We start from the raw sequence: 144,179 nt of genomic DNA on the forward strand, positions 1-144,179 counted from the left end.
CAGGAAAAGAATGCGGGGTACCGGCTCGGCGAACGCAAGAAAGATTGAACGATTAGCGAATCCCTCAGGATCTTCGATCCTGAGGGATCGCTGCTTTACTTATCTATGATTATCTAGATATCTCCGTCATTTCTTTTATATAATGGCACAGCATCATTAAGCAAGAGGACGACTGATTTTGTAATTTTACAGTTCCAGAACAAACTTTAATCATTGAGTCTCACTGAGACCTGATTTTGTTATACTTTTGTGGATGCGATTAATATAAAAGACTTGGTGTTTATTCCGTCTCTGCGTCTGGAGTAATCTAAGGCGGTGTACCATTGGCAGCTAAGGGCCCGGCTCCGAAGGACACTTGCTTTTGTATCATTATACGGTGATTTGTGTGTGGTTTGTTTATCTTTATTACTTAGCAATCTGATAAATTCTTTATATGATACGCTATGCTCTGTTATGCTCAATGAATGAATGATTTTTCCATGTAAGGACTCTGCACTGTATAATTGGATTCACACAGGGTCGAATTGTATCTTTATTCAGCCATTTCTGTAACAGAGTGCTGGTATGAATGTTACTGTCATTGGATTTATGTGAAACAATATTTGTGGGATTTGAGAGTAGCGTCATTCTGTTTAGAAACATAGTTATATCATCCAATATTCTCAGATTGCTATATTAGTGTAGAACATGTACATACAGGTGATGGTTGTTGTTCTATAAATCATTAAGGATTGCTGTTCCATTTGATTATTGCTGTTCCATTTTACTGTTGTTCCATTTCCGTTTTGCTGTTCCATTTTACTTTCCGCTGATTTATTTACCTGCCTTTGTTGTTTTGGTGTGAGAGAAGGCCTAAGGCTGTAGTGAGCCTCAGCAAGACGCTGCTTAGCTCCCAGACCTATAAGTCCATGCTCTAATTTCCCTTCTTTAATCAGTTTCTAGAGGGATGGGTTATTGCTTCCGTACCCTTGACTGATCAACTGTTTTGCGTGATTCCATCTTTTGGGTTAGTTTAGTTACAGCTTAGCATCTGTTTTCCTTTGAATCTTCTGAACACTGTACTACTAAGCATTACTCGGACAAATAGCCTCGGATTGAGCTACTCCTTGCAATAACAAAACGTTCCCGGATTGACTTATTAATGTTGAATAATTAACGGTGTGAGAGACCCTAGTTATAGCTCTACAACTGCAAACCCCAAGGTACTGCCAAATGGACTCTAGATCTTTACCCCAGAGCAATGAGTCGAAGTCGATAGGGAAAGATCCGCTAGAAGGAAGGCATTAAGGCATCCTTTATCAATCTAGCACGAGTGTAACCCGTATGCCAATAATGTGAAAGGAATCGGATGAAAAAGATGTAGTAACCCAACTGAAGTACGTTTTTGGCGTACATAAGATGTAGCTAGCGCACGACAGAAACCCTCTAAACCAACCAATAATGAAAGCTGACACAGAGGTGAGGTATCCACCAATAGGGTCAAATGGAAACCAAGATACTGCACAAATCCCAATGTGTGATAATGTAAATTGATGTTGAACACAAGGGAAATCACTCAGTCAACGACCCATGATACTGATCGATGTTGAGCATAGGGTGACCTATCAATAATGAAAATAGGGCCAGGGTGCAGCTCTAGGCCTGTCCTCAAAGCAAGATGTCGTCGTCGATAACGACAAGACCCGCCAGCAAGAAGTCAATGGAGACCTTCTCAAACTGGCACGAGTAAAGAACCAATATACCTGATGTGATGATAGACATGATACTGACAACCAGGGATGGCCAACTGAAAAATGAGTCAAGAGACACTGCAGAGAGGCCGACTTAGGCTAACTTCCCTTGAACAAAAGCATGACTCAATGTGACTATGTGGCAGCATATGATGACTTTGTATAAGTTCGTTGTGCAGGAGGCACGAACGAACCCTCCATATGATTGGAAGAGATAACCAATTGGGGGAGAATTAACTTAATAACAAGGTTAAGGCGTACCTAAGTCAAACTAAATCCCACCCAAACGAGTAGACTTTGTTTTTGAGTGCTTTGTTCAAGGGCGACATGACTGACTCTAGCTGCCAACAATAAGTGGAAATATTGTCCCATTCCCACTCTTTTTTGGAATATATAATTTTTTTGTCTTTTTCATTTAAGCTGGAAAAAGAATAAAAGAATGCTATAGTACAGTGGAAAGAACGAGTGTCGGTGAAACAGATGATCTAGTTCCTAGGATTGGAACATTCCTATGTTCAATGCAGGGAGGTGAAAACTGATCAATGACACTCAAAGGTGTGTTCCTTCCACAGGTCAAAGTGTGTCAAGTTGCATAAGTTAAAGGTATGCAAGTTTGATTTTGCAGTTGGCATGGTCAAAATTTGGCTTAAACACGAGTCCAAGTGAAGCTGACTAAAGGCCAAAAGGTGCAAATGGTCAAAATGCAATGCATTAGTACAACTCAACACAAAGGAGCCTCTAGGATATAAGGCCAGAAGGAAAGCGAAGAAGCAAAGAGGAATGAGTCTTCATCGCATAAGTCATGGTGGGACTACAGAGGACTCTCGAGCCTACTCAAATCGGAGCAGCATGGGCAACAAATGTCAGTGAGGTGCTAACTACGATGCCCATGTAAAGGATGGCTTCTACCATCGTGTCATGATTTAAAGAATCAGCGAGTGAAGATGGTTTACGAACCATAACACGATGGGATAAACCCTATGGCAAATGTATCAACAAATGGAGGCTAGTATGCATAATGCAATGGAAAAATGGCTTCCCTAACCTATATGCCAGTGAGAAAAAGATACCTGCCATGATGGGTCAGTAGTCATGGAACCATCGAAAAACGTCCAAAATGTCCTGAAAGTGAAACCATTCTTGAAATTCCAAGCTCCCAAGTTAAAAGTTACATGAGACCAAACAAAATTAAGTTTTGAAATTTTTTTGCATTTTCAAAGCCTGTAAAAGAGTTTTTGGACTCACCATTTTCACCATTTGAGTTTGAGAACAGAGAGTTGGAGCAAAAGGAGCAAACATTTCATAAGCCAAATTCAACTGTTTAGATTCTTCCAAAATCCCTAGGTAACTCTTATACTTGTCTTGCAATCAGTTGTGACTAGTTTTAGACATTTTAACTTATGTTTTACCGTTGAATTTTTTTCAAAAATTTCACCGCGGTGTATACACAGGTTGGAAGCATGAAACCCGCGTACACGTGGGCCCTACGCATGACTGTGTGTAAATGGACCCGCGTATATGCCGCGAACATTTCAAACAAAAAAAACTAACGGTCTAAAATCATTTTCTATTAAGGATGTCATTCACTTGGCGAGAAAGAGAGCATACCGCAGTGGATGATGAGGTCATGAATGATCCCAATGCTTTGGATGCCTTACAGGGATGTGGTTTGCTAAAATTCTTCAAATTGCCAAATATGAAAGCAAGCACACATCTGCTTGAGATGCTCATTGATTACTGGAGTATCAAGGATGATGCATTTATGATTGACCAGATGCCACTTAGGATAGAAGTGGAAGATATTTATTTCATTACAGGCCTTTCTCGAAGGGGAGAGGTAGTACATTCCAGGGGCAAGACACGAGGCAGTCTCTCGATCAAGGACTACGTACATATATATTGCCCGAGACATCCAAAAAAGGTTGGAAGTCAGATTTCAATCACACATGTGGAGAGTTTATCACTGAGGATAATATTGTTCACCATAGCTAGAGTGAATGGATCAGCTTCTCTACACCAGGCATCACAGCTAGCCATGAGCTTGGCAGTCGACTATCTCACCACCGTATTCGACTGGTGTACTCCTCTTCTAGCTAGCTTGAAAAGCGAGCTCACTTCCATCAAGAGAGGGCAAACCAACAACTTCGGATAAGGGACTATTTTGTGTTCTTTCTTTTTTGAGAGTGTCTCTGTTAGAAAATTATATATTATGGAGCAATGGAACACATAAAATATTGCAGAAATATAAACACAGAGAACGCATAAAACAAGAGAGACACAGATATACGTGGTTCACACAGTTTGGGCTACGTTCACCCCGAACAGCCAGTCCTTCCTTTCTATTATCCAGCAAAATGAAGAAACACAACCTATAGCAAATCCGTTATAATATCCTCTGTTTTCTCTCACAGTCTCACCTCTCATTTTCTCGCTCACAGAATACACATCTATATCTCAACCTCCAATACAATGCCTTCATACAAAGAGAGGGGTTGCCTTCTAGGGCAAAAAAACCCCTAAACTAAACATAAGTTCTACCATCAGATCATCTGCCTAATGAACGACCCAGATTGACTAGAAATTACTATACTTTTACAAGGCAATTTTACATTTGTTTTTAGCTTCGGGGGTGCTGCCCCTGAGCCCCTGTCGGGGGACCGCTGGCCCCCGGAACCCCCAGCTGGGGGGGATTGGCCCCCCCGCACCCCCCCACGTGGAGGGTTGTACAAACTTCCTGGGGTATACATCCGGCTGAAACAAAAACCTCTGAACAATCATGCTCCACACACAACAATCTCCCACTTGGAGAATGATTGTAGAAACTCCACCGCTGCTTCATTTGCTGGACAATGACTCCTCTTTGGACCTGGCTGTTTCTCATCTTCATCGTCATCCTTGAAGACCAATTGAAACTGAGCATATTCTCAGTTTCTCCCTGGTTACAACTTTTGTTAGCATATCTACAGGATTCTGGCTAGTGTGTATCTTTTCCAACTTCAACTCTCCATCTTCCAACACTGATCATATGAAATGGTACTTGAGCTATATGTGTTTAGTCCTAGAATGAAATGCTAAGTTCTCTGCAAGATGAATGGCACTTTGGCTATCACTGTATAACGTGCCCATATCATGCTCCTTACCCAATTCACCCATAAACCTTTGTAACCAAATCATTTCTTTACTAGCCTCTGTAGCAGCAACATACTTTGCTTCTGTTGTTGAAAGTGCAACAACACTTTGGATTTTTGAAATCCAACTGACAGCTGTTCCACCAACAGTAAATACATATTCTGTAGTGCTCCTCCTGTTATCCCTGTCACCTGCCATATCTGCATCAACATATCCCTGTAGAGAAATGTTTGCACCACCAAAGCATAATGCTTGATTTTTGGTACCTTTCAAATATCTGAGAATCCATTTCACTGCCATCCAGTGTTCCTTTCCTGGATTGTTCATGTAACTCCTTACAACTCCCACTGCATGTGCAATATCAGGCCTTGTGCAGACCATTGCATACATTAAGCTTCCAACTGCTGATGCATATGGAACTTTAGACATATAATCCATGTCTTCTTGCGTCTTTGGGCACATTTCCTTACTAAGTTTGAAATTTCTAACAAAAGGTGTACTAACTGGTTTTGAATTGTGCATATTAAATCTTTTCAACACCTTTTGTATGTACTCATTCTGAGACAATGTTAATTTGTGATTTTTCCTGTCTCTAGTGATTCTCATACCAAGGATTTGTTTTGCAGCTCCCAAATCCTTCATTGCAAATGAATTTGCCAATTTTCTTTTGAGTACATTTATTTCCTGCATGTTAGATTCTGCAACAAGCATGTCATCCACATACAATAACAATATAATATAGCTACCATAATTTTGCTTTTTCAGATAAACACAATGATTAGAGTGACATCTAGTATAACCTTGTTCAGACATAAACTTGTCAAATTTTAGATACCACTACCTTGGAGCCTGTTTTAAGCCATACAAGCTCTTCTTCAACCTGCACACTATTTTCTCCTTCCCTTTCACCTCATATCCTTGTGGCTGCTGCATATATATCTCTTCCTCCAAATCCCCATGGAGAAAGGCTGTCTTTACATCTAACTACTCAAGATGAAAATCTTCAGCTGCTACAAGACTTAAAATAGTTCTAATTGAAGTCATTTTAACAACAGGAGAAAATATTTCATCAAAATCAATACCTTTCTTATGTGCAAACCCCTTCACCACAAGTCTAGCTTTGTACCTCTGTTTTCCTCCATCTTCTTCCTTCAGCCTATAAACCCATTTATTCTTCAATGTAGTTTTTCCTGCAGGCAACCTGACTAAATCCCAAGTCTGGTTATGCATTAAGGAGTCCATCTCTTCTTCCATGGATACCTCCCACTGCTTCCTGCTTTCAACCTGCATTGCTTCTTCATAACATTCGGGTTCACCAGAATCAGTCAGCAATAAATAATATAATGAAGGAGAGTATCGTTCAGGGGGTCTACTTATCCTGGTAGATCTTCTAACACCACTTTCAGGTGTTTGGGGTGCCTGTTGTTGTTGTGGTGGTTGTTGTTGTTGTTGTTGATTATTATTATTTTCAGGCACCTTTACCTTTTCAGTGATTTCATCAAGAACTATGTATTCCTTGTTTTCTTTTCCTGTTTCTTTTCCTGCAACTCATTCTTATACAAGACCTTTTCATTGAATATTACATCTCTGCTCCTAATGATTTTGTGATTTTCGTAATCATATAAGCGATAACCAAAATAATTAACACCATATCCAATAAAGGTACATTTATTTGACTTTGCCTCAAGCTTTGTTCTATTTTCTTTATCAATATGGACAAAGGCCTCACAACCAAAAGGCTTTAAAAAGGAGTAGCTTACCCTTTTACCTACCCATGCTTCCTCCGGAACACCACCATCGAAGGAACTTGAAGGCCCTCTGTTTATTAGATAAACAACAGTATCTACAGCATCTGCCTAAAACTGTAAAGGCAATCCTGCATGCAATCTCATGCACCTTGCACGCTCCATGATTGTTCTGTTCATCCTTTCTGATACACCATTTTCTTGTGGTGTTCTTGGAACTGTCTTCTCTCTGTGAATTCCATGTTCTGAACAGTACCTATCAAACTCTTTGCTGCAATATTCACCTCCATTGTCTGATCTAAGACACTTCAATTTCTTTCCTGTCTCAATCTCAACCAAAGCTTTCCATTTCTTGAAAGTATCAAATACATCAGATTTATTCTTAATACAATAAATCCAAGTTTTTCTAGTTGCATCATTAATAAAAGTAACATAATAATGAGAGCCACCGAGAGATGATACCTGAGCAGGTCCCTATACATCTGTATGCACAAGCTCCAATTTTTCGCTCTTCTTTTCTTTCCCAACTCTGAGAAATCTGCCTCTCTTCTGTTTTCCATAAATGCAATTCTTACAGAAATCCAAATCAACATTCTTCAAACCCGGCAACAAATTCCTTGAGTGAAGAATCTTCATCCCCTTTTCACTCATTTGTCCGAGCCTATGATGCCATAATGCTACATCTGCTCCTTTGGAAGTTAAAGCATTAACAGAGTTAGAAATACCATTGCATAAATACAATGTACCAACCTTTTCGCCTTTTGCTATTACCAGGGCTCCTTTGGTGACCTTCCAAGCTTTATCTGTGAAAGTTGTCACACAACCTTCACTGCCTAGCTGCCCTGTTGAAATCAGATTTTTCTTTAGATCTGGAACATGCCTTACCTCCTTTAGTAGCCATTGGTTTCTATTCTGTTGTTTTACAAGAACCTTACCCATTCCAATAATTTTACAGGGTTTATCATCACCCAAACGAACTTGTCCAAAATCTCCTTGAACATAGTCATGAAAGTATTTCTTATCAGGTGTGGCATGGAATGAGGCCCCTGAATCTACCACCCAGGAATCAGTAATATTTTCGAAAGAAAGAATCAAAGCATCTTGTAACACCTCACCTGTCACATTTGCTTCGTGATTGTTTTCTTGTTGTGCATCTCCTTCTTTTCCCTTCCGAGATCTACAGTCTTTCTTTAGGTGTCCTTTCTTTCCACATTTCCAGCACACTATCCCCGATCTGGACTTGGATCTGCCTTTCCTTGATTTACTACGATATCTTGAGCTCTTTCCTCTTTCCATTTTTCTTCCCCTAGACTCTGCACTCAAAGAATTACCCGATGTCTCACCGGAGCTTTTCCGTCGCATTTCCTCACTAAGGATAGCATCGACAACATCATCAAACTTTAAAGGACTAGATCCAGACACAGAGTTACTAATGGCCATTACTAAACCATTCCAACTTTCTCGTAATGAGCACAAGAATAACAGAGCTCTAACTTCATCATCAAAGTTTACCCCTACAGAACATAACTGACTTGTAACAGTATTAAAATCATTTAAATGGTCTGCAACAGATCCACCTTCCGACATCTTCATATTAAATAACCGTTTCATGAGAAATACCTTGTTTGAGGCCGAGGGTTTTTCATATAGTTTCGACAACGCCTCAATCAAACCCTTTGTCATTGTTTCCTTCGAAATGTTGAAGGCGAATGATGCAGTAAGGCACAACCGTATTGTTCCGAGTGCCTTTCTATCGAGAAGGTTCCATTCTTCATCTGTCATACCCCTCGGCATCTTTGTTTTTCCGCCCAATGGTAGGTACAAATCTTTTTGATACAGATAATCTTCCATCTGCATCTTCCAGAGTGAGAAGTTTTGGCTGTTAAATTTCTCGACCCTAAACTTACCATCTTCTGCCATTGCTCCCACTCGAACCAGGAACCCTTCTTTCCTGCGAGTTTATCAGCCAAATAGACCTTCGGCTCTGATATCAGTTGTTAGAAAATTATAAATTACGGAGCAATGGAACACATAAAATATTGCAGAAATATAAACACAGAGAACGCATGAAACAAGAGAGACACAGATATACATGGTTCACCCAGTTTGGGCTACATCCACCCCGAACAGCCAGTCCTTCCTTTCTATTATCCAACAAAATGAAGAGACACAACCTACAACAAATCCGCTGCAATATCCTCTGTTTTCTCTCACAGTCTCACCTCTCAGTTTCTCGCTCACAGAATACACATCTATATCTCAGCCTCCAATACACCTCATACAAAGAGAGGGGTTGCCTTCTAGGGCAAAAAAAACACTAAACTAAACATAAGTTCTACCGTCAGATCATCTGCCTAATGGACGGCCCAGATTGACTAGAAGTTACTATACTTTTACAAGGCAATTTTACATTTGTTTTTAGCTTCGGGGGCGCTGCCCCCGAGCCCCCGGACCCCCCAGCCGGGGGGGATCGGCCCCCCCGCACACCCCCACGTGGAGGGGTGTACAAACTTCCTGGGGTATACATCTGGCTGAAGCAAAGACCTCTGAACAATCATGCTCCACACATAACAGTCCCAGTACTTCGTCCTAGAGTGCTAGTTTCAATCAGCACCCCACGAGATCCACGCATGGGCAGGTGGGCTGACCTAATGAAACGTCTAGGAGGTGGGGACATTCCACAGACTACATTTGACGATGACCTATTTTCCTGGTGGGGTCAACAGATCATCGCCATAGATGACTACCCTTATGTTGGGTTGGATTTCCGAGGAGATCCCGATCTAGTATTACCACCGACCGTAGCATGGGGCGACATTGGTAAGTGATTTTTTATTTTTTGATTTTTTTTGGATTTTTCAAATATAATAATGAATTTTGAAAAATATTTTTGATAGGATTCAAATGACTAATATGATGATCATGTTCCAGATATTGGGCCGGTATGACCAGATGAGTTCCCATGGCATAGACATTGTAGCCGAGGGGCCGAAGAGGCAGCTACAGACACAGAGCAACTACTTCACACAGTCCAATGGCACTTGGTGAGACTCACTCACGGAGTGCCGATGGCGGTGGTAGAGGATCTTCCTGAGGATATGTAGCTTCGTGTGGTTGGCATGCCACGAGACTAGGTCTACACTTTTAGGCGTGTGGCCAATGCAGTAGTTTTCTACTTAGCCGCTCATCCTGAGCTTGGGCATTAGATGCACTAGGCATGATTATGGGCATTTGAGTCCCAATTTTGTATATTATTGTTGGACAGACTTATGTACACTCGAGATGTTTTATGATATATATATATATATATATATAGATATATATATATACAGTTCGACTTTTTGATGCTTGATTTTATTGTGATGAACGATTGATGTGCCAGTCTAACGCTTGATTAGTGACAGAATCAGCTAACCAATTATGAGATCTTAGAATGTGAAAATAATTAATATAAGTAAATTATCTTTGCAACAACCTCACCCTTAAATACTGGCGATATAAACATGGATCCCTTACCCGATAAATGTTATTCAATTGTGACACTATCAATTGTGAATCAAGATAAACTACCAACGAGTCGATTTCGTGAGAAATTGCCTCAGATAGTAAATTAATGATGGCAGTATACTCAGCCATATTATTTGAAGCGGGACCAATGCATACTCCCCTTGATACCATCAACTGACCAGTTGGATAGTAGAGTACCCAAGCTGTGGAAGCGAGGTTTCGAGTGTGCCGACTAGCACCATCGGCGAATCCAAAATAAACCAAGTCATCCATCAACACTTGCCACAGCAGACCAAAAAGTGTTGATATCAAAAACTCTTGATGAGATATGTACAAATATACACAATGTACAAAGAAGCCATTGCCTAGTTACTACTTAAGCAAAGTACTTCTTGAGGTAGAGCCCGTTTCAGGGCTCCACCAACTTGTTTCCTTCAAAATCGATTAACTCATACGACCCTTTTTCTAAAACTCATTTAATTATGAAGGGACCATACCACATAGGCTTGAACTTGCCTACCCCCAAGGTGTCCTTATCTTGGTCATAGACCAAGACAAGGTCACCTTCAGAAAAGACTCGAGGACGGATAGCTTTATCATACTGCGTTTTAACCCTTTTCTTATGAGCCTCATTCATTGTGGCAGCATCTCGACGCTGCTCATCGAGATGTTCCAAATGAAGGAGGCGCTCTTCGAGACTAGAAGTCTCTAGAAGGAGCTCAACAACTAACTTAAGAGATGGAATTTCAAATTCGATAGCAAAGATAGATTCCATCCCATAAACTAACTGAAAAGGTGTAAAACTAGTAGCAGTATTCACGGAGGTTTGGTATGCCCAAAGAGCCGGATACAACATAAGATGCCAATTGGACCGATTTTTGTCGATTTTCTGTTGCAGGATCGTCTTAAGAGTTTTGTTGACTGCCTTGACCTGTTCATTGGCCTGAGGATAATAAGGAGACGAATGTTCCTGCCGGAAACCCAATTTAAGAGCCAATTCAGACATCAGTTGATTTTGCAAATGACTGCCATGGTCAGTGACAATCTCTCCCGGGATACTGAATCTTGAGATAATCTGATTAAAAAGGAACAATGCTATCATTTCACTATCGTTTTTATAAGTGGTCATGGCCTCGGCCCACTTCTTAAAGTAGTCTACATCCACAATAATGTACTTGTGATTCACCGTTGAAGGCAGATTACAAGTTGTAAAATCAATACCCCACTTAGTAAAAGGATCGATAGTGACAACGGGAAAAATAGGAGCTGGATGTGTGCACATCTTCCGAGTAAAGATTTGACAGGGGTGACAACGTTTGACCGCTTCAACACAGTCTTTGAAGAGCGAAGGCCAAAATTAGCTAGCACGCAAGATACGCTGGCCTGTAACAAGCCCTGATAGATGACCACCACAAGCTCCACTGTGGCAGTCATTGAGCACTGACTCTGCTTCCTCTAAGGTTAAACAGTGCTGAAGGATTGAATCAACCCCTCGACTATATAATCTATCAACAATGATAACATACTTTTTAGGCAGGTGACATAACTTTCAGCGTTCATCCTTAGATAAAGTAGAGGGAAACTTCGATGTTTGGAGATAGACAATAATATCTCCATACCAATGGTCAAGTGAAGAGATAAGGAATAAATGTTCATCGGGAAAAGTTTCCTCATAAGTAGTATCCTCTCCACAAGGTAGCTCGGAAATTAGCTTGGCAAAAACCATGGATTTCTTAGACTTGGTGGAGTCGCCAATTCTGTTAAGGGATAAATTCCCCTAGGGTCTTGGGTTGATACCCTAGCAGATCAGAGGTTGTCTATACAGAGAAACACACATTCCATATAGCCATAATGCTAACATAAGCAAACTATACGATAAGGGGCGTACCTAGGGGTCCTTCGTTTGAGAAGATCCTGCCAGGGTCCAAACCCTCTTGGAGTTCCTTTTGCTTCTTCAACCTACAAAACAATCAATTCAAGAAAGTACAGTAGTATATGGACTAAACATCATAAACAAATCATCTTCATAGTATATTGAAAAGTAGTTAGTTATGCAATTAAACAACCATTCATATATGAATCATAACATGGATATCATAAACATGAAGAAGATTGATATCAGGAACAAAAACAAGTGTTTCTTTTATTATAGACAAATAAAGTACAGAAATGAATAATTTCACCTGATTCGTCCTTTCACAGGCTCCAAGCGGAACCGTCGTCTGGATTCATCCAGTCTCAAGCCTTTAACAAACTCCTTCCATGACTTACTCCATGATATCTCAAGTAGTAGATAGACATCATCACACAAGGAAACAAGGGTTTCCTATAAATGGGGGAAGTGCAGGAGGAACTAGGATCTTCAGACTTGGTCAGGTAAATCTCAGCATAGTAACCTTTTTCTCTCTTCTCTCCTCCTTTAGGCCTTCCCATTGAAGCCCTTTTATACTTCTCCCAAAGTATTTTTTTAGTTGGGAATTCGTTGGGAACAGTTGGGCCACGGGCACTAATAGGTAATCAACAGGTAAAACCCGCGATCTCCGCCCAAAATTAAGGAGATTTAATTTTTTTAAGTGTTTTAAGACATATACGTGGGTTGGATATACACAGACCCATGTACACACGCGTTTAGCTCAGGGCAATGTCGCGTATAGGGAATAAAACATTGTTTTTTAAATTTTGCACCAGGTCTGGAAGGAGGAGTTGCCATGGGCCATGAGTGCAGCATCATAAACCTTAAGAGTGAGATTTGGAGCTATAACAAAAGATTTTTCAGTTCACCTACAAGATCAAAGTTTGGATAAACAACTAGTTTAGGTATTGTTAACCTTTCGAGGAATGGGGGAGAAGTAGCTATTAGTTTTTCAGGGTCTTTATGCTCATCTATATCTTCTCCTTTTTTTATTTATGTGTCAGTCGCAGTCGATGGTGTATGTGCAGGTGGGCTTTCTAACTCAATTGATGGCTGGTCTTTGTTCTCCTCAGGGGTGATGATGTGTCCTGACCTCAATATAAGTTCATTACATTCTTTTTGTTCAATCTCATAGTCTAAGCTTTCGATAATTTCACCAGCTGAGCTGGTCTGTTATTGGGATTTGGATTCGGTTGAGCTAGCAATTGAGGATGCAGAAGGGGTTGAGGATTTTGCTGTAATGGATATGGGGCTGATAATGTAAGTTGAGGTTGAGGACCTATCCCCATAGGTGTATTGGATATCCCTAAAGGTCGCAGCCAATTCAGAGACCAGTTTAGATTTTGTGAAGTAGAGGCAGGCCACTCAGGAGTAAAAGGAGAACTCGGTCAACCATTACCCAGAAAGGATTGAGTTGGCCATGATGTCATAGGAAATGGTCGGGATTGCTAATTCGAGTAAGGTGATTAACCTTGACATGCTACACTGGAGTTCTGTTATTGATTAAATGATGAAGAAGGAAAGAACTGGGATGTCTCTTGTGACATACTTGTGGGTTTTGCCTGCCATTGTCGATGCTAGTTCATTAAGTACACTGGTTCTATCTCTTCCTCTGCTTCTTTGAAAACTGCTTTCAACCTTGGAAGTGATGGAAATTGTTCAGTGGTGTGATCCTTGGTGTAGATGGCACATGTTTGGACCATTTCCAATGGACACTCCCGTTGGCTGTGCTTCTTTTGGCAACGTGGACAAAAAATGGCCAAGTTCTGTTCTGCTAAGGCTTGTTTCTGTTTTGCCTGTAGGACATCTAGCTACATTGTAAGGGTGCCCAAGATTTCATCTTGAAGTCTTCTAGGAGGTTACCGGTTTCCATTCTTGTTACATCTCCACTGTGTGGTTTACTTCCTCTCATCATAGGATCTCGGCTTCTTGACCCAATGCGTGTGCTACCTTGCGAACACCTGATACACAAGCAAATGATTTCATCATAATATTCTTGAGAAATATCTCCCTTCCCCATTAAATTTAGTGTTTCTATCCATTCTTCTTTCATTCCCTTAATTAAGATAGCTCTCAGGACTTCTTTCAGTAAAGTGGTGTGAGGGGATCTTTGCAAATTATAGTGAAACTGTTCGACATATTCTTCTAGAGTTTCATTATCTTTTGCAGCCATCTTAAAGATTTCATCTTTTAAATCCCTAGTATTGCAAAAGTCCTTGTATCTTGAGAGGAAAGAAGTTTTCATGTCATCCCAGGAGTTAATAGTACATCTGCCTAAACCCATGAACCACCTCAAAGATACTCCTTTTAGAGTAGAAGGGAACAATTTTAATTTTTGAGGGTCAGTGGTATAGCCATACCCTCTACAGAGGACATCAAACTCGAATAAGAAGGCATCAAGATCCTCTCTAATCATCCCATGAAAAGTTGGGATGTTTTGCAAGGGAATAGCTTTCAATGGGGCATTTGCCACTCGGTCGACGATGGGGTATTCCAATGTCGAGGTTTGACCTTGAGGTACTTGGTTTTCCATTTGGTCGAAAATGTGTCAATATCCTTCGGGGATTTCAGGGGTTGTTATTCAGGTAAGCGGAGGATTACCAACCTGAGTTGGTTTTGTAGCACTGCTTAGATTTGGGATCACAGGAGATCCTTTTCAGATAAGTATGGTCCTACCTTAGCATTTCCACTGGCTTCTCCCACTCCTTCTCTTAGGTTGCATGATTTTCCCTCTTGGAGAGGATCAGAATTTAAATTTGTTGTAACTTGAAAACTCTATTCAGATCCTGCAATTTGGCTATGAATCTCAGCATTAGCTACAAATAATGATCTTGCTGCTTGAGGCATTACAGTAGGGCTTCTTTCAGATACCATCCAGAACCCTACTGATGCTTGAGACTCTACTTTTATTACGATTTCGTCTATAAAAATTGTTCTACCAAGGCTCACTGATCCCTTGGGCTTTGTGGATTTAGATGGGGGGTTCTGATCTTTTTCTACCTTTTATTCCTAGTCATTCATAAAAAAAAACTATTCCTATTTAACCTCTATGCAATTGATGAAAAGCGGGCTGAAGAGCTGAAGAGCAAGCACTTTACTTTCTGGTTATGCAAGTTCTTACCTCTCATTTTTAAAACCCAATTCTTTTACAACAAGATAAAAAGAAATCACTTTGAAACACTCTCCCTGACAATGGCACTACAATGTTGGTGAACTAAGATGTCTTAATACAAGCAATCTTAATACCTACATTAATCATCAACCCAGGGCAAGTCATTTTATATCAAGAGTTTCAACACTGTATATGCAGTGGGTTTAGAGGTCAATTCATAAAGAAGTTGGAATTATTGTAATTTCTAGTATCTATCTCTCTAAATTCAATCCAAACAATTCTGAAAGAAATTCGTAACACACTTTCAAGTCTACTTAATCTATTTTGCAAGAAACTGAATCAGAATGAAAATAGAAAGAACCACTCTCAGCAATCTAACTAGTATTGAAACTAATTCATTTAACATGAAGGAAAGCTATAACAATTGAACAAAAAATAACCATATAAACATCTCATGGAAAGCAATCAACTCTAGCTTTGAAATCTGTGATAGCATTAATTTAGAATGAACAACAATCTAATGCTGAAATTAACATAACCAATTCAATAAAGAGTATCACGCATATGTAACACATAGCTAAATCTAGAATCTTGAACAACAAACACAAACCAAAATCATCAATCCTCACAGTAATCAGAATGGTGCTAACTTTACAAACTAACAATAATAAATAGTTATAAGAATAAACAGAAATAATTATAACACAATTGAAGCAAAAGATCTCCTATCGACTAGGCCCAAAGTCTCCAGAAGTCCTCGCTGTTAGATATTCAGAATATGATTATGGATGAAACACAATCTTCTTTATTAAAATCAATAACAGAGTTACAACATCACCATGATGAAAGTATTATATGTCCAAAAATAATAGTTACAATCTGTGAATTCCTCACCAGTTGTTCAGTTCACCTCGCATATTTATATAACTTTTGGAAAAGTAAATGGATAGAAGCAAATCCTAAGGATTAGGGGATCCTGAGGATTTCACAACAGTCAATCTGATTTCGTCATAGAATAGCATTGGTCCTCCTGGTCTTCCACTATCTTCCATACTCAAGACGCTGTCTTTTTTCCTTTACTGGTTGCTTCTATTATATCGATTGAGCAATAATTGTCTAATCCGCGTCCCTACATATAAAGATAGTGAAAGTTAGTTTTCCGTGCCCATATTTATCTAATTTGTTATTAATGGATTTTACCTGGCTTCTACTATTGTTTCCTCTATTTTTATTCATAAAGCAAAGATAAACATTTGAAGACAAATGCTTAATTGATCTATTTACAAGGAGAAAACATACCTTTTCCTCGGCCCAACATGCGCCATAGGATAAATTGTTTCCACATATATTTCATATTTTATTTTATCCTAAGTCCAGAATGCAAAAGTGGGAAAGTGCAAGATGACAAAGTTTTTTTTTTTTTTTCTTATGATTAATGCACACCAGGTTGAAAGCCTCATGATCTGCTCCCACTCCTCATCTACGACCCTCATCTGCCTTTAGCCCCCCTTCTCCATTCTTCCTTTACTGGGGGGGGGGGTGGTTCGAAAAGTTGTTTCCCTTGCCGGGCCCCATCTCCTACATGTCCGCCTCTTGTAATTTCGCACCCCCTCACCAAAACGATATACTACCCACTACTGCCTCTGAAACCACCATTCCCTCACCCACCTTACCATGCCCCACCACGATTCCTTCTCCACTTTCCTCTTGCCACATCACATAACTATTAAGCCAATTAACTCTTTCCCCGAGTAAAGTGACCATTTTGCATTAAATTTGTAATTCCTTGTTAACCGTTTAGGCCTAACAATCCCACGCCATTTTCAACGGGACATTCGCTGCAACGTTTAAAGGCTTCTGAACCTGCCACTCTCATCCCTCTCCACTCCTTTTTTTCTGTTATTGATATTTTTCCATAGTGAACACTCTCAAAATTATTCTGTGACCAAGTCACGACAAAAACCTGACAGTTCCCTCTTTCTTTTACCTGACAGTCTGTTACTCAAACACTTTCCCATGTAAGATCTTCTATAAATTCCTCCTGTTCTCAGATTCTTATAGTCATGCCTCTAAAGACTAAAACCAAAGACAAGCCTATTAATCCTTTGATTCTCCCTTCTGTAGATTTAGATCATATACCTTTAGCCAATAGAGATTACGGGATCATGAAGCCCAATGTGTCTGTGATTTTCTTGCGTTATATTGTTGGTTAGAAGATAAAAATGCAGATAAGACCAATGAAATTGGGTTTTGGATGTCCAACCTTCCCTGTTACATTTTACCCTTGACACTCCAAGCCCCAAAATCTACCAGAAGGTGTCAAGCATGTTATGTCCCTGCCCAAAGAGCTATCAATGCCCCTACTGGTGACATTCTCTTCACGATCACTGCCGAGTCCATTAACCAAATGATACTGGATTTCGCCACTAGAGCTAGAATGTTTGGGATCTTCTTACCTAAGAATTCCTAATTGCCTAAAAGGAATCCTCCATATCCTTCCTCCATCTTCCCTGATCAGGCTAATAAAATTATATCCATGATTTCCTACATTTTAGGTTATTATTATGATCAATGGGTAGATGAACCCATTTTAGGATTCCTCTCCATATTTTCCACAGACTAGAAGCCTTCCTTGGTGTTTGATTTCAGTCAATTCTTGGTTGACAGTATTCATGAACAGTTCATAAAGTTTCCTATAGAATAGGTGTTTAATTACACCTCCATTTTGATTTACATGTTCCTTTACTATAAGGCAGACAAATTCAATTTTGCATTGTAGAAGCTTGATGGTGTAGGGAACCAGCAAGCAGTGATCTTTTGGGCCTCATTGGTCATGAGAGAACAAAAAGAATTCAATTATAAGCAGTTTATTGAATATTTTGTTCATCCAACCATGAACATTCTGAATAGTGCAATATAGCCCAGGATCAGCGAAGAAATCAAGGAAATTTTTCACTTGACAGATCAAGCCAAGACTAGTGATTGGTATTTATACAAAAATTACACTGAAATCAGAGTGTATGGATGTGAATTGACACTCTATAAACTACCCAAATACCTACCAATGATGATTTTTTCCCTGGAGTATATTATATATATGTTGAATTCATATGACATCCACTTTGTAGTGGCCAAGAAGAAGTCATAGTTCAGAATAAATACACAGGTGGGCTCATTTGTGTGTAACATAAGAACAACTGGTGAAGAAGCAGACAAGGTTCTTAAAGAAATGAAGTTTATTCTGAGCTTTATATGGTCTTATGACCCCTATGGCATCATTTCGAAGCTCATAGTGGAGAATAAAAGCACTCCATACATTCATACTTCAAGGCTAGAAATAGGGAAGTAAACAAATCAGCTAGAATGGACAGAAAACACTTTGCAAGAAGCTGAAGAACAACTCTTTTCCACTTCCAATTTGTAGACTCCTACTCCTCAAGAAAAACCAAGAAAAAGACAAAGGGAGGAAGGATCTTCATCAACAACTGGGAGCGAAGCTAAAGAATTCAAGATTAGCTACAAGAAGAGAACAAAGTTTACTCCTAGAGTAGAGTTAGATAAAAACACTGAGGAGAAGGCTGCCATCATAATCACATATTCACCACCTGCAAGCAGCAAATTCACAACATCTCCTAATGAACCATCATCTTCAGAGGGTCACAAGGAAGCTTAGTTAGAATCACAAATTTTCCAAATAGAAAAGGAGAAGATAGTTTTTGACAGGTACAGGGAGATTAAGATCAAAAATTATATTTTAAAAAGTAGTACCTATAACCAATTCTAGAAGAAGACCTCCAGCCCATAGAGTAGGTTGTTGTCAGTCTTTTACATAGAGCATGGAAAAATGCAGACGACCTTTCTTGAGGCCCAAATTCCACAACCAAAATCAACAACAGACTACAAGAGCACTACTTTTGAATTCAACACTAAAGACATACATCCCATTGATCAAATGGAGATGCATAAGAAAATTGGTGAAATGATATCCTTCACTTTGACTAATATTGTTATATCACTATCTAAATTGTAAGTTTCAATTGCAAATGTCCAATCACAGTTGAAGATGGAGAAAGTTTACTCCTTAGCCAAAGATAATAGGATTAAAGTTTTTGGAAGTCTTGGTGGTTAAGATAGGGTATGACCCTAAATATGTCAATGCTACTGAGGAGATTATTAAAAAGAATAACCTAGGCATTGTAGCATTAAGAAAGAAGCTCAAGCTGCCAACTATAGAGGATACATTGACCAAGGATATTGAAGAAAGTGAAGCACAAAAAGAAAACATGATGAAGCTGATCATAGAGCATAATATACAAATTAGGCAGATGGAGGAAATGATGGATAGAATAATAAAGGAAAAATAATAAAGTCAAAAGATGGCCATTGTCCCAATGGATGCCATACCTATTTCTCAGCTTCCAGCAACTGGGACAACCATTGCAACCACTTCTTCTACTCAAACTGTAAGTGTTGAACAAGTAACAAAGACACTGGAGAACATGTCACTCCAGTCAAAGGAGATTGAGACTTTGTAGGGCAAACTCAAAAATTTAGAAGTGCAAAAGGCCAAAGCTGAAGCTGCTCGGGTTACTGAAATGAAGAAATCCCATAGACTATTGGAGAAGTTTTAGAATGTAGAGAGACACTTCAATTGGCCAGACCTTGGCCCAAGCCAAGGAAACTATTTGGATGAATATACTAGACTCTTTGAATCAGATTTGGCCTTATATCCAAATCATATTTGAGAAAAAAGAGCTGATAGAAAAGGTTATAGAAACTATTGTGCAGGGAAGAGAGAAGATGGGAGAGATGCCCACAAAAGCCTCAAACATTATCAGGTTCCTGAACTCAAAGTCCAAGTATGAGCTTGAAGAAGTATGGATCAGTGACAGGGCTACTACCATTTTGGAAGTCAATAAAGTATTGACAAAGAGAAATCTCATTGATTAGTTGGAAGAAAGATGTGAAACCTTGGAGTTGCAAGTAAACAACTTCACTAACAGAACTGAAGCATTGATCCAAAAAGGACTTCCCAACATTTATGTAATAAATGACAAATTGATTACTCAGGAAGACTATATCCTGAAGATGAAAGAAATGGCTAGAAGAAACATCAAGTTCAGTGGGATTAAGGGTAGCATGATAGCAAAGGAATTTTTGGAAACAATGTCAAATGATTTCTATCTATAGAATGAGGTAACACACATTTTTACTGTGAAGCCAACTTTTTCCAAATACATAGAGGTAGATGAAATTTACCACAAGGTAAAAAAAAAAAATTGACAATACTAGATTAGAAGAGGTGGGAAGAATTGGTCGATTTACTGGATTGAAGGATAATTAAGAGACAGTAAAACAATTTCCAGTGCAGCGGCCAGCATGACGGTCAGTTCAGCAACGTAACACAGTTTCAGGTTGACTCAGCAACCGAAACCATCAAAACAGGGCCACCTTTCCTTTCAGCTACCTACATGGCCTATTCTTCTGCAGGAATAGATCATATTGTTTGTAATTAGGCTAATAATACATTGTCAGTTTGATAGTGATTTTGTAAAGGATTTTTGTAATTTTCATTATAAATACTTCACTATTTGAAGTATTAAGGGTTGATTTCCAAATGTAATTTCTTCTGCATATTGTATTTTTCAAAGTAATGGAGCATCAATAATACATGGACCTTTCACAGGATTCATGTGGTGTACTAAATAGTGATGTTTTACTTCTAGTTATTTGTTAAACATTGTTTTTCTTTCTCTGTTATTCTGAAAATCTGAATTACTAAACATAAATTGTGATAAATAGGATTTGTTACTTAGAGAAACTATTTTGGCTGTTGGTAATTTTAATGTTTTCCACTGAAGTCAAATCAAGGAATTATTAATTTCTCCTTGATTTCTATTGAACCTTACACTTCTACTATTTCACAATTCATTTAGTTTCTGAAAACATCCAAATCGTGTAACCTAGCTTTCCCTGTGAGAACTCCTCTAAAAATTGATGCAAAATCTAATTTAATTTGTAGATTCCATAGCCTAATGGAATTATAAAACTCAAATAAAACAAACCTTTCAAATTAAAACAAACAAGTACATTCATAACTGGTGAGCACTAGTATTGCAGCAATAATGCTGCAACTCTTGGGCTGCCTACTTTACTCTTATCAACCCAGTAGTTCGTAACAAACTTGGAAACGTCGGTGTTGTATGCACAAGTACTAGTTCTCACTACAGGTTGTCACTTGGTCAGCCGACACAAGATCACTAGGAGCTCAAGCCAACCTATATGGATTCCAGAAGAAGCTCTATATGTGATGAAAGAAAAGAAATATTACTCTACAGATGTTATTCTAACTGCAGAAAGGAGAAAGACTGAAATGTAAAGCAAACCTAGTAAACCCTAACTAACCAACTAATTCTAATTTTGAAAAAATCGCAATGAAAACCATAAAAGGAATGCAATTACCTACTCAAGGAAGTAAACAACATCTAACTATGCTATTTCTAGAAGTAAATAAGAAAAAAACATATTTTTGGATTTTTATGTATTTTTATGTGAATTTGACATGCATGTAATTTATTGTGTGTGAATGTGGCAGCGAATAGGTGGCATTGAAGGGTGGTTTTGGGACTTGAGAGGATGTAGGATAGTTTGGATGGGTCCTAGAAGGTCTCAAGTGGCCTTCTGGAGGCTTTTCCACACTCGGCCTTCAAAAGAAAGCCTACAGGAAAATCTACAGGAGGACACAGGAAATCTACAAGAGGAAAGCAGGGAAACTACAGGAGGAGGCCGAGAGTAGTTTTCATTATTTTGAGGGTGTGAGAGTGGGTGAAAAAGATGGATTGAGGTTGGAAAGAGGTGTTAGAGTGCCTAAGGCCTACCATGAATCACCAAGAGAGAGAAAGATGTTTGGGTTTGCTCAAGGAGAGAGGAAGAAGTTCTATGGAAAAATGCAGGAAACTAGGGCAGAATTGAGGTGAGATTTGGGAGACCTATAGGGCATGGATCAGATGGAGGGTCTGATTGCTAATAAGCTAGCCTACTACTAGAAGAGATATACTACATAGAAACTGACATTCAACCAAGGAAATCAAGCAATAAGTAAAATGAATGCATTTAGGAAAAACAAAGTTTTTCATAAAAATGGTCTAAACTATGATATATGAAAGAAAATGCTGAGAAATGTTGTAGGAAAGGAAAGCATGAAGGAAGACTATTGAAAATCAGGACTTGAGCATGATAAAGAAGATCTAAAGCAAAGCAAAGCTGGACTATTAACCTACTAAAAAGCTGCAAACACTAGAAGTCCTATGAATGAGGAAAATCTATATTTTTGGGGCAGCAAGAGAGTCTTTGCCTCAAATCATGGTCCCAGAGCGAGGAAGAGAGGTCAAGGCACTATTGCTATCCTTTTTAATCTTCTCTTTATCACTGCTTAACCTACTACAGAAAGCACAAATGGAGGCAAACTACTAAATCATAAAAAATAACCTATTCTTAACCATAAGAGAAATACATCTAACAACAAACTAATATACAAACTGAAACAATGCATACAAATACAAGTAAAGAGGAGCCTGGCTTCTTGGATTGGGCCCTAACCAAAGAGCTTTAGCCCTCTAAGGTAACTCAGTGCTAGATCAAAAAGGATTCCATCTTTAGTTTCAAAACAATAGCAAGATTACATGAAATTGTCACAAAAATAATAAGCTCAAAATTTGAGCAGAGTTTACATAACAAAAAATTCGGCCCTAGTGAGGCCCTAGGCCTCTCTACTTATACAAATGAAGCTACCAACAACTTCCTTAAAATAAGGGAAGCTTGGCTCCCAAAACTCGAGATAATCATCAGTCATCCTCCACTTCCTCGACTGCCTTCTAGTGCATGATTTGGCTGCTTGTGCTCTGAGCTGAATGAAGGGAAATTCGAAGTGAGGAGTAATACATGAGGGGGATTCCCTCCTATAAGTCCTCTCCTGTGTCCACTTCGAGTTATTACTGCCATTTGTCCATTGAATTCTTGACGACCTCGAAATCCATCAATATTTTGCATTAAATACATGTTAGACCACATGGCACAATAACTAACTCAACTCACTCTATAAGCATAAATATAATCAGAAAATCATACAATAAGCTAAGATAATGGTTGATTTGACTAGGTTAGGAGGTAAAATGAGCCTATATAATTACCCATTTATGAGGTTCATCATCACACCCCTACTGAAGGTGTTGCTCATCCTCTGAGCAACCTAGTCAATCTCCTCATTGTTTATGGCCCTGGTGGCCTCCCTAGCATCCCAGGCTTCCGATGTGGTCTGCTCTTATTTTCCATAGAATCATGCCTTCTTGTCTATGTCCTTCCACTGCTCCTCCTCCTCTTCTTCTCTTCTGCCTTCCAGCACGCCTAACAACAGTGGGGGACTAAGTTTGAGGCCAATCCAGTTGACCTTCAGCCTCTGCATGGAGCACTTGTACATTGGCACTCTTTTCAATGCCTCCTTCGGCCTCATGGGGGAATGATATTCCCTGATCTACAAATTGTGTGGTAAGGTGTTCCATCTCCTCATGCATGCATGCACACATTCATCTCCAAGTAGCCTTTGCATATCCTCAAAGTGTGCAATGGCTTGTGCCTAATTGGTGAGACATCTAGATGCAATCTAAGGGTCATTGGCAAGCAGGTTGTGTGTGTTCCATAGGATCTGATGGCTGAAATCTTATCATTAATGGCTCATTCTGCTCCTTTGTAATCATTATTTTTATTTCTGCTACCCTCAATTCTTCATGGTTCATCCATGAGGCCATGGCCATTAATTTCAAGTCCGCTAGCTTGGCATTGGGATCCCACACATTCATGTATATGAGGGTCACGTTGTGTAAGTAGAATTCTGCCATCTTTTTTTATCCTCTGAGGTGCTTTGATCACACAAATCCATGAACTGCCTGTAGTCTTGGAAAGGGATTGTGCCTCTCTATGCTAAAGTCTTTATTTGGAATTGTAACCATTGGTCCTTTAGATAGAGGCAATAGGATTTGGCTGGTGTTCTGCATTGCAATGCCTCCAAAGATAAGCTAGCCATGCATGCCACCTAGGTCTCTTTCACTTGCAACTACCTCCTTAGCAATTCATTTTAAGTTTCAAGGTGGCTTCTTGTAATTGCTTCGTTGTCTCTGAGAGCACTCAACTCCCTACCCATTTACCTGAGTTTGTTTTCCATATGGCCAACATCCTCAAATCCTTTGGATTTGGCTATCTGCGTCCACCTATGTTTTCTCACTCTTTCTTTCTCTAATTCAAAAAATAGTGGAATTACAAATTTCTGCGGGATTATCCTTCCTCCCTCAACTAGATTGTAATAGGAGTCAAGACTAGGCTGTGGGTCTAGTTCTTGTATTTCTTTTGCTTCTTCCTTCACCTCTGGTTCTCCTTCTATCCTTTCCTCAAGCTTTTGGGTCTCCTGTAGTTTAGACAGAGTCTCCTGTAGGACTGTCTCAGCCTCCTGTAAGTCTGGCTTTGGGCCCTACAGTATTGCCTTTCCCTTCCATGTGGGAGACCTAGGAGTCCCCCTTTCATATGTGATGGGTTTCTTGGAAGGAGATTCTTTCCCTTTGGCAGATGGTGAATCTTCAATGGAAAATGGAAACTTTTGAAGAGGGTTGTGGTTTGCTTGTTTTAATCCTTGTGCTCTTCCTTGCCCTGAAATACATGGAGGTCTATCTTTTCCTCTTCTACTATGGCTTGACTGGTGTACTGAGGGCAGTGATGGTAGCTGCTACCTCTCTTTCCAAAGTCTCAGGGGACTCTTCCTGCTCTGTTTCTTCAGCTCTCTCCTCCTCTATTTCAGTTCCTTCCTCCTTCCTTTCTTGTTTTTCTATGTCACCCCTGGCTCCACCTTCTCCCCCTTTCTATTCTTCCTCCTCACTGCCAGTAGGGTTGACATCATAGGTTAAGGCCTTTATGTCATCCTCAGTTGTCATGTTTTGGAAAACTTCCCATGCAATAGAGAGTGTAAAGGTATGGAGGGCTTCCTCTACTAGGATTTTGATTAAGCCATGGTGAGCTAGCTGCTTTGAACCTGCTTTTACCTTGGTGCTGGAGTTAATGAGGGACTGCAAGAGGAAGTAGGGGATACTGAGCTTCTGAGGTGCTGGAGTGTCCATGCCATACCTTAATTCTTGTAGGATTCTAAAGTGATAACCATAAAAAATGTTGTACCTCCCCTAATAGGAAATGTATTTGATTATTTGATAGCTAAACTCATCCCAAGGATATGGTATGCTAGCCCTTCTAATGCCATTTTTATCTTCAACAAGGGTTTCATTATTTTGGAAAAAGTTCTTCTTGGTAGCCTGGCCAATTGGTTTCTCATCTTTACTCCAAGGCAGTCCAAGAGGAAGGGTAGTGACCCTACTGATAAATTTAGGGGTTATCTCCATGGAAGGACCTCCAATGGTGACAGTGGCATGAGTTCTTGTGTGGGGGACCAGAGAGAGAGCAAACTCTTAGGCAATTTCCTCATCAAAGCCTTGAAATTTCTCAAAGAAATCCATCCAGTTTGCCCTTGTGAAGATGCCCACCACTTGAGGATGTGGATGGAGCCTAGTGGAGTTAGTGGGCTCCTTTCTCATAAACCCTCCTATCATATTGTCTATACTCTTTTGGAAAACCAAATATGGAGGCGGAGACAAAGAATTTTGAGAAAAACAGAGGAACAGAGGAGACTGTGTGTTTTTTCTTTAAATAAACAGAATTTTTTTTATGTATTTTCTCCTGTCCTAAAGACTTATTTCCTCCTCAAATTGAGACCACTTCTTTCATATATTTATATTCAACAGGGGGCATGCATGAACCCTACCTCTTCAGACCGAAAATCGTGCTAAAAATCGTGTTTTCCCCCTTTAAACCGACTCACTGCCACTCCTGTAGAAGCTTGTTGTCCCTCCTGAAGAAAACCTGTACGTGCTCCTGTAGAAAACACCGAGAGCAAGAAAATGGTAGAGATCGATGGAGGACGGTGGTTACGAGGCTATGGGGGCACAAGGAGACTGTTGTAGCTAAGTTACGAGGAGAGAATGAAGGAAAAGGTGGTGAGAATGCTTAGGGAGGAGTACTTATTACCCTTTATGGATATTTTCAATGATGAGTGCTGAGTTGGCAAGGTATACATTGGCCATATACGGACCGTTGGTCCCCACCTACTTGGTCATCATGGCCCCTCCTCGTAATCATCCCCCATTATTGCATCGGAGTTCACACTTCCTCCACTACCTGTTGTTGAGTGATAAAAGGGTGTCTTTTAACCCCTATTTACCCTACATTAATTATCAATCCAGCTACGATTTTTTATCTCAAGAGTGTACTCAATCTAAGGCGGTCACTTGTTCAAAAGTAATGCTTACAGTATAGTGCTTTGCAAAATTAAATGAATGCTGGAAATAAAATCTAATTGTAATGGCAAGAAACTTAAATGCTTTGTAACTAAATCATTCACTCAAGAAACTACAACAACCATCAGTCAAGGATGCAGTAATGATAACTCTTTCCCTTGTAAACTGATGTAAATGTAAATCAATCACAAACAAGACCTCCAATCTGAAAACTTAGACAACAGTAGTCAATGTTCATTACAGATGTGGATCTTTCTATTCACACTAAAGCAAATACTAGAAATAACATTTCGATTAACAGAAAAGGAACAACAACTAAATCTATTGAAAAGATCAAACAACAAAGCTTAATATACATAAATGAATTAAGCAACAACCTTAACCGAAATGAATTGAACAACAACCTTAACTAATAAAGGAATTGAACAACAATCTAAGAAAGGAACAACAAACTGAATTAAGCGTAACCACACAGCAAATGTAGAGTAATTGAATCAGTAATATTATTCTAGCATACAGGACATTAACCACAGATATAAAGGAATGACAATTGTAATTATAATTAAACAATAGCTAAATGAATAGAAATCACAATCGTAAGTGAACCGTAGCTAAATGAATAACAATCGCAACCATAAATGAACAAAAATATCAATCTGTAAATGAACAGCAGAATTCGAATTAGGCAGTGCAATATTATTTTAGAATGAACAACATAACATTTCGGTCATAAATAACAATCTTGCTATCCAATTACAATTTCGATATAACAAAGAAATTCAGTGAAATGTTTAGAAACAAAGGATTACTGAGTAAAGCAAGTTAAGGAAATGTAAAGGAAATCAAACCACACACGACCGTAATCGTAAAATAATGATACAAGAAGCAAGTGATCCACTAGGGCTGGGACCTTAGCCAACAGGGAAGCACTGCTACGATTACTCTAGGATTAGATAATGGAACAACAACTGAGTTATATATTAATCATAAATGGTAGAGTTACAACTATAGCTCTTCAAAGAGAGTCGATGATCAAAGTTAAGATTACAATAATAAGTTCTATAAATTGACAATAATATCTGCCCCTTGGGCTAGCAGCGTTATCCCTTTTATAATGGCTAGGCGGAAGTATAAAAAATACAGATAAGTCTTGAAGCAGTGATCCCTCAGGATCAAAGGATCCTGAGGGATTCGCCATATCTTTGATCTCCAACTTATCGTTTTGTCTTCTTGCGCTGATGCCGCGTTTTCTCTTCCTTTTCCTAGACCATGCGCTCCGATCTTGATCTCCTCATCTGGATACGGCTTCTTGTCAAAGGGACAACAGTTGCTTCTACTTTGTCTTTTCCTCCCAAATAATGATTTTCTATTTCCTTCACTTTCTGCATAGAAAAAGACAATAATTAGTTATTTTGTATCAATCACAAATCTCCTTAATTCTATCATAATTCTTTGACATATTACCATCTTAGAATGTAAAGGAGTTATGATTTAAAGGAAAAGATAAAGAAATAAATGGTAAATACATACCTTTTCCAATGCTCAACACACCCCCCTGCTTACCCTTTTTCATGCCCTCATGAAAACATTGTAATTTGCATGCAAGGCAGTTAGGGAATATGCTGGAGAAGGATTTTCATGCAGTGGTCTAAAACCATGATGTGTAGCTAAAACTTCAAAAATATGCCCTGTCTAGCCTTTAGGCAATTCATATAGGGCCTTATACCCTGGTGCAGGATACCAGATAATTGGACTTCGAAACCTACAACCTAACCAATACGGGCCTTCTCTCAGGATGAGGTTACTATAGGTAACCAAGCGATGAGTAGCTAACTTAAAATTTTCATAATTGAATGGCTCTTTGTCCTGAACATTCTGACTAGAAGTCTTCCATCAGAGTTTAACTACTGCTATGGCAAGGTCTTTGATGGATAGGAAGTATTCTACCCCTTGCTGGACAACTGCTGCATGAATGGGTCCCAATGTCTAGATCACACCCTTCTTTCTCATTAAGCTTATATGGTTATTCCATAGTTGTAATGGGTTTCTTGGTTCATCCCTTACCCATAGATCTAACCCATTCTCCTGTCTTTGAATGGTATTATGGGCTTTAAGCCACTTTATCTGGTTAACAACAAAAGAGATGAATGCCTGAAGATGAATATCACCCACAAAAGGACTAGGGTTCTCTTTCGTTTCACTGTCCAAGACAAGATTATGCAAATAAAACTCACATCGCATTCGCTGGAATTTCATCCCATAATGTTTACAATAGTTTATAAAATCATCAATAGTTTTTAACTCTATAGGTACCCCTGCCTTGATAGCCTTAATTTTTAATTGTAAGTACCTTTCCATAAAAAACAAAGCATAATTTTTGGCAGGCGCCCTACAAGCTAGAACATCACTATATAGAGAACATAGGGTATCCATTTGACTCATAAATATGTCTAGTCTATTGGTTACCTTTTTAACTTTTTCCTCTGCTCTCTGACATCTATCGGAGGCCTCGCTTTCTGATGCATTGATGTTCTTTACTTGCTGTTGTAATTTCTGATATTTCTCTTGAGGAACAATTTCCTCTGTGAGATTTTCTATCGTTTGCTGGGACTGTGCCAGATCCTTTTGAAGTCTCACTATCATCATATCATTGTCCATCAAAACATTTTTGGGCTGGAGATTTACCTGGATCTCCTTATTGCAACATCTGGTTCCTATAGTCTATGTTTCCTTCTCTTGAACTATCTGATCGATCATGATGCTAGAGGACAATGCCTCTATCTAGACGTCCTTATTACAGACTAGTGTGTTTTCTATTTGGGCCTCTGTGTTTGTAATAGCTGCATGCTATTCCTTGTGGTCCTGAATGATAATGGGTTTAGTTTGAATTCTTTTGGTCTTCATTTTATAGGGTTTCGTCTGGGTGGTTGCATCCTTTGATCCAGGGGTTCTTTTTGAGATTATCCCCATTTTTAGGACCCTTATTTGTTGTCTAATATGTTTCACTACATTTAGTAGTCTTTGTTGTTTCTTTTGCAGTCTTTGATTTCATTCGTTTTCTTCGAAGGAACAGTTGTTTCTTTTCTTGGGCTTGGGCTTTGTTCTTCAGGGATTGTACCCTCACCCTGGCTTATCTCCATGTTTTCTGCTTGGAACACTTCTTCAGTGTTTTCATCCTCCTGATAAGGCTTTTCGGGGGAGGAAACCCTGGTTTGATCTGCTATTTCTCCAGTAGCTTCTGCTTCTACTTCTTCTTCGTCATTCATTTCTTCGGATGCACTCTCACTGTGAGTAGAGTGTTCCTATGATTGCCCTTCTTTTTCTTCCTCTTCATTCAACTCCTCAGATGCACTCTTACTATGAGCAGAGTGTTCCTGTGATGGTCCTGCCTCAATATCGAGGTTGAGTGGGTTGTGGGGCTAGATGTATTCACCCATATTGGACAACATTTGGGCCAATTCGTCTTCTTGCAGAGGGTTTTATAATGTACTTTCGCTGGGTGGTTCTTCTTCCTCCCCTTCTTCCTCGCTGGAGTGCTCAGTTTCCTCTTCTGGTTCCTCTTCTTCATTTTCTTCTAATTCTTCTTCTTCATTTCCCCTCCTTCAAGTTGTGGGGGTTGCTCGTCCTCTGAGTCATATATCTCTAATGGCTAGCTACTGTTTTCTTGGGGATTTCCCAACATTCCTCTACTTCTCCCCAGTCTGGCAGACTGTATGCATTTCTGCGGTCTAAGTGATGTGCTAGCAATTCTTTTTCATTTTGGGGTTGGTAAGGCCAATCCCCCATCTATTGAGAATACCAATTCTTCCCAACTACTCTACTATTGAGTGAGACTATAACTAATTATTAGATTAATTAAGTCGTGATGACTTACTATTATTTCTACATGACGCGATTTTCTCATACTTCGAGCAGCATCATGTAATAAAGAATTTAAGTGTGCGGGAAAATTCAGAACACTTTTTTGTTTTAATATAGCTAATAGTTTAAGATGGCATGGTCTTACCATGTCTTTTCTGCCATCGCATGTGATGTAGCTTTGCACAATCCTGGCTAATTCTACCCAGGGTTGTAGGTAGGATTCTTTTTCCTTTGATAGTAAGGCTCTGTCCTTCGTCCCGGACGATGGTTACAACGTCTTGAAGTCTCACTTTTTTCTGGGTCCATATTGGTCCAATCGCTGGCAGTCCTAATACTTCAGCAATTATCGCATCTGTTACTGTTATTTGCCTCCCCCTCACCATGGAACGATCTTCCTGCAAGTTCTGCAGAAATTCAATGGCCACCATTTCATTAGACTACTGTAGTCGGTTAAGGTAGGCAATCCATCCTGCTCTCACTAAAATTTCACGTGCAGCGTCGGAGATCATTAACACCTGCGGTTCGCTTCATATTGATCTTGCTCCCATTTTGTTCAAGCTTAGCACACTGTTAATTTTTACAGATAAAAAACACTACGATGGAACAACAAGTTGTTCAAGCTTTAGCACACTGTTAATTTTTATAGAGCAAAAACACAGAGTTGACGATGGAACAGCAAGTTGTTCAAGCTTTAGCACGCTGTTAATTTTTACAGAGAAAAAACACAGAAATGGTGATGGAACAACAAACTGTGCATATTGGGAAATATCAATACCATTAAACTTTCTATTCTCGAGTTTTGATGGAGTCATAGTACCTCCAAATAAGGAGTTGACACATATGCCAGTGTATTATGGAGGTCACCCACTCCCCCCTGAAATGTGATAGGCCATCCTCGGCCGGCAAATAAAGGAGCAACATGCTGGACTGCAGTCGTACAGTAAAATAAAGGAACGACGTATATATCCATGACATGATTACAAAAATCAGTGGATTACTGAAATCAAGGCTTATGATGGAAATCATAAATAGATACGGGAATGCTGTGAAATGATGTGAAAAATAGAGGATAGGACAAGTGACGTAAGTAAAAGTTCTTATGTGGTCATTATCCACTTTAACCATTATGATTTATTTATAAATAATTTTTCATGTATAAAAGGTTCGAAAGGGTTATATAACATAATCTCATTTGAAATCAATATAAAGATATAAGAAAAAGGGTTTATAATGACTATTAGTGTATGAAAAATATGACTTCAATACCATCAGCAGAGCTCTATTGCCCACAGGTGTCCATAACCTTGACAGAGTTGCTTGTTTCACCCTTGGAACCATAATCCTTTGTGTATGCCTAGGAAAGTGCTGTACGATGTCAGAATGGAGGCCATTGTGCTAGCTTGGTAACCAGATGAATCACAATGCCATTCACCGGGAAGGAGTGAAAGGTGGGCAGGCCAGCTCGTGATGAGACCTCCTGTTCCAAGGACTTTTTATTTTTATTTTTCTGATATGCCTCTTGGATCATATCCCTGGTGTGGTGGCCATAGTGGGAATGCCACTTCACTTGCTTCCTTATGATCATGGTAGGCTGGCTCTTGATGATACCCCCTATCCTTCATCTAACAAATCATGTTAGTAATCATATATATTTTTCTCTTTTTTTCTTTTCTTTTATATAGCACTTTCCTATTTATATACAGAGGATGGCTCAACACTCCTTAAGAGTAGGGATGGTGGAAGAAGTCTGAACATCTCAATAGAGGAAAATATGCCCTTATTCTTATTCAATAATAATGATCAAAGAGAATTATGAAGATTTAAGAAAGAACCAACATGATAAAAATAATCAATCAAATTGGTTTTAGTGAAAATAAAGACAACAAAGTAATATAAATAGTTGTGTCCTTTCCTTTTTTTCTTATCGATTCAAAGAAATTTCTCTAAAGATAACAATTTTTCTTTGGTTTGCTGATTTCAGTATCCTCTAGTTTTTGTGTTCTTGCATAAATGTATAGTTGTGCCTTAAATGAACCATCATTCACAAAAATCCTCTAAATGATGAAACACACACTCACACAAAAACAACAAATGCACTCAAAAAGCGTTGATTCTTAAATGGAACAGTTGTTGTTCCTTAAGAGGGACAGCAAAAGAACATCTGTAGGCAAAAACCATGGTTCCTTTAAGAGGAACAACAAGCAAAAGAAAAAAAATACACTCAAAACTAACTACTGTTCCTTAAGAGGAACAATAGTTGTTCCTTAAACAAAACAAGAAATAAAGCAAGCGCGAAATAAAATACCTCTCCTTTGGTGGAACAACGTAAGATCATCCGAAATCAAAACTCTTGTTCCTTCAGAAGGAATGGCAAAACGGAAAAAAATGCGAAGGAGGGTTGTTCCTTTAAAAGGAACGGCAAAATAATCTGGCGGAAGTGCTATTCCTTCAGAAAGGAACGACAAAAATGCGGAAATGTTGTTCCTTCAAAAATGAACAACAAAAAACAAAATCATTGTTCCTTCAGAAAGGAACAGCAAAAATGAAAGTGTTGTTCCTTCAGAAATAAATACCAAAAAATGAAAGTGTTGTTCCTTCGGAAAGGAATAGAAAAAATGTGGAAACGTTGTTCCTTCGGAAAGGAACAACAAAATGCGAAAGTGTTGTTCCTTCAGAAAGAAATAGCAGAAAAATGAAAGTGTTGTTCCTTCACAAAGGAATAGAAAAAATGCGGGAATGTTGTTCCTTCGAAAAGGAACAACAAAATGTGAAAGTGTTGTTCCTTCGAAAAGGAACAACAAAAAAACGAAAGTGCTATTTCTTCGGAAAGGAACAAAAAAAATGCGGAGATGTTGTTCCTTAGGAAAGGAACAACAAAATGAGAAGATGTTGTTCCTTCGGAAAGGAACAACAAAAAGGCGGAAGTGTTGTTCCTTCGGAAAGGAACAACAAAATGCAAAAGTGTTGTTCCTTTAGAAAGGAACAACAAAAAGGCAGAAAACGTGAAAATGCTATTCCTTCGGAAAGGAATAGCAAAAAGGTGGAAATGTTGTTCCTTTGGAAAGGAATAGTAAAATGCAAAAAAAATGCAGAAATGCAAAAATCTGTACAGAAAGTAGTTTATACAAGCAGAAAAGAAAAACTTATGTACAAAATTTAAGAACAATGAAATTACTTAGTGAACCAATGCCAAGGAAGGATTATTTTCCTCAACAAGAATCTGCATATTAGAATCTTCCCAGAGCTGCTAGTAAAAGGATTCCCGAGTAAGCGGTTTATGGTACAGTCACACTCGGTAGCCATTTGCTTTAAAGATATGTCCAGATCCGTCAATAGTAGTCAAAGTAATGGTGCCATTGTCATGCACTTTCTAGAGTTCATACGGTCCAAGCCATCGAATCTGAAGTTTTCCTGGAAAATGCTGAAACCTGGAATCATATAGGAGTGCCCAATCTCCTTCATGGAAGATTTTCTTTTTGATCAGGGAGTCGTGCCATTTTGCTCTTTGCTGTTGAATTAATACAGTGTTTTGAAGAGCTGAGAGCCTAATTTCATCTAGCTCGTTAATTTGTTGTAATCTATTAGTCTGGGCCTCATTTAAATTCAGATTGATTTCCTGTGCTGTTCTTAATGTTTGTAGTTTGAACTCTATTTGAAAGATGGGTTCCTTTCCAAATACTAGTTGATATGGTGAATAACCAGTGGTGTTTCTCTACGTTGTTCGGTATGCCCACAAGGCCTCTTGCAATCTTGAAGCCCAATCATGCTTGTGTGATGCAATGGTTTTTTTCAATATTTCCTCGATCACTTTATTCGTGCTCTCTACTTGGCCATTTGCCTATGGGTGATACGGAGTGGTAATTTTGTGCTAAATGTGAATTTTTTAATGTTGCAGCGATTTTATTCCCTACAAACTGCGGTCCTCGATTTGTGATTATGTCCCTTGGGAGGCCATATCGCACAAATATTTGGAACAGGAAATGAATTACAGAGTCCTCTGTAGCTCTTGGAAGTGCCTCTGCTTCAACCCATTTGGTAACATACTCTGTTGCTACTAGAATATATGTTTTCTGATTTGACGATGGGTTGATCAGACCAACAAATTCGAGTGCCCAACGCTCAAATGGTTCAATTACTAACTGTGGGTTTAAAGGCATTTTGTCGGACTGTCCAGGGCATCCTACTCTTTGGCAACTGTCACAGGCTTGAACAAATTTCTTAGCGTCTTTAAAGATTGTGGGCCAATAATAACCTATTTGCAAAGCATTGTGACCAGTCTTTCGATCTATGAAATTTCTGCCACACAGTCCGTCATGACAAGCTTTCAGAATGTCAAATATTTCATCTTCACAGATGCATCTTCTGATGTGCATATCTACCCCTGTATGAAATAGGTAGCCCCCAATCCAAGAAAATCGGGTACTACGTTACACAATCTGTTTTCATTCATTGAGGGTTAGATGCTTTGGTAATTTTCCTACTTCTAAATAATTTCAAAATCAACATACCAGGGTGTCTTGACAGTGACAGCAAACAAATGTTCATCTGGGAATTGATCTTTGACTGTTGCTGCGTCCGCTGGCTTCGGCATTTGTGAGAGAAAATCAGTTACAAGATTTTCTTTCCCATGTCAATCTTTTATTGTGATGTCAAATTCCTGTAATAAGATCAACCATCTTGTTACTCTAACGTTTGTAATAGGTTTATTTGCTAAATATTTTATAACAGAGTGATCTGTATATAAAACAATAGGATATCCATTGATATAATGCCTAAATTTATTTACAGCATGTGTTACAACAAAAAACTCTTTTTCGGTAACGATATAGTTTAGCTCAACAATAGACAAATTCTTGCTAATATAATAAATTGCATATGGTCTTTTATCTTCTTCTTGCCCAAGGATTGCTCCAATAGTTGTGTCTGAAGCATCTGATGAAATTTGAAATGGCAGGGCCCAATTTGGGCCTCTGAGCACTGGGGCTATTGATACAAGCTTTTTCAGATCCTCAAAAGCATGGTCGCATTTATCTGTGAAAACAGAATCAACATTCCCTGTCAGTGCGTATAGAGGTGCAACTATTTGAGAAAAATGTTCTATGAATCCCCTATAATAATAAGAAAATCCCAGAAAACTGCATACCTCTGTCTGTGTGGTAGGAGTAGGTATTAACAAAATTATTTGAATTTTGGCTGGATCTACCTATATTCCAGCTTCTGAGATATAATGACCTAGGATGAGCCCTTCGGTCATCATCATATAGCTTTTTTCATGGCTCAAGCAGAGCCTGGTGGCAATACATCATTGCAACACCTTTTCCAATTTGTCTAGTGCTAGCTCAAAATCACCTCCTTATGGTGTGAAATCATCCATATATACTTCGATCCCTTCATTTATTAAATCTAAAAAGATGCTGAGGATGGCCCTCTAAAATGTGGTAGGGGCATTGCATAGGCCAAAGGGTAGGACTCTATAAGAAAATGTTCCCCAAGGACAGGTAAAAGTAGTTTTGTCCTAGTCTTTAGGGGCAATCTGAATCCGATTGTATCCAGTGAAGCCATCCAAGAAAGAAAAGAATTTCTTTCCTGATAATGTGTCTAATACCTGGTCAATGAATGGAAGGGGAAAGTGTTAGAAAATTATATATTACGGAGCAATGGAACACATAAAATATTGCAGAAATATAAACACAGAAAATGCACAAAACACGAGAGACACAGATATACGTGGTTCACCCAGTTTGGGCTACGTCCACCCTGAACAGCCAGTCCTTCCTTTCTATTATCCAACAAAATGAAGAGACACAACCTACAGCAAATCCGTTGTAATATCCTATTTTTTCTCTCACAGTCTCACCTCTCTGTTTCTCGCTCACAGAATACACATCTATATCTCAGCCTCCAATACAATGCCCTCATACAAAGAGAGGAGTTGCCTTCTAGGGAAAAAAACCATAAACTAAACATAAGTTCTACTGTCAGATCATCCGCCTAATGAACGGCCTAGATTGACTAGAAATTACTATACTTTTACAAGGCAATTTTACATTTGTTTTTAGCTTCGGGGGCGCTGGCCCCGAGCCCCCGCCGGGGGACCGCTGGCCCTTGGACCCCCCAGCTGGGGGGGGATTGGCCCCCCCGCACCCCCCCGCATGGAGCGGTGTACAAACTTCCTGGGGTATACATCTGGCTGAAACAAAGACCTCTGAACAATCATGCTCCACACACAACAATCTCCCACTTGGAGAATGATTGTAGAAACTCCACCGCTGCTTCATTTGCTGGAAAATGACTCCTCTTTGGACCTGGCTGTTCCTCATCTTCATCGTCATCCTTGAAGACCAATTGAAACTGACCATATTCCCAGTTTCTCCCTGGTTACAACTTTTTTTAGCATATCTGCAGGATTCTGGCTAGTGTGTATCTTTTCTAGCTTCAACTCTCCATCTTCCAACACTGATCGTATGAAATGGTACTTGAGCTGTATGTGTTTAGTCCTAGAATGAAATGGTGAGTTCTTTGCAAGATGAATGGCACTTTGGATATCACTGTATAACGTGCCCTTATCATGCTTCTTACCCAATTCATCCATAAACCTTTGTAACCAAATCATTTCTTTACTAGCCTCTGTAGCAGCAACATACTCTGCTTCCGTTGTTGAAAGTGCAACAACACTTTGGATTTTTGAAACCCAACTGACAGCTGTTCCTCCAACAGTAAATACATATCCTGTAGTGCTCCTCCTGTTATCCCTGTCACCTGCCATATCTGCATCAACGTATCCCTGTAGAGAAATGTTTGCACCACCAAAGCATAATGCTTGATTTGTGGTACCTTTCAAATATCTGAGAATCCATTTCACTACCATCCAATGTTCCTTTCCTGGATTGTTCATGTACCTGCTTACAACTCCCACTACATGTGCAATATCAGGCCTTGTGCAGACCATTGCATACATTAAGCTTCCAACTGCTGATGCATATGGAACTTTAGACATATAATCCATGTCTTCTTGGGTCTTTGGGCACATTTCCTTGCTAAGTTTGAAATGGCTAGCAAAAGGTGTACTAACTGGTTTTGCATTGTGCATGTTAAATCTTTTCAACACCTTTTGTATGTACTCATTCTGAGACAATGTTAATTTACGATTTTTCTTGTCTCTAGTTATTCTCATACCAAGGATTTGTTTTGCAGCTCCCAAATCCTTCATTGCAAATGAATTTGCCAATTTTTTTTTGAGCACATTTATTTCCTGCATGTTAGATCCTGCAACAAGCATGTCATCTACATACAATAACAATATAATATAGCTGCCATCATTTTTCTTTTTTAAATAAACACAATGATCAGAGTGACATCTAGTATAACCTTGTTCAGACATAAACTTGTCAAATTTTAGATACCACTGCCTTGGAGCCTGTTTTAAGCCATACAAGCTCTTCTTCAACTTGCACACTAGTTTCTCCTTCCCTTTCACCTCATATCCTTGTGGCTGCTGCATATATATCTCTTCCTCCAAATCCCCATGGAGAAAGGCTGTCTTTACATCTAACTGCTCAAGATGCAAATCTTCAGCTGCTACAAGACTTAAAATAGTTCTGATTGAAGTCATTTTAACAACAGGAGAAAATATTTCATCAAAATCAATACCTTTCTTCTGTGCAAACCCCTTCACCACAAGTCTAGCTTTATACCTCTGTTTTCCTCCATCTTCTTCCTTCAGCCTGTAAACCCATTTATTCTTCAATGTAGTTTTTCCTACAGGCAACCTGACTAAATCCCAAGTCTGGTTATGCATTAAGGAGTCCATCTCTTCTTCCATGGCTAACTCCCACTTCTTCCTACTTTCAACCTGCATTGCTTCTTCATAACATTCAGGTTCACCGGAATCAGTCAACAATAAATAATATAATGAAGGAGATTATCGTTCAGGGGGTCTACTTATCCTGGTAGATCTTCTAACACCACTTTCAGGTGTTTGGGGTGCCTGTTGTTGTTGTGGTGGTTGCTGTTGTTGTGGTTGTTGATTATTATTATTTTCAGGCACCTTTCCTTTTTCAGTGATTTCATCAAGAACTGCGTATTCCTTGTTTTCCTTTTCCTGTTACTTTTCCTGCAACTAATTCTTATACAAGACCTTTTCATTGAATATTACATCTCTACTCCTAATGATTTTGTGATTTTCATAATCATATAAGCGATAACCAATATCATTAACACCATATCCAATAAAGGTACATTTCTTTGAGTTTTCCTCAAGCTTTGTTCTATTTTCTTTATCAATATGGACAAAGGCCTCACAACCAAAAGGCTTTAAAAAGGAGTAGTTTACCTTTTTACCTGTCCATGCTTCCTCCGGAACACTACCATCCAAGGAACTTGAAGGCCCTTTGTTTATTAGATAAACAGCAATATCTACAGCATCTGCACAAAATTGTAAAGGCAATCCAGCATGCAATCTCATGCACCTTGCACGCTCCATGATTGTTCTGTTCATCCTTTCTGATACACCATTTTCTTGTGGTGTTCTTGGAACTGTCTTCTCTCTGCGAATTCCATGTTCTGAACAGTACCTATCAAACTCTTTGCTGCAATATTCACCTCCATTGTCTGATCTAAGACACTTCAATTTCTTTCCTGTCTCAATCTCAACCAAAGATTTCCATTTCTTGAAAGTATCAAATACATCAGATTTATTCTTAATACAATAAATCCAAGTTTTTCTAGTTGCATCATCAATAAAAGTAACATAATAATGAGAGCCACCGAGAGATGATACCTGAGCAGGTCCCCATACATCTGTATGCACAAGCTCTAATTTTTCATTCTTCTTTTCTTTCCCAACTCTGAGAAATCTGAATCTCTTCTGTTTTCCATAAATGCAATTCTCACAGAAGTCCAAATCAACATTCTTCAAACCTGCAACAAATTCCTTGAGTGAAGAATCTTCATTCCCTTTTCACTCATGTGTCCGAGCCTATGATGCCATAATGTTGCATCTGCTCCTTTGGAAGTTAAAGCATTAACAGAGTTAGAAATACCATTGCATAAATACAATGTACCAACATTTTCGCCTTTTGCTATTACCAGGGCTCCTTTGGCGACCTTCCAAGCTTTATCTGTGAAAGTTGTCACACAGCCTTCACCGCCTAACTGCCCTGTTGAAATCAGATTTTTCTTTAGGTCTAGAACATGCCTTACCTCCTTTAATAGCCATTGGTTTCCATTCTGTTGTTTTACAAGAACCTTACCCATTCCAACGATTTTACAGGGTTTATCTTCACCCAGACGAACTTGTCCAAAATCTCCTTGAATATAGTCATGAAAGTATTTCTTATCAGGTGTGGCATGGAATGAAGCCCCTGAATCTACCACCCATGAATCAGTAATATTTTCGAAAGAAAGAATCAAAGCATCTTGTAACACCTCACCTGTCACATTTGCTTCATGATTGTTTTCTTGCTGTGCATCTCCTTCTTTTCCCTTCTGAGATCTACAGTCTTTCTTTAGGTGTCCTTTCTTTCCACATTTCCAGCACACTATCCCCGATCTGGACTTCGATCTGCCTTTCCTTGATTTACTGCAATATCCTGAGCTCTTTCCTCTTTCCATTTTTCTTCCTCTAGAATCTGCACTCAAAGCATTTCCCGATGTCTCACTGGAGCTTTTCCGTCGCATTTCCTCGCTAAGGATAGCACCGACAACATCATCAAACTTTAAAGTACTAGATCCAGAAACGGAGTTACTAATGGCCATTACCAAACCATTCCAACTTTCTGGTAATGAGCACAAGAATGACAGAGCTCTAACTTCATCATCAAAGTTTACCCCTACAGAACTTAACTGACTTGTAACTGTATTAAAATCATTTAAATGGTTTGCAACAGATCCACGTTCCGACATATTCATATTAAATAATCGTTTCATAAGAAATACCTTGTTTGAGGCCGAGGGTTTTTCATATAGTTTCGACAACGTCTGCATCAAACCCTTTGTCGTGGTTTCCTTCGAAATGTTGAAGGTGACTGACACAGCAAGGCACAACGGTATTGTTCCGAGTGCCTTTCTATCGAGAAGGTTCCATTCTTCGTCTTTCATACCCGTCGGCATCTTTGTTTTTCCGCCCAATGGTAGGTATAGATCTTTATGATACAGATAATCTTCCATCTGCATCTTCCACAGTGAGAAGTTTTGGCCGTTAAATTTCTCGACCCTAAACTTACCATCTTCCGCCATTGCTCCCACTCGAACCAGGAACCCTTCTTTCCTGTGAGTTTATCAGCCAAATAGACCTTCGGCTCTGATACCAGTTGTTAGAAAATTATATATTACGGAGCAATGGAACACATAAAATATTGCAGAAATATAAACACAGAAAACGCACAAAACACGAGAGACACAGATATACGTGGTTCACCCAGTTTGGGCTACGTCCACCCCGAACAGCCAGTCCTTCCTTTCTATTATCCAGCAAAATGAAGAGACACAACCTACAGCAAATCCGCTGTAATATCCTATGTTTTCTCTCACAGTCTCACCTCTCTGTTTCTCGCTCACAGAATACACATCTATATCTCAGCCTCCAATACAATGCCCTCATACAAAGAGAGGGGTTTCCTTCTAGGGCAAAAAAACATAAAATAAACATAAGTTCTACCGTCAGATCATCCGCCTAATGAACAGCCCAGATTGACTAGAAATTACTATACTTTTACAAGGAAATTTTACATTTGCTTTTAGCTTCGGGGGCGCTGCCCCCGAGCCCCCGCCAGGGGACCGCTAGCCCCTGGACCCCCCAGCCAAGGGGGATCGGCCCCCCCGCACACACCCGCGTGGAGGGGTGTACAAACTTCCTGGGGTATACATACGGCTGAAACAAAGACCTCTGAACAATCATGCTCCACACACAATAGAAAGTGGTCTTTCTGGGTTGCTTTGTTTAATTCTCTGTAATCTACACAAATCCTCCACTTTCCATTCTTCTTTGGCACCACTACTAGTGGAGAGACCCACTTGCTATTGGAGATTGGATAAATAAAGTTTACATCCAAAAGTTTTTGTAATTCAACTTTCACGATATCTTTTAGGTGAGGGTTGATTCTCCATTAGGGTTGGAAAACGGGCCTAACATCTTTTTCTGTATAAATGGGGTGCATACACAACTGGGGATCAATGCCTTTCATGTCCAGATAATCCCATGCAAAAGATTCCTTATATTTTCTCAGTAGTTGGACTAGCTTTTCTTCTTGTTCAGGAGTTAGGTTATTGTTAATGTTCAAGGTTTTTCCTGGCTCAATATCTATAGTTTTGTTGCTTGAAATAGAGGTAGTGGGTATTGTTTGATCATGAGTGTCTTTGAGGGGATCTTCTTCTAGTTCATTTTCAAATGCTGTCTCTATCATGTGACATTGTACATGGGATCTGGATTCGGATTGGTTAATGAAGTTATTAATAACATCATCCTCTGTTTGATCTTTAAAATCGAGGACATCTTCTATGGTTAATGGGGACCTAATGTTTTCTGTGAGGTATGATACCGGTTGTTTGTTAGTTTTTATTATTGTTACACTTGGCTCTGTTGGAGGGTATAGAGCTAGATTCTTGATATTACTCCCTCTGGTTATAGTCATACTACCTTGTCGGCAGCCAATGTAAGCATCAATAGTCACAAGCCAAGGTCTACCTAAGATTAACGGATGTCCATCGAGTCGGTTTTTTGGGTTGATTATCAGAAAGTTGATAGGATATTCCCAGGAATCTACAGATACCATTACATCGTGCAGTGTCCCTTCTGGCCTAACTACTGATCAGTCAGCCAGTTTCAATAATTTAGAGGTTGGTTCCACTGATGTAATGCCAAGTTTTTGACAAGTGGGGGTTGTTAAAATATTAATTGCAGCCCCTAAATCAACTAGGGAATTTGAAAAAGTTTGTCCATTGATTTGCACCATCACTGTAGGATTCCCTGGGTCTTCATATTTGACAAGTGCTTCTCTTCCTGATAACAGATTAGATAGGGTACCAACTACTTGGACAGTTGGGTTAGTTGTTATTCTTCTCTTTGGCTTCCTTATACATAAATCTTTGATGGTTTTTGCATATATTGGAATATCTTGGATAGCTTGGAGGAGTGGGATTTTTATACACAAATTTCTAAGTTCTCCCAGAATATCAAAGTCAGTATGTTCTATAGGGCGTGGTATGATTAATCGTTCTGGGAATGGGGGAGAAGATGTGGTTTCTTGATCGTGAGTTTGTTTTCTGACCACATCCTCTTCTTGTAGTGGTTGTTCTGCAGGTAACTGATTTTCAACTTGAACATTTTTATCTCCCTCAGTTTCTATTATGCGCCCAAACCTTAATTGAAGGTCGTCCCACTCCTGTAGATCGGTTTCTAGTTATGGTGTTTTGATTATTATAATAGATTGAACCAGTCTATTATTTGGGTTCGGTTTGGGTTGGGCTGGGAGTTGTGGTCTTAAGTTGGACTGGGGATTTTGTTGTAGTGTATATGGCGCTGGCAGTGTGGGTTGAGGGAGTGGGATGGTTCTAGCTAGATGATTCATCGGTCTTTTCCAGTTTGACTATCAGGCTTGACTCTACAAAGTGGGAGGGGACCATTGTGTTGGATATGCATTGTTTTGCCAATATGGTGAAGAGTAGGGAATGCTTGGCCAATTAGATTTGCTTGTTTGATTTGGCCATGGTGATGAAGGAAATGGTTGTTGTGATCAGTTTGAAAAAGGTGGTTGATTTTGCCACATTGTATTATATTGTTGAGCATGATATTGCGGAGGTTGGAAAGAAGAAGATGGATCAAAGGACATACCTGGTTGTCGAGGCTGCCATTGACGACGCTAATTGAGTAGGTACACTAGTTATGATTCTTCTTCCACTTCTTTGTACACTGCTTTCAAACCTGGAAGTGAGGGGTAGCTCTCTATAGAGTGATCTTTTGTACAAATAGAGAAGACTTGAACTGCATCCAGTGGGAACTCTTTGTGAATGTGTTTCTTTTTGCATCTAGGGCAGAATATTGCCAGATTTTGCTCTGCTTCTACTTGTTTGTTTCACTTGCATAATATCAAGCTGCGTTGTTAGAGTCCCCAATATATCAGTTTCAAAATTCTCCAGTAAATTCCTGATTTCTACACGGGTTACTCCTCTATTGGAGATCTTGCTTTCCCTTGTGAGCATGTCACGTTCCACTGGTTTTAGCCTTGTACTACCTCGTGAACTCTTGATGCACAAATCAATAATGTTAGCAAAATTTTCTTGATAAATGTCACCTTTTCCCATAATATTTAGTGTTTCAACCCATTGTTCCTTCATCCCTTTAATTAATGTTGTTTTTAATACATTATCAGGTAAGGGTAATGATGCATAAGGAGATCTTTGAAGATTATACTGAAAATGTTCAACATATTGTTCTAGTGTCTGATTAGGTATGGCTACCATCTGAAATATTTCATCCTTTAACTCTCTAGACCTACAATAATCCTGATATTTCTTCAGGAAAGAACCTTTTGTCTGATTCCAGTTGTTTATAACACCTCCACCTAACCCCATAAACCATTGTAAAGTTGCTCCTTTTAATGTGGAGGGAAATAATTTTAGCTTTTGGGGATCGATGGTATAGTCATACCCCTTACATAGTACATCAAATTGAAACAAAAATGCATCTGTATCTTCCGATGTTAGGCCATGGAATGTAGGAATATGCTGGAGAGTAGTGGCCTTCATAGGTGCATTAACTGCAGTATCTACAATGGGATATTGCAGTGTGGAGGTTTGAGATGTTTGCTGGTTCTGGGCCATTTGGTCAAATATATGCCAATATCCTTCTGGGATTTCTAGGAGGGTATTCCTACGCTGGCTAGAAGGAGCAGGAACGGCCTTAACAAAACTTCCTTTGTCTGGGATGATGATATTTCCTTGCTAAACTAATTTATGGGGGTATCTTAGATCTTCAGGTTCTTCATCTTTATTCTAGATGATTTTGACAGAACTTCCCTTATCTAGGCTACTCAGTGGCTGAACTATTCCAAGAGGAGATATTGGTTCTTCGGTTTCCCCTGTTTCTCCTCCTCCTTCGCAGAGATTACTAAGGTTCCCTTCTTGTAACGATTTTGGGCTAGAATTCTCAATTTCTTGAAAATATTGCTCCTTTGTTTGGCTATGCACCTTAGCAAAGGCTACAGTTTGTGATTATTGGTGAGCTCCAGTATTGCAGCAATAATGCTGCAACTCCTGGGGCTCCCTTCTTTACTTTTATCAACCCGGTAGTTCGCAACAAACTTGGAAGCGACGGTGCTGTATGCACAAGTACTAGCTCTTGTCGCAGCTGTCACTTGGTCAGCTGGCACAAGTCTGCTACGGGCTTAAGCCAACTTCTATGGGCTCTTAGAAGAAGCTTTTTAACTGATAGATGGAAGCTAACTCAAAAGAAACTGATCTACTTGCAGAAAGAAACTAAAAACCCAAAAAGTAGCAAAAACCCTAGCAAACCCTAATGTTACCAGCTAGTCCTACTGATGCAAAGGAGAAGATGCAAACTATTGAAAGAGATGCCATTACTCCTACAGAGGTAAAATGAACATGCCTATGCTGTCTCTATCTGAAGACACATCTTTTTGTATTTTTGAATAAGTTATTTGAGTTATCATGCAGATGCTTTTAACTGGCTTTTTACTGTGCAAGGGTGAATCAAGGAGGAGAAAGGCTTGGAAAAGGTTGGGAAGGTTCAGCAGGGGTCTAAGGGGTCCCTAACACCCTTCCGGAGAGTTTCACCATGTTTGGCTACCAAGAAACCTCATTTCGGAGCTTCTACAGGAAGTCTACAGGGGTTCTACAGGATGTTTCAGGAATTTCTACAGGATGTTCAGAATTTCTACAGGATGTTCTAAGGTTGGATTTTGGATGATGGGTGAGTGAAAGAGGATGCATGAATGGATAGGGAGGTAGGGTAGGGGTCTGAAATGATTCAGTGACCGAGGGATGAAGTGATGAGAGGGTGTGGGGAGCTAACTTGTCTTAAAGAAGGCTGAGGCAATGGAAGAGCAAGAAGGTAGGGTTATGTGGGCAGGCAAGTAGTTATGAGACAAGGGACCTAACTTGGAGAGGGAGTAGTTGGCCTGGACGAAGCTTAGATGGATGAGAGAGTGATGGAGATGCACAGCACAGTGTATACTTAACCAAATCAACCACATCCTGCACACAATCAAAATATTAACCAGTCTATCCTAACTGTCAACGAAACCACTGAACAACAGTGTTATTTCTAAAGAGAACCATGTACAGTACTTAAGCAAAGAAACAATTCAAAAGATCTGAACGCATGAATAACTCCTACAAATGAAAACATTGCACCAAAGATTGCATGGGTAAGCGAACTAGTGTTTTTGTTGGGCAGCACTCTCTGCAATTCCCGCCCCTAGAAAGAGGTGAAAACGAGAGTGCAGGCAACCCTTTTCTGAAGCTTTTATCAATTATTATCTCGTTAATCTATTCTAGACATCCGAAGCAACTCTATTCTTCAACAATAACCTATTTAACCACACAACGAGATCTAGCTCCACAAACTATGTTTCAATTGCATACAAGGAAAATCACAATGCTGAAAGGAAAGATATCAATACAAAGAAGGAGGCCCTAGGCTCTCAGGTTGGGCCCAACCCCGAGAGCTATGGCTCCTAAAAAAAACTCAGAGCTGATGTCAAATCTGACTGCTTCTCATTAAAATAATAATCATAAGTCAAGAGTCATGCCAATAATGGCTACAAAAGAACAAAACAGAGCTAGCAGCTTGTAGTGCAGGATGTGCAAAAGTTTTTCAAAAAGTCCCTCTCGAATGCTGAAGCCCTCACATTTATACACCACGAGGCCCTAGCTGCCCTCCTAAATCCATGGGACTTGGCTGACCAAACTGGGAGTGAACAGCTGCTTCCACAAAATCTGTTTGGTTGCCTTCTAGATCCGGCTTTGGTGGCCTTTGGAGCTCGGAGTTGGGGGTGAAGATCCCGAGGGAGGCTATTTAATGCCATAGACAACCCCCCTACGAATCCTCAACCCAAGCTTGGCTGTCTCCTAGCCCTTGTCTGCTTGGTTTTGCTCCACATGTGTTAAAAAATCCTGAAATGAGCACGTGTTAGCCACCTAGGAATAGTGACTACCCTTATTCGTACAAATGACATAAACATACTAAAAAATGATGCAGAAGTTATGAAAAATGAAGGATTGAGCAAAGGTAGTGAGGCCAAATGAGCCCAAAATGTTACCAAATTTGGGGCTCATCATCACCCCCCTGCTAAAATGATTGCTCATCCCTGAACAACTAATCCAGCTCCTCATCCTTCATTGCTTTCACTACCACTCTCACATCCCAGGCTTTTGAAGTAGTATCCTCCTCACTGCCATGGAACCCAGCCTTCCTTTCCACCTATTCCCATTGCTTATGCTCTTCTTTCTCTGTGCTGCCTTCCATCAATCCCAAAAGCAAAGGTGGGCTTAGCTTGAGGCCAATCCAGCTGGCTTGGAGGTTCTGTATGGACTTCTTGTAGAGGGGCACCCATACTAGAGCTTCCCTCATTCGAGTTGGAGTGTGATATTCCCTGAGTTTGAGGCTGTGGGACAAGGTGTTCCACCGGCGGGTGCAAGCATGAACACAATTGTCCCCTAATAATCGCTCCATATCCTCGAAATGTGCCATGGCCTAAGCCTGCTGATCCATGTATTTCAATAAAGCCTGAGAGTCGGTTTCTAAGTGTTGGTGGGCTGATATCAATGCAGCGGGGTCCCCTGGCTCTGCTCTAATCAGCAGTGGTTCATGTAACTCTCGGTTCATGACCTCTTTGACCTCTGCTGCTCTCTTTTCTTCATGGTTCAACCATGAGGCAAATGCCATCAACTACATATCTCCCACGACTGTGTTGGGATCCCATGAAGTCACATTAGGAAGGGCCAAATTATGGAGATAGAACTCCGATAGCTTGGCCTTGTCCTCTGTTGAACTGCTGGGGGTCTTGGATTTGGGAGATACCCCTCTGTGCCAATGCATTAATTTGGAATTGCAGCCACTGGTCCCGTAGGTATAGGCCATAAGATTTGGCCGGTTGTCTACATTGTAGAGCATCCATGGCCCAACTGGCCATGCAGGCCAGTTGTGCCTCTTTTTGTTGCAACTACTATTTGAGAGCTTGTATCTCGATTTGTGCTTGAAATTACCTTTCCTGTAGATGCTGGTTTAGTTCCCCAAGACCAACTTGCAGTCCTTCTTTGCCTTGAGGTTCTGTTGTAGTGTCCTCTGATGCTGTGCCCCTTTCTTTCCTTTGTTCTTATAGCTGCAGTTTGAGTTTCTCATTCTCTTCCTGTAGGAATACCCGCTGGAAGTTTCCCACGTGTTTTGCCATAGCTAATTCTTTTCTTGCCTCCTTGAGTTGTTCCTCCAAGGGGCCAATATCTGCTACTCCTTTAGCTTTAGCTATCCTCATCCATGTGTGGGTTCTCACTCTTTCTTCCTCCAATGCAAAGAAAAGCGGCACCGTGAATTTCTGTGGTATAATTTTTCCAGCCTCCAAAAAGTTATAATAAGAGCTCAAGCTTGGCTGGGGACTAGGTTCCAGAATATTCTCTACCTCTTCTTCCCTCCGTGGCTCTCCTCCTTCTTCGCTTGGTGGTGATGTGGCTGCCTCTCCCTCCATTCTTTCGGTCTCCTTGAGCCTGGCCAATGTTTCCTGTAGAACGGCCTCAGCATCTTGTAGAGGGGTTTTTGAAGCCAACCTTTCCATTCTCTCCTTCCAGGCAGTTGTCTTCGGGCTCCCCCGCTCATAAGTGATTGATATTTTTGAGGGGAACCTCTCCCTTGGCGAGGTAGGGGTGTCTTCTATGGTAATTGGGTCGCTGGATGGAGGTTGGGGCCTGCCTGTTTTGATTCTTACACTTCTCCTTGCTTTGAAATACAGAGGGGTCTCCCTCTTTCGTTTTTCCTTTGGCTTGGGAGGGGTACTTAGGGTGGCCAGCACAACTACTGCCTCCCTAGCAAGGATTTCGGCCGTCTTCCCCTCCTGTTTTCCTTTCTCAGGGCTTCCTGTAGAAAGCCCTGTAGCGGCTGATTTTTGGCTTCCTGTAGAAGCCGTTTTTACTTTTCCTGTAGACACAGATGGCACCGTTTTAGCCTGCTTGGCTGAGGGTGCTTTGTCTTTTGACTTTGCTGAGGCTACCTTAGGGGTGCCTTCACTGACGTGGACTTTTTCAGTCCTTTCCACCCTGCTCTGTAATCTTTTCTCCCTGGGTGTTAATGTGGGTTTGTCATCCTCTGTTTTGGCAGCGTGGTGTTTCTCTTGTTTCCCCTTGTGCTCTTTCTTTGGTGCTTTGGCCATGGTTTCTTGGCCTTTCCCTTTCTTCTCTGTTTGAATTAGTTCCTTCTCCTCGCTACTAGAGGAGGTGAGCTCCTCAGCCAAAATTCAGATGTCATCATCCTTAGTCAAATTTCGAAAGGCTTCCCAAGAGAGAGGGACGGTGTACGTGTGGAGTGCATCCTCCATGAGGAGCTTAATGAGCCCATGATGGGCTACCTGGTCTAGCATTCCCTATCTTAATTTGGTGGCAAATTCAGTCATGGACTGCAGGAGGAAGTAAGGAATGCTCAACTTGTTCTTTGAGGGTAGGTCCATTTGGTGCCTAAGTTCTGTGAGCAGCCAGAAATGGTATCCATACACGATGTTGAATCACCCCTCGCACGTGATATACTTCATAATTTGGAGGCTGACCTCACTCCAGAGCGGCTATAGGCTGGCTCTTCGAACTCCGTTCTTGTCCTCTGAGAATTGCTCCTCCGGCAGAAAGAACTCCTTCTTAGCCTTCTGGCCCAGTTTTCTTTCCTCCTTATCCCAAGGTACCCCCATCGGGAGATCAGTGACCCTGCTAATGAACTGTGGGGTGAGTCTGAGGGTCAAACCTCTGAAATTGACAACGGCCAGCGTTTTTGACTTTGGCTGCAAAGCTCGCAGGAATTCTTCTGCAACCTCGTCATCATAACCTTGAAGTTTGTCACAGAATGACATCCACCAGGCACGAGAGAACAGTTCTACCACCTCAGGGGTTTCCCGTAGCTTCTTTGAGTCTGTAGGCTCTTTCCTAATGAACCCACCCGGCATGGTAAAAGCTTGTTGTGTTGGTCTGAGCGGGCTGGCGCGTAAAAAAAAAAAAGATGGTCCTTTTGGATTTCCTTAGACAAAGCGCAGAGCTACGCCTCTATCATGCACACAATTGATAAATTCACGACTGTCTACAGGTGATTCTTGATAGTGGCTCAATCATGAACCAAACCCTGTAGAAAAACCCCGCATACACACTACGACGACAATTCTCATGCAGAAGTAAGACGACGCTTGCAAATTCATGCACACACTGTAATTCTACCCTTTTAGGACATCGACTTCACCACCCTTCGAACCAATTGCATGGGAGGACTATGTTCAGGCTTACCTCTTTACGACTTGCCACCTTTGATGTGAATAGTTTAATTTCCTCCGTAGCGGTGAGCTTCCTGTAGCGCAGCTTCTTGTAGAAGTTGTGCACGGGTTCTGGAGAGCGCGTCAGTGGTTCTGGGCCTTTTGTGCAACCACCGGACGTTTGAACAGGCTGAGGACTCGGAGTAACAGTCTTCAGGAATTTCGGATGTGTACTCGACTGCAAAGCGATTGAGGATAAATGAGTGGAGTGCCATACGCGATCTAGCCGGTGGATTTGAATCCCTGTGGAATTCGTGGCGCGGGGGTCAGCTGTCCCTGCCGGCCTGTTGGACGACGTCACCTGCTATCATTCCACTGTAAGGCTGCCTGACAGCCGAATCATTCCCTGCATATCTACCGCTGCCATTTTCTGTTAGATCGCCGCTTCTCTCTGACTGGACGCTTCCCACGTGTCCATTTCCTGTCTTGTTTGACACAACCAACGCTTTTCAGATCGGACGAGACCATCAGACTGGTCGTGGTGGCCAGTTGAATGGCTACTCGACTTACTCAACCCATTCATTTTCATACTCGCACACATTTTAGAGCATTGTTCATGTAATTTGATGAAACAGGGTGAGGCACTTACCTGTGCGGCCGCGACATCATTTTCATGCTTCAGGACGAGGATGACGGACCCGCTTGCTGCTGCTTCATTCACAGGCACGGGAGCTCCTTCTTGCCGACTGCTGCTGGTTACGAGACCGGTTGCCTGGCTGCGGATGGTGCATGCGCTAGCTTTATGAGTTGCAGGTGCCTTCATGGTGTATGCTCTAGCCGGATCAACTGCTACAGGATTCCTGTAGGATATCCTGTAGCCGTTTCTCCTCCTAGGGTGCATGCCGAAACGGTGGAATCACGGTCACGGTTGCAGGGTCCTCGGATTGCCTTGATAAGTAGTGCATTGGGCCTCTGCATACTTTATTCCATTTGAGAATTGTTTCTTCTGAGAATCCAACGTTCTGGTTTGACTGTGCAGGTATTTCCATTGTATGGCAGCAGGGGTGGTAGAAGGAGGCGACAGCAGTGGGTGATGGAGAAAAACATTGGTTGCATGCCTCCTGATTGGACTTCAGGCTTCACATTCTTCTACACAGTCGGTCCTGGGTCATCCAAAGATTCTACAGGAAGTTTCCTGTAGAAATACAAAACTTCCTATAGAAAGTCCTGTAGCTTCCTGTAGAAGGCTAAACTGTGACCAAATCGTGCGCAGACCTTGGAAGAGATGGGTGTTTCTGGAGGGAGTGCTGGTGAAGTCACCTGGTAGCGTGGTAGGGACCCTTGTCCTTGAGTTGAGAGACCTCCTTCTCTACATGAAATACCTGCAACCTGCATGAATTGTCAAATCTTGAGCCTGTTTTCCTGTTTCTGCTTCCTTCTTTTATGTTTTCTTTTTCTTTGTTTGTTTTTTTTCTTTCTTCTTTTTTTTTTTTTTTTGGAAGACAGCAGGGGCGCCTCAGTGAGGTTTTCACCACTACCATATGCCTTGAGCGCCTCAGAGAGGATTTCACCCAGGTGTCTTTTTTATTCAAAAATTTTTAGAAAGACAGCAGGGGCGCCTCAATGTGGTTTCACCCCTACCATCTGCCTTGGGAGCCTCAGAAAGGTTTTCAACTAAGGATCCTTTTTTTTTTATGCTCAGGGTATGCCCAAAATAGAGGCAGAACCCTTCTCTATGACCAGCACTGATTTTTCCACAGTTTTGATGAATTCTTGCTTCAAAAGAGGTTTCCTGTAGATCTTTAGTCGATGCCCATTGACGAGCATGGGGATGGCCTCCTCATCAATGGTCTGAATAAGAACAGACACTTCTCTACTGCATATGGTCCCAGCCATCTTGTCCTTAGCTTTCCCTTAAAATCCTTATGTCTGGAATCGTACAACAGCGCCCAATCTCCCGGCTGGAATTGCTTGTCATTGAGGTGCCGGTCATGCCATACCTTCCTCTGAAGTTGAACCACTTCTGAGTGGAGAAGGGCCTGCATTCGGTGCTTGTCTAACCCATTCAGCTGCAATAACCTTTCTTGCTGGGCATGGCTGAGATCTAGGTCCCGCTAAGCTGCCATCCTTAATGTGTTGTATTCGAACTCAATTGACAGCAAAGCTCTCTTCCCATAGACCATCTCATAAGGTGTGAAGCCGGTTGTGGTCTTCCAAGTGGTGTTGTAAGCCCAAGTGGCCTCAACCAAGCGATCTGCCCAATCTTTCCTACTGCTACTCACCACCTTAGTCAAGATCCCTTCTAATGCTCTATTGGTGACTTCCACCTGCCCATTTACTTGAGGATGATAGGGGGTGGAAGTCCTATGCTTGATCTTGTGATGAGCGAGTAGGTCTTCAATTAAGTTGGAGGTGAACTGGCTTCCTTGATCGGTGACTAGCTCTCTTGGGTAGCCAAATTTGTAGAAGATGTTTTCTCTTAAAAACTCAGCCGCCTTTTCTTCTGTCGCTGCTTTGATTGCCTTGGTTTCTACCCACTTTGTCAGATAGTCTGTGCACACAATGATGTAAGACCTTTGCCTTGAAGGAGGATTGATAGGACCCACAAAATCCATACCCCACTTCTCAAATGGCTCAAGAGTCACTTGAGGTTGGAGAGGCATTTTGTCCCTTGGAGTCGGTTTCCCCATCCTTTGGCATCAGTCACATTGGCTGATATATCTTCTGACATCTTGATGAAGCGTGGGCCAATAGTAGCATGCCTGTAGAATTTTGAAGGCAGCTCTTTTGGCTGCAAAATTTCCTCCACAAGGCCCGTCATGACAGGTTAGGAGGATGTCAAAGACTTCCTCCTCCCTTACACAACGCCTTAAGATCTGATCGGGGCCAAGCTTGAACAGGTTGCCCCTGATCCAAGTGAATGAGGCACTCTTCTTTACGATTCTGCTCTTCTCTTTTGAGGATAGGTGCGGAGGGAACTATGCTGAGACAAGGTAGTTTGCTATATCAGCAAACCATGGAGAGAGTACTGAGATAGAAAACAGATGTTCATCTGGCATCTGGTCATCCACTGTTCTATCCTCACCTGCAGGTAAATCCAATCTAGACAAGAAGTCAGCAACAACATTTTCTTTACCTGGTTTGTCAACGATAGTCAAATCAAACTGCTGCAACAAAAGTAACCATCTAATAATATGAGCATTCACATCCGGTTTATTCATTAAATATCTAATTGCATCATGATCAGTATGTACAAATGTTTGATAGCCAGTGATGTAGTGTTGGAACTTGTTCAGGGCATGGACCACGGCCAAGAAGTCTTTCTCAGTTACAGTATAATTCAGTTCTTCCTTGGATAAGTTTTTGATGACAAAGTATATGGCGTATGGAAGTTTTTGTTCAACTTGTCCTAAGGCTGCCCCTATGGCTTTGTTCGAGGCATCAGTGTGGATGTGGAAAGGTAGGGCCCAATTTGGACCTCTCAAGATTGGGGCAGACATGAACTTATCCTTTAATTCATTCAGAGCCCTCTGACAATCGTCAGTCCATTTAAACTCAACATCTTTTGCTAAGAGGCCAAACAATGGCGAGGCTAGCTTGCTGAAGTCTTTAATGAATCTTCTATAATATCTTGCCAAGCCTAAGAAACTTCGAACATCTCTTACCTTCTGAGGGGGTGGAACCTTTCTGATGAGAGCAATTTTGTTAGGATCCACCTGTAACCCTTGGTGAGAAATGGTATGTCCTAGCACGGTCCCTTCAGTCATCAAGAACTCACATTTTTCAGGACTAAGGGACAGGTTCATCTCAATGCACTTGGTTAGGACTTTTCCCAGATTGGACAATGCTTCCTGGAAGTTGGACCCATAAGGAGTGAAGTCATCCATATAGATCTCCACCGAATCATGGACCAGCTCAGAAAAGATGCTCAAGACGGCTCTCTGGAAGGTGGCAGGAGTGTTGCATAGCCCAAAGGGAAGAACTCGGTAAGCAAAGGTACCCCAAGGACAAGTGAAGGTGGTCTTATCTTGGTCTTTCGGGCTGATTTGGATCTGATTATACCCACTAAACCCATCTAGGAAAGATAAAAACTTCTTCCCTGCCAGTCCATCCAACACTTGATCTATCAAGGGTAGAGGAAAGTGGTCTTTCTTGGTGGCTTTGTTTAGTTCTCGGTAGTCCACACAGATTCTTCACTTCCCATTTTTCTTGGGAGCCAACACTAGAGGGGACACCCACTCGCTATCCGAGATGGGGTATATGAATCCTACATCCAACAGTTTTTGCAATTCTTCTTTGACAATGTCCTTAAGGGCTGGATTCATTCTCCTTTGAGGTTTCCTGACCGGTTTACAATCTTCTTTGATGTAGATGTGATGGGTACAGACTGAAGGATGGACTCCTTTCATTTCCTTATAGCTCCAAGCAAAAGCATCTAGATGACTGGCCAACTGACTGCACAGCTCCTTTTCCTGGGAAGGAGATAGGGAGGAGCTGATCTTTAACGTTCTCTCTGGGCCAAACTCCACATTTTTAACTCTGGGAATGATTGGATTGGTCACACAAAGGTCCACTAAGGTGCTGACTTGGGTATCCTCCACCAATTTCTCTAAGGACAATGCACTGGGAGGTGGATTCTGAATCAAGGTCTCAATCAAATCATCCTCGGTTTGAGGATCTCCCCTGGTGGCTCCCAGGGTGCACAAGGATGCAGAGTACACCTCATCCTCTTCTCCTTCTTCCAACCAAAGTGGTAAGTCATGCTCTAATAGAGGTTGGGCAGGAGGGTATAGGACTAGATGCTTGGACATAGGACCATTTTTGATGGTCATGTTTCCTGCTCGGTAGCTTATGTAAGCATCCACAGTGGCTAACCAAGGCCTTCCCAAAATAAGGGGGTATCGAGTAAGCTTTGCCTTTGGTTGAAGAACCAAGAAGTTCGCAGGGCACTCCCAAGAGTCAACAGAGACCAAGACATCCTCCACAATCCCTTTGGGAGTCACGGTGGAGCGATCTGCTACCTGCAGGACTGTCGAGGTCTTTCTTAAGGAACCCTGACGGTTGAGTTTGAGCATGGTGTCCCTGGTCATCACATTAATGGCAGCCCCTAAATCAATCAAAGTGTGGGGTATGATGGTGCCATTGATGTGGACATCAACTACAGGACTCCCAGGATCCAGATACTTTGGACAGATAACTTGCCCCAACATAAGATCGGACAGTTGTCCTATGACATTGATGGTTGAGGCATCTCTTTTTCGCCTGCCTGGGTGCCTGAAACACTTTTCCTTAACCAATTTGTTGTATATCGGTACATCTTTGATGGCTTGGAGAAGTGGTATTTTCACACACAACTGCTTGAGTTCTCCCAGAAGCTCATTCTCTTCTGGGTTGGGTTGTGTGGTTGCTGTTAGTCTCTCAGGAAAGGGTGGAATGGCTTTTGGTTCACTTTCCTGTTTGTCTTCCTCGTCCTCTGGGGGAGGAGGTTGGCGATCTGGAAGAGTCTTTCCTGATCGCAGGTTGATCTCCTGGATCTCCACAGCATAGGTAGGGCATGTTGTTTCCCCAGTATATACCTGCTGGGCCTGTCGGTTGTTGGGGTTCGGGTTCGGTTGAGCAGGCATCTGGGGTTGTCTTGGAGGAGCAGGAGGTAATGGTTGTGGCTGAGCTGGTGGTGGAGGTAAAATGGCAGGAGGAGTGTTGTACTGGGGCCTCCACCCCGATTGAGATGCATTCCACTGAGTCTGTGGCTGGACATGTGGGTGAAATGAATGAGTAGTGGGCTGAGTATGGTATTGAGGTCGGTAAGACCATGGAGGAGTCACAGACCAGGAAGGATGAGCAGGGGGACCCCAGGAAGGCATAGGAGAAGATTGGTTGGGGCTATAATAAGCTTGGGATGTCCCTTGCATCCCTTGCTGGTAAGGTCTAGGTCCATGTGGCCTCCTTTGGTTGAGGAAGTAGAGAGGTTCAGTGGGTGCCTCCGTTCCTTGGTACATGGATTTAAGCTCAGGTAAGGTTAGGCATTGGTTTGTGGGGTGGTCCTCCTCACAAACGAAACATACCTCTACTGAATGTAATGGACACTCGTTCTTAGGGTTCTTTCTTGTACACATGGGGCAGAAGATGGCCAAAGCCCTCTCATCTTCCTCTTTCTTTTGCTGGATTCGGAATGTATCAAGTTGCATGGCAATGGTCTGCCTCACCTCACTTTTGAGGTCCTCCAGCTGATTTGCAAACTCATGCTTGGAGAAAGTAGTACTAGCTGAAAGGGGGTTTCCTCTACCTCTTTTCCGGGCTGCCCTAGAGTGGTTTCTAAACACAGTCTTTATGTCCTCATAAGGTAGTTGGTAAATATCTCCTCTAGCTAGCATGTGAAGGGTATCTAGAAGGTCTTCAGGGACTCCTCGGAGCAGGACCAACTTGAGAGATTCAGGGTCAAGTGTGCACCTGGCCCGTTTATAGCTAAGTTGGAACCTTTCCTCATAATCCTCTAAAGACTCATCGTTTCCCATGGTCATCCGAAAGATTTCTCCCTTGGCTTCCTTGGACCTACAGTAGTCCCGGTACTTGGTATTGAAAGCTTGCTGCATCTGAGCCCAAGTGGTGATACTGTTCCCAGGTAAGCCCATGAACCAGCGTAATGCCGCGTCCTTGAGAGTAGAGGGAAAGAGTTTCAGTTTTTTCTCATCTTCGGTATAGTCATAGGTTCGACAAAGGACAACAAACTCGAACAGGAAGGTATCAGGGTCTTCAGTAGTCAGTCCATGGAAGTGAGGTAAAGTGGAGGGGCTTATGTTTTTCATTTTCATGTCTCCATTGGTCTCTCGGATGGGAAAGGCACCTTCTATTCTCTCATCTTCTCTTCTATTGTCAGCCATGGCTTCAGATGGAGTGTTCTCTAACTCTTCTTCTATTATAGGATCTTCGTATATCTCAGGAGGCTCACCTATAGGTTCTTCTGGATCACTGTCACCAAAGAAGAGAGAAGGGTGACTCAGTGAAGTGGTGGGGTGTTGGGTAAGAATTTGCTTGCTTTATCTCGGTTTCTATGAGGCATGAAATGGAAAGACTTTTGATTACTTTTGTTTTTTCTCTGGTACCTGCAAAAATAGATTGAACTGCAACTAACTATCTTGCTGAAATGGAAATGCGGAATTGAAATGAAAGCATGAAAGGACTAATCTATTTTGCTCAAATGAAGTTGCAGGAATGAAATGCTAGGCTACGCTTGCGGAATTGAAATGCTAATCTACGCTTGTAGAAATGAAATTGCGGAATTGAAATGCTAATCTACGAAAGTAGGAAATGAAATTGCGGAATTGAAATGCTAATCTATGAAAGCAGGAAATATCTACGCTACTTTTGCGGAAATGAAATTGCAGAATGGAAATGAAATAAACTACTTAGCAGAAGGTTGTAGTAGAAAATAGAAGAATAGCAGCAATCACCAATGCTCTGACGCTTCCCCAGCAACGACGCCAAAAATATGGTGGGCTCCAGTATTGCAGCAATAATGCTACAACTCCTGGGGCTCCCTTCTTTACTTTTATCAACCCGGTAGTTCGTAACAAACTTGGAAGCGACGGTGCTGTATGCACAAGTACTAGCTCTTGCCGCAGATGTCACTTGGTCAGCTGGCACAAGTCCGCTAGGGGCTTAAGCCAACTTCTATGGGCTCTTAGAAGAAGCTTTTTAACTGATATATGGAAGCTAACTCAAAAGAAACTGATCTACTTGCAGAAAGAAACTAAAAACCCAAAAAGTAGCAAAAACCCTAGCAAACCCTAATGTTACCAGCTAGTCCTACTGATGCAAAGGAGAAGATGCAAACTATTGAAAGAGATGCCATTACTCCTACAGAGGTAAAATGCACATGCCTATGCTGTCTCTATCTGAAGACAAATCTTTTTGTATTTTTGAATAAGTTATTTGAGTTATCATGCAGATGCTTTTAACTGGCTTTTTACTGTGAAAGGGTGAATCAAGGAGGAGAAAGGCTTGGAAAAGGTTGGGAAGGTTCAGCAGGGGTCTAAGGGGTCCCTAACACCCTTCCGGAGAGTCTCACCAAGTTTGGCTACCAAGAAACCTCATTTGGGAGCTTCTACAAGAAGTCTGCAGGGGTTCTACAGGATGTTTCAGGAATTTCTACAGGATGTTCAGAATTTCTACAGGATGTTCTAAGGTTGGATTTTGGATGATGGGTGAGTGAAAGAGGATGCATGAATGGATAGGGAGGTAGGGTAGGGGTCTGAAATGATTCAGTGACCGAGGGATGAAGTGATGAGAGGGTGTGGGGAGCTAACTTGTCTTAAAGAAGGCTGAGGCAATGGAAGAGCAAGAAGGTAGGGTTATGTGGGCAGGCAAGTAGTTATGAGACAAGGGACCTAACTTGGAGAGGGAGTAGTTGGCCTGGACGAAGCTTAGATGGATGAGAGAGTGATGGAGATGCACAACACAGTGTATACTTAACCAAATCAACCACGTCCTGCACACAATCAAAATATTAACCAGTCTATCCTAACTGTCAATGAAACCACTGAACAACAGCATTATTTCTAAAGAGAACCATGTACAGTACTTAAGCAAAGAAATAGTCCAAAAGATCTGAATGCATGAATAACTCCTACAAATGAAAACATTGCACCAAAGATTGCATGGGTAAGCGAACTAGTGTTTTTGTTGGGCAGCACTATCTGCAATTCCCACCCCTAGAAAGAGGTGAAAACGAGAGTGCAGGAAACCCTTTTCTGAATCTTTTATCAATTCTTATCTCGTTAATCTATTCTAGACATACGAAGCAACTCTATTCTTCAACAATAACCTATTTAACCACACAACGAGATCTAGCTCCAAAAACTGTGTTTCAAATGCATACAAGGAAAATCACAATGCTGAAAGGAAAGATATCAATACAAAGAAGGAGGCCCTAGGCTCTCAGGTTGGGCCCAACCCCGAGAGCTATGGCTCCTAAAAAAAACTCAGAGCTGATGTCAAATCTAACTGCTTCTCATTAAAATAATAATCATAAGTCAAGAGTCATGCCAATAATGGCTACAAAAGAACAAAACAGAGCTAGCAGCTTGTAGTGCAGGATGTGCAAAAGTTTTTCAAAAAGTCCCTCTCGAAGGCTGAAGCCCTCACATTTATACACCACGAGGCCCTAGCTGGCCTCCTAAATCCATGGGACTTGGCTGACCAAACTGGGAGTGAACAGCTGCTTCCACAAAATCTGTTTGGCTGCCTTCTAGATCCGACTTTGGTGGCCTTTGGAGCTCGGAGTTGGGGGTGAAGATCCTGAGGGAGGCTATTTAATGCCATAGACAAACCCCCTACGAATCCTCAACCCAAGCTTGGCTGTCTCCTAGCCCTTGTCTGCTTGGTTTTGCTCCACATGTGCCAAAAAATCCTGAAATGAGCACGTGTTAGCCACCTAGGAATAGTGACTACCCTTATTCGTACAAATGACATAAACATACTAAAAAATGATGCAGAAGTTATGAAAAATGAAGGATTGAGCAAAGGTAGTGAGGCCAAATGAGCCCAAAATGTTACCAAATTTGGGGCTCATCAATTATGTGGCCCGAAGGGAACTAGTAGGTTGTCTAGAAGTAGCTTTTCTAGGGCCTACTAACGGCTGAGATTCTTCTTTCTTAAGGATTTCATTTATAAAGGTTGACCGACCAAGGGTCATTGGTCCCTTAGCTTTATCAAGTTTGGGTAGTGGTTTAGGATTCTTTTCAGGATTTTTTTGCTTGGTCATGCACACAAAGCAAATACATATTTCTACCCAGAATAACCAAAAAATCTGCAGGAAAGCGGGTGGGGTAGTAGGGTTGTTACATGCTCCGTACGCAGGTTCTTACCTTCCATTTTTGAAATCCAACTCTTTCCTAGCAGGTACTTACAATACTCTCTTTTCAAAAGAAACAAATGGCTACACTCTCCCCAGCAACGGCACCAAAATGTTGAGCGATAAAAAGGTGTCTTTTAACCCCTATTTACCCTACATTAATTATCAATCCAGGTACGATTTTTTATCTCAAGAGTGTACTCAGTCTGAGGCGGTCACTTGTTCAAGAGTAATTCTTGCAGTATAGTGCTTTGCAAAAGTAAATGAATGCTGGAAATAAAATCTAATTGTAATGGAAAGAAACTTAAATGCTTTGTAACTAAATCATTCACTCAAGAAACTACAACAACCATCAGTCAAGGATGCAGTAATGATAAATCTTTCCCCTATAAATTGATGTAAATGTAAATCAATCACAAACAAGACCTCCAATCTAAGAACTTAGACAACAATAGTCAATGTTCATTACAATTGTGGATCTTTCTATTCACACTAAAGCAAATACTGGAAATAACAATTCGATTAACAGAAAAGGAACAACAACTAAATCTATTGAAAAGATCAAACAACAAAGCTTAATCTACAGAAATGAATTAAGCAACAATCTTAACTGAAATGAATTGAACAACAACCTTAACTAATAAAGGAATTGAACAACAATCTAAGAAAGGAACAACAAACCGAATTAAGCGTAACCACACAACAAATGTAGAGTAATTGAATCAGTAATCTTATTCTAGCATACAGGACATTAACCATAGTTATAAAGGAACGACAATTGCAATTATAATTGAACGGCAGTTAAATGAACAACAATCACAATTGTAAGTGAACCGTAGCTAAATGAACAACAATCGCAACTGTAAATGAACAACAATATCAATCTGTAAATGAATAGCAGAATCCGAATTAGGCAGTGCAATATTATTTTAGAATGAACAACATAACATTTCAGTTGTAAATAACAATCTTGCTATCCAATTATGATTTTGATATAACAAAGCAATTCAGTGAAATGTTTAGAAACAAAGGATTACTGAGTAAAGCAAGTTAAGGAAATGCAAAGGAAATCAAACCACACACGACCGTAATCATAAAATAATGATACAAGAAGCAAGTGATCCACTAGGGCCGGGCCCTTAGCCACCAGGGAAGCACTGCTACGGTTACTCCAGGATCAGATAATGGAACAACAACTGAGTTATATATTAATCATAAATGGCAGAGTTACAACTATCGCTCTTCAAAGAGAGTCGATGATCAAAGTTAAGATTACAACAATAAGTTCTACAAATTGACAATAATATCCACCCCTTGGGCTAGCAGCGTTGTCCCTTTTTATAATGGCCAGGCAGAAGTATAAAAAATATAGATAAGTCTTGAAGCAGTGATCCCTCAGGATCAAAGGATCCTGAGGGATTCGCCATATCTTTGATCTCCAACTTATTGTTTTGTCTTCTTGCACTGATGCCATGTTTTCTCTTCCTTTTCCTGGACCATGCGCTCTGATCTTGATCTCCTCGTCTGGATACAGCTTCTTGTCAAAGGGACAACAGTTGCTTCTGCTTTGTCTTTTCCTCCCGAATAATGATTTTCTATTTCCTTCACTTTCTGCATAGAAAAAGACAATAATTAGTTATTTTGTATCAATCACAAATCTCCTTAATTCTATCATAATTCTTTGACATATTACCATCTTAGAATGTAAAGGAGTTATGATTTAAAGGAAAAGATAAAGAAATAAATGGTAAATACATACCTTTTTCAATGCTCAACACCTGTCCTCGGCATCTTGTGTTGGAGTTGACTGTGCGCACGTGTGGTTGACATCTCGGATGAGTGGAGTCAACTAAATGAAGGTGGCCAAGTTAACCGGCCACCTTTCCCTCGTTCAACCTCAACCATCTCATTTCTTTTGCATGAATTTTAATTACACAAATGCAAATAGAAGAGTGACTTAGTTACTTACCTATGATCTTAGTGTATTTGTTGTGAGGTGTTGTGGCTTTCTCTGCTTCATGCCTTTATTTCCCTTTTGCATGTTGTCTCTACTTGTTGATGTGTGGTTGTGTGCTTGTGCAGGTTCTTCTCTGGATAGATCTGAGCTTCAGGTGCCTTTTCAACCCTCATATTTGCACTCTCTTGCTATTGGTGCTGGACTTCTATGGGATCAGCTGCTACAGTAATTCCTACTGGAGCTCCTGTAGCTGCTTTCTTCCCTTGAAACCTCAGCTTCTTCCTATGCTTGGAGCTCGAGGATGAGCCAGAGGTATAGATAAAGATGAAGAGGTAGTAGGTAGGCTTCAGGTGAGGTTGATGGTGCTTTTTCCTCTCATTTTTTGCTTTTTTTTTTTCAAACCAAAAAACTGTTTTTCTGTGTTTTTCTTGGACAGGAAGCAAAATGATGCTTGGGGTGTGATGCAGGTTTGGAAATGATGGCAAGGAGGTTTGAAGATTGTAGGAGGGATTATAAGCTCTTCACGAAGCTTCTTTCTCCCTCAAACTGGCTTCTGTAGCCACTTCTAGCTCTCTGTAATTCAGAAAACACAGAGCCTTCTGTAGAAAACACATTTTTTGAAAAAGAGGTACAATGGGGTGAAAGAAATGCCAAAATGATGGAGGAAGGTGTGGAGAAGATGAGATGGGTGCTGATATGAATGTCAAGGTCCCCTTGGCACCTTCTTCTGCTCCCTGTAGTCCTCCTACAAACCTGCAATGCAGCAAAAAAAATCATTTTCTTTCTCCTTTTTCTCTTTTTTATTTGAAAACAACTAGGGTACCTCAGAGGGGTTTTCACCCTAATTGCCTACCCTGACTGCCTCCAAGGGAGGTTTTCACCCAGGGATATTATTCTTTTTTTCCTCTTTTTTTTCTTTTTGGCATCACTGGGCCGCCTCAGAAGACGTTTTCAACCTTATTGATGGGATTCAAGCGCCTCATGGAGGTTTTCACTTGAGTCCTTATTTTTTCTCTCTTTTCTCCAGTGAGTGGGTGAAGTGGAAGCTAAGACATGCTCCACTACCATCACTGTTTTATTCAAATATTCGATGAACTCTCGCTTGGAGAGGGGTTTCTTGTAGACCTTCAATCGATGTCCATTGACAAGCATGGGGATGACTTCATCATCAATGGTTCTAATGAAAACTGAACTATTGTCATTACATTTCTCGACAGTGTAGGGTCCCAGCCATATTTTCCTCAACTTTCCTTTTAAATCCTTGTATCTTGAATCATAGAGTAGTGCCCAATCTCCCTCTTGGAATTACTTCTCCTTGATATTTTTCTCTTGCCATATCTTTCTCTGAAGCTAAATTGCCTCTGTATGGAGAAGGGCTTGCAATCTGTATTCATCCAATCCATTGAGCTGAAGTAATCTCTCCTTCTGTGCATGGCTGAGGTCTAGGTCCAGTTGAGCTGCCATCCTTAGTGTATTGAACTCAAATTCTATTGATAGCAAAGCCTTCTTCCCATAAACCAGTTCATAGGGTGTGAACCTGGTGGTGGTCTTCCATGTGGTGTTGTAGGCCCAAGTGGCCTCAACTAATCTGTTCACCCAGTCTTTTCTGCTGCTGCTCACTATCTTGGTTAGGATCGCTTGCAATGCTCTGTTAGTGACCTCCACTTGCCCATTGGCTTGTGGATGGTAAGGGGTGGAAGTCCTGTGCTTGATCTTATGATGTGTGAAGAGGTCTTTAATCAGGTTGGAAGTGAACTGACTACCTTGATCTATGACCAACTCTCTCAGATCCTTGAACTTGTAGAATATGTTTTCTCTCAAAAACTCAGATAATTTTTCCTTTGTCACTACTTTGATTTCTTTTGTCTCTGGCCACTTTGTCAGGTAGTCGATGCACACAATGATGTATTGTTTCCACTTTGAAGGGGGGCTGATAGGTCCCACAAAGTCCATGCCCCACTTCTCAAATGGTTCAAAGGTCACTTGAGGTTGCATGGGCATCTCATCCTTTGGAGTAGGTTTCCCCATCCTCTGACACCGATCACACTGGCTGGTATATCTCCTCACATCCTGATGAAGAGTGGGCTAGTAGTAGCCTTCTTGCAATATCTTGAAGGCAATTCTTTTTGCTGCAAAATGACCTCCACAAGGCCCATCATGATAAGTCAGGAGGATGTCAAAGACTTCCTCCTCCCTGACACATCTTCTCAAGATCTGGTTTGGGCCAACTTTGAAGAGATTTCCTCCAATCCAGGTGAAAGGGGCACTTTTCCTTACTATCTTGCTCTTCTCTTTTGAGGATAGGTGTGGTGGGAACTGTGCTAAAACTAAGTAGTTTGCTATATCAGCAAACCATGGAGAGAGTACTGATATAGAAAACAGATGTTCATCTGGAATTTGGTCATCCACCATTCCGTTTTGGGAAAATTTAGTGTTTCTTCAAACGAATAACCCCTAGACCTAGTAGCTAGTCTAGAACAACAGCTAAAGTAATTCCATTACTTTTCCTATAGCTAACAGATAAAAGAAAAAGGAACAAAAGAACCAACCTGTATATCTCACTCCATCCCTCTTCCCTTTGACCACTTTCGCCGCTCCCTTCCGTACTTAATTCGTTTGGAAGGTACCTAGACACAAGCTGAAACAGAAAACCATCAAAGCATACATATTGATATGTTAACTAAACATATTATAGAATCGAAAGTACAATATACATCATATAAAGACATGAATGGGAAAAAGCATAGAACTCTTTATCGATAAAGGAAAGATTACAACCCTTGAAGCCATGTTCGATTCAACGTCTTATTTCCAGTTTCAAACCCTTCTCTCCTCATGAAGCAAAAATTTGACATGATAACATTACTCTCTTTCAAGTCTCACTCAAACAACATTTCCTTAACTCAAGAAGTTCCAACCTCTCCAAGCCTTTGAATGCTTGGTCCATTTATAGCTGAATGGAAGAGGTTAAGCCATTAATGGCCCTCATGAATGCTTTGCCGAAATTGGGAAGTGGTTCCATGGAGGAATGGATAATGGATTAAGGTTCATTCATCCTCTTCCTCATCCAAATGCGAGCTCCATCCATCTGGAAACTTCCAGAAGCATCCATTGTATGAGGAATCCAATGGATTCATTTCAAAAATTCGATGAATCTCGCTCAGTGTAGGTGAAACAAAGGCTAAGTGCAATGCATTGCACCCAGTTAGTGTAGTTGGCTGCAATGCATTGCAGCCTAACAAAAGGCTCCCTGCGCTGATCTCCTTAGGGGCCTAACAAAAGGCTCCCTACGCTGATCTCCTTAGGGGCATTTTTTGGATGAATGGTGTCATGGAAACTCTTGGGAGGCAAGAATGATGTAGGTTAAATTCATTAGGGAATGAAAACAACTAAATTAGGGGTTGATGGACCCTAATAATACGAATCTGGAAGTCGGGGTTGATGTGCCCAAATTTTCCTGTAACAGTTACCCCCTAAAGCATGAGGTCAAAAATAAACATTTTGAGTGAGATGCTTTACCAATTGGAGAGAAGGTTTCGAAACAGAAGGAGACCTACATCAATTACAATACATATATCATGATACTTTTATTTTTTCTCACAATTTAGCTGAGGGAAGGCATACCCATGCTCAACTTTATAAACTTTCATTACATGTACAAATATTGCCGTCTATAGATATAGGCCCATGAATTGATGATCATGAATGTAAGTCCATTTTTACATTTGATATAGTACTCCTAAAAATATATCGCAGCCGGGATGGATGAAACTAGATCCGGGGTCTTCAATTTTGTCCAATCTTTCAGTCAAGTACAAGTCTAACCATGTGAATAGATGATTTGAAGTCGAACATGGAGAAACATCGTCTGATTACCAGCCAATGATGTAAGCTGTTAATAGACGCGAGAGGAATCACCGATAATGATAATGATCCTCAAGGTATTGTAGTACATTTCACATGGTGTGAATAAATGATTTGAAGTCGAACACCAAACGAAGTCTTTCGGTTGAATTCCAGTGATGTCAACTTATTGGCAAAAGTGAGAAACCTGCCATTATTGTATGAAAGCCTCAGGATACTAAAGGGGTGTTTCTAAGTCAACTTCTTGGATGATGTGCTGATGTCAACAAGAAGCGACTCGTCGTAGGAGGGCCTTGATGTATCCCACATCAAAGACATGAAACGAGGTAAATGATTTTTGAGATGAAACATTAACTGATGACACAAGGTTCAAGAATGGCAACCATGAAAATGAAGGTTTATTGTATTATAAAGGATGAAGTTTTGGACTGAATGACTTCTCTTGAACATATCGGTGACACTAAACTGAATTGGTAGCATTAACCCAAAACAAAGTGATGGATGGTATGATAGACCAACGGTGTGATATCCATTAAGCTGAATGACCCAACCCACATAGTCACGGTGATGAGGTGAAAGTGTCATGTTCAAAAGCGACCTGCTACCATAAAGTGTTCTCTACATTTTCCCCAGTCATTTCTAACCAGTACCTCTTTATATTTAATCAAGCTTGAGGAGGATAACATATGCTTTTTGTGTAATATCACCCTTCGTGTGAATCCATCACTATCTGATTTTTAATGAGTCTAGTGAAGGTGAAACTTGGTCTTGTCTAGATGGACACGTTTGTCACTATTTGATGTTTTTAACGAGTTTAACGACAAATATAACTCGGTCCTTTTCACATTTAGAGATTCTGAAAAGGGACTAAAAGGAAACTCCAAAAGTTCTTTTTCGTACATTTGTCTCTCAAGCCTGAAAAAGAATAAAACAATACAAGAGAGAACCTATTGATCATGTTTGACCAACGAGTATCTTTTTCGTAGTTAATCTATCTCAACCCAAAGAAGGGGTAAAACTAAACTGAGTAGATATCGATTCTAATCCATTAATGAGCTAGAAACAACAAGTGCTCTGCAATCTTTTCATGTGTGGAGAGTCTGAAAAGAGCTTAAAGAGGACTCCAATTTGAGGAACGAGTGGTGTCTATGATATCAACTGGTTCCGATGATGTTGGAACTTCTCAAAACGTGTTGATTTATGTGAAGAGGCTGGCTAATAAGACCACTCATTACAACTGTCCCTCAAAAAAGGGTAAAACAACCAAGTGAAATTGTATAATTGGCCAAAGAGATGGTGGCAATGGGATGAAAACAACCAAGGCTCATCTGACAAAAGAGGATGATAGAATGGAAATCACGAGGGTTAAACTGGAAATGGGTTCATTTTTACACAAGCTTGAACCATAGGGAATTATGTTTGGATTCAGTTTCATGTTTCTACAAGATTGAAATGAAAAACTATGCTTGGATTCAGTCTCATTTTTATACAAGCTTGAATTGAATAACTATGCTTGAATTGGTTTACATGCCCCCAGCATGATGAAAGGGAGAGTCTTCTGTAACAAGATGGAAGTCGTTGTGGTGAAGCAGGATAGTTATCCAACACCTATTTGGCTTCGTCTAGATAGACAAAGCTGAATGGGGTGATTCCCTTCACATAACCTACAGGGAAACTTAACTTTACCATTAGGTGCATGCCCCCAAGCTTCATTACATTCACCTAAGTAGACTACTCATGGCTATCAGGTGGATGGGATGAAGGTTATTTTACGAGATCAAGTGAAAGACTCGACTGGGATTTTACGAGATCTAATCAAAGACTCGACTTGGAACTTTGTTCCAAGGGACCTTGTTTCATTTTTTAATAAGCTTGACACAAGACAAAGAACTCTGCTCAGATTCCTTGTTTCATCTTTTAACGAGCTTGACACAAGATAAGAAACTATGCTCATGGGCCTGTTTCATTTTTTAACGAGGCTGACATAGTAAAAGAACTATCCTCATATTCCTTGGTTTCATTTTTTAATGAGGTTGACACAAGACAAGGAATTGTCCTCATACCCTTGGTTTCATTTTTTAATGAGGTTGACACAAGACAACAAACTATCCTCAGACTCCTTGTTTCATTTTTTAACGAGGTTGACACAAGACCAAGAACTATCCTCATGCCCTTGTTTCATTTTTTAATGAGGTTGACACAAGACAATGAACTATCCTCAGACTCATTGTTTTATTTTTTAACGAGGTTGACAAAAGACAAGGAACTCTCTTCGTATACCCTGTTTCATTTTTTAACGAGGTTGACACAAGACAATGAACTATCCTTGAATTCAATCACAACTCATAAGAGGTAATGAAGGAGACATCTGGTTCCAATGCCCCTAGTACATGATGTACAACATCACTGAATTGATCGTCAGTTGATGTAGGTATGGAACAGGTTGCCACATAATTAACCCGTGGTTGGGATGCTACCATTGGTATAAATGGACCATTTAGGAAGATGGTTGACTAGGAGCTATATTTGGATCGGGAAATGAAAGCTGGTGAATGGTGACAATTATGTTTTCATGCAAGAAACAAATCACTCGAAAGAGTGTTGAAACAATAGCTCCCATGTCATAAACATAGTCACGCCCAATAAGTAAATTGTAATATAAATGGCCTGGGACTACCATCACGTTCAGATAAACTATTTTTCCCCCTAATGTGATAGGTAACTGAGGGAGGATCCCTAATGGTCAACTCATTCCTCTGTCAAAAGCCAACAGATTCTGGGTAACTGGCACAAGTGACGATGAACCGAGCACTTGCCAAGCAGTTGAGGAAAGGATACTCACTGATGCACCTTCATCTATAATAGTCACTAATAAAATCATATTACAAACTTGTACTATGATCTAGAAAGGCACATAAGAAGGAAGACGAAATCCTGCCAGTCGATTCCAATCAAAGGAAGTGACCAGACTACTTGGATGGGGTATCATAGAAACAGGAGAATTAACCCCTTGAGTTATGAGAACTGGATGATTTTCCTCTTGTCTTGATGGAACAGGAGGACTGCCTCCAAGCTCTTTTGAATCTGAAGAAACAAAAAGAGCTTGTGTGGTATCATGTTCACGCTCTTCGGGAAAGGTACGATTTACTGAAGGTGAAATTGGGTTAACTGTTACCTCGACCTGTTGATTTGGGTCGGGTATAGACTCAAAGGATTCACTTTCAGAGAGAGTGAGTTTGACCAACGATTGATTTTGGTTAGTAAATTTATCAACTAGTGAAGGATTTAGGGAGAGTTTCCTGTAACCAGATGGAAATCGCTGTGGTGAAGTAGGACGGTTATCCAACACTTTCTTGGCTTCATCCAGATAGGGACAAAGGTGAATGGGGTGATTCCATTCACATAACCTACATGGAAACTTAACTTTGTTCTTCTTTCCATGATCTTTACTACCACTAGTTGATGGTGTGTTACCAACATGATCTCCAGAAGTTGATGACACAGGATGATTTGAACGAGAAGATCATTCTTCTAAGATCTGAGGAATATCAAGACAATTTCAAAGAAGATGGTCTCCCAAGCAAAGTTTTCATGGATATCGAACTTTGTGAGGCTTGACGGGCGATCTCTCATTAGATGTTGCATTCAAAACAATGGTTGCTTGGTTTCCGCAATGCTGAATTTGCTTCTTCTTCTTCTTCTTCCCTTTCTTCTTCTTCTTAGCCACCTAGTTACTAGTACGAATACTTTCACTAGGCAAAGAGGAAGAAGGGGAGGAAGAAACAACCGAGTAAGAAGGCAAAGGGTCAACTTTAGGATCAAATGGAGGTTGATTTTTTCTAGTTGGAGGTGTACTCAATTGCCGAGAAATCACGACATTTTGAACCAAGGAGGTTGAACACAACCATACTGGAAAGCCAATGGTAAATCCCGAAAGCGACAATGTAGCCATATATGGAGCACCAATATTTCCAAATGGAGGAAAAGGACTAGGATTCCCATCAAAAGGAATTCCTTGATTAGTGGACTCTGGATTTGTCACCATATGTTTAAACCTAAGATCAACTAAGGAGCGAGCGTGGAGAATGTATCCGCAGTCAATTAATTTTTTATGACACTGGAACACAACTTTGCTTTTTCATTTTTAAAGAGTCGAGAAAAAACAAAAGATGACTCTAGTCACTTTCGATGTTTATTGAGCCTAAAAGGACAAGTGCTCAGATGCACCTATTCTTTCAAGGAGTCAAAAAGGAATGAAAGTGACTGCTCTGGAGATTCTAGAAAAGAGGGTTTACCAAACTAATCACAAAACTGCAATATACACCTTGGTTGTAAATGAAACAGAAATTACCAAGGATTTACCGTACAACAGTCAGTCTTCCTGAATGCTGTGTTTGGTGCATTGTGACCGGTAAGGCGGCAGACTCAACTTCCAAGGGATAAAGGATTTCAACCTATTGGGGTCTCCCACCATATGCTCGACGGTATAGGGAGCACAAGTTTGTACTAGCACTTATCGAATTAGAGAGGAGGAATCACCCAACCTCAATGAAAACGACAGCCACTAGGTTTAAAGACGCCGAAACACGTCTCTAGCCTAGATCTCTAGATGTTTGCATTAAGTTCCAATGAATTATTAGGTTAGTTGATGTAAATTTTAGGTTGATCTTGCTTAAAATTTTCCAAAACTCCTAAGAATGAAACTAGAATGATAAGCACTCTTTCCATTTATTTCAACAATGAAATTCCTAGCTATGAGGGATAGAGCATACAAGTACTTTTTGAACAAGCAAAAAAGAGCACAAACTAGGTGCAATTCCCTAAACCATTCCTTTCAAGCATTCACAAACTTCAAAATGCATATTGCATGTATTTCTTTTCAGTTTCTCTTAATGTGAATGATGCAATAAGAAAAACTAATGCATAAATGATTCAGATCTTTTTTCATAAAAAATGATGATTTGTGACAATTTCTTTTAAAAGGAAAAGGAAGATTGTATGACACTTTTGATTTCAAAGAAATGAAGATTTTCGACACTTTAAATGAAAGTACAAATCAAATGCACAAGTGAATAAATCGATTATCTATGAAGGAAGACTATATGACACTTCATTATTCGAAGAAAATGATGATTTTACGACACTTTTCTATTGACAAAAATAATTGATCAAAAACTTACTTTGACTATTAGATTGATAATGACAAAGAAAACATTAAAGAAACATTAATCAATCCAATCAAAGTAGGGCTGGATTAAGGAGATGAAAATACTATTTTCAGAGATAAGACATCATTTACATTCAACAAGAAATGCAAATTGATGAAAATTGACAAAAAAATTTCAGTTCCTAGATGGGAAAACTGACCCTAAAGGGATCATCACGGGCAGCAGTTAGAGACAGTGCACTGCATCGCACTGTGTCAGTCACAGAAGTGCGGTGATTACTGAATGCAATTTTATACTTAAATTTAATTCAATTTTCAATGAATTTAGACTTGAATTCAATAAATGACAGGAGGTATAGTATGTCAAAGTGTTTTAAGAGTTTGATAAGATACTATAAGGGATAGGATCATTCCCCAACTAAGTCGCCATTCTGTTTTGGGTAAATTTAGTGTTTATTCAAATGACTAACCCCTAGACCTAGTAGCTAGTCTAGAAAAATAGCTAAAGTAATTCCATTTATTTTCCTATAGCTAACAGATAAAAGAAAGAGGAATAAAAGAACCAACCTATATCTCTCGCTCAATCCCTCTTCCCTTTGACCGCTTTCGCCGCTCCCTTCCGTACTTAAATCGCTCGGAAGGTACCTACACACAAGCCGAGACATAAAACCATCAAAGCATACATATTGATCTGTTAACTAAACATATTATAGAATCAAAAGTACAATATACATCATATAAAGACATGAACGGGAAAAAGCATAGAACTCTTTATCGATAAAGGAAAGATTACAACCCTTGAAGCCATGTTCGATTCAGCGTCTTTCTTACAGTTTCAAACCCTTCTCTCCTCATGAAGCAACAATTTGACATGATTACATTACTCTGTTTCAAGTCTCACTCAAACATCATTTCCTTAACTCAAGAAGTTCCAACCTCTCCAAGCCTTTGAATGCTTGGTCCATTTATAGCTGAATGGAAGAGGTTAAGCCATTAATGGCCCTCATAAATGCTTTGCCAAAATTGGGAAGTGATTCCATGGAGGAAGGGATAATGGATTAAGGTTCATTCATCCTCTTCCTCATCCAAATGCGAGCTCCATCCATCTAGAGACTTCCAGAAGCATCCATTGGATGAGGAATCCAATGGATTCATTTCAAAAATTTGATGAATCTCACTCAGTGCAGTTGAAACAAAGGCTAAGTGCGATGCATTGCACCCAGTCAGTGTAGTTGGCTGCAATGAATTGCAACCTAACAAAAGGCTCCATGCATTGATCTCCTTTAGGGCATTTTTTGGATGAATGGTGTCATGGAAACTATTGGGAGGCAAGCATGATGTAGGTTAACTTCATTAGGGAATGAAAACAACTGAATTAGGGGTTGATGGACCCTAGTAATACAGATCTCGAAGTCGAGGTTGATGTGCCAAAATTTTCCTGTAACACATTCCTTCTTCACTTGCAGGGAAATTTACTCTAGACAAAAAGTCAGCAACAACATTTTCTTTACCAGGGTTATCAATAATGGTGAGATCAAACTGTTGCACTAAAAGCAACCATCTAATAATGCAAGCATTTACATCTTGTTTGTTCATTAACTATCTAATTGCAGCATGATCAGTGTGCACAAAGGTTTGAAAGCCTGTGACATAATGTCTGACTTTGTTTAAGGAATGCATGACAGCTAGGAGTTCCTTCTCGGTCACTGTATAGTTTAACTCTGCCTTTGACAAGTTTTTGCTTATAAAGTATATGGCATAAGGTAACTTTTCATCAATTTTTCCTAATGCTGCTCCTATTGCTTTGTTCGAGGCATCTATGTGAATGTGGAAAGGTAGGGCCCAGTTTGGGCCTCTGAGAATTGGGGCAATCACTAACTTTCTCTTTAAGGTATCTAGGGCTTCTTGACAATTTTCTGGGCATATGAACTCAACATCTTTGCCTAAGAGGCCAAACAAAGGAGAGGCTAGCTTGCTGAAATCTTTAATGAATCTCCTGTAATATCCAGGTAAGCCTAGGAAACTTCTGACATCTCTCACCTTTTGAGGAGGTGGGACCCTTTAGATGATGGCAATTTTGTTGGGGTCCACTTGTAGTCCTTGTTGAGATATTGCATGAGCTAGCACGATCCCTTCAGTCATCAAAAATTCACATTTTTCCAGACTGAGGGGCAGGTTCATCTAAATACACTTATTTAGAAATTTTCCTAGGTTAGATAAAGCTTCCTGAAAGGTTTCAAAGAGGAAAGTATAGTAACCTCTTCCACAAAATCTTATGGCGATTTTCCCTTCGATATTCGCATTCCAGTTATGCTCCACCCATTTCTGAAAACGACTCTAGGAGAGGGCCACAGGCCAGTAAATTGTCCGACCGGACCTCTCTCAGCTAGAGAGATTGCCACTTCCTTGGAAGGCTAGGAGGAAGCGAGATTTTTGGAATGTCGGCCAGCTTCTTGACAAACTTTGAGGCTGAAGGTTTGATTCTAGAGGTTGCATTTTCAGAAATAAGAGAGGCATAAATGTCAGCCCGAGCATCATTGTCAAGCAACTGAGAAGGATCGAGCCCAGCCATGAGAAGAACTAGGGGAGGCCAGACTCGGCACTAGCCAAAGGAGGGGCGAGTTCCAAAAGCGGGGGAGTCGAAGAGAAAGGAGGGAAGCCCAGCAGTGGGGGCTGCCAGGCAGGAAGCCTGCGGGGGCCGTAGGAGGCGAGATAAACAGAGGCGCGAGGGGTCTTGAGCAGAGGGGGGCCGACTGCATGGGACAGGAATGCTAGAGAGGGGCCCAGCAGCAGGGGCTGCCAGGCGACAGGCCTGCGAGGGGCCACAAGATGTAGAGATGCAGTCGCGCGGGAGCTCCAATTCCACCCAAAATTGCAAGAAATTTATCATAAGTTATATCAAGTAACATTTATATGTTAATAGAAAGTTAATATATATATTTTAAATATCTAAATTACTTTAATTCTCTAATATATATATATATATATATATATATATGAATTAATTATATCTAAGAAAAATATTTGATGAAATTTAATATTGTTACCTTACAAATTTAAAAAATAAATTAATCATTAATTAAAAATATACTATTTCTTTACAGCAATTATTTCATGCTGTTATGAGTTCGTGAATTAAAACAACTAACCATCAAACTTATAATGAATTTATGATAATAAAAGTTCTTATAATGATAAGTGTAAATTACATATAATGACACCAAAAGACTCACAAATTATGCATAGTAAGAAGACGGTGAAACAGAGTATTTGTGTGGTATAGGTAAACACTGAACTTCGAATATACAGGCACATGGAAATACTTCTTTAGAATATAGCTTCATGAAAAATAAGAGGGGTTGTGGGGCAACTAGTCCCTGCCCTAAGCTGGAGGAATTTATAGCTAGTAAGAATTTATAAGTGGTATAGATGTTCATTTTGCTTGCTCTGTTGCTTGCTAAGTGAATGAATGAGTGTTTCCGACTTACATATGTGCTGCATAATCACCACATGATCAAGATAGGATCCCAGTTTCACATATATTCATGATCTGTAACATGCTCATAATATTATGCAATCTGCTCATCCTAAAAGTCACATAGCTAGTACGCAAGCAAGTGAGACCAAAGGCGCGAGATCCATTACGAGAGTCCTCAGCTACTCGGAGACTAGTAATTCATAGAAGTTGTACAGCTAGTAATGACTATTAAGCTGCAAAATAAGAGCATAAAACAATAAGCTAAAAGCTCACAAGTTGATGTATTCAAAAATGGAGTTAGTTAATAACGCATACGTTGGAGGTAAGTAAGTAACCATAAAGTGAGAGCAAAAGGGTTTTTGATACAGAGTCATAGTTTCTGAGGCAAGCTAAGCTCTTGTTGTAATTTTTGTCACCAGGGTTTGATCAGCAACTAGTAATTCCAGCCATGATGTCAGTTGAACATGAAACATCCCCTTCAAATTTGAGATTACATGGCCTTCCCACCTGAATTTCATGCAAAGGATCAGGGAATGGTGGCAGGAACTCAGAAATGAAGGCTCCATAGTTTGGCCTAAACATTGTGTTGTTAGGGGTGCAGGGTGTATTGATAATGTATGGACAGTCTTTGAAATGCACCTATATCTATATTGATTTGAGGGATTGTTGTTGAGTTGAATTTAGTATAGATGGTCTGGGTCGAGATAAGACACAAATATGTATCATTTAATTCACATAGAATAACAAAATTCTTTCCTTGATAAATATGACATCTTCTACGATGTGAAGAAATCAAACATGCCAAAAGAGAGTGTATGTCCATAGATGTACATGTTTAACTGAGTCATGTTGAAATGGGTGGTTTCTGGAATGATTTATATTGCAATTACTGAGTAGTTGGAAACATCTATAGACAAGTCCAAGAATTCACTTGGCCTGAGTCCTCCAACAGATGCTTGGAGAAAGCCAGTACGAACTATGAAATTTGGGTTGATCTGTACAGATAGAATCATATATAATGGCAATCGAAAGAAATCGATAGAGATATCTAATATGGCGATGGAGCAAACCATTGAAACATATATAATGGAAATCGAAAGAAATCAATAGAGATATATCAGATTGGAAATTGAAAACCATTGAATAATATATAATAGAATATTGATCGAATTGGCTTTGAGGGAAAGAAATATGGGTAAGTAAGTAACCAAAAAGTGAGAGAAAAAGGGTTTTTGATACAGAGTCACAGTTTCTCAAGTAGATTGAGCTCTTCATGTAATTTTTGTCACCAGGGTTTGATCAACAACTAGTATTTCCAGCCATGATGCCAGTTCAACTTCCAACATCCCCTTCAAATTTGAGATTACATGGCCTTCCCATCTGAATTTCATGCAAAGGATCAGGGAATGGTGGCAAGAACTTAGAAATGAAGGCTCCAAATTGTTAATTTTACATAATAAACTCCAGTTAACAAAGTTGGAGGAGTTGAACAAAGAACAATATCTTTAGACGAAACAAAAAAAACTAGAACAACAAATGCAAGTCCAACAAAGAACAATAGAATTTGAAGGCTTAATTCGAATTCACTCACCTAGTAACAAACCATATCCTATTGAGATTCAAAAGAGATAGAGAAATAAATGAAACCGACACAATCCTAATTATGCAATAAAGGGAACCTCTCATGTGACTATTATACTCCTCCCTTCTGCCATGGTGGGTAAGAACTGTTTAGTCCTAGCAAGGAGGCATTTTCGATAGAACTAGTGTTTTCAGGCTTGTTGACCAATATGCATGCCGTTATATAGATCTAAAAGAAGGAGTTGTCTTCGATATTGGATATGCTAGTGATTTGGATGAGATAATAGGTAGCAAATTAGTGATCCATCTGAGATTAAATGGACCCTCAGATGCTTGAAAATCGAGCTAGAATCTCTGTCATTCTCGTTCCTGGGGTGATATGACTTAAGCGAATGAAGTTGCATTTTCATTAGTCCCTAAGATTTAGTCTTACTGTTTAGTAATTCAGAAGGGGAAATTGGACCAATGTTTAACCTACTCTAACTGGGAAGCAAATGATTGAATGTTGTGTGCAGGCACAGACATCATAGCATTGAATGTCATGTTCATAGAGAATAGGAGAGGGTGGGTAGGAAGGGTTAAGAAGCAGAGACATCAATTAAAGACAGAGGTATTTGTAAATGAGCACATAGATCCCACCAATTGGGGGCAAGATAATTCCAATGACCCAGTGTGCAACCAAACAAGCCAAAGGAGATATGGTCTTGGATATTCCTAGACTGTGACCTTTAGGAGATGGGTACTGTGATGACTATTAGGGTCTACATTTTCCACTCATAAATTCCCTCATCCTCCACTATAATTTCTCTGATCTCGCCTTCATTATGTTCTTTCATCAAATCTCGCAAAGGTAGTGAATTCAAATGATGAAATTCATCTCCCAGTCTTATCCTATTGTGTTCTCCCATTCTGCCTAAACAACAAGAACAAATAATCGCATCGTCGCATAAATCTAGAAAAATAACTTAATTTCCAACCTACATTCTCTCAAAATATATCTAGAGACTGACAATGAAGTCATGCTTAAATATCCGCAAGATATCAATTCATCCAAACTTCTAGCAATAAAGAATCACTCGTCAATGGCAAATCTTAGGAAGAAAACAAAGCACAACACAAGAAAATAAAATCTTCACAAACTTCAGCAAAATAACTGAATTTTCGAGCTCAGTTCCCTCAATTTACTTCTAAAAATCGATCATTTGAATCATGCTTCATGCGTGAAAAGTGCATTTTTCATTCTTCAAATGCTCAATGAACGCTGAAATTCTTGTAATAGAGAATCTCTGATCCTGACGGTGAATTGGAGAAGGGAAGAAAATCTAAAAGAGCTCAACAAAATGAAAAGACTCGGTACCAATAATTGAGCACAGAGAAACATAACTTATAGACAAAAGCAAGTAAAATAACAATAACTTACACAACAACATTTGTCCTGTACGATCTTAATCGAACAGTGCATTACCTTTAAATATCAGTTTACAGAGGCCATGGGAAATAAGTCTTAAACCAGATGAGAAACGTTCGTGGTTTGATTTCGGAGTTGTTTCCTATTTTTTAGCGGTATTTACCATCATTGCTAAATATAGAAGGGTCCGTTTAATGTGGAACCCACCCCAGTGTTGAGGTCGTTTAGCAAATATTGATCTAAATTCAACAACGATTTGACTTCAGTCATTATTTTTAAATCTATGAAATCAAAAGATAAATCAAAATTCCTTAAAGTTTTGTAATTGAAGCATGTCAATACGAACAAATGTGAAGATGATAATATCACGCATCAAAAAGACTATGCCACATTTCCTATATTTGTCAAAAAGACTCTGCCACGTTCCCTATATTTTCATGCAGTTCGACATAAAAGAGCATGTTGTTCACTTTTATTTGAGACTGGTTCATAAATCTCTCTCCTGATGCGTAAGCGTTGTCGTTTGCTACAATTCGTCCCTTATTTTTTTTTTTTTTTTTTTTTTTTTTTTTCTGTAAACGGATTCCATCAATGCCCCTCACCTTCCCGAGGTCGGCTTATGGTGGCTACAGATGCTGAAGCTAGAGAGGTTCCACCACCACAGAGACAGGGACAAAAATTCCATAAACTCAGGCAACTGAAGAAACCGGGTGAAGTACATAAAAACTGGTAACTGAATCGGACTCCATCGGCACCCCTCACCTTCCCAAGGTTGGCTTATGGTGGCTACAGAGGCCAAAGCTAGAGAAGTTCCACTGTCCCAGATACAGGGACAGAAAGTCCGTGAACTTACGCAGCTGAAGAAACTGGGTAAAGTCCATAATCACAGCTAACTGAATCTACATATGGATCTTAGTAAAAAAGAGAAATTGTGAGTGGTGCTGCTTCAACGAGTTATGAATCGGTGAATCTTAAACTAACGCGATTGGTTATCGATCGTTATATTTAACTAGATCAATGACTGGAACGGGATAAAGTGATGCTGGTGGATCTGCTACTGGGTCATCCTATGCTTCCACATAAACAAGTGGATCTGCCTCTCGAACGGGTTGCGCCAAGAAATTTTGGCAAGCCGAGAAAGGTGAGTTGACATAACTTCTGCATATAGATTTACTATTAGAAAATGGTTTTAGAGTTGACAGAACTTCTGCATATAAATTTATTAGCATATTGTTTATCTAAAACAATTCCTATGCAATTAGTGCATTAGGTGAGTTGTTGAATCTGGAAGTCCTGGATCTGTAGCAAAATAGGCTCGCAAGAACCATTCCTTTTGAATAGAGATAGTTTAAGAATGTTGTCACACTAGTTGGCTCTGTTTTCCAACCACCTCACTGATAGAATACCTCCAGCACCCGCTTAAACCCCAATATTTATTGCATAAAAGCTAGGTCCAAAGAAAACAAGCATATCCTATTACCGTTTCCACCCACCCTTCATTCAGTCACTTGGCCTTCATTCGTTGTCTCTGCGAAAAGGTTCGCCGCTCTGAACTCTTTCTTTGCCATGGAATTTTTGCGCTATTATCATGGGTGGGAATACATAATAGCGCATATTAGTATTAGGCTCAATATGCATGCGCAATGAGGCAAGGGCATAGAGACTAGTTGCCTTCTTATAAGCTTATAGAGGTAGTACACATACCTGTTGTCGAGAATGGACTACAGCTATACAGTTGGGCTTATATGTGTTTCTAATCTTCTAATCTGACTTGCTTGACATGCTTAGACCTCTACAACAACCAATTGTTAGAGCAGTCAATCATCCATCGAATCCTTTCAAGAAAAATAAAATTGACCTACCTCTTCTGAATATGATATATGTTTATGTTGATTAAAGTTTGTTGTATATCTAGGGATTCAAGTTTGTTGTATATCTATATTGTGATTGTGATATCTATATTGTTAAAGTGATGTAGGTGGTGAAAGTGATGCAGGTGTGTTCACCCAGCGAACAAATCAATCACATAGAAAACAAAATGAACAAAAAATTATTATGGCTGTCATGCCCTGTCAGCCTATGGCTTGTTCAAATTAAGCAAGGTATATAGTAATAGTAAATAGTTCCATTCAAGTTAAGAAATAGTCTACAGTAACAAGAAAGTCTGAATGAGAAGCAGCTTAAGAAAGTTCTTAAAATTTCAGCCTAAGAAAGTTCTTAAAAGCTTAGCCTAAGAAAGTTCTTAAAAGTTCTGAATGAGAAGTTGCTTAAGAAAGTTTCGAATGGGAAGCTGCTTCAAGATTTCAAAAACTACAACAAAATGAACAAAAAATTGTTATGTTGTACTACAAAAAAATGAACAAAAAATTGTTATGTTGTCATGTCTGTAAAGAAATAGTTCCATTTACAATAACAACAAATAGCTCCACTCAAATTAAGCAAGGTCTACAGTAACAAGAAAGTTTTGAACAGGAATATCCTTAAGAAAGTTGCGAACCAGAAGCTACTTCAGGATTCTAGAAACCAATCAAGGATTTCAGAAACCAATCAACCTTTTTGAATTTTCAGAGTTTTATGAGAGAGGAACCACCCAAAGCATCACCATTCACACCGTTCACATGGACATAGCTAGCACATGCAAATAGCCATGTGGTGTGGCCTAGTATGGTATGGCAGCATGTACCACTAGCGACATGTGCTCACAAGTGGCAGAATGTAATAGGACTATAGTAGATGCAACCGTCGTGTGTTGTAGCCAACGAGGTGATATGTCCTGTTCCTTATATGTTTACATACAAGCATGTTCCTGAACATGAGCTGAGCTAACATTTAATGCCCTAGACTAATGCCAAGATTAGTTTAGGTACTATTTCAAGAGTCAAACAAACAAAAAATTTATAACCTATTCTTTTAGCTTCAGATTAGCTTCGGGCTGAGGGAAGAGGCCAAATAACATGATAAACCAATATACATCTAAAAAATTTATTTATAGTTGAGGCCAGGACTAACAAACAACTGAAATAACACTAAACTACTCGTTTCTAATTACTAAACTACTCGTTTCTTATCAAAAAATAAATGGAAACTTGAGCTCCATTCATCCTCATGGAAAAAACATAATTTTGATAGATGTTTACAGGAACTGTTTTTACATAGTGAAAGACAATTTCATGCGCCGACCAAATCTTTCTCTGTGATTTTCTCTAGACCTCCACTCACATACATCCATACAACTAAAAGCTCCATTACATATTACAAAATTATATTTTTGATGTATTAATTCATGACATGACAAAAGTTAAGACTAAACATGGGCTCAGATATTTTAAAATTGATTTTCTAAGTTTTCAAGTGTTGCGTAGTACATCTTGGCATTTACTATTTATCAATTGTGTTATGATATTTCTCTAATTTAGTTGACTGATGTATTGCAGGAATGGAGAACTTGTACGCCCGTTCAAAAAAACCCATTTACATTTATGTCCTTCAAATTGAAAACAAAATTTACTATATGATTGTTATGTACTCCAGATATGGCTACATTGTTAGGAATTTAGTTTGATATGTGTGACTAATTCTAACACTCCACCTCAATTTAGTTTGAGATGTGTGACTAATTCCAACACTCTGCCTTAATTAAGTTTGATATGTGTGACTAATTCCAACACTCCGCATTAATGGAAACTACTTATCTTGATATTTCTGAAACAATCTCTTAAATAGACAAAACTATCTCTTGTGAATGGTTTTGGGAAGATGTCTGCAAATTGCTTTTGCCATCTGCAATGTTGCAAAACAATTTCACCATTGTTAACCAACTCTCTAATCAAATGATACTTAATGTCAATTTTCTTGCTCCTTTTGTGAAATATAGAATTCTCGATAGCACAATTGCAAAATAGTTATTGGAGTAGATTTCTGTTGTTCCTTCCTTTTCATGCCATAAATTTGTTATGATTCTTCTCACCCAAATTTCTTGACATATTGTTGTTGTTGTTGTTGTTGCGACATATTCAACTTCAGTTGTTGACAATGATACTATTGGTTGTTTCTTGGAAGCCCATGAAATAGCTCTTGAACCCATATGAAAAACATAGCATGATGTGCTCTTTTTGTCATCGACTCTTCCTGCCCAGTCACTGTCAATGAATCTAACCAACCTGAAATCAATTGTTGTCATGTACAAAATACCATATCCTTTAGTGCCATTGACATACCTTAAAATGTTTTTAGCTACTTGTCAATGTGTCTCATTTGGTGTCTCCATGAACCATGAAACCAAACTCACCACATACATTAAATCTAGTCTAGTTGTTGTCAAATAAATCAAATTGCCAATCATGCTTTTGTATAGTGTCGAATTTACATTGCTGCTACAATCTTATTTGATTAATTTCAAACCCATGACTATTGGAGTTGGCACAGGCTTGTTGTCCAACATATTAAACCTTTTCAAGATGTTTGATGCATACTTTGTTTGATAAATATGAATGCCATTTTTTGTTTACTTCACTTCTATGCCTTGAAAATACTTTAACAATCCCAAATATATTATTTCAAACTCACTTGCCATGAATTATTCAAAATCAACAATGAGGAGATCATCACTCCCTGTGAAAATCAAATCATCTACATATAAAACAATAATTACGAGCTTATTTTCACTCTCTTGGATATAGAGAGTAGGCTCTCTGTCACACTTGCTAAAGCCTTTATCCAACAAGTAAGTGTTTATCATGTTGTACCATGTGTGCGGTGCTTGTTTTGGCCCATAAAGAGCTTTATTTAGTTTGTTCACTTTGCCTTCTTAGCTTTGAACCTCATAACTAGGTGATTGCGCCACATACACTTCCACTTTTGAAACACCATTCAAAAACATTGATTTCACATCCATTTGATATCTCTTCCTTCAATGATGCACTATTATTGATAGCATTTTTCGCACTTCATTCTTGCGACTAGCACAAATGTCTCTGCATAATATCTTCCATGTTGTTTCTTATATCCTTTGACAACCTGCATTGATTTATGTCTTCCAATCCTTCCTTCCATATTTCTTTTGGTATTATAGACCCACTTGACACCTATGTCTTCTTTTTCATCTAGAAGATCCACTAATTCTCATGTGTCATTCTTTTCTATTGCCTCTATTTCTTTATCCATTACTACTACCCATTTTTCTTCCTTGATTGCATCTTCAAATGAATTGAATCATCTACATGACAAAATAAATCAAATAAAGAATTCAGACCTGCGTTGCTATTAACTTCATTTTTCTCATAAATTTCGATTAAATTTCTAATTTTTTTTGCTCTCATGCTTCAAATTTTTTTTACTTGACATGTCACTTGATATTGAACTTGGAGAAGAATGATTTTTTCATCTCTATTGCACACTTGGATGAGTATTTACTCGACTGTGCGACATTTTCCAATTTCTTGCTGACAGTGTCTCTTGATGGTTACTTTGTTGAGCTTGAATAGGTGTAGCAGGAGTCAACATTGAGGAATTAGTTGTTGTTGTCAATTTCTCTTTGTCTTCTTGTGCTATGCTTGCCTTTACATTGATTTTCTTCTCCAACCTTCCATCCCATGCTTACTCTTCTATCAATTGCACATATATGTTGATTATGAACTTCTAGGTTAATGGATTGTATAGCTTATATGCCTTAGATTCATCACAATATTAGAGAAATATACATCCCCCACTTGATATCCAACTTATTTCCTAATTCATTGAGGACATGTGCAAAGGCCACATATCCAAACACTCTCATGTGAGTGATACTATACTTCCTTCCACTTGATGCTTCTTTAGGATGCATATTCTTGAAACTTTTGGTTGGACACCTATTTATAATATATGTTGTGCAAGCAACACATTTAGCCCAATAGTTGTTTGGAAAATGTTTTCCTTCAACATACTTCTTTCCATTACCATAATGGTCTTATTTTTCCTTTATGTGACACCATTTTGGTGAGGTGTGTATATTTTTGTAAATTATTTGTGAATTCCATGCTCCTAGCAAAAACATAGGAATTCATTTAAGATGCATTTTCCACCTTTGTCAGTTCTCAAAACTTAGATGTAGAGTCCACTTTTCTTCTCAACAAGGGCTTTGTATTGATGGAAGCACTCAAACACTTCACTTTTTATGTTTTAGAAAGTAGACCTATGTCTTCCTTATGTAGTCATATATGAATGTCAAGAAATAATAATTGCCACCAATTGATGGTGTCTCCATTGGTCCACATAAATCTTAATGGACAATTTCCAAGGGTTCCTTTTCCCTTATTGACTTTCCTGATGGCAATGATTCTCTATTTTGTTTTCCAAAAATGAACCCTTCACCCATGGATTTCTTTTGTATGGTTTCTTACCCTTGGCTACCAATGCCAAATCTGAACAGTTTGAGCCCAAATTGAAGTTCTTCATCCTCTCTTCCTCTTATAGAAGAATACCTATCAATTCATCAAAAGTAGGAGGCTTCTCTCTAGCTGAAAGACTTGAAACAAATATTTGATAATCTTGCACTAAGACATTTAATGTGATAGTGACCGAGTCAGTATTGGACACCTTTTCACCAATGTCTCCTAACTTATCACTTAGCTCTTTGACATAGGAAATGAAATTACTTATACTTTCATTGGCCTCCATTTCAATTGACAAAAGCTTGGTCTTCAAGAACAAAACCTCATTTGTATTAGATGTTTCATACAAGCTTTTGAGAACATCCCATGTTTCTTTGGATGTTTTACAATCCCTAATATGAGGAATGATGTTGTCCTTAATTGACATTCATAGCAACACCTTTGCTTTTTTTTTTCCCTTTTTTCCCAATCTAGAATAGCTACAGCAACAGTGGGTTTGGGCTCTGCCCCACTCACTATGGGCCAAAAATTATTTCCCTCCAAAATTGTTAATACCTTGAATTTCCAATTTGCATAATTTCCTCCATCAAGCCTTGTGGAATCATTTAAATAAGTTTCAGCCAAAAAATTTGACATAATGACAAAAAATTTGTCTCTAATCAACAAAATGTACTCCAATCCACTAGATCTACACCCAAATTCACCAGATCTACATCCAAATTTACCAGATCCAAAACCAAATACACGGGATCTAAAAAAAAGACTCTAATCTTGCTTCAAGTAAAAATGAAAGAGAAAAAATACTCCTTATTTCTCTTTTTTTACCAAACCCAATTTTCGCTCCAAATACAAACTTGATATGAATTATTTTCACCCAAAAAAATTTTACCATAAATTTTTTTTAATCCCTTATGTCTCCATATAAAAACTCACATTCACAAAAATACTTTCGTTATGAAAACTTTAAAACTTTCCTTATGAAATATTTATACCACTACGTGACTTCAATTTCCTTTTTAATCCCTTATGTCTCCATATAAAAACTCACGTTCACAAAAATACTTTCGTTATCAAAACTTTAAAACTTTCCTTATGAAATCTTTATACCCGATTTGAAATGATCATAAGTTAAAACTGAAGTGGAATTGATTAGCCATTATTGAATTGATTGTTAACTAAAAGTGAGAAAACTAAGAGAACTGCTTGAGAAGAAAGACTTTATGACAACTGATTAAACAAAAGAAAGATGCATAACAGAAGTGAAAATAGTAAAAACACAGTGATACCAGACAACAAAGTTGATTACAGAGTTCATCCCTAATGGACTATGTCTCCAGGTCCGCCTTTAAGATAGGCGACCACTTTATTAGGATTGAAACCAAGGAGTTCGATTACACAGAGAATAGACCAGACTAGATGTGCATGCAGGCACTTTTGATCACTGTCAAAAGGAAGCTCTTTGAACCATCTTTCCAATGCCTGCCACGGTTCCCAATTCTGACTCTGGATGCTCCTGTTACACAAAAAACAAAATTGCCTATAACCTCTAGAATCTGCATACAAAAACCAAAATCTCCAATATCCATTCAATGAACCAAAACTATCTTTTTAACATCCACCAAGGGCATTCGAACTCCTTAGGCTAAGTTTGGAATGCACAAGCTACAATCTGGGGTGGTTTGGTCTCAGTCTAGTTGTGAACTGACACATATGATAGGTTGCATTGTCATTGAATTAATTATTTAACAAAACTCTAACAAAAACCCACAAATAACTTTGGATAGGCCGCAGACTGTTAGTGGTTATCTAACCGGGTCGAGGTAATGACAGTGCATGTGAGAAGTTGTCATAGCCGCGATTAGCGCGCCAATGGTTTCTCCTTGCAGTTTCTGTTTCAGTTACATTAAACTCTGGTTACACTAAACCCTGTCACATGTCACAACCTGCGCAGTTTCCAAACCTGGAGGTTAACATACCCCAGCAGCTTTCCTCAGCACGTTCACATGGCAATGGTTTCTGATACGGTTTGCATTGCGGTGACGGCTAAACTCTGTGGTTCCTCTGTTCACATGACCAGTTCTGTTAACTGTTGATGTTGCAGTTAACTGTGTCAATACTCCGCTCACATGGTACTGTCCCCTAACGGTTCCGATGCGGCAAGGGTTGGTGGTTCAGTATTGATATGTAGTTTCTAATGTTTTTTTATGTTTATAACATATGTCTGAGAGTTATTGCATAGGGTTTTATGCATTATTTATTACATAGTTGTAATGTAAAGAGGTTCGGTAGGACCTAGGTAAGGTCTAGAGCTTAGGTTTATGTCTTTAGTGTATGGTTTTAAGGTGTAGTTTTAGGTAGTATGGTTTATCATTAGGTTTGTACCATAGGTTTAATAACCTATGTACCTTTTCTTCATCACAAAGTGACATTTGTACCAACATCACAGGACGATAACCTATGTCGATAAACCATATTGAACCCCTACAACGGATGATACACCCATGTCGATGATGAACCTATGAGTGGACGAAAAAACCCAAATCCTACGAGGCAAAAGACAAACACATGTCGACGACCAAATCTTGGCAGAACTGACGACAACCACATGTCAATAGCCAGGTACAAAACTATCACCATGAAAACCATTAACATCACCTGAACAACCTAAACCATAACAACACTGTCGAAACTGAATAACACCGAAGCTGAATGTTGACGGCGACACTGAACACCGACGACGACCCTGAACACTGACGATGAACCTGTGAAACTGATCTAACGAGATCCTCTTGGATCAATACCACTAGGTGACTTCAATTTCAAAGGAAAAAGAAGGTAAAGTATTACTTCACAGTGAAATATTCAGCGAGAACTCTGGTTGTGAACTCTTTCAATTAGTAGGCAGACTACCAGTCGAGGTTTTACACAGGGTCCATTTCACAATTTCTTAGCATGTCATAGTCAACTTGGCTTTTAAACATAAGGTACACAACATGATCACCATCCTCTACACACCCACGACACCAGCAACCAGAGGCCCTTCTCTGCGATCAGTGATCACATCTAGATCGTGCACAAACAATACACGCAACAGATCACTGCATCAGAATTATGCGGCCACCTCAGATTTCACTGCTATTCATTGGTTAACCACAATGCATCAAACCTCAAAGATCTCTCGACAACATATCTTTTAGTTCACACCACCCTCAGCTTTGATACCAAATTAGAAAATCAGAGAGATGCACAAGAATAAAACAAAATCTTATTGATCAAATTGCTTGGACAATCAGTACATTATATAGGTGGACAACGAGTACATTATATAGGCACACATAGACAACATCTAGGACAATCTAGATTCAAATAATTTGGATCACCAACTCATAGCACAAACTATGAAAGCACAACTCATGACAGATAGACTCAAACACATCTTATCAATTCTATCTAGACATATCATTTCTACATTATTCCAACATTATCAACATATATGAGAGACCAAGAAAAATGATTTTGATATTTTCCTACAAAAATTCGTTTAAAAAAAAAGTCCGTTTTCGTTATGGCATTGGAAACATAGATTAAGACCGCTTTTAATATTTTCTTGGAAAACGCAGTTAAAAAAAAAAAAAAAAACTCATTTGTTTTCCTTATAGCATTGGAAACATAGATTAAGACCATCAATAGCTCAAGTAAATACTTGACCCACATTTATTAGAATCCAATTGAATGTAAGGTAAAACTATTGGAATTCAGTGCAGTAATAATAGAAGTTTGACGGATCCCCACTAATATCTACTATATTAAATATTGAGGTTTCAATCATTCCGACGGTCAGCGGCACAAGTGAATATTTTATTCGACTCATGATTATTAGAGGGAAGAAACCCGTTGACCACCTGGGGACGTGAACGTGCTCTATCTCATCAAACTTCTGCTTGTTATCAGCCCCAGAGGGAGGTAGTTCGCATTCTTCCGTAGGGCTTTTTCATTCTTCCGTAGGGGCGTACATAAGCTTGCGAATCATCGATCGGACTTGATACAGATGGCTCCCAGCTTCACGAGGATAGTTGCTGGCTAAGTTCCATTTGCCTCTGGGGGGCAAGCTCCTACCCTTATCGTCAGTGAAGCCCTAGCTCCCACTGTTTAGGTGGTCCACGCCTCACTCGATGAGGCTTTGAAGTTTTCTTAAAGTGACCTAATTTTCCGGTTCAATGGTTTTTGGTTGCGGCTGGTAGCTCTCCACAGTTGGATCTCGGAGGTATGGAAGCTTGTCTTTTCAAATGAAATTAGTATCTACCCTTGTGCTAGGGGTTTCTTTATGGTAGATTTTGAAAACCGTGAAAGCAGACAATGTATTATAGATTCCAGTCCTTGGTTTTGGGAAAACTCAGGCCTATTCATGAAGCCATGGAACCCATCATTCAATCCCTCAACAATAGTCATAACCTCAACACTAGTTTGGGTGAGATTGCCAAACCTACCTTACATCTCTGGAATTTCTCCTCACTAAAATCCATTGGAAATGAAAATGGGAAATTTTACTGCAGGTGCCCAGAAATAGAGGAATATGCCACAACCACCTATGCATCATTTATGTGGAAATGGACTTCAACGTCGGATTCCCAGCTGAAATAAACCTAACAAGTAAAGACTATGTGTGGAACCAGAAACTCGATTATGAAAGTGTCCTCTTCAGATGTCGATCCTGCTTTGAGACAAGCCATCTAGCCAAAAATTGCCCAAAAGCCTCCCAGAAAAATTCTGCTAGAAAGAATCACCACAGATCTAGATGGTGGGAAGGAGCACAAAAATAACATTACAATGTCATCCAAGAAGAATACTCTCTAGAAAACTCTGAATCGCAAGAAATCGGGCAAGATAGAAACAACTCTGAAGACAAGTAGGGGGAAAGCCCCACCCAACAACAAAAAAGTGAACTTGACAACCCCTCAAGCATCAATAGTTATGAGGATTCGAATACCACACAAAATAAATCTTCATTTAACAGCAAAGAAGATCTCCCAGACCAATTTTCTTCCCCAACTATCTTCAAAAGGACGAACACAATAGATCATGAAGCTAAGACACCAATGCCCCAAGAACAAGAAGAGATGAAGGAGATGCAAGATAAAGGAAGTTGGAAGACTGTAGAGAAAAAAAGAAAGCTACAACACCAATCTCGCCAAGAAAGACGAGAAGCCAAACAATTAAGAAGTAAGAAAATTATAGGTCCGATAGACCAATTTGGTCTCAATGGACATTAACCACCACCATCATCATCATCATAGTAAATGTACATTGCCACATGAACAACTCCGATATGAATATACAAATGTCAACTATTATAAGTATCAATGATCGTTTGTTACCATTGTGAGAAGATATTGAAAGTTAAGGCAGAGGACCCAACCTAGGACTCCATCGTGCACGCAAAATAAAACAGTTTTTACTGAACACAAAAAACAGAGTTGGAATTCCAAAAATCATGTGCAATAATGTACAGTAAAACTAAGAAATTATGCATAGTAAGAATACGGTGAAGCAGAGTATTTGTGTGGTACAGGTAAACACTAAACTTCAAAAATATAGGCACATGAAAATACTTCTTTAGATTATAGTTTCATGAAAAACAAGGGGGGCTATGGGGCAGCTAGTCCTTGCCTTAAGCTGGAGGAATTTATAGCTAGTAAGAATTTATAAGTGGTATAGATGTTCATGCTGCTTCGTTTTTTTCTTGCTGAATGAATGAACGAGTGTTCTTGACTTACTTATGTGCTGAACAATTGCCACAATATCAAGATAGGATTCCAGTTTTGCATATATTCATGATCCATAACATGCTCATAGTATTACGCAATCTGCTCAACCTACAAGTCACATAGCTAGTAGCGCAAGCAGGCAAGACCAAAGGTGTGAGATCCATTATGAGAGTCCTCGGCTACTCGAAGACTGGTAATTCACAGAAGCTGTACAACTAGTAATGACTATTAAACTGCAAAATAAGAGCATAAAACAATAAGCCGAAAGTTCACAAGTTGATGTATTAAAAAATGGAGTTAATCAATAACACATACGTTTGAGATAAGTAAGTAACCAGAAAATGAGAGCAAAAGGGTTTTTGATACAGAGTCATAGTTTCTCAAGTAGATTGAGCTCTTGTTATAATTTTTTTCACGAGGGATTGATCAGCAACTAGTAATTCCAGCCATGATGCTAGTTCAACATGAAACATCCCCTTCAAATTTGAGATTACATGGCCTTCCCACCTGAATTTCATGCAAAGGATCAGGGAATGGTGGCAGGAACTCAGAAATGAAGGCTCCAAACTGTTAATTTTACACAATAATCTCCATGAGAACAATTTAAACAGTAATAAGAGTGTGAAAGCAAAGACTATGTGATAGTTTGGCCTTAACTTTGTGTTGTTAGGGCTGCAGGGTGTATTGATAATCTATGGATAGTATTTGAAATGCACCTATATCTATATTGATTTGAGGGACTATTGTTGAGTTGTCTTTAGTATAGATGGTCTAGGTCGAGATAAGACACAAATCTGTATCATTTGATTTGCATAGAATAATAAAATTCTTTTGTTGATAAATATTACATCTTCTATGATGTGAATAAATTGGACATGCTAAAAGACTCGACTGCATGTCCATAGATGTACATGTTTAAATAAGTCATGTTGAAATGGGTGGTTTCTGGAATGAGTTCTATTGCAATTACTGAGTAGTTGAAAACATCTATAGATGAGTCCAAGAATTCATTAGGCCTGAGTCCTCCAACAGATGCTTAGAGAAAGCCAGTACCAACTATGAAATTTGGGTTGATCTATACAGATAGAAACACATATAATGGCAATCGAAAGAAATCGATGGAGATATCTAATATGGTGATGGCGCAAACCATTGAAACATATATAATGGCAATTTAAATAAATCAATAGAGATATATCATATTGGAAATTGAAAACCACTGAATCATATATAATAGAATATTGATCGAACTGGCTTTGAGGGAAAGAAATATGGGTAAGTAGGTATCCAGAAAGTGAGAGAAAAAGGGTTTTTGATACAGAGTCACGGTTTCTCAAGTAGGTTGAGCTCTTCATGTATTTTTTGTCACCAAGGTTTGATCAGCAACTAGTAATTCCAGCCATGATGCCAGTTCAACTTCCAAAATCCCCTTCAAATTTGAGATTACATGGCCTTCCCATCTGAATGTCATGCAAAGGATCAGAGAATGGTGGCAAGAACTCAGAAATGAAGGCTCCAAATTGTAATTTTACATAAGAAACTCCAGTTAACAAAGTTGGAGGAGTTGAACAAAGAAATATTTAGCAATATCTTTAGACAAAACGAAAAGACTATAACAACAAGTGCAAGTCCAACAAACAACAATAGAATTTGAAGGCTTAACCGGAATGCACTCACCAAGTACCAAACCATATCCTATTGAGATTCACAAGAGATAGAGAGAAATAAACGAAATCGACACAATCCTAACTATGCAATAAAGGGAACCTCTCATGTGACTATTATACTCCTCCCTTCTGCCATGGTGGGTAAGAACTCTTTAGTCCTAGCTGGGAGGCATTGTCGATAGCACTAGTGTTTTCAAGCTTATTGACCAATTCACATACCATTATATAGATCTAAAAGAAGGAGTTGTCTTCGATATTGGATATGCTAGTGATTTGGATGAGATAATAGGAAGCAAATTAGTGATCCATCTGAGCTTGAATGGACCATCAGATGCCTGAAAATCAAGCTAGAATCTTTTTCATTCTCGTTTGTTAGGGTCCCACCCTAATCCCCTTATTTATGTAATGGGATCACATCATAGTCAAGAGTCAATAAAGCCCGTATTAATAATTGTAAGTGGTTAATCCGCAATTAATGACGGAACCACAGTTAGTTGCAAATGGGCCGTAGTATTAGATAGATGGTATTAATAAAACCCACGGTATTGGCCCGTGGTATTGCATGTATGAGTCATATATAAAGGATAGAGACTCCCTGCGAGAAGCATTGTGTCTTATTTTGTAGTTGAGCTCTGCTCTATTGGAGGTTGCCCCCTTGAAGAGGCAAGTGAACATTACTCTCTGAATAATAAAATCATTGCTATTCTGTGTTCTGGGTATCTTTTCTTCGCATATTCTGTATTTGGGTATCATTTTGCAGGTTAAGAGCATAACAAGTGGTATCAGACACTTTCCAGGGCCGGTGGGATCTCCATTTCTTAGCAGAAATTTTTTTTTGGCTAGAGACGTGTTCCGGCGTCTTTAAACCATGGGATCTGTCGTTGAGCGCATATACCTGCGGATTTGGGGAGGCATGCACGCAGGAAATACAAGAGGTGGTCACATCTGTTGGACTCCCTTGTAACCCTTGTGGGTACCCCTTTGAGTAGTAGCGCATTAGACAGAACCACGCACGGACTATCTTCCACGTACCCTCTGGGTATATCGGAAGCCCCCTAGGCTCCCTTGAAACCTCGCCATAGATAAACCGTCGGCCGTCTTGCGGCTACAGTACACCGAGAACAACACTCGGAGAGATTACTCTCCCGTACGATAGGGTAGTCGGGTTGTACGGCTAAGGGTACGGTCGATCCTCCTTAGTTAGAGCCCTAAAACATTGGGCTGAGTACTACTGCCAGACCCTTATGTATATTGCGATCTGTAGCACCTGACACTCCTCAAGACCATAGTTCCCTTTTCTATCAGGGGATCACACATCATCTCTTCCAGATCCGCTTCTGCCAAGGAGTGCAGCAGCAACAGACATCAGTCCCGCAGTCTCGAGTTCGCAGATCAGCCATTCCGATCTATTAGATCCTTCAGATCCGCAGAAGCAGTCTATTCTGCCACCCAGAGCTATCAGATCTGCCATTCAGATCTCTCAGATCCACCACATCGGAGTCGTTGTGACGGGTTCCTATACCGGGGTAAAATTTTTGCAGGACTTTTGGCCGCATTGACATTTTGAGGATTTGGCCACCGCAGTATTGAATCAGGATGACGAGCTGAGCACGGTGGTACCATTCACTTCTTAGTGAAAAATTTTTTAGGCGGTCCCAATTTTAAAAAAAATCAGGTTGGTGTATGGTAGAAACTAGATCTCAAGCGATGGCCAATGAAAGGATGGACAAACTTGAAGAATCAGTGCAATCCCTCCACATTCAGCTTAGTGGACTATGTAGCATGGTCGAGAAAATAGTCCCGAAGGGCAAGGAGCAAGCCCACGAGGAGGCGTATAATGGCAATGAACACAATGAGGGTGATTCTAGCCACTCTCCTCACGTCTGGCACACCCACCAACAACCCAGTCAGCGACCTCCCAAGTTGGATATGCATAAATTTGACGGTTCTCACCCGTTGGCATGGATAGCATAAATGGAGCAGTATTTCAAACTGAATCACATCTTCGATGATGCGACTCAGCTTATGTTGGGGAGCATGTACTTGGACAATGAAAGGTGGTAAGGATCAGGTCTTTTTATGGCTACAACCATATAAGCAAACATCACTCAAAGACAAGGGGTGTCGGAAACTCTCTCCCAAATTCTACGGACCATATCAAGTACTTCAACGCATTGGAGAAGTGGCCTACAAGTTGGCCTTGCCACCTACTGCAAAAATCCATCCAGTTTTCCATGTCTCATGCCTCAAGAAAGTGATTGGGAACAATTGCAGAATTCAGACCAGTCTACCTGAATTGGACGAAGAAGGGTCCATCTGGCTTCAACTCGAACAGGTCCTAGACACACGAGACAAGCAACTGCGCGGCCGCATGATTAAGGAAGTCCTCGTCAAATGGAAAGACACCTCTCCGGAAGATGCAACTTGGGAACCAGCCACTATTCTTCAGCAGTTTCCGCAGCTTCAGCCTTGAGGACAAGGCTAGTCTTAAGGGGGAGGGCATGTTAGGGTCCCACCCTAACCCCCTTATTTATGTAATGGGATCACGTCATAGTCAAGAGTCAATAAAGCCCATATTAATAATTGTAAGTGGTTAATCGACAATTAATAATGGAACCATAGTTAGTTGCAAATGGGTCGTAGTATTAGATAGATGGTATTAATAAAACCCACGGTATTGGCCCGTGGTATTGCATGTATGAGTCATATATAAAGGATAGAGACTCCCTGCGAGGAGCATCGTGTCTTATTTTGTAGTTGAGCTCTGCTCTATTGGAGGTTGCCCCCTCGAAGAGGCAAGTGAACATTACTCTCTGAATAATAGAATCATTTCTATTCTATGTTCTGGGTATCTTTTCTTCACATATTCTTTATTTGGGTATCATTTTGCAGGTTAAGAGCATAACATCGTTCCTGGGTTATATGACCTGAGCGAATGAAGTTGCATTTTCATTATCCCTAAAGATTCAAGCTTACTGTTTAGTAATTCAGAAGGGGAAATTGGACCAATGTTTAACCTACTCTAACTGGGAAGCAAAATATTGAATGTCGTGTGCAGGCAGAGACATCCGAACATTGAATGTCATGTTCATAAATAGTAGTAGAGGGTGGGTAGGAAGGGTTAAGAGGGAGAGACATCAACTAAAAATAGAGGTATTTGTAAATGAACACACAGATCCCACCAATCGGGGGCAAGAGAATTCCAGTGACCCAGTATGCAGCCAAAGAAGCCAGAGGAGATATGGTCTTGGATATTCCGAGACTGCGACTTTTAGGAGATGGGTACTGTGATGACTGTTAGGGTCTTTCTCCGATCTCGCCTTCATCATTTTCTTTCATCAAATGTCACAAAGGCAGTGGATCCAAATGCCGAAATTCATCTCCCAGTCTTATCCTATTGTGTTCTCCCATTTTGCCTAAAAAAATAACAAATAATCGTGTCGTTGCATAAATCTAGCAAAATAACTAAATTTCCAACCTGCATTCTCTCAAATTAGATCTAGAGACCGACAATAGAGTCATGCTTAAATATCCACAAGCAATCAATTCATCCGAAATTCTAGCAATAAAGAATCGCTCGTCGACGGCAAATCTCGGGAAGAAAACAAAGCACAAGAAAATAAAATCTTCACGAACTTTAGTAAAATAACTAAATTTTCGAGCTCTGTTCCCTCAATTTATTTCTAAAAATCGATCATTTGAATCATGCTTCATGCTTCAAATCTGAATTGTTCATTCTTCAAATATTCAATGAACGCCAAAATTCTTGTAATATAGAATCTTTAATCTCGATGGTGAATCAGAGAAGGGAATAAAATAAAAAAGGGCTTAGCAAAATGAAAAGACTCAGTACCAATAATTGAGCACAAAGAAACAGAACTTGTAGACAAAACCAAGCAAAATAACAATAACTTACACAACAACATTTGTCCTGTATGATGTTAATTGAATAGTGCATTGCCTTTAAATATCGATTTACAGAGGCCATGGGAAATCCATCTTAAACCAGATGAGAAACGTTCATGGTCTAATCTCGAAGGTGTTTCCTCGTTTTTAGTGGTATTTACCATCGTTGCTAAATATAGAAGGGCCCGTTTAACGGGGAACCCACCCAGTGGTGAGGTCGTTTAGCGAAGATTGAGCTAAATTCAACAACAATTTGACTTCGGTCATGATTTTTAAATCTATGAAATCAAAAGATAAATTAAAATTCCTTAAAGTTTTCTAATTGAAGCATGTCAATACGAACAAATGTGATGATGATAATATCACGTGTCAAAAAGACTATGCCACGTTTCCTATATTTGTCAAAAAGACTTTGCGACGTTCCCTATATTTTTCATGTAGTTTGACATAAAAGAGCATGTTGTTCACTTTTATTCGAGATTGGTTCATAAATCTCTCTCCTTATGCGTAAGTGCTGTCGTTTGCTCCACTTCGTCCCTGCTTTATTTTTTTCTGTCTGTAAATGGACTCCATCAATGCCCCTCACTTTCTCGAGGCCGACATATGGTGGCTACATAGGCTGAAGCTAGAGAGGTTCCACCACCATGGAGACAGGGACAAAAGTTCCATAAAATGAGGCAACCGAAGAAACTAGGTAAAGTACATAAACACCCGTAACTAGATCAGACTCCATCAACGCCCCTCACCTTCACGATCGACTTATGGTGGCTACAGAGGTTGAAGCTAGAGAGGTTCCACCACCCGAAAGACAGGGACAAAAAGTCCATAAACTCAGGCAACTGAGGAAATTAGGTAAAGTCCATAAAAATAGGCAACTGAATCTACATATGGATCTTAGTAAAAAAGAGAAACTGCGAGTGGTGCTGCTTCAATGAGTTATGAATTGGTGAATCTTAAACTAACGCGACTGGTTATCGATTGTTATATTTAACTAGATCAATGATTGGAACTGGACAAAGTGATGTTGGTGGATCTACTACTGGTTCATCCTGTGCTTCTGCATAAACAAGTGGATCTGCCTCTCGAACGGGTTGTGCCAAGAAATTTTGGCAAGCCGAGAAAGGTGAGTTGACATAACTTCTGCATATAAATTTATTAACATATTGTTTATCTAAAATTCCTATGCAATTAGTGCATTAGGTGAGTTGTTGAATCTGGAAGTCCTGGATCTGTAGCAAAATAGTCTCGCAGGAACCATTCCTTCTGAATAGAGATAGTTTAAGAATTTTGTCACACTAGTTGGCTCTGTTTTCCAACCACCTCACTGGTAGAATACCTCCAGCAGCTGCTTAAACCCCAATAGTTATTGCGTAAAAACTAGGTTCAAATAAAACAAGCATATCCTATTACTGTTTCCACCCACCCTTCATTCAGTCACCTCGCCTTCATTTGTTGTCTGTGCGAAAATGTTCGCCGCTCAAAACTCTTTCTTTGCCATGGAATTTCTACACTATTATCTTGGGTGGGCATACATAATAGCGCATATTAGTATTAGGCTAAATATGCATGCGCAACAAGGCAAGGGAATAGAGACTAACTGCCTTCGTATAAGATTATAGAGGTAGTACACCTACCCGTTGTCGAGACTAGACTGTAGCTGAGTTTATATGTGTTTCTAATCTTCTAATATGACTCACTTGACATACTTAGACCTCTGCAGTATCCAATTGTCAAAGCAGTCAATCATCCATCGAATCCTTTCAAGCAAAATAAAATTGACTTACCTCTTCTGAATATGATATATGTTTATGCTGATTGAAGTTTGTTGTATATCTAAGGATTCAAGTTTGTTGTATATCTATATTGTGATTGTGATATCTATATTGTGAAAGTGATGCAAGTATGTTTACCCAGCGAATAGATCAAACATATAAATCACAGAGACAACAAAATGAACAAAAAATTGTTATGGCTGTCATGCCCTGTCAACCTATGGCTTGTTCAAATTAAGCAAGGTCTAAAGTAACAAGAAATAGTTCCATTCAAATTAAGAAATAATCTACAGTAACAATAAAGTCTGAACGGGAAGCACCTTAAGAAAGTTCTTAAAAGTTCAGCCTAAGGAAGTTCTTAGAAGTTCCGAATGAGAAGCTTCTTAAGAAAGTTACGAATGGGAAGTTGATTCAGGATTTCAGAAACTACAACAAAAAGAACAAAAAAACTGATATGATGTATGACAAAAAAAAGAACAAAAAATTGTTATGTTTTCATGCTTGTCAAGAAATAGTTCCATTTACAGTAACAAGAAATAGTTCCATTCAAATTAAGCAAGGTCTACAATAACAAGAAAGTTTCGAATGGGAAGATCCTTAAGAAAGTTGTGAATCGGAAGCTACTTCAGGATTTCAGAAACCAATCAGGGATTTCAGAAACCAATCAAACTTTTTGAATGTTCAGAGTTTTATGACAGAGGCACTGCCCAAATTATCACCATTCACACTGTTCACATGCAGATAGCTAGCACATGTAAATAAACATGTAGTGTGGTCTAGAATGGTATGGCGACATGTGCCACTAGCAACATGTGCTCACAAGTGGCGGAGTGAAATAGGACTATAGCAGATGCAACCGTCGTGTGTTGTAGCCAGCGAGGTGATATGTCTTGTTCCTTATATGTTTATATACAAGCATGTTCCTGAACCTGAGCTGAGCTAACATTTAATGCCCTAGACTAATGCCAACATTAGTTTAGGTAGTATTTTAAGAGTCAAACAAGAAAAAAAGTTATAACCTATTATTTTAGCTTCGGATTAGCTTCGGGCCTAGGGAAGAGGCCAAATAACATGATAAACCAATATACGTCTAAAAACTTTGTTTATAGTTGATGAGCCAGGACTAACAAACAGCTGAAATAATACTAAACTACTCGTTTCTAATTACTATAGTCCCATGCCGGGATGACAGGGACTAATAAGATGCTATTACAAAATAAATGGAAATTTGAGCTCCATTCATCCTCAGGGAAAAAACATAAATTTTATAGATGTTTACAAGTACTATTTTTACATAGTGAAAGTCAATTTCATGCACCGACCAAATCTTTCTCCATGATTTTCTCTAGACCTTCACTCACATACACCCATACAACTAAAAACTCCATTACATATTACAAAACTGTATTTTTGATGTATTAATTCATGACATGACAAAATTTAAGACTAAACATGGGCTTACATATTTGAAAATTGGTTTTTTGAGTTTTCAGGTGTTGCGCAGTACATCTTGGCATTTACTATTTACCAACTGCGTTATGATATTTCTCTAATTTAGTTGACTAATGTATTGCAAGAATGGAGAACTTGTAAGCCCGTTCGAAAAAACCAATTTACATTCATGTCCTTCAACTTGAAAACAATTTCACCATTGTTAATCAACTCTCTAATCAAATGATACTTAATGTCAATTTGCTTGCTCCTTTTGTGACATATAGAATTCTTCGATAGCGCAATTGCAAAATAGTTATTAGAGTAGATTTCTGTTGTTCCTTTCTTTTCATGCCATAAAGTTGTTATGATTCTTCTCATCCAAATTGCATGACATATTGTTGTTGTTGTTGTTGCAACATATTCAACTTCAGTTGTTGACAATGACACTATTGGTTGTTTCTTGGAAGCCCATGAAATAGCTCCTGAACCCATATGAAAAACATAGCATGACATGCTCTTTTTGGCATCGACTCTTCCTTCCCAGTCACTGTCATTGAATCTAACCAACATGAAATCAATTGTTCTCTTATACAAAATACCATATCCTTTAGTTCCATTGACATAACTTAAAATGTTTTTAGCTACCTGTCAATGTGTCTCATTTGGTGTCTCCATGAATCATGACACCAAACTCACCACATACATTAAATCTAGTCTAGTTGTTGTCAAATAAATCAAACTGCCAACCATGCTTTTGTATAGTGTTGAATTGACATTGTTGCTACAATATTCTTTGATTAATTTGAAACCCATGACTATTGGAGTTGGCACAGGCTTGTTTTCCCACATATTAAACCTTTTCAAGATGTCTAATGCATACTTTGTTTGAGAAATATGAATGCCATTTTTTGTTTACTTCACTTCCGTGCCTCGATAATACTTTAACAGTCCCAAATCTATTATTTCAAACTCACTTTTCATGAATTCTTTGAAATCAACAATGAGGAGATCATCACTCCCTGTGAAAATCAAATCATCCTCATATAAAACAATAATTAGTGCTTATTGTAACTCTCTTGTATGTAGAGAGTAGGCTCTCTGTCACACTTGCTAAAGCCTTTATCCAACAAGTAAGTGTTTATCATGTTGTACCATCTGTGCGGTGCTTGTTTTAGCCCATAAAGAGTTTATTTAGTTTGTTGACATTATGTTCTTAGACTTGAACCTCATAACCAGGTGATTGCACCACATACACTTCCACTTTTGAAACACCATTCAAAAACATTGATTTCACATCCATTTGATATATCTTCCTTCAATGATGCACTGTTATTGATAGCATTTTCCGCACTTCTTCATTCTTTCGACTAGCACAAATGTCTCTGCATAATATCTTCCATGTTTTTTCTTATATATTTTGACAACTTGCATTGATTTATGTCTTTCAATCCTTCCTTCCATATTTCTTTTGGTCTTATAGACCCACTTGACACCTATGTCTTCTTTTCCATCTAGAAGATCCACTAACTCTCATGTGTCATTCTTTTCTATTGCCTCTATTTCTTTATCCATTACTGCTACCCATTTTTCTTCCTTGATTGCATCTTCAAAATGAATTGAATCATCTACATGACAAAATAAATCAAATAAAGAATTCGGACCTGCGTTGCTATCAACTTCATTTTGCTCATAAATTTCGATTAAATTTCTAGTTTTTTTTGCTCTCATGCTTCCCAAATTTTTTACTTGACATGTCACTTGATGTTGAACTTGGAGAAGAATGAGTTGTTGATCTCTATTGCACACTTGGATTAGTATTTACTTGACTTTGCGACATTGTCCATTTGCTTGTTGACAGTGTCTCTTGATGACTACTTTGTTGAGCTTGAATAGGTGTAGGAGGAGTCAAAATTGAGGAATCAGTTTGGTGTTGTCAATTCCTCTTTGTCTTCTTGTACTATGCTTTCCTTTACATTGATTTTCTTCTCCAAACTTCCATCCCATGCTTCCTCTTCTATGAATTTTACATATATGTTTATTATGAACTTCTAGGTTAATGGATTATAGAGCTTATATGCCCTAGATTCATCACAATATTAGAGAAATATACATCCTCCCCCTTGATATCAGACTTCTTTCCTAATTCATCCAGGACATGTGCAAAATCCACATATCCAAACACTCTCATGTGAGTGATACTATGCTTCCTTCCACTTCGTGCTTCTTTAGGAACCATATTATTGAAGCTTTTGGTTGGACACCTATTTATAATATATGTTGCACAAGCAACATATTCAGCCAAATAGTTTTTTGGAAAATGCTTTCCTTCAACACACTCCTTTCCATTACCATAATGGTCTTATTTTTCCTTTATGTGACACCATTTTGGTGAGGTGTGTATATTTTTGTAAATTATTTGTGAATTCCATGCTCCTACCAAAATCGTAGGAATTCATTTAAGATGTATTTTCCACCTTTGTCAGTTCTCAAAACTTAGATGTACTGTCCACTTTGCTTCTCAACAAGGGATTTGTATTGACGGAAGCACTCAAACACTTCACTTTTTACGTTTTAGAAATTAGACCTATGTCTTCCTTGTGTAGTCATCTATGAATGTCAAGAAATAATAATTGCCACCAATTGATGGTGTCTCCATTGGTCCACATAAATCTTAATGGATAATTTCCAAGGGTTCCTTTTCCCTTATTGACTTTCTTGATGGAAATGATTCTCTATGTTATTTTCCCAAAATGCACCCTTCACACATTCAGTGTAGTTTTTCTATGAATAGCAATCCCTTTACCATGCATTTCTTATGCAACAAATTTAGACCTCCAAAATTAAGATGCCCAAATCTTAGATGACATAACTAGCTTTCATCATTGACCTCTACTTGAATATTTGTTTGTGTAACAACTGTAACTCTTCTTTCATCTTCTTGAAAATTCACTGACAATTGTGCTTACACAACTTCTTCCTTAAAATATCATTTTATCTTGAGGGGAAACATTATGTTACTTGTCATTTGAACCTTTTCAATTAGTTGCATGCTTGGTGAATCTATTCAAACTTGTGCATTCTCCATTTTTTATAAAGACCTTGGATCCTTTTTACATGACCTATCTAATGCTTATCAAATTGTGATTCAAACCTAGAACAAGATATATATCTGACATACATTTCTTCTCCCCATTCTTGGTTAGAATATTAACTCTTCCTTTGCCCATACCTGACCTGTTGTTATCAGTCCCTAATGTCATTTCATATTTTACACTTTAATCCAAAGTAGAAAACATTTGTATGTTCCATGTCATGTGATAGTTGCAACCTGAATCTAGAAACCATACATCGTTTTACTTCTCTTGTGCGACATTACATGTTAAAAACATATTGTCTTGGTTTTGATTTTATTTTGTGAAATTTGCATTTGGTTTACTACTAAGATCATGTTGTTTCTTTGTACATTCACTTGCATAATGCCCATACTTCGTACAACAATGACATTGAACTTGGGATTTATCATACCTCTGACCTTGTGCTTGATTTTGTCTTGTTTTTGGACATGCATGTTTAGTGATGGATCATCCACTTGAGCTTCAAGGACTTCTTCTCCCACCTTCGTGTGGGCTTCTTCATCTTCCTATGGCATTTAATCTTCCTCTGCCTCTACCTAGATCAACTGAGGCATGTGTCTTGAAGCCATACTCCATTGAAGAATTTGTTGTTCTATTCAACCTATGCTCATGAGAAATTAGTGATGCATGAAGCTCATCCACTGAAAATTGTGAGAGGCCCTTTTTCTATTCTATGGCCAAAACAATGGAATCAAATCTTGCTGGAAAACTCCTCAAAACACTTTCAATTGTTCTATTTTCTTCAATTGTCTCACCATGAGATCTTATTTGAGTAACTAGTCGAATGACTTTATGAAAAATGAATCTATTATCTCAGACTCCATCCATATAGTTTCAAAATATCTTTTCAACATCTATATCTTTTTCTTTCATCTTTTCCATTCCCATGCTTGTTAGGACTTTGTTTCTGCTATAATCTTTGGAAAAATGTTCTCATGCACTACTTGAAAAACGCAGAAGAGGGATTCGGAGTCCTTATTCCTATTGTCTCTCAACAAATCTCCTTTTGCTTGTGTCAATTCATTGTATGATTTCGCATTCACTAGACCTTGGAACCCATTCTCTACAAAATCCCATATGTCTTGAGAAGAAAATAAAACATTCATTGTGATTTCCCAATAATTATAGTTTTTCCATTAAATTTAGAGATTTGAGGATTTGTCAAGCTTGTGCTTGAAGCAAATTTCATTGTGATTTCCCAATAATTATAGTTTTTCCATTAAATTAAGGGATTTGAAGATTTGTTAAACTTGTACTTGAAACTTCTATTTTTCACTAATTAAAAACTTGGTTTGATAATTCTTGAAACTGTTTTGATACCAAAATACCCCTGGCGAAAGACCCAACTAATAACAGTTTCTCTGATACCATTGAATTTTTGAGACAGAAAACCCATGGCAGAGTACCCAACTCATGATTCTACCACACAAGGAAAGTAAAATAGTTTTCACAGATAGTAAAAAGCAGGGTTTAAATTCCAGAAATCATGTGCAATAAAACTCATAAAATATGTGGAGTAAAAATAGAGTGGAACAAAATGTAAACGTAAAATCTAAAACATGGGTGTAAGAAAATACCCCTTTATATTATAGTTTAATGATAAACAAGATGTAATTAAAAAATAAGTGGAGACTTGAGCTGCATTCACCCTCGGTGAAAAAACAATTTTTAGAAGGTTGAGAGGCTATATTTTTACAAAGTGAAAAACAATTTTCTCGCCATCTTCATCACTTACACCCACACAACTACATATTACAAGCATATATTTTTGATATATTAATTCATGACCGGACAAAAATTAAGACTAAGCTTAGACAACAGCGTACATATTCAAATATACCCACACAACTAAAAACTCCATTGCATATTACAAGTATACATTTTTTATACATTAATTCATGATTGGACAAAAATTAAGACAAAACATGAGCACACATTTAAAAATGATTTTCTAAAAACTCCATTACATATTACAAGTATACATTTTTTATGCATTTTTTATGCATTAATTCATGATAGGAAAAAAATTAAGACTCAACATGGGTATAAATATTTAAAAATTATTTTATTTTTTAATTTAGTTGATTGATATATTATAGGAATGGAGAATTTATTTAGGCTAAAAGTTTATTTTACAATCTGGTGTGAAGTTGATGTGTATGTCTGTCTATCTTAAAATAAAAATAAAAATAAAATATTTTCAAAATAGAAAAGCACTGTCTTCTATAATTAAAAAGAAAAAATATGCTATGTGTATTTAATTAGTTGTGCATATGACCAATATAATTTCATATAAGGTAATTAAAAGTAAATAAAAATATATGACTAAGATGTTTAAATCTTAAACTTTTAAAAAATATTTTAATAGGTGATATCAACTTCATATATATCTACATATTGAAAAAATATTAAAAAAAATATTTTAATGTTTTATAGAATAAAATAATCTATTACTAAAATATTTTAATATGAAATAATATTGATGTATATTTAAAAATATATTAATATTTTAACAGGTGATATCAACTTCATATATATCTACATATTGAAAAAATATTAAAAGAAAATATTTTAATGTTGTATAGAATAAAATAATCTATTACTAAAATATTTTAATATGAAATAATATTGATATATATTTAAAAACATATTAATAACGAGAAAACCAATTTATAAATAGTTCAATGCACATTCTATGTAATCTCTCTCTATGACATTCAAAAACACAATTTGAAGAATAAAAGATTATATATTATTTTTTGCATTCTAAAATAAGTTTGCACATGAAAAAATTTGATCTCTAGATTTATATTAAATTTATAATAAAGATGGATCTACACTGGTATACTAGTTCAAAAAACACATTTACATTCATATACTTCAACCCTAAAGTAAAATTTGTTGCCTGATTTACTATGTGCTCATAGATATAAAAGCATTTAATTTGGTAGGTGTAGTTAATCCAAATAGATATGACCCTTACACAAATGTCAAGTAATAAACATACGACTCATCGTCCATTATCATTGTTATACGATCTGGTATTTAGTAGCTGAGTTGACATGATTCGTTATCATTAGTAACAGGTGCTGGAAGTTAACAACATGAATGGTTATATTTGCTAGATGAACTTGTGTTTGTAGCAGACGTGTTTGTAGCAGAGGAGTGTAAAATTATTACAACGCGTTTGTCACTCGTTAATATCCGACAAGCTTAACAATTAGACTTGTAGATTCACTCACATTGAGATAGGTGGCGTAAACCTTAAGGGCAGAAGTGTAAATTGAATTGAAGGTTTCGAAAGTGATGGAATTTAATTGGAAATTCTATTGAATTAAATATTTCTAAAGTGATGCAATTCAATTGGAAATTGTATAGCACTAACATAATTACAATTGTTGAATTCTCTTGAGGAAGTCATATAATTTTGATTACTGCACTATTGTAATTCACTTCGTCCACGGTTAACCTTAGGAATCAATAATACATTGGCCAAAGCCCATTCCGCAGTTATGTCGCAAAGCTGCGAAAAAGTTGAGGACAGAGGAAGCTGCGAAAAAGTTGAGAAAAACAACTACGATTGTTAAATTCAGTCACAAACAACTTAGAGTAAAATCACAGAATAATCACAGAAACCAGAGTAGGACTATTTTGATATGTAATGCCTCCCTACTTAGAGTGCAATTTGATTAGTTATGGTGTAGTGTATCCAGTGAAAGATTAACCTAAGTTTTTCTACAATTTCATGTGCATTCTTATGTACAAGGCAATAAATTATTTACCCACAAAAAGAAGTTATAGTACTCACAAACAGAAAGTCATAGTCAGTAAATCAACCAAAACTTGTTTATTTAGTAAAAAAAGCCCTTTCTTTATGTGATTTGGTTAACCATGGTGATTCTATGACTATGTTAACCACTTAGTGATTAGTCATTAATAAAAAATGCAAAAACATTTTTGGGTTTTAACTTCATATTTATTAAAATCCTAAAAGATAAAAAATAAAAATATGAAAATCCTACTTAAATAAAAAATAAAAAATAAAAAAATATAATGTAAGATGAATTAATTAAAGGGTTAATTTAAATAAAATAAAATAAATTAAACTATGTCTTATTGTAAGTTTTTTATTTTTTTTAAGCCATGAGGGTTGATATTTGGGAGAGAGAGTATATTTAAGGGTGAGATAGAGAGACAAAGGAGAGATGGAGAGAATAGATGGAGATAAGGGTGGGAAAGAAGGAGAGAGGAGGAGAGAGGGAGGGAGATAGTGACAGAGTTGGCGGGAAAAGAGATGAGGGGGAGAGATGGAGGGACCTGGGAGGGAAATGGAGAGAGAGGACTTGAGATAGAGAAGGAGAGAGGGCAAGAGAAAGAGAGATGGAGGTGGATGGAGGGAGACATGGAGCTGGAGAAAGGTGGAGAGAGATAGAGGTAATGATAAGGGAGATGGAAAGAGGGAGAGAGGAGAGTAGGAGGAAGGAGAGATAAATGGGGGGAGAGAGGGGGGAAGGGGAAGAGAGATAGAAGAGGGAGAGGAAGAGGGAGGTAGAGATAGATAGTGGTGGAGAAAGAGTGTGTATGATTGGTAGGTGAGATAGACATACAAATGAGAGACAAAGGGAGATAAAGATATAGATGGAAGGTGAAGAGAGGGAAGAAAGGAGAGATAGAGAGAGGGAGAGAGATAGATATGGAGAGAGAGAGTGCGTGTGTTTGGGATGGGGGGTGTGGCATGAGATAAAGAGATACATAAGGAGATATGGAGGGGGATATCGATATAGACGAAAGAAAGAAGAAGCATTCTTGCACTAGATGCATTGATTTTAATGTAAATGTTGATTTCTAATCCTATTTGATTTCTTGCATTAGATGCAATGATTTCAATGTAGATGTTGATTTCTAATCATATTTATTGATTTTACTAGATACATTGATTTTAGTGTAGATGTGAAGAAGAATTCTTGCACTAGATGCATTGGTTTTAATGTAAACGTTGATTTCTGATCCTATTTGATTTCTTGCACTAGATGCACTGATTTTGAGTGTAGATGTTGTTTTATAAACCTATTTGATTTCTTGCAATAGATGGATTGATTTCAATGTAGATGCTATTTTCTAATCCTATTTGATTTCTTGCACTAGATGCATTTATTTTAGTGTATATGTTGACTCTCTAGTCCTATTTTATTGCTTGCATTAAATGCATTGATTTCAATCTATATGTTGTTTTCTACTCTTATTTGATTTCTTGCATTAGATGCATTGATTTCAGTGTATATGTTGATTTCTGATTTGATATAATAAGATTTATGATGATACATTACTTTTAAAGAGGCTGGATGAACAATGTGCATTGATTTCAGTGTAAGCACAAAAAAGTATTGACAACGTGCATTTATTTTTGTGTTATAGTAATTCAACCTATCAATATTGAAGAGCAAGAGACACAAGGTATGATGTTTACTACAACAACTAGAGTTGAAGATTTGAATAGTTTACAATTTCAACTTCATTTATTTATTTCATCATTTTTCATCATTATAGTTATTAACATCTATCATCTCAACAAACTAAGGTAACTGATCAAATTTAAAATTAAAATGACCATGTTAATCTCAGACATATTTAGCATATTTAAAATGGCCAATTAGATGTTCAACAATTTTATTTAAAATTAAAATGACCATGTTAATCTCAGACATATTTAGCATATTTAAAATGTCCAATTAGATGTTCAACAATTTTTTTGTGACGGCACACGACTAAAACCAACCTAGATCCATCTAACACCAGATCCATCATGAGCCAAAAGGAATCAATGGAATCAAATCTGTGCAAACATTTCCTCAAATTTTATACTAAGAAAAGAAATTTATTGCATATATGTATTTCTTTTTTTTAGACCGATAGCGTACAAGTACCGTGAGGGAAAGGTGAAAAGAACCCTCACCCATATGAATGAGTGAGCGACTCCGTCCGAAAGGGAGTGCAATAGAAAGAAATCCGACGCGAACAATCAGTCGAAGGAGCGAGAAGCCGCTCACCCGACCTACTATTTACCCACCCACCCCAATCCCCGGTGAGGAGCGAAGCTGCGGGTAAGATTCTCAGGGTCTAATCTGCAAGACCCTCACCCATCGGAATGAGTGAGTGACCCCTCTCCTTGACAGTCGAGCCCCTCACCATCGGAATAGTGAGTGACTCCGTCCCTCCGGTCCTCACCATATGAATAGTGAGTGACTCCGTCCCTATGAAGAAGTAAGGGCCCTCTCCCGGGGGTCGAGCATTCGTTACCTCACCCTCACCATATGAATAGTGAGTGACTCCGTCCCTCTATTTGTTTCAAATACCTGAGCAGAGCTCAGGGTTGGGTTGACCTGGACGCGCCCTAAAGGCTTTTGCATAATGGGTCAGCGAGTAAATGGTAACAGCGGCTTAAGCCATTAAGTGTAGGCGCTTTCCAGCCAGGGAATCTCCCAGTTGTGACTATTTGACCCGAAACCGATCGATCTAGCCATGAGCAGGTTGAAGAGAGCTCCAACAGGCCAAGGGTGAGCTTGTCGAACTCTCGACTGTAAGGAGAGGCCCGGTAGGACCCGTTAGGGGGCTCACTATTCATATGGTGAGGGTGAGCCTGCCGAACTCTCGACTATAAGGCTGCCATCGACTCACTCATTCTGATGCCCACCACCCAATAAGCATCAAGGAACTTTAGTTGCTCGACCCTCGGGAGAGGACCGACAACGGAGCTCAACTGATAAGGAGAAGAACTTTAGTTGCTCGACCCCCAGGAGAGGACCGACAATAGGGCTCGACTGATAAGGAGAGGAACTTTAGTTGCTCGACCCCCGAGAGAGGACCGACAACAGGGCTCGACTGATAAGGAGAGGAACTTTAGTTGCTCTTTAGTTACTTATTTGAGAGGGGCCACCCAATAAGTAAATTGAACCGGCAATGGGGCTCGACTGATAAGGAGAGGTCCGACAGGGTGAGGTAACGAACGCTCGACTAAAAGGCCGCCATCGCTTTTTTAGTTACTTATTTGAGAGGGGCCACCCAATAAGTAAATTGAAACTTTAGTTGCTCTTTAGTTACTTATTTGAGAGGGGCCACCCAATAAGTAAATTGAAACTTTAGTTTCTCTTTAGTTACTTATTTGAGAGGGGCCACCCAATAAGTAAATTGAACCGACAACGAGGCTCGACTGATAAGGAGAGATCCGACAGGGTGAGGTAACGAATGCTCGACTAAAAGGCCACCATCACCTTTTTAGTTACTTATTTGAGAGGGGCCACCCAATAAGTAAATTGAAACTTTAGTTGCTCGACTGGTAAGGCCGCCATCACCGGCAGGGGCTCGACTGTTAGCCCCCCCACCCAATAAGTAAATTGAAACTTTAGTTGCTCGACCACCGGGCCGCCATCGCCTTTCATTCATATCTTCCCGAACTCTAACTCAGGGTTGACCTACCTTTCCTTTCAGGACCTTTCCCGTGGAAAAGGGAAGGAGATCACTTAGAGCTAGAAGGTAAGGAGGTTTACCCGCTTGTCCGCATCTTGAAAGGTTATCACTATCTTTCTTCCCCTCGAAGAGCTATGCGTAAGACCTTTCCTTTGCTATAGGTAAGCAACGGAGATCGATCTATAGTGCATTCCGGGATCACCTTCCCTCCCTTCGGAATCCTACACCAATTATGAAATTCCAAATTCTGGAATCACCACTTAACCGGCCGGGCCCACCCCTCGCCCTCGTACCTCAGGCGAGCGGAGAAATCCCCTCGCCCTCGTACCTCAGGCGAGCGGAGAAATCCCCTCGCCCGCCTCAGGAAAGGTAGAACCTTATCTTCTTCCCGATGAATAAGAATAGGGTAGCAGCACAGATTAGCATCATTGACCATGATGAACCACTAACACCCACCTTCCTTGTTGGGCCATTCACTGGAAAGACGCTCCAGCGACGTTATCCCTTACCCTTCGCTCGCTATGCTCAGGCTAAGTGCCTTATCGAGATTATTTCCGAGCCTGAGGCTCTGATCAATCGCTAGTTACGAAGCTATTCGAGGTCCACTGGTCTCAGGAAGGCTTATCATAGTGAGGTGTGGGGAAATTCCCCCCCTATATGACAATAAGAATAGGGGTGGGGCGAGATGAACCGAGGTTTCGTTCGCCATGGCTCCCCCATTCACTTGTCCGGTGAAGATAGTGGGGCTAAAAAGCCAAAACTACCTTCGTCATTAAGGTTGCCCCTTCCATCCACATAGCCTGCCTTGCCCCTCCCTATTTATTAGGCTACACGTATTGAAATCCAGTAAGTAAGTCCATTGTGTACAGGCATAACCCCCTTGATTTCCAATAATCTAATTAATAATATGCGAAACAAACATACATTTTGATTGACGAGTTGCACATATTGCTGTTTCACCGAGTGGGTGGGCTTGCCTATTTATATTGAGATTTAGATCAATATTTCTATTTATAAGTACGCGCCCCTATTTTTATATTGATATGTATATTTCTATTTCTATTTATATAAGTACGTGCCCCTATTTTGAAGTAGCTAGCTCGGAAGCGGGAGCAGAAAAAATAGATTGATCGCTGGCTATTCCGGGAATCCCACTTTTCTATGTCAGTAATATTAGACCGTAAAGGTAAGGTTATGGATTTGCGGAGGTTCAAAATTAGTGCATGCATTATAGATCTATAGCGCCTACAGAAATTCTGTTTTGCCTTTATAAGTAGCGCCCGTCCCATTTTCATCATATCATGTAGTAGCATATCTCGCTCAACAAGCGAGAGAATGGGAACTAGGGAGGGGTCTGGAGCAAAAAGCGCTATGCAGCATCAGTAATACCTCTCGGTTAGACCTATAGTAGCGAGGGGTATAACCTTGCGGCGAGGATAACCGGGGAAGGGATAACCCCTCGCGGACCGGTTCTTTCAGTCAACTGAGTTCTGTCTGGACGAATCAGCTTCTTGTCCAACTGGTAATGGCTCAATCTATAGATAGAGAGCCTTATGATGGGAAACTATCACGTTAGGTTTGGAGAGAGAAAGATGGTCTGGGGGAGCAGGAGCAAGCTTGTCCAAAGAACGGCCTGCCTGAATGACTACGGGATCATCAGTCTACTCTACCTCAATTCACCATTTTGAACCCCATACAGAAGGTTTTTCCGTACCAGCTTCTTCTACCCATACCGCAGTTGAAGCACCTAAAGGAGAATTTGGTGTGTTTCTGGTCAGTAATGGAAGCAATCGTCCCTATCGTCGTAGAATAAGAGCACCTGGCTCTGCCCATTTACAAGGACTCGATTCTATGTCCAAACATCACATGCCAGCAGATGTGGTCACCATAATTGGTACTCAAGATATTGTGTTTGGAGAGGTAGATAGATAGGACGGACTACTAGTTGCCGGGCCCTAGCTTTATTGCGAGCCAGAAACAACCTCACCTCCCTCAAAGATGGATGCGTATGTAAGTATTGAGGGGGAATAAAATAATACGTAACATATTTCAAGCTAGGCCATAGGTATATTGAAAGCTAGGAGTCACTAATGTCTTAGACAGGCTAGGCTACACGTATTGAAAGCCAGTAAGTAAGTCGAGTAAGTAAGTCGCGTAAGTAAGTAAGTAAGTAGAGTAAGTAGAGTAAGTAGAGTCAGTCGCGTAAATATTCATAATTAGTAAAATTTATCCCCACTTATCCATTATTTAATGTATGCGGTTGCAGTTTATCCACACTTATCAATTATTTAATGACTCCCTCGTACAGGCAAAATAAAATAATTTTTACTCAGAACAAAAAACAAAGTTGGAATTCCAAAAATCACATCGAGCAGGCAAAATAAAACAGTTTAATCGCAACAAAAAAAAACAGAGTTGGAATTCCAAAGACCATGCGCAGTAAAACTCAGAAATGATCCATAGTAAGAATAGGGTGAAACAAAGAATTTGTGTGGTAAAGGTAAAAACTAAACTTTCAAAATAGAGGCACATGAAAATACTCGCTTTAGATTATAGTTTCATGAAAAACATGATGCAATTACAAAATAAATAGAAACTTGAGTTCCCTTCATACTCGATAAAAAAACATCAAATTTATATAAATTTACGGACTCTATTTTTACACGGTGAAAAACAATTTCATGTGCCCACCAAATATTTCTCCACGATTTTCTCGAGACCTTAACTAACGTACACCCATACATCTAAAAACTCCATTACATATTACAAATTTACATTGTTGATGTATTAATTCATGACATGAAAATTAAGACTATACATGGGCTCACATATTTAAAATTTGATTTTCTAAATTTTCAGTGTTGGCTAGTACATCTTGATATTTACTATTTACCCACTATGTGATGATATTTCTTTGATTTAGTTAACTGATGTATGGTAGGAATGGAGAACTTGTACCAGGTTCAAAAAAATCCATTTACATTTATGTCCTTCAACCTGAAAACAAAATCTACTATATGATTTTCTATGTATTCCATATATGGCTACTGTCACGAATTTAGTTCGATAGGTTTGACTAATTCCAGCACTCCTCTCTAATCACAACTATCACCATTGATACTTTTGAAATAGTCTCTTAAATAGACAAAATTATCTTTTGTCAATGGTTTTGGGAAGATCTCTACTCTTATGACCTATAGTGCTGAAAAACAATTTCACTATTGTTAATCAACTCTCTAATGAAATAATACTTAGCGTGAATATTCTTTCTCCTTTTGTGAATGATAGAATTCTTGGATAGCATAATTACGTAATATTTGTTGGAGTATATTGTTGTTTGTCATTCTTGTTCATGCCATAAATCTGTAAGGATTCTTCTAATCCAAATTGATTGACATGTTGTTGTTGTTGCAACATATTCAACTTTAGTTGTAGACAATGGCACTATTGGCTGTTTCTTGGAATCCCATGAAATGGCACCTGGACCCCTATGAAAAAGATAGCATGACATGCTCTTTTTGTCATCGACTCTTCTTGCCCAGTCATTGTCAGTGAATCCAACCAACCCGAAATCACCTATTGTAGTGTACAACATACCATATCCTTTAGTTCCATTAACATACCTTAAAATTCTTTTAGCTACTTTTCAATGTGTCTCCTTTGGTGTCTCCATGAATCATGACAACAAAATCACTGCATACATTAAATCTAGTCTAGTTGTTGTCAAATACATCAAACTGCCAACCATGCTTTTGTATAGTGTCGAATTGACATCGATGCTACAATCTTCTTTGCTTAGTTTCAAACACATGACTGTTGGAGTTGGCACAGGGTGGGCATAGGTATAGGTATGTTGTCATACATATTAAACCTCTTCAAGATGTTTGACACATACTTTGTTAGAAAAATAAAAATGCCATTTTCTGTTTGCTTCAATTCTATGCTTAGAAAATACTTTAGCAATCCCAAATCTGTTATTTCAAACTCACTTTTCATGAATACTTTGAAATCAACAATGAGGAGTTCATCACTCCCTGTGAAAATCAAATCATCTACATATAAAACAAAAATTAGGAGCTCATTGTCACTCTCTTGTATGTAGAGAGTGGGCTCCGTGTCACACTTGCTAAAGCCATTATCCAACAAGTAAGTGTTTATCAGGTTGTACCATGTGTCTGATGCTTGTTTCAACCCATAAAGAGCTTTCTTTAGTTTGTACACATTTTCTTCTTAGCCTTGAACCTCATAACCATGTGGTTGCACCACATACACTTCAAATTTCAACACATCGTTAAAAAAGGTTGATTTCATGTCTATTTTATATATATTCCTTCTATGTTTCATTGTTATTGATAACACTGTCTACACTTCTCCATTCCTATGATTGACACAACTATCCCCGCATAATCGCTTCCATGTTGTTTCTTGTATCCATTAACAACCATCCTTTATTTATGTCTTTCAATCCTTCCTTCAACATTTCTTTTTGTCTTAGAGACCCATTTAACACCTATGCCTGATTTTTCCTCTAGAAGATCCACTAACTCCCTTATGCCATTCTTTTCTATTCCCTCTATTTCTTCATCGATTGTTGCTACGTATTTTTCTTCAAAAATAATTGAATCATATAAATGAAAAAATAAAGCAAATAAAGAATTTAGAACTGTGTTGCTATAAACTTCATTTGGCTCATAAATTTCACTTAAATTTATAATTTTTTTTCCTCTTATACTTCCCAAATATCGACTTAACATGTAACTTGATGTTGAACTTGGAGAATAGGGAGTTGTTGATCTATGTTTCACACTTGGAGGACTATTTACTTGACCACACAACATTGTCCTATTGTTTGCTAGCTGTGTCACTCAATGACCACTTTGTTGAGCTTGAATATGTGTAGGATGAATCTCCATTAAGGAATTAGTTGTTGTCAATTCCTCTTTGTCTTCTTGTGCTATGCTTTCTTTTACATTGATTTTTTTCTCTAAACTTCCATCCCATTCTTCCTCTTCTATAAATTCCACATATCTGTTGATTATGACCTTCTTAGTTAATGGATTGTAGAGTTTATATGCCTTAGATTCATCAGAATATTAGACAAATATACATTTCCCCCTCTTTTCTATCCAACTTCTTTTCTAATTCATCCAGGACATGTGCAAACGCCACACATCCAAACACTCTCATGTGAGTGACACTATGCTTCCTTCCACTCTATGCTTCTTCAGGAACCATATTCTTAACACTTTTCATTGGACACCTATTTATAATGTATGTTGCATAAGCAACATATTCAACCCAATAGTCATTTGGAAAACGTTTTTCCTTCAACATGATCTTTTCCATTTCCATAATGGTCTTATTTTTCCTTTATGTGACACCATTTTCATGAAGCGTGTATCTTATTGTAAATTGTTTGTCAATTCCATCCTCCTTACAAAAACGTAGGAAGTCATTTGAGATGTATTTTCCACCTCTGCTAGTTCTCAAAACTTTGATGTAGGTCCACTTTGCTTCTCAACAAGGGCTTTTTATTGACGGAAGCGCTCAACCATGACACTTTTCTATTTTAGAAAGTAGACCTATGTCTTCCTTGAGTAGTCATCTATGAATTTCAAGAGATAATAATTTCCACCAATTGGAAATGTCTAAATTGTTCCACATTTCCAAGGGTTCCTTTTCCCTTATTTATTTTCCTAGTGGAAATGATTCTCTATGTTATTTTCCCAAGATGCATCCTTCACACATTCTATATAGTTTTTCTATGAGTATAAATCCCTTTCTCATGCAACAAATTTAGACCTCCAAAATTAGGAAGCCCAAATATTAGATGCTATAACTAGCTTTCATCTTTGACCTCTACTTGAAAGTTTGTTTGTGTGACAACTACAACTCTTCTTTCATCTTCTTACAAATTTACTGACAGTTGTTCTTACGCATCTTCTTACTTCAAATCTACTTTTATATGGAGGGGAAACATTATGTTACTTGTCATTTGAACTTTTGCAATTAGCTAATTTCTTAGGAATTTATTAAAAAATGTGCATTCTCCATTTTTGAAAACGACCTTGTATCATTTCTACATGAGCTATCCAATGCTTATCAAAGTGCGATTCAAACCTAGAACAAGATATAAATATGAAATATATTTCTTCTCCCCCTTCTTGGTTAGAATGTTAACTCTTCACTTTCACATGATTAACCCATTGTTATTATTCCCTAATGTCATTTCAGATTTTACACTTTCATACAAATCAAAAAACATTTCTATGTTCCCTGTCATGTGATAGTTGCAACCTGAATCTAGAAACCATACATCGTTTTGCTTCTCTTGTGCTACATTGCATGTTAAAAACATACTTTGTTGGGTCTAATTTTCTTTTGTGAAATTTGCATTTGGTTTACTACTAAGATCATGTTGTTTCTTTCCATATTCACTTGCATAATGCCCATACTTTGCGTAATAGAGACATTGAACCTGGGATTTATCATACCTCTCACCTTGTGCTTGATTGTTTCTTGGATTTGGACATGAATTTTGAGTTCTTACTCATCCACTTAAGCTTGAAGGACTTCTTCTCCCACCTTTGTGTGGGCTTCTTCATCTTCCTCTGGCATTTGATCTTCGACTACGTCTAACTGGATCAATTGAGACTTGTGCCCTGAAGGCATGCTCCATTTAAGAATTTTTTGTTCTATTCAGCCTATGTTCATAAGAAATTAGTGATGCACAAAGCTCATCCACTGAAAATTGTGAGAGACCCTTTGTCTCTTCTATGACCAAAACAATGAGATCAAATATTGTTGGTAAACTACTCAAAATATTTTCAATCGTTCTCTTTTCTTCAAGCATCTGACCATGAGATCTTATTTGAGTAACTAGTCCAATGATGCGTGAAAAATGAATCTATTGTCTTAGACTTCTTCATGCATATAGTTTCAAAATATCTTCTCAACATCTGTATCTTTTTCGTTTTCACCTTTTCCATTCCATTATATGTTTTCTAGAGAATATCCCATGCCTTTTAGGTCTTTGTTGCTTCTATAATCCTTGGAAAAATGTTCTCATGCAGTGATTGAGAAATGTAGATGAGGGATCTGGAGTCCATATTCTTATTGTCTCTTAACAAATCTCTTTCTGCTTGTGTCAATTAATTGTATGATGTCGCATTTGCTGGCTCTTGGAACCCATTTTCTACAAAATTTCATATGTCTTGAGAAGAAAATAAAGCCTTCATTGTCATTGCCCAATAATTATAGTTTTTTCCATTAAATTGAAAGATTTGAGAATCTGTCAATATTCTGCTTAAAGTTGTCATTTTTCACTGGTTAAAAACCTAGTCTGATAATTCTTGAAGTTGCTCTAATAGCCTTGAAAATTGAGGCATAAGACCCAACTACTCCACGACACAAGGAAATCATGTGCAATAAAGGTAAAAATTGAATTTCTACAACATGGGGGCAAGAAAAGACTCCTTTAGATTATAGTTTCATGAAGAACAAGATGCAATTACAAAATAAGTAGAGACTTGAGATCCATTCACCCTCAGTGAAAAAAGAATTTTAAGAGAGGTCTACACTCTGTTTACACAGTCAATAACAATTTTCTCTAGACCTTCACTAACTTAACCCACACAGCTAAGAACTCCATTACATATTACAAGAATACATTTTTAATGTATTAATTCATGACGGGACAAAAATTAAGACTATACATGGGACACATATTCGAAAAATGATTTGTTGCATTTAAACAATTTTCTCTAGACCTTAACTAACTTAGACCCACAAAACTAAAAACTCCATTTCATATTACAAGAATACATTTTTAATGTATTAATTCATGACAGGACAAAAATTAAGACTATACATGGGACACATTCAAAAAATGATTTGTTGCATTTTTAGGTGTTGCTAAGTACATCCAGGTATTTATCAACTATGCCATAATATTTTTCTTATTTAGTTGATTGGTGTATTGCGGGAATGGAGAACTTGTTTAGCCGAGAGGCTCATTCTACAACCCAGTGTGAAAATGATGTGTACGTCTCTCCGTCTTAAAATAAAAATAAAATATTCTCTAAATAGAAAAGCAATGTCAACTATAATAAAAAGGAAAAAAATATGGTATACATATTTAATTACTTGTCCATATAACCTAATATAATTTCATATAAAGTAATTAGAAGTTAAAAAAATGTGAGGAAGACGCTTAAATCTTATATCTCCTTAAAATATTTTAACACTTGATATCAACTTCATATATATCTATGTATAGAAACTAAAATTGAAAGAAAATGTCTTAATGCTGTATAAAATAAAATATCTAATATAAGTTATGACTAAAATATTTCAATATAAATTAATATTAATGTATATTTAAAAAACATTTATAAGAAGAACTTCGGCGTAAATCACATAAAGAGAGACATTTGTCGACGAGTTTCGAACCAACCAGTGTGGCTCATCGTCAGGACAAGTTGAAGAAACAAATCCAGCTTTGCATGCTAAATAGTCCTGCAAAGCTGGATCTGTTTCTTCAACTTGTCCTGACGATGAGCCACACTGGTTGGTTCCTCAGCACAAGTTGAAGAAACAGATCCAGCTTTGCATGCTAAATAGTCCTGCAAAGCTGGATCTGTTTCTTCAACTTGTCCTGACGATGAGCCACACTGGTTGGTTCGAAACACGTCGACAAATGTCTCTCTTTATGTGATTTAGGCTGAAGTTCTTCTTATAAATATTATGGATCACAGAAGCCTCAATTCAACAATTTAAAAAACATATTAATAACAAAAAAACTGATTATACACATGTTATATAATCTCTATAACATTTAAAAATACAATTTAAACAATAATAAATTACACATTATTTTTTTTTTGTAATTTACAGCCGAAAAAATTGATCTTTTAACTCAGGTTAAATTTAGATGAATCTAACTAATTAAAAAACACACATTCATTTCGGACAACTGAAAAACAAAATTTCTTGTTTGATTTGATATGGCTGAGATGAGAGACATTTTGTCTGGTAGGTGTAATTAATTCCAATAAATATACGAATGTCAAGTATTAAAATTATCACAACTCGTTTGTCACTCGTTAATACGTTTGTCTGTCCGACAAGCGTAACAGTTAGAGTTGTAGATTCCACTCATATTTGGACATTTGGATAGGGGTGTCGGGGGCAGAAGTGTAAATTGAATTGAACACATATCGAAAGTGATGGAATTCAATTGGAAATTGTCGGACGCTAACATAATTTCCATCACTACACTGTTGCACTTCACTTCATGCACTACTAATCTTAGGAATCAATTATAAATTAAGCAAAATGTTGAATTTCCCTTCGAACTATTTTACTAAATTGTGAACAAAAGGACCGGTATGTTCATGTTCAATTTTGTTAATTTGTTGTGACTAATACATTATTTGTTGTGACTAATACATTAATATTTACTTGGAATAAATACTAATATAGTTAAGAAAATGTGTGCGAGTTTAATATGATATTTTTTCATTTATATGGTTAAGGGAAAGATTTAAATTTATAAGTTTATTTTTATTTGATCTCAGATTTTTGTGATTTATATTTATTTTTGTAGTTAGTTTTAGAATAAATTACATTAGTAATGTTTGATGGTCGACTTTTGAACCTTCATAATGTTTGATGGTTGACTTTTGAACCTACTGATGAGCAACTAAGGTGAAAAAAAATATTTATTCGAAAGCTAACCACAATTTTTTTTGCTAAGGACTATATTAATTAATAATTTTTTAATATGAACATACTTACACATGGCCCTCAAACTAGATTATAAAATTTATTTTTGAAACAATGAATTACATCTAAGAAAAATACATATATTGTAAATATTACAATATAAAAAATATCCATATATATTAATTTATAATTTATTAATAAAATTAAATATCACCCTAACAATAATGAATATCAAAACTTTAACTCTAACAATATATAATTAGAAAAATAAAATCATAATAGAAACATCTTTGCCGTAAATATTTATGAATATTTTTCTAAGCTAAATAAATTTGAAACATGACTCTTTTACATTAATTAGAAGGAAAAAATATTTCATTAAAGCAACATGTATGATCAATTTAATAAAGCCTACATAGTAGCTAGTACCTGCCACTTAGCTTAAATATAGCTTAATGAAACAAAAAAATAACAAAGACAAAGATTTCATCACAAAAATAAAACTACTAATAAAATATTGTATCGTTAAATGTCATAAAAAAATAAAAATAAAAAAAATATGATTAACTAATATTGTTTATATTAAGATACATATATCTATATGTGTGTTTTATTTTTATTAATATATATAATTATTTATAATTAAATTTATTAAAATATGTTTTGAAGATAATAGCAATTCACTTTAAATTGAAAATATTATGAGAAAATTATAATTCATGAAAACAAAATAATAATAATAATAATAATAATTTAAAAAAAACTAACAACAAAAAATCAGTAATTAATCCTTACAAATAAATAAATTTAAATAATAATAAATAATAACTAAAATTTAATTCCTTATATTAAATTATGAATAAATGTCATAAATTTTTTGTCAAAAACAAACTAATACCTTATCAAACAAAAAATAATGACAAACATAATAACATTAATGACCCTCTTTTTTCCATTAAAGCATTTCAATATATAGAATCAATTTACCCAAGCTTTCCATAATCCTTTTCCTAACCGGTATATTTTATAAATATTTCAAGTGAAACCATATACGTAGTCCATATACGCAGTTGTTGGTAGGCTGTTTTCTAATTTTTATATGTACAATGTTTTACAGGGTGTTGTGTAATTATAATTTCGGGTTTTTAAATGGAATTTATTTATTTTTGTCATTTATTTAAATTAAGTTTTATATTTTATATATAGATTTAATATTTTGAGAAGAAATTTAGATTATTAAGATGGTAGAGAGTTCAGAATTCAAACTCATAATTCCAACAAACTTTTATCAAATTTGAAACTAAAAAATATATTGGAAAACTTCCTAAACTCATAACAAATAAATCATTACTTGTTTATAGCATTTACACATCTGCTACTTATAAAAATAAGTAAAAAAAAAGAATGTGTTTCTTTATTTATATATATATATATATTTCATTAGTTAGATTGTGTATATGAATTTTTTTTTCCAATAATTAAATTCCAAAATACATATTTTTTAATTTAAAATAAAAATAAAAATTATGAAAACTCTTTTACTCCACACCCACCTATCTAAATCTATATTACTATCCGTTAACTTTGACTATTGGAGAACATTGTCAACTAGTATCCGTTCTTATTACTATGTAATGGCTGCGTTACTTTGCCTCACGGCAGAACATTGTCAATGAGTTTCCGTTGTTATTACTATGTAATGGCTGCTTTATTTAATGTGACGTAATTGATCCTTTCCACTGAAATTGCAGAATCTGTGTGTAACAATTTCTTTTTGATAACTATTGAAGTGGAATGTAGAGGCTGTGTCGAAAAATCAAAACAAAAACGACCCCACCACGAGAGCAATAATGCATCCCTCCACTATAGCAATAATGCATGGCACAACTATCTTTTGGAGGTAGTCAAACCCATAAGCGAGATGTTGCAGCGAAAAAGTAAGATGCTTCTTAAAAACAATATAACGAAGACACTAAGCACTTCACTTCAGTGGAGGCATAAAGCAAAATTATTGCAAATCAGCATATAATAGAAGTTTCGGCGATCTTCACTTACTAGATTGAGCCTCCATAAAGTCCCAAACAATTTTATGTTATCAGTGTATCTAGAAATGAGTCAGCCTTGAGTCATCTAACCAGGCTGAGGAATTGTCCAAATGGCCAAAACTGGCTGGAATCTGGGCAAAAAAGTTTCAAAATTTTTTTGTAGAGGCAGTTTTTGATGGTGGAAATGGATTCAGCGCCATCAAAAACGTCTAGGACACCTAAAATTTTTAAGTTTAACAACTATAACTTGGATTTACAGAAATCCTTGCCAGATTTTCTCTAAATATACCCTGAATTTCCATAACTTTCCCGGCAACTTCTCCGCCTCGTTAGACTACGCACCTAGGAATATAAAAATCAACTTTCTTCTTTGGTTGTAAAGTTGTAAAAATAACATTAAAATAGAGAATTTTAAAGTACATATATTGCCTCAGAAACTGGGCGTAAATGGAAGCTACTGGAAGTGGATGTTTCTCTCAACAAACTGACTGGTTCCATCCCTCCGAATCTATGCATGGGTGGAAAACTGCAGCCGTTGATGATATTCAATAATTTATTTTTCGACCCCATTTCTGAGTCTCTCGGCACGTGCAATTCTCTGGTTTGGGTCCGCATGGATCAAAATCATTTGAATGGCTCGATACCTGCGGGCTTGCTATATTTATCCACGCTGACTATGATCCAACTGCACAACAATTATTTTAGTGGAAGCATACCAGAGGAAATTAATAACGTATCGTCAATGCTGTTGAGGATAATTTGCCGTCATCAAAGGCCTGCCATACAGAAATTAAGGCCTGACATTCATGACAACACTGTCCCTTAATTCTAGGAGTAAATTATGTAAATTTCTCTGCTAATTGATATGAAATTAGTATGTAATTATCTCTCTTTAATTATAAATAAAGATCCTCACCACAATTACAGTGTGGTGGTTTATTCAACCTTCTCATGGTATCAGATTTCAGGTTCTGTTTGTGTGCAGTCTGAAGGTTGATCGGTGGTCAAGTGTGGAGAAAGAAGACAGCTGCCATCCGAGAGCTATTGAGCTACTGTTGACCTGTGTTCGGAGCTGATTGAGCTTGCAAGAACAAGGAGCGTTCAATCTGAAGTTTAGGCAGTGGTTTGCAGCTTGTTCCTTGCTTCCTTCTGCCAGTTTTTTTGTTGTTCTATCCTTTCCTCCCCATGGCTACCGAAACCTCCCTTCTTCCTTTCAACACCTTAATTCATATGATCACCATTAAACTTTCCTCCACCAATTATCTCCTTTGGAAGAGTCAACTTCTTCCTCTTCTTGAGAGTCAGAATTTGTTGGGTTATGTTGATGGCACCATCGTACCGCCCCCTCAGTTTAATCCTGCTACTTCTCAGACACCCAATGACAAGCACCTAGAGTGGAAATCTGTAGATCAACGTCTTCTCTGCCTTCTTCGTTCCTCCCTCACCAAGGAAGCCCTGGAAGAGGTTGTTGGCCTCTCTACTGCACGTGAGGTTTGGCTTGGTCTGGAGAGCACCTTGAACTACTGTTCAAAGGCCCGCGAAATCCATCTCAAGGACGAACTTCAGCTGATGAAACGCGACACCAAATCTGTTGCCGACTATGCTCGTGCGTTCAAAGCCCTCTACGATCACCTTCATGCAATTGGTCGGCCTGTTGATGGCACTGATAAGGTGCACTGGTTTCTCCGCGGCCTCGGCACTGATTTCTCTAGCTTCTCCACTGCGCAGATGGCGCTCACGCCTCTTCCCAGCTTTGTCGACCTAGTTTCCAAAGCTGAGAGCTTTGAGATTTTCCAAAAGTCACTCGAGCCCACTGCTCCTCCTGCTGCCGCGTTCACAACTACCAGTCATGGTCCTTAATGGTCAACCCAGCGCAGCTCCTTCCGCAACTTCCGTGGCCAAACCCCTGCAAATTGTGGTTGTGGTAACTTTGCAAATCATGGTCGTCATTCCTCTGGTCCAGGACGTCGCCCTCCCCGCTACCAAATCTTCCGCCTTAATGGCCATTATGCTGGTCGTTGCAATCAGAGGTATGTTCGCAGTGAGTCAACTACTCATCTTGCCGAAGCCTTCACCAGTTCCTGTTCTCTCAGTGATGCAGCGGTCTCTGATTGGTTCTTGGACACTGGAGCTTCAACCCATATGTCTAATGACCCATCTCACTTGGACCAGTCCGTTCAGTACAATGGTAAGGATTCTGTAATTGTGGGAAACGGTGCCTCCTTACCCATCACACATACTGGTACCCTGTCTCCTGCTCCAAATATTCATTTATTAGATGTCTTGGTTGTTCCCCATCTCACCAAAAATCTTCTCTCAATTAGTAAATTAACCTCTAATTTTCCCTTATCTGTTACATTTACTAATAATCATTTCTCTATTCAGAATCTTCAAATGGGAAAGGTGGTAGCAATCAGTAAGAGAGATGGCGGCCTATATGTGCTCGAGCGTAGCAACTCTGCTTTCTTTTATGTCCTTAAAAATAAATATTTACATGCTTCCTATGATTTATGGCATGCTCGCCTTGGACATGTAAATCACTCTGTTATTTCACATTTAAATAAACAAGGACATCTTTATCTTACGTCTTCATCGCCCTCTCCCACATTGTGCAGTACCTGTCAACTTGCGAAAAATCATCGCTTGCCTTATTCACGTAATGAACATAGGTCGTCTCATGTATTAGATCTTATTCATTGCGACTTATGGGGCCCTTCCCCCGTCAAATCCAATTTGGGGTTTGTCTATTATGTTATTTTCATTGATGATTATTCACGATTCACTTGGCTTTATCCTTTAAAATTCAAATCTGACTTTTATAATGTTTTCACTCAATTTCAAAAATTTGTGGAAACTCAATATTCTGCTTGCATTAAAATTTTTCAAAGTGATGGCGGAGGTGAATTCACTAGCACTAGCTTTCAAACTCATCTTCGTACAGCCGGCATTCACCATCAGCTTTCCTGTCCCTATACACCCGCCCAAAATGGTCGTGCTGAATGCAAACACCGCCACGTAACCGAGACTGGCCTAGCCCTTCTTTTTCACTCTCACCTTTCTCCTCGCTTCTGGGTTGACGCTTTTAGCACTGCAGCTTACATCATTAATCGGTTGCCAACACCGCTTCTTGGAGGTAAGTCACCATTTGAACTTTTATATGATTCTTCTCCAAATTATGAAAATTTCCATCCCTTTGGTTTTGATGTTTATCCTTGTTTACGTGCTTATATGCCTAACAAATTTTCCCCATGCAGCATTCTCTGCATTTTCTTGGGTTACAGTCCCTCTTAAAAAGGGTTTTGTTGCCTTGACCCCATCACCTCTCGGCTCTATATCACCCGACACGCTCAATTTGATGAAAATCATTTCCCTTTCATCGATACCTCTCATGCTCAGCCCCTTTCTTCTCTACAATTTTCCCACTTTCTGGAACCTCGTATTTTACATACTGACCCTCCTCCGTCATCCCCTGCACCACATTCTCCGCATATTACTCAATCCGGATTTAACCCATGTGCTATCTGTACTGATCCAGTGGAAGAACCCTTGCAGGCTACTAATTCCTTTGCAGGTCCCTCTTCATCAGCACCAGCTTCTAGTCCACCTCCCACTGAGGCACGGACCGCTCCTCATGTTCCTGCGCCAACAATTTCGCTAGGCTCTCACCCTATGATCACACGAGCTAAAGCTGGTATTTTCAAAACTCGTCATCCAGCAAACCTTGGTGTCTTGGGCTCATCTGGACTTCTTTCTGCTCTTCTTTCCTCCACTGAACCTAAAGGATTCAAATCTGCTGCTAATAATCCTGCCTGGCTTGCTTCCATGGATGAAGAAGTTCATGCTCGGCACAATAATCGCACCTGGATTTTGGTTCCTCGACCTGCAAACACCAATATTGTGGGCTTTAAATGGGTGTTCCGGACCAAATACCTTCCTGATGGATCCATTGAGCAATTCAAAGCTTGCCTTGTTGCCAAAGGATATACCCAAGTACCTGGTCTTGATTACACTGACACCTTTAGTCCTGTTATCAAGGCAACTACTGTCCGTGTTGTGATTTCTCTTGCTATTACCAACAAGTGGCCTATTCGTCAACTTGACGTCAAGAATGCATTCCTCAATGGCACTCTCACTGAAAATGTTTATATGGAACAGCTGCCTGGGTACATTGATCCTCGCTTTCCTAATCATGTCTGTCTGTTAAAGAAAGCTCTCTATGGTCTCAAGCAAGCTCCTCGTGCCTGGTTCCAGTGCTTCAGCTCTTTTCTTATTCAACTTGGTTTCTATTGTAGCCACGCTGACCCTTCTCTATTTGTCTTTCATAAGCAATCTGACATTATCTATTTGCTTCTTTATGTTGATGACATTAATGTTACTAGCGACAACACCCCTATTCTTGACAGCTTCATTTGTAAACTCAATTCTGTGTTCGCCACTAAAGATTTGGGTCCTCTCAGTTACTTTCTTGGCCTTGAAGCTTCGCCAACTGCAGATGGTCTCTTTCTCAGTCAGCTGAAATATGCACAAGATATTCTTACTCGCGCTCAGTTACTTGACAGTAAACCTGTCCATACTCCCATGGTTGTCTCCCAACACTTGTCTGCTGATGGCCCTCTATTTTCTGATCTCACTCTTTACAGGTCTCTCATTGGAGCACTACAATACTTGACCATCACGCGCCCAGACATTGCTCATGCTGTCAACTCTGTTAGTCAATTTTTGCATGCTCCAACTGAAGATCACTTTCTTGTTGTTAAGCGTATTCTTCGCTATGTCAAGGGCACCCTCCATTTTGGCCTTACTTTTCGCTCATCTGCTACTCCTAGTGCTCTAGTTGCTTACTCTGATGCTGACTGGGCAAGCTGTCCAGACACTCGTCGCTCTACCTCTGGCTACTCTATTTATCTTGGTGACAATTTGGTCTCTTGGAGTGCTAAGAAGCAACCTACTGTATCTCGTTCCAGTTGTGAATCTGAATATCGTGCTCTTGCAAACACTGCTGCCGAACTTATTTGGCTTACGCATCTCCTTCGTGACCTCTAGGTTCTCATTCCACAACGGCCTCTTCTCTTATGCGACAACAAGAGTGCTATTTTTTTGAGCTCCAATCCAGTTTCTCACAAGCGAGCCAAGCATGTTGCATTAGACTATCATTTTCTTCACGAACTTGTTGTCGCTGGCAAACTTCACACGCAATATGTGCCCTCTCATCTACAGGTTGCTGACATCTTCACAAAAAGTGTTCCTCGACCCCTTTTTGAATTTTTCCGATCCAAGCTTCACGTTCATTCCAATCCGACACTCAGCTTGCGGGGGGGTGTTGAGGATAATTTGCCGTCATCAAAGGCCTGCCATACAGAAATTAAGGCCTGACATTCATGATAGCACTGTCCCTTAATTCTAGGAGTAAATTATGTAAAATTCTCTGCTAATTGATATGAAATTAGTATGTAATTATCTCTCTTTAATTATAAATAAAGATCCTCACCACAATTACAGTGTGGTGGTTTATTCAACCTTCTCAAATGCTAGAGCTATTGAAATCTGCTAAAGAAGAAGTTGGGAGGATTATATATCCGAGGCTCAACAGCAATGTTCATATAGAGGAAGCCATGCACGTATTTAAAAGCAAAGTGTCTACAGACACACCATGCCCAAGGTAGTTCATCCGCTAACATACTTTTCAAAGTCTAACGCCTCGCCTTAATTTTCTAGCTTTTACAGTCCGACGAAAAGGAATCGAATAAGCCAAACTCTATTGTTCGCAAGCCCGGGTCAATGCGATGTTTTTCTTCAAATAGTTCGATGTTTTTCCTCAAATTGTTCGCTCATTACGAGAAATGTTAATAATGAGTTCGCTACAAACAACTTTTGAGAACATTTAGGATTTTTTTATGAAATACAAATCATTGCTTTTACAATTACACACAATTGCAGGATCAATAAATTTAAATTGGAAAGTCAATTGATTCTTTCTATTTTGTATAAATTAGGTCTGGAATGTGCTGTTTTTGTTTCTATATTTCATACAATTAGAGACTTTCAATTGGAGATAAATGGAAAATTCCCAAATTTGATTTGAGTCTCTCATTAATATACATTATAAACTCATCAAGATGGGTTCAGTAAAGTCTCCAAATGCATATGAACTTGTCATGAATGAGAAAGGAAAGTCCAACTTGAAACCAAATCTGTAATCCAAAGGTAAAGGGGTGGCAAGAGATCCGGATCCAAGGAAGGGAGGAAATCCAAAACCTCCAGATGACTCTTCCAACTCCAAGGGTAAGAAGGGAAAGAAAGGAAAATACAAGTGTCCTTATTATAACACAGGTTATCATCCTGAATTCTCTTGTGTACAGAATACTATGGATCTGATGGCAAAGACTCTTCAGCAAAATTAATCTTGGTCATCATATTCCACAAAGTGCCAAGAAGAAGACGGAGGAAAAACCATGAGAAACAAGAGGTAATGGACATGCTTTGATTTCCCTTCATTTCACACCACAAGAATGGATTATTGATTCAGGAGCTTTGCATCATATGGCTTATTCAAAGGAATATTTTTCTTCTCTACATGCACACTCGAGACCTCCTATTCTCATGATGGACAATTTGCAATTGAAGCAACTAGACAAGGAAGAGTGCAATTTGAAGGTGGAAGTTTTCAGATTGTCTTGCATAATCCAAGGATCTCTATGAATCTTCATTTAGTGTATCAAATGGCACACACTGACACTGGAAGGAAAGTGGATTTAACTCTGGATTTCGTGAGCATTTATGATATGCGAGCCAACTTGAATATTGCATTTGACAAGGTAAATGATCAATTTAGTTTGTATACATTTTCTGATTTTGTTCCGCAATCGGATTCTATTTTGCTACTTACGGATGCAAATGAAGAAAGTAGGATTTGGCATGAGAGATTTGGATACTTTAATTTCATATATATGCAGCAACCTAGCAAGCAAGGGATGGTTAAAGGATTGCTGACCATTGAATTTTCAAATGGTGTTTGTAATGGATGTTATCTTGGAAAACATCCACACGAGAAGTTCAAGAAGGGGCATGCATGGAGAGCGTCTTCACCTTTGGAGCTTGTACATAGTGATCTCATGGGTCCATTTCCAATACCTTCAATGAGAAAAGAACAATATGTGTTTTCATTTATAGATGATTACACAAAATACACTTGGGTTTATTTCCTAAAATTGATGTTTGAAGTTTTTCAGCATCTAAATATTTTCAAAGTGCATGCGGAAAATCAAACTGGAAAACACATCAAGATCCTTCGCACAGATAATGGCAAGGAATATGTCAACAAATATATCCAAAATATTTGTAATGAAGTAGACATACAATTGCAGCATACAGTTCCTTACACTCCACAACAAAATGGGGTGGGTGAAAGGAAGAATAGATATTTGAAAGAGATGGTCAATTATGTGTTGAATGCAAGATCTCTTCCATCAAAATTGTGGGTGGGAGATATTAACTGTGCCTCATACATCTAGAATAGATCTCCTCATAAATCTGTTACTGGAAAAACACCTTTTGAGGCTTGGACTTGCATGCAACTTGAAGTAAGTCATTTTTGCATATTCAGATCTCGACCATAGGCCCACATTCATATAGAGAAGAGAAAGGCCTTGGAGCCTCAGAGAAAGGCATGCATGTTTGTTGGATATTTTGATGAATTCAAAGGGTATATATTGCTTAATATCAACACTGAAGAGCTCTTTATCGAAAGCAGTGTAAATTGCGAAGTAGATGCTTTGCATGCACCACCAAATGAACCTATTACAAATTTTCCCTCATCACTAATTGATGAGTATGAAGTTGATACTTTAGATCATGAGTCTGATCTAGATGAGTTTTTTACTGCGACACATGTTGGACCACTAGGTGATGAATATCGAGATAATACTTCTTCATGCAGTTCGGAAGATTCTCGACCATCTTCAGCACAAAAATGATGCAACATGAGTGATCACTTAGATGATCTTGCTACTATACCTCAGTTTGAGGAAGCTCCAAAAGAAGTCTTAGCTATCGATCCATGCATTCCCATGCATGCTTATATGATGCATGCATTTGATCCACAAAATTATGCAGAAGAAACTAAGAATCTTGAATGGGAAACAACTATTGATGAGGAATACAACTCTCTCATTAAGAACCAGACATGGGATCTAGTTCGGCTACCTTTCAATCATAAACTTATCACGTGCAAGTGGGTTTACTGGACCAAGAAAGCAGCAAATGACCAAGTTAGTCGATAGAAGGCATGGTTCCTGGAAAAAGGTTTTCAACAGGTACATGGTATGACTATGATGATACTTTTTCTCCAGTGGAAAAGTTGGATTCCATTCGGCTAGCTCTCTTCATTGCAGCAGCAAGAGGATGGGTGGTGCATCATATGGATGTGAAGAATGTATTTCTTCACGGTGAAGGGGAAATTTGCATGGAGTAGTTGCAGGGATATGTGCAAAATTCATCTCTGGTATGCAAACTAATGAAGTTTCTTTATGGCCTTGAGCAGGCACCTAGAGCAAGGTATGAAAATATGGATTCCTATTTGTTATCTGAAAATTTTGTATGTTGAAAATCTAATTCAAATGTTTATTTTTTGAATAAAAGTGACTCCTTGTTGATAATAGTACTCTATGTAGATGATCTTTTGAGAACATGTAGTTCAACTTCTCTCATTGTTGAGATTAAAACTCCATTTCATAAGCGGTTTTCTATAATAGACATGGGATTGCTAAATTTCTTTCTTGGACTAGAGATCAATCAGAGTGGTTCTGGGAATACCATTTCTCAACCAAAGTATGCTAGAGATCTTTTGGCACGATTTCACATGAGTGACTCCAAACCAACAGCCACACCTTTCTTATCAGGGATAAAGCTTGAGAATGGAAAAGACACACCATTGGTTGATTACACATTGTATTGTCAGCTTATCGGAAGTCTTCTTTATCTCAATCACCCCCATCCTGATCTCTCATATTGTGTAGGAGAAGTTTCTAGATACATGCAGGAGCCACATGAGTTTCACTAGAAAGCTGTAAAGTGCGTCCTTTGATATGGCTAGGGAACAATCACCTATGGGATTCATTATGAAACAAATTATTCTTTGGATCTCACTAGGTTCACAGATTCAGATTGGGATGGTGACATCATTGATCGCAAGTCCACCTCCGGTTATGTACTTAGTTTGGGATCCAACCCAATTTCTTGGTCAAGTAAGAAGTGGCAAGAAGTATGTTGCCATTGCTTTATTATCAGTAGAGGCCGATTATAGAGGAGTAATCAATGCCACTATTCAGGCAATTTGGCTACAACATTTCCTCTCTGAGCTTGGTATCAGTGTGCATCGTCCAATTGTCATCTAGTGTGACAGTGAAAGTACTCTAAAGTTTTTCAAAAATCCAATGCAGCGACATGTACCAAACATATCAAGATCCACATGCACTTCACTAGATAACTTATTCATGATGCGATCATCGATTTGCAGTATTGACCAAATTCTGAGAAGACTACTAACATCTTCACCAAGACCTTCATTGGGCAGAAGTTTTAATTTTTGTGAGATCATCTCGGGGTGAAGGACATGACTGCCTAGTAGTTGTCTTAGGGTTTTCATTCTTTCCACTTTTCATGCATTATACACGGGTACCTAAAATGTCCTTGTTGTCGGGACTCATTCAATTTGCATCACACTCAACTAAGTTATGCTTAAGTGGGGATGTTGGTGTACATGCACCTAGTCAGTCTTAATTAGCTTCAATTAAACTCTAGTGTTTGCATGTGATGTGCACTTGGTTTTATTTAATAAACTCGAGTGATTACATGTGGTGTGCACTTGGCTTTAGTTAGTTAACACTAGTGCTTGCATGTGGTGTATGTGCATATTAACATAACATAAAGCACACTTATCTTTAGTTAGCTTTAATTAGCCTTAACTATTGCATGTACAACTAAGCTTAAGTTAAGTTATTTATGTATTTATTTGAAATCAATATTGAACAATCAAATTCATTCATTCGCAATTGCAATTTTCTTTTTCAATTCTTGTGAATTTGTACAACTATTATTCAATTAGATCTCTATCTATAATCTAATAATTTTAGAACACAACTACAATAAACAACAACACAACTGTCTTTTGGATGTAGTGAAACCATAAGTGACACTTTGCAGCAAAACACTAAGATGCAATATTAAAAGTATCCAGCCAGGGAAAAAATTTTTTTATTGCAAATCAACCTATAATAGAAGTTTCAACGATCCTCACTTAATATATTGAGCCTCCATAAAGTCCTCAACAATTTTACGTTATCAAAGTACCTAGAAATATAAAAATACACTTTCTTCCTTCGCCTTAAAGTGGTTTAAGAACATTGAAATAGAGAATTTAAAAGTATATATATTTTATATACCTGTGGTTGATGAGCTCATTCTTTCCGCATTCATGACGCTGTTTAGAAATTGTATTCCCTTTACTATTGGATTTCATATTCGCTCATGTTCGTCGGATCCCGAAATATTCCGGGAGTACACTTTTGAAATAAGCATGCAGTTTGACGACTATGTATATCAGAAAAGACCAAGGTCAAGTGAAAACAATTTTTTCCGTATCTCATGTTTAATTTGATTTGGATGTCAATAAAAAAAAATTCGCATATTCACGTTTAAAACATGGCATTCTCTAGTTAAAATTAAATCTTGTTAAAATAATCTGAAATGATACTCAAACACGAGCGATTATTCTCTTCACATTAAATTAAGTTCAACGACATGGCAGAAAATTTAAGCACTTCGGTGGATTAGTTAGGCCATATGAAATGTAGGGACTATAATTCTATCTATTAGGTGGTCTGCTTGCGTGTTAAATATAACTCGTTTATGCAATGACACAACTATTGATATATATGTATTTTGAGGGTGATTCCATAGTTGTAGCGTAGTGAGAATTAACATTGTTGTTATTGTTCCTAAGCCAGATCAGAAATCGCCGAGCCATATGTTTGTTCAATATCCCCAATAACATGTTTAGTTGCAGCCAGCCTTTCATATTGTTTATAACAACAGTATGTCAAGGACATTGCCCCGAGATATGCAACACCTTCTTAAGATCGAGCATCTTTCCCTTGCAGGAAATTACTTCAAGGGAAACATTCCTAGTGATTATGGGAAACTGAAGAATGTAGAGTATCTTTCATTAATTGGAAATGAATTGAGTGAAAGAATAACGTGGGAGTTTGAGGAAACTTAAAAGCAGTTGATTTGGGACTCTACAATCTATTCGATGGCGTGATTTTTTTCAAAAATTTTCGACAATCCAAAGTTCAACAAACAAAAGATCTAGGAAATTACACATGCAACCTATTACATGAAAAATACTTTTGCTAAAGTTTTTTTGTCCAACTTTTGTTGTTTGTTTTTTTCTTTCCTTGTCCTTCCTTTTCGTTTCTTGTTCTCCCTTTGCCTTCCTTTTTCAAATGCTATAGTGCTCCAAGAATGCTCTATGTGTGCAAGAGTATGAGAAGAGAGCTCCAAAACTGAACTCCCAAAGACTTGTGAACTCATCCTTAAAATCCTTTTCGTTATTGAGGCCTCTCTTTTCTTCATTTTCCTCTTTTTCCTTCAATTCTCCTCTCATGCAAATGTGTGACCTTTCATGTCCTTTTTCTCCTATTTTCATTTGTTTCAATAATTAAATGTCAATTATTGCCTCTTTTCCTTTGCCAATTTCTTAGCCATTAATAAACTAAAAGTGATGCCCACTGTAATGTTTTCCCACCACTCAATATAGAATATAAGTCCCATGACCTTGATCTTATTTTTCATTTTGAACATTTATTATAGAAAATTTTAACACAAAGTTGTTACATTGATAAAATACAGATTCGTTAAAATCGGATTGAGTGAGAGGACTAAGATCTATAACCTCACCTTGACCAATGCCATCCTTGTGACATCGACTTTACTCTACTTGTTCACCAATTTTATGCCTCACATTGCCTCGTTCACGTGGCATCTTGTATTTTACCAAGAAACATAAAATACTCGAATACAATAATTTTATGGACATGCTAAACTAACAAAAGGTTTTACATGAACTAAAACAATTAGTCAACTAATAATAACAACAACCTTCTTAGACTTACATTACAATGAACCCATACCTAGCCTAAAATAATCTATTTAATTGAATAATTACAAACTATAAAACAAAAATTACATAATAACGTATAATAATAACACAAAATACTAAAACCGGAGCATAATAACATTCCACTTAGTTCATTATCAAATTCAAAAATAACATAATGACATATAATCATTTTTCCACACAAACAACGTTTAATTTGTATACATAACATTTATTTATATGCTCCTCTTTAATTCATTGGCTATACCATACGTCAATGGAGATCGCCGCTAATTTAATCATTGCTCTCTTTTGGGTCTAAAATCTTATTTCCCAATATTTTCACAAACTAAAAAATATTTTCCTTATTTTGAAATATTTGCATAGCTTAATTTGCACATTTATTATTTCCCTTTGTGGGTAATGCAATATTTTTTTTTTCAGTAAATTAACATTGTATAATAATATTTTTTTTTAACAAATCAATCAATATTACAAAATAGTATTTTCTGCATTAATTCAATGAATGCATGCATTACAGTTCTCTACAACCAATTTCTTTACTATGTTAATTCAATGAATGCATGCATTACAGTTCTCTACAACCAATTTCTTTTCTAACATAGTAGAAGGATGTGCAAAGAGCAATATGCGTGGCAAAACACTTGTTTGTTATTTTTTACACTTTCATGTACAATATACGTTTGCACATATCAAATTTCTGAAGCGCGAATTACTGAATATTAAAAGGTTAACTAAAGTTAATAATGAAATTATTATGCATCACATTGCAATTTGGGGAGTGCAGAGATGCAACATTAATTAATTAAACCAATATGGAATTTGCATTCCAACATTAATAGAAAAATTAGTAAGCAGAAAATAGATTACATATCAAGAAACAAAAACCAACTATGAAATTCAATAAGATTGAATTTGTATAATATCTAAATGTATAATGATTTTACCATTACTCTTCTACAAATGTTTATGATCTCAATAGTACCTTCCATTAATATTTGAGAAATTATATGTTAATCATAGAATTAATCTTTAATTAGGCTTTTGCGATGTCCTAATTACATATCGATTATTCTTTTATATCCGATAATCAACAAAATGTTTCCAACAAACAAGGCAATGTGCACAAGAAGTGTGTGAAGCATATCGTTTCAATTTGCTATGAGAAATACTTGTTAATAAGTGTGTTGATTACATGTCAATTCACCAAATAAATTGCGAAAAAGGTTATTTATAATATCGATAACTATGTTCTTCTAGATATGTTTATGACCAATTATCATTATACATATGTGTAGGGCGAAGATGCAAAGGAAGCTTCCACTGTGCAAAATAAATATGCAAATAGAAGTGTATGAAGGAGATATGCACATCATTTCAATTTGCTATGAGGCATACTGGATACAGAGACCTGTCCATATTCTTGAAGTATTTACAACAGTAAATTCTATTAAGCACTCGAATGATGTGTTGATACGGGTCAATTCACCTAATAAATAAATATCGATAGATATTATTTTATTGATATGTTTGTAGTAATTAATCATTACATAACACATTAGATTAAATTTTATTAAGCACTAGACCAATGACGTGACTGTATATGGACTTTTTGCATAGATATTAACAATACTACCACACATTAATTAATTCTACAATGTCAAGAGTGGATTTATTTTCAGCGTAATCAATATCTAACACTTCAATTTTCTGCATATTCACAACCATTCATCTGGACATAGTTTTTCCATATATTTCTTCCATGCACTCATGTCCTGATGCTAGCCTAAGCCGACAATACCAACATTATGCAAATAAAATTGCATGTCACTGGGCTCAGGCCTTAATCACCTTATCCATGGTGAAAACTTTCTTAAACCAAGGTTTAATGTTTTTAATTAAGTTTTATGTGGAAATGTTATATTTGACTATTCAATAGTCTAAACCTTCATTAACCTTTGAGCGGAACTTAATTCAACCCTTATTAACCTTTGGTTACTTTTATACCCCGTGCATATTAACCAAACCCCACTCTTTAACTTTGGTTATATTTGAACTTAACCCATAAAACCTTTATCCGCTTTATTTCTATTATAATTTTCATATAATAGAAATACTCCACAAGCACACGTAAACCTTACCTTTTCACCTTTCATCGGCCTTTGCACATTTATCGATGCTCACTCATCACGTTTAGCCTCCACTATTGATTTCAGTCCACCAAATCAACGATTGTTGCATCGTATCACCACTTAAACCCATTCATCCTCCGGAACTCAAGTCACTTACTCGCGTTGATAAGCTTCTCGGGTCCACTCCTTTCCAAGTCTTATCAGTGCCAACCTCCGCCATTGATCTCATCTTCCAATCCGACGGTTGTTGTATTACCCGATCAACAGAACTAATCAGTGATCCTCCACCGTTGATCAAAACCCATTTGCTCCAACGGTTAACAACGATATTAGGTGAGCCACTTGCACGAGGATTACCTGCCCAATATAGTGGTTTTCTCTCTCCTCCGACATGCTACGTATCAACTACTAAATGAAATTAGGTGACCACCCCGAATTACCGCTTACCACTTTTTCTCCACCCGATAAACCATTTCCGCCTACAAAACTACATTTCTCACGCATTAACGCTCACACAATTTGCCCATGCGATAACCATTGATCTAATGGATCTGTTGATCTAACGATCTAGATCAACTTCCGCAATTCACCTTTCACAAGCACTTGAGTTTAATCTTCGCCGTTCATTTCTTGACTCCATTCTACGCGACTTAATCCTTTCCGCTTATCGCAAACAATCTCGTCCGTTGATCTAGCTGATCCAACAGGTCCTGTGCATGTTTACTTCCTTCCTTCGTGTCTTTACTTCCTCGCCTGTACGTGGTTTCTCAAATTTCTCTGTGGTTTCGAGTTCCTCTAGGGTTTCTAGTTTTTAGTTGTTCTGCAACACAACTCCCTCCTGAGCTTAACTGAGTTTACTCTTAAACACTGTCACTCCTGAACTTCACATTGATCCTTCAATCAGATTCATCAATCAAACCTTGATCCTACATACTCCCCTTCTTCTCTGTGTTCTGCTCGAACTTCACTTACATACATATACTATGCAGAAACTTCTAATTCACACACAATTCATAACTCCATTAATCAATACACACCACACAATTCAGAATCGAATTCTCTGTATTGATAAATAAATATTTACATACGAGTCTCTGTCTGTCTCTCTCTGCCTTGATATTCTAAGCAGTGGCCTCTGTCTTCCTACCTGCCCGTAGGCTTACAATCAAACCTCTAACTCACAACCCTTAACTAGCTAACCAACTAACTATCTAACTTAACTATGCCTTTTAGGCTTACATTTATACATGTTAGCCTCTCTCATAAAACAATAATAAATCCAAAAATAAATTAATTAATTAAATATTCCAAGTTAGGAATTTGTGCCTAACTCTTGGGTTGTTCCTCTAAGATAGGAGTTGGTTTAGGTAACTCCTATATTGGTGTGTGTCTGGTGAGAAATTATCTCAACCAAAGGAGAAATTATCTCAACCAAAAGTGTCTAAGATAGCACGCACTATCTTGAGAACACTATCTCTCATCTATTTATTTGTAACACTATATTCAATTAAATGAATGAAAATGTGAGACAGAATACCTGAGGCTGAAGCCTTTTCCGCCAATATTTTGTGTCTGGTTTTTATGTGTGCTTTATCTATTTGTCTGAGTTAATTTCATTTTCAATATGTGGTATCAGAGCCATGGTGATTGTGTGTTGTGTTAGAGTATTGGCTTACATTGCTATTGTACGCAGCGTGGAGAAGAAACTATCTGGCATGCACTTGGTGGAGGCTAATTCTAAATATTGAGCTCGGCACATTGAAGTAGACCGAATGAGTTGAAGAGCTACGGGCTGTTGAACAACATGTGCAGATTTTGGAGTGTTTGAAAGCTTGCAGTTGTGCGAATTGTGGAGTGGAAAAGACCGCTTCCTGTAGTAAGTAGTCATGGAATTTTGTGTGGAGAGAATGCCCAGGACCGTGGGAGCACCCAGATACAATCGTTGAGATCCATATCCTCTGCGTACAATAGGAAGATTCCTTGAGGGAAGAAAATCCTATACATTGAATAAATTCAGGTTTGGAGGTTGTGTTGAGATAGTCCATTGAAGACGTTGTGATCAGAGAAAGTTATCAGATAAATCTAAGGACATCATGGAACTCATGTTGCCGAAGTCGGGCAGGATAGTTCCTGTGAACTTATTTTTGTAAAGAAACAGAGCATGGAGATTCTTGAGACTTCCCAATTCTTTTGGTATGCTGCCATCGAGATTAGCATAGGCCATATCTAAGTATTCAAGCTTTGTTAGATTCCCTATCTCTGCAGGAAGGCCGCCATCAAATTTATTGTATCCGAGAATCAATCGCTCCAGTGATGGCAGCTGGCTGATTTTAGGCGGAATCTGGCCAGTCAGATTTTTGCCTGACAGGCCTAGAAATCTCAAGCCTAAAAGCCCCTTGAATGACTTGGGAATACTTCCCTCAAAGTAGCTTCCTCTCTTAACTACGCTCAGAGCCTCGAAAGTTCAGAAAAGATTGAAAACATGGTCATTTCGGCAAATTGAAGAAACAGAAATACTTTAGAAGGATTCGGTAATCCCGCACGTTTGAGCTTCTTAGGTCAAGCCTTAAAGTTTTGCAGCTATGCATGGGGGATAACTTGCTTTCAAGTGATTGAAAATTTAAAATTTACTAAACTTTGATGGCTTTGTTTTGAGGCTCGGTGAATTGATTTTTACAGTGCTTTATGTGAGAAATTCTGTGGACAAATCTGGTCTTCAGAGATCTTTAATGGTTTTTCTTGAAGAAATGATCATGCTCCAAAAGGATTCCGCAGTTCTGCACATTTAACTTTCTTAGCTGAAGCCTAACAACTTTCTAGGTATGCATCCAGAATAACTTGGTTGAATGTGCTGAAAATTTTCAAAATTTACTGAAATTCGAAGGATTTGGTTTGAGGCTCAGTGAGTTGATCTTAATGGTGTCCGTTGTGAGAAATTCTGCGGGACAAATTGGACTCGGGAGATATTTGATAGTTTTTGCTACAACATTGTGGAATTATCTCATGTGACCTTAAAGACTCTTGCGGTCTTCGTTCTTGTATGAATTTTGGCTAAAACGGATAAAAGAAGTCCACTTTCAATGCATTCAAGAAAACTAATCAAACATCGGTGAATTCAGTGGTGGAATCTTCCAATCAAGGAAGCTGCAACAAGAAGTTGTTCCTGCTGGGACTATTTATGTCGGAAAATTAACTAAAGTTGTGAGGATATGGAACGACAGGCTTTCCTCAAGAAATGAAAGACCCTCTTTCTTGCCTCTTGCAGTAACTACGAATTTGCTCTTGTTCCCACCTGTCTCAACGGGGACGCCATGACCGATTGCGAGCTCTGGCTGTTCTCTCTGCTTCGTTTCTCTGGTGGAAAATAATCTCTAAAATGCAACCACTAGTTCGTTGATACAGGCAAGAACTCTAGACGTGTCATGTTCTGTCAAAACATTTTATGCAGATACTATTTGGTAAGTTGCTTTTAACATTTTCTTCCAAGATCATAAATCTGGCACGCTTGGAGATGGGAAGGTAGATCCTTCTATCCGAGTTGGCGTGGTAAGTCGCTTTTATTCTATGGTTTCATGAAAAAAAAAACAATTTTAAGCGTTGCATTGAATCCTGTAGCGGTTAGCGTGGAGTTTACAGTGAGCGTGGAGTTGGTAATTGGAGTTTTTTTAAAATTGTAATTGTGATTTGCAATTAAAATCATATTTTATTTGGAGGAATAAGATAAATGCGAGAGAAATGAATATGGTTTTATGACCATAAGTGAATGTTTTTTTTTAAAAAGGAGCTTCGGCATGTGTTGAAATTCCCCAGTGATTGGATTTACTTGACATGAAATTGGAGATGAATTTTTATATGCATGAAAGTGGTGAGATTGTGAGTTGGAAGGATGGTTTTTTGCTCTGTGTAATTGAAGAAATAAGGAATGTTTCCATTTGTATTTGGAGCGATAAGGTGCATTACATTTTGTAATTTTGAAGAATATTTTGTGGAGATACAAGTGTCTTATTTTGTATTTGGAGTGATAAGGGAAAGTTGTTGTAATTCAAAGTATTGTTTTACTCTGAGAGGGATCGTGTCACTATCCATTCAGATTTTGAAGGCGAGGTGTTTCAAAGGGTTGTCAACTTGGAATTATCATTGCTTCAGATGTACTCAGTGATTAATAAAGATATCATTTTTTTTTTTTGGTGCTGATGTGTCCTAGATCCGCCCGAAATTGAATAAGGGGATCTAAGGTACACTATGTGTGTTTGATGACGCATGCGTTTTTATGGCTTCATGTTGTTGCTTATGATTTGTGTCTAGTTTTGACACATAAATGATCTCATTTAACACACATAAAGTTCAATGCAAGTAAGCACAACACTTGTAACAAAATAGCTTCAAGGAAGGATAATTAAGCTCAACACATGCATTTGTGTCACTACAACAAATAATCAAAGTTTTCAACACCGGCATTCTACCTCAACAAACAAATTCTCTCAATACAATCAAGTTCATGACTTTGCAAACTCCAGCATTTAAAAGCAAAGTCTACATCACTATAATAAAGTTAATGAATCTGTAAACTTCTCCATTTCAGAGCAAAGTCTACATCAACATTCTTGCAAACAAATTTAAGAACTTGTAAATCAAATTCCAATTGCATTGAATTGTAAGGGTGCATTCTCGGTTGAACTGACACCCACGTTTTGATTTGATCAGAATTCAAGCGCATCAATTCTCTTCAACTTAGTTAAATTAAGCCAAGTGAATTCCTTGTTTTATGTGAGTCATTAAAATCATTGTAAGCTTTTTGGGTGCATTTCCGACAGTGTTCAACACTTAATTGAGTCCATGAATTTTAACTCTAAAGCAAACAAGCAACAAGTTCACATCTCCTGGAAGCAAGCATGAGTATTCATTCAAGAAATTTGCATCAAAACAGTACAAAGTTCAAACCTTCAAGCGAGCCAGAGCGAACTTCATTGCAACAACAATCAAAGCAACCAAACAAGTTCAACTCTAACACCAATCAAGCAAGTTGAGATCGACATCAAGCGAGCGTGGCTATTCATTCAAGTGAGCATGAAGTCATTTATGCAAATACGATCATCATCAAGCGAGAAAGTTCTACAACTCTAGCAAGTGTTCCAAGCAAGTGCAATAAGCGACAAATCAAGCGAGAAAGTTCTACAACTCTAGCAAGTGTTCCAAGCAAGTGCAATAAGCAACAAATCAAGCGAGCATACCATTCAAGTCCCATAGCAAGCAAGCCTGTCATTCAAGTAACAAAATCAAGTGAAATAGTTCAAAGCACGACATCTATGACAAGAGAGCCTGATTTCAAGTGAGCAAGTTCAGATGGCACAACATATTCAATTGTTATACATTCTTCACAGTTTGATCATCTCTAGTGATGAAGACATGGTGCACATCAGCAAAGAAACTCTTGCTGATCTTTCGCGGCATCTACGATAAACACATGAAACCATTGAGTTTCTTCAACTCGAGTCACAACTTCAAAGGAATGAATTGCAAGAAAAGAGTGATACTTTCAAGTCTTTGAAGCATCCAGATGATAAGTCATTCATCCCAACAACTTCAAGTGTCGAAGTTGTTCCAGTTCAAATTGCTTCCAAACCCATCATCAAGCCCTGGGAAGAGATTAAAAATAACAAGAATTGACAAGGCTTAGGATATGTCACTGATGACACCAACTTACATATCCCAGATTATTCCAAGCCAATTAAGTTCATCAGTGCAAGATTTCTTGCACAACACACCTCAGCAGGTTCTGAGAAAGTTGCAGACAAACAAAATTGCATGCAACCTGATGTTGAAGTCCAACCGAAATGTTCTCATTATCAAAGAACTGGTCATATGGAAGATCAGTGTTTTGATCTCCATCCTTGTCGCCATTGTGGCAAGCCCAATCATTCCTCAGAAAAATGTTGCAACCAACAAAAATCAGCCAGATTGAAGATACATTATGAATGGATCGATCCTTGGGAATGGTCATCCACAGTCAAAAGATTGTCTCAGTTCTACAACCGACTACAATCACACATAGTGCAGCCAGCAGTGAACCGATGATGGTACTCTCATGCAGTTGAACGAGGGAGTACAACAATGAAACTATCCTACACCTGAAGGGGGGAGTTCAAATATATTTTGGAGAAGATTGTCTCTCCTTTCAGCTGACAAAGGGGGGAAAATGTCAATGAAATTGACAAGTGGTTGTCAGACTGAAAGTCTTGACAACATCAGTGAAGTAGCCAGTGGGCATCTTCATTAGCCAATGGGCGATTATCATCAACAAATACGCCGGTGGGTGTTCATCAAATTGTGTCAGTGGACATCGGATGCTGTTTCAAGCAAAGGACAGTTGGATCCTTTTGCGGCTTGGCACATGATGGAGTTGTCAAGTGTCCTTTTGAGATGAATCAGTCATGCAGCTGACTCACTCTCTTCATATTGCAGTTTCTTCAGCATCCAGATTTGGCGGTTTTTTTCAAACAATATTTTCGAGGATCAACATGAGAACTTGGAAGATGGTTCCTCGTTCTTATTTTGGATTTATCATTGAAGGGGGGAATGTTAGCCTCTCTCATAAAACAATAATAAATCCAAAAATAAATTAATAAATTAAATATTCCAAGTTAGGAATTTGTGCCTAACTCTTGGGTTGTTCCTCTAAGATAGGAGTTAGTTTAGGTAACTCCTATATTGGTGTGTGTCTGGTGAGAAATTATCCCAACCAAAGGAGAAATTATCTCAACCAAAAGTGTCTAAGATAGCACGCACTATCTTGAGAACATTATCTCTCATCTATTTATTTGTAACACTATATTCAATTAAATGAATGAAAATGTGAGACAGAATACCTGAGGCTGAAGCCTTTTCCGCTAATATTTTGTGTCTGGTTTTTATGTGTGCTTTATCTATTTGTCTGAGTTAATTTCATTTTCAATAATACAAAAGGATTCTATAACCAATTCCTGGTTTAGATCCATAAACTTCTCAACAAAATCCTAAAATCTCATCTTTATCACTAAGAATCTTCTCTAATCCAAAAAATCATGAACTAACTCCTAATCTAAGTTTTACAATTAATTCTCATATCTCTCAATCTCTCAACTATCCTGATTCTCTCATGTTCTCCTACATTCGAGAACATTTACAAATATGCCTCACTATACATAATTAAATCCCTATTCTAGCTTCTCTCATTAAAATCACTCAAAATATTAATAATTACATTAATTTTAACACTTAGGAACCAACTTCCTTAAAACACAGGACCCCCCCATGTCTACTAAAATACAATGTTTCTTCTAAGCTGAATGCTCCTGCATCATGTCCTTTCTTGCATGATATAGTACTATATGCTTTCAACAGTTTGTGCATTAAATGTTACCATTGGAATGATTACATAATATAATATGTTATAAACACTAATGTTTATTATAATCCTTGGTTCTATCAGTATATGGCTTGATTTTTAGAAATGATATGAACAACATGCTTGTGTTTGGCCACTCTAATAGTGGCGTGTTTTAATTGGATAAATATTTGCACCTATTCTTCAATTAATAAAGAGACATAGGCTTAATGAAATACCTTATAGAAGCATGGTATCTAGTGTTTAGTACATTGGATAATGTGAAGAGCCTTATATAAGTGCATAGTGTGAAGAAAGCTTCATTCTCACAATATTAGAGTCTTTTGTCTCAACAATATTCTCTTTCGTAGATGCGCTAATATGTTTTGAACTAAGATGCAATTTTGGTGGCTTGAATCATTTAAAAACTAGTATTGTGTAGAAGGAAGGTCTGTTGGAGAACTATGTGGAGGGAGAGTGCATGCAGAAGTACATAACATTCCGGCATAAAAATTCAAAATATGGAGATACCGATCAAGTTTTCATCATAGAGGAAGGTGGTTTTCATTATGTGGGATTAAGGTGTTATGTAAGAGTTAGAGTAAAACATCTATAAGGTAACCTACACTCTTTGTTTTATCTTATTCTTTCCAGGGTAGGAAGTTATGCAAGAAAACTATGTGGAGGGAGAATGCATTTGGAAAAGCAGAAAATCACAACACAATTGTGTTTTTTTACTATGCACACTTGTTCTATCACATTAATTATAAATTAAAAACATATTTCATTCAATGTTGGACAATAAATGTTCAATTCACAAATGCTCAAAGAAATCTAAGTTTTATGAAGCTTTCATGAACATAACTAAAAATTAGCGTGGAGAACCTAACCAATTTTTAACAAATAATGTAATGTGTGCGTATTTTCGTTCACCAACTATTTTTTTCCATAGAATAGGTGTATAGAAAGTGTGGAAAAAAGGATGTGTGAAATGTCATGTCAGGATTTCTTCCTCACATAAAACTAATTTATTTTAGGAAAAAGAAAAGGTGTGTGGAGTAATTCACTGTGGAGGAGTCTTTTAAGTAGTAGAGACTATATCAAGTAAATCATTTTTCCTCCACGTCACCTTAATAACACACTGTGTGGAAGTACAATATGTAGTGTTTAGTGAGAAAGAAGCTTCCTTCAGCCAATATTGGATTTCTTTGTCTCAACAAACTTTTCTTTTACCAACGCGCTAATGTTTTCCGAAATGATATGTTGATGATGATTAAATTTTATTGAAATTAATTTTCTTTTATCTAACATTAAAAAATACACTAAACTATTTAAATTTTATTTTTGTATTTAAAAAAATAATAAAAATGATCAAAAATTATAATAAAAATATAAATTTTAAAATTTTCTAAAATACAAAAGTACGATTTTAAAAAAGTTATTAAAATAATATACTACATTAGAATTGAAAAAAAATGAATGTCAAACTTTAAAACAGGCAATAAATTTTAATATTAGAGTGTGAAAAAAAAATCTGCAAAGAAAATCATAAATGCCGAAAATTAAAATATTAGATTTTAATTTTTCAAAATCAAAATCTTAATTTTTGAAAATCCAATTCTTAATATAAAAGCCAATTTTGATGAAGTGAATTAATTTTTATAAAATAAATACAATATTAAAAATTTAATACAATTAAAATTATTAATATATTTATTTTTTAATTATAATTATGCCATAAGGCATTTCCCTCTGAAATGAACTTCCCTAAAATCTACTTGTCATCCCTGTGTGCCATTAGATTATGTGTTAGACGATTAGAGAATTGTTAATTGTTTGATCCAGGGAAGGTAGTTGAGTGGTTGCAACTGTTCACGATATTTGAAACAGTTGCAAACCCTCGCCTTAACACTGCTAGATCGGAGCCTGAAAGATTTTCCTGGGGTACCCTTTTCGTCTTCTCCGCTCTTGCTTCCCGTGCTGCCCTGACAAACATCTAAAATGGGCTCTATCAAATCTCTGGGGGAAATTTCATCAATGGCTTTCCTGAATGTATAAATGAGATTCAGATCAAATAAGGTCA

Source organism: Pinus tabuliformis, chromosome 4_2 (assembly GCF_031772625.1).
Source record: "Pinus tabuliformis cultivar Carrire ecotype Pingquan chromosome 4_2, CPIR1, whole genome shotgun sequence".
NCBI classification, from domain to species: domain Eukaryota; kingdom Viridiplantae; phylum Streptophyta; class Pinopsida; order Pinales; family Pinaceae; genus Pinus; species Pinus tabuliformis.